General features: G+C 38.8%; 1 protein-coding gene and 5 non-coding genes across 6 annotated transcripts in view; 1 reads left to right on the top strand and 5 right to left on the bottom strand.

Annotated features, from left to right (window-relative positions):
• The first annotated feature begins 8252 nt into the window (after window positions 1-8252).
• On the top strand, window positions 8253-116951 carry shank1 (SH3 and multiple ankyrin repeat domains 1). The gene is made up of 27 exons (XM_020933231.2): window positions 8253-8333; window positions 23671-24135; window positions 55849-56052; window positions 56700-56771; window positions 57293-57401; window positions 57703-57857; window positions 58746-58913; window positions 59889-60005; window positions 60563-60640; window positions 61023-61089; window positions 61331-61497; window positions 63249-63370; window positions 64120-64280; window positions 69622-69732; window positions 70226-70301; window positions 95697-95779; window positions 95991-96115; window positions 96875-97010; window positions 97648-97728; window positions 103780-103788; window positions 105907-105933; window positions 106321-106377; window positions 106569-106684; window positions 107614-107734; window positions 109971-113409; window positions 114706-115593; window positions 116864-116951. Exons 1-27 carry the CDS (start codon window positions 8253-8255, stop codon window positions 116949-116951), a joined length of 7323 nt encoding a protein of 2440 aa, XP_020788890.2.
• Window positions 116952-127691: 10740 nt separating this feature from the next.
• Window positions 127692-127781, bottom strand: LOC129408795 (small nucleolar RNA SNORD88). Its single transcript, XR_008632116.1, has one exon. It is a non-coding gene; the product is annotated as a small nucleolar RNA SNORD88 (small nucleolar RNA).
• A 349-nt stretch (window positions 127782-128130) lies between these two features.
• LOC129408800 (small nucleolar RNA SNORD88) lies at window positions 128131-128220 on the bottom strand. Its single transcript, XR_008632120.1, has one exon. It is a non-coding gene; the product is annotated as a small nucleolar RNA SNORD88 (small nucleolar RNA).
• A 370-nt stretch (window positions 128221-128590) lies between these two features.
• LOC129408797 (small nucleolar RNA SNORD88) lies at window positions 128591-128681 on the bottom strand. The gene has a single exon (XR_008632118.1). It is a non-coding gene; the product is annotated as a small nucleolar RNA SNORD88 (small nucleolar RNA).
• Window positions 128682-129391: 710 nt separating this feature from the next.
• Window positions 129392-129481, bottom strand: LOC129408796 (small nucleolar RNA SNORD88). The gene has a single exon (XR_008632117.1). It is a non-coding gene; the product is annotated as a small nucleolar RNA SNORD88 (small nucleolar RNA).
• A 208-nt stretch (window positions 129482-129689) lies between these two features.
• The window catches only part of LOC129408798 (small nucleolar RNA SNORD88), a 91-nt gene continuing 84 nt past the window's right edge, over window positions 129690-129696 (bottom strand). The window contains exon 1 of the small nucleolar RNA XR_008632119.1: window positions 129690-129696. This exon is cut by the window's right edge and continues 84 nt beyond it. This is a non-coding gene — a small nucleolar RNA (small nucleolar RNA SNORD88).

The following is a 129696-nucleotide window of genomic DNA, read 5'->3' as shown; positions in this document are numbered from 1 at the left end:
ACTTCTAATTAATTGTCATTAAAAAACAGCAAGAGACTGGTGTCAATAGGCATAAATATATAAATGTATATATGTACAAGTAAAAAGCAGAACTATAAACTATAGTAATATAAACACAGTATATCACAGTTACATGCAAGAGGGTTTTGCTATAACCAGACAAACATATGAGCTTTTTGTGTAGGTCAGTGTTTTTATGTGCATTGTCCCTGATAAATCAACTAAACAAAATATGGCTGTTAAATCAGTCTAAGGTGTCAGTCTATGGAACAGTCTAAATGAAAAAAATCAAAGCTTCAAAATCTATTCATGTGTTTAAAAGAAATGTCAAATATGAGATGGCAGAGAAAGTATCCTTTTCTGTTAGTATTTAATATTGTGTATGTCACTTAAATAAGTTGCTTATAAATCTAGCTGTTACAGATTATACATTAAGTTGGAACCGTTGGAATGTTGGAAATGTTTAATTTTGTGTGAAAAGGGGGCAGATATTACAAGTCTATACTTCTTTCTGCATCTTTTCATTCACATTGATGTATGAAGCATAATTATTTTATATTACATTATATGTATGTATATATTATTATAATACTTCTTCTACTTCTGCATACTCCTTTTGAGCACCTCAGCTATGCACAGAAATCACAATGTATTATTGTAATGTACGAAAAAATAAATACAAACATAAATATGTGGCAGGTTTTCATGTTATACTCTTTTCTTGTGCAAAAATTCAGTTTTTTAGTGCTACTTCCTGCATTTTTGTGTTTTTCTGCTCAACTTTTTCCATCAACTACAACTTAACTAATGTAAAACTATGATAAATATTTAAGACAGGTACTATAATCAATATAATAAACGGGAAAAAAATATGAAAAATTTCAAACTATTTATCTTGAAAACTGAAACAGAACCACAAAACTAATACAAGAACCCAATGCATTTCCAACATACAACATATTTGCAGAGGTCTAAACTACAGGGTTATCAGGCTTTTACTTAAAGGTTCATTGTGTAACTTTTCTGGTGGAGGGTCCATCACCTGCTTGTTTCTATGATGATGTCACTGCTCTGCCTGGAATGTTCCACAGTATGACATTAAACAGATCTACCTTACATTTATTAAAGTACAGGTGGTTTTATAGTTCAAAAATATATAGGAAGTCATGTATGGAGGGGTCACCTTTCCACAGATCTGACCTGTAACTTGGTCTGGTTACGTCTCCATGAAGATAGAAAGGTTTAATACCATGCTATGAATCATTCCGGGCAAAGCAATAACAATCATTTGATGGAACCTCCACCAGAAAAGTTACACAATGCATTGCTTTTATTCAAATTGCGATATAATTGCGATATATTTTTATATTTTGCAGCCCTGTAAATCATCATACAAAGAAAGTCTCTGCGTCCTCTGACCGCTGGCCTCTTCAGACTTTGAACTCAAATGTACCAGAAGAATCAAAGGCGGTGTTGAAATGAGGCGGTTCAAAACAGAGCTGAAGTAGCCACATGGTTCAGGTCTCTGCCCCGAGCTTCAGAGCGGCGGCCATCTTTAATATTTCAGAGAGCGTCGTATGTTCCCCCTCCAGCTACATCCACTCACTCATTTATTTATGCCAGCTCCGTGTGTTGCCAGATAAAAGACCAAGTGGGTTGCCAGATACAAGTCAGATTGTTATGTTGTTGTTCAGGACACTTTAGGACACTTGTTATGTGTTAAATAGGCTTGAAGTTTTGGCTGGTGTTGGGTCATGTTAGTAGTACAGCATGTAATTGCACTGAAATACTTGCAAAACACATACATCCTTATAACTCTGAGCGGAGTTGCACCTTCACAAACCTGACTTTTATTTGGCTCGGAGGATGGACTGCTCCTGCTTGTTTCCATGGAAATATTGTTCCTTTGTCTATAATCTTCGACGAGTAAAAAATACTATATCTATCTCCATGGTGATTGTCTCGAAGTAAGTAAGGAAGTTAAGTTTCTATTTCCATGGAATCATGCAGGTGACAGTTCTTCTGCTTTGTCTACTGTAGTATGAATGTGGTGTGTGTGTTGTTAGTGGTTAAACGGGATGGTTTATTATGATTACACAAGTATCAATACAGAGAACGTGAAGTTTTGATCAGCATCAGAACCAATAGCCCATGTAGTAATGTTAAACAAACTGCAGTCATTTTGTGTTGTAACTTAGAATCTGTTTCATGTTAGCAACAAGTTAAACTGAAACAACTTGATTTTGCGTAGCGTTTTTGAAGCTGATGTTTTCTACCAAGCAGAAACTTCTTGAGGGATTGTGTAGGTGACTGTGTCCGTGTCTCAATTCTCTTCCCTCGCCTCCTTCTACTTGATTCCTCTCCTCGATTCTGCAGGAAATGGGTGAGGAAGTCCCACCCACAGAGGAGACACAGCGAGGAGAGAGGATTTAAACTCCTCACTGAGACGAATAAAGTTTGATTCTTTTCTCTGATGTCTGCTCCTGAAGCCTCCTTCGTGTTTTCCCCTTCATTCCGTGGTTTTCATCGGGACACGACTTTATATGACACATTTGATTGATAGCTGAAAACTGGAGGATCGAGGAGAGAAATCAAAGAGAAGGAAGCGACGAAAGAGAGTTGAGACGTGACACCAGACTCCCACCAGATGTCAAGGTGGGTGGTGACGTTTTAGTGACGTCACCAAAAAAGACCTCGGACATCCTTTGTACGACCCTACACAGACACAGAGGACTGCGTTTTCAGCTCTCTCACACCTGGGACTGAACCGTACAAAGGATGCCCCCGGTCTTTTTTGGTGACGTCACTAAAACGTCACCACCCACCTTGACATCTGGTGGAAGTCTCTGTAAGTCCAGTTATTTTTGTTTAAATCTGTTTTGTGGTATCTAAATAAGAGCTGAGTATTAAGCCTTTCCCTTCTTCGCTTTTTCTCCACATATTTTCCTGAGTTATAATTTGAATGTTGTATTTGCATCTTTCTTTTGTCACTAATGGCTGTGCAGTGGTGTAGTTATAATTGCTGGCGGCGTGATGACAAATTGGTTGGCTCTTTTATTTTGTAGCGACAGTGAATATTAATGAACATCTGCAAACATGAGGCAACACTCGCAGAGGTCAGATCATAACAAAAACGTGAATAGAAACTGAAAATAGTTTTAATGAACACCTATTTTTATCTGAATCTGTCCCTGGCTCAAATAATGGTGTAGATAGGTTACTATATTAGTGCTACTGTCTTGTTTCTGTCAAAGAGAAAGTTTCTGTTAAACCAAAATGTAACTACTTGTCATATCTACAGGTACAGTGGATAGACACATACTGAAAGCTACCTAACCCCCAGTACCTACAGCCAGTCATGAATCAGTGCTAGTGCAGCCTCTGCAGCTCGAGGAAGGAATTCTGAAGGTTCTGAGCTTTCGCAGGTGCCGTATTGTGTTGTTTACATCCATTTTGTATTTTTCTTGAATTTTCAGACAATCGTAAAACTTGTTTGACACTTGCCAGGTTTACAAGAGAGCTTTAATTCCATATAAAAATAATTAGATTTTGAATAAAAATGTATTCTGCCTTAAAAAGATCATGTGAACACTTAATTCCTAATGAAAATTATTATCGGGATTAAACTTAATTCCAAAGTAAGTGGGTGCCTGGGTGGTTTATTCTGATTTTAAAGCCAAATTAATTTATTCCTCGATCAGAACAATCCGGCTTCACCAGTCCTCGCTTTGGACTTTCATTCACTGGATATTGGGTTTGCGGTCGGGAGGTGGGAGTGGGAGAGGTAGGCCAGCCATTGACTCAATCTTGTCAGTCTTGTCTTCTTCCTCCCTTCTCCAGCACTCTTCCGTTCTCCTCCTCAGCTGACAGACGTGCGTGATGAGAGAATTCTCCAGCTGCTGCTTAATTATACCAACTCCGGAACAAGTTTGGATCATGTTTGTGTCCGACAGTTTGGCGTTGTGTAACGACAAACTGAGATGACAAAAAAGCCGGTAGCAGCTGCAGTGTGTGTTTTCTTCCTGTAGATGTAAATACATTCGTGTTCATGTCCAATCAGAACCCTCCCCCAGACATTGAGCAGAATTAAGTGAAGGCGATTTCTCGTGTTTTCCATGTAAACTCAATTCGGAATTATTATTTCCATGTAAACTTGAAAGAGAATATTTTAATTCCAAACTATTTAATTCAGAACACTTAATTCGAAATTGAAAAAACATGTAAACATGGCCATGGTTTGCTACTGTGTGCATTCTGTCACCATGGTAACTGCTGAAAATTCCACCATAGAGACAGATGTCGATCACTCCCCAGTCCACCTGATACTAACAGTAGCTGGAGCGACCTCGGGATAAGAAGGCATCTAATTTGTATGGTATTAATGTCCATATCTTGATTTAGAGACAAAATAGTGAAGTAAAAACACAAGGATCATATAGAGTTGTTAATATGAACATTTTAAGACCAAAATGACAAAACTGACAGCAGCACATACAGAGAGAGGGGCGACAGTTTTTCAATAGAAAGTTAATTGGAGCCAGAGTCAGTGGAGCCAGAAGCACGCCCATGCTCACTTCCAATTTGTGGCGGTTAGCAGATCCATTTATATATAATCTATGCAAAAGACTCAATTCACTAAATGATTCATGAACTCCAAACCAAAGTTCAACAAAAGGTAAAATGTTGCAAAAATTCCCTCTTTAAGAACTACAACACAAAGTCAATCAAATCTCTCTTTACTCTTTGCTCATTACTTTTATGAGCACATTTTCCAAGCCATTTCCACTGTCGCCGTGTTGATTTAACGCAGTGTAAACACATAAATCAGACTGGCCCTCAGCACACAAGCATTAGCCATGACATATGCTTCATTTGTGCTAATTTTTGCTCAAACTTCGGTGGCATCGCTCTGGCTCACTGCATTTCAAACTGCACAGGGAAAAGTTACATCATAATCTCACTCAACGCGTCCTGATTTCTGCTCCTTCTGCCCCATGACGATACTGTGATGATGTAACTCTGTGATTCAATTAGATCTGAGTACTTAACCGAGTGAAAGGTGAGAGGTGAGATTGATATCGTATGGCGTTTGGCCCATACTTTAATGTCACTGATGCTACCTACGAGCAGCGGGCAATGGCAATGACAGGTTTTATGGGCTGACACAGAGCGCATGAAACACATATAAGCCCACATGGCATATTGATACTTTGCAGTGACGTCACGCTGGGGGTGTTCTGTATGTGTCTTTATTGGGGGAATGTTCAGCAGTTAGTATGGCTTATATTAGCAAACGCATACAACACTAAATATTTATTGAAAAGTTTCAACAAGACCTCAATGTTTTCTCTTCTTTCGAGATATGTAATGTTAAACCTTTTCTTATTGAATATTCTTGCTTAAACATTGAATCCAGAATAAGCATAATATAAAATAATAACAAAACCCTAACCCAAACCCTATCTGATAACCGGTGGGCCAGATCAAATACATATTTGATATTGCCTCGCGGGCAAAATATAATGATATCACGGGCCAAATTTTACCCCCGGGCCTGAGTTTGACATGTCTGGATTAGAGTAAAGTCTAATAAAGCAAAAATATACCTGGAGTTCTGCTTCGTTTCATTCACAAATGACAAATCCTGCATGTTTAGGCTGAGTTCTTTTCTGAAATCGTGATGTCATGTGTGTTCACTGTGTTTTTAAACTCCATTCACCTTCACCAGAATCATTTGGATAATTTTAGCCCTGGAATTGCCAATCTCTACTGAACTAAAGGTAAACTCTTACCTGAAAACTACCCCTTCATGACATCACAGCATTTTGATCTTTGGAAATGTAGACAGACTCATTAAAAAGTCACACAATTAAATGTGTGAATGGAACAAAACACAACTCCAGGTTTGTTTCTGATGAGGTAACAACATGATAACATGGCTTAAAGCTCACAAGAGTCAATTTTTGCTCAATATAGTAAGTACCTTTAATATTTAATACAAATTTACAGTGTAAGAGTGTTTGATTTGACAAGAAGGAAGAGAGAGAGGACTGGAAGGAAGAGAGAGTCCTGGAAGAAAGAGAGAGAGAGAGAAAGGGGACTGGAAGGAAGAGAGAGATAGAAAAAAAAAGAGGAGAGGGCAAGTGGCTGTTCTAGTTTATGGGAAGAAACTGGGGCGATTTGTTCTGGAAGTTTCCCAGTGAAATTTCCATGGGACCGAGACTCTGAAAGCATCTATCTATACCTCAGCATGTCCTACATAGAGAGAGACTGATCCGATCTGAAACCTAACAGGAGGCAGAGGCAAATGTCTCCACACTGCTGGGGCCGCTTTAGCATCAGACACCAAGATGATAAATAGATAAAAGCTCCATAAAAAAAAACAGGTCAAGGCTGAGGCGAAAATGCACCAAAGTCACCCAGTTTACAGACCAGTCGGTGACGCACGAGTCCTACTGAAAGATGCATGCTCCGTCTGCTAACACGGAGCTTTACTGGAAATACACTCAACATTTTCTGCAACTATAACCTGATTTATTGTGTGTTTGCAAATGACAAAAATTAGGGACTAGTGTTTCAGTACTGGAGGTTTCTTGTGAAGGCCTGGTGTCTGACTGGCTAGCCAACATGCATCACAGTATGTTCTTGTGTTGGGTGAGTTTTCATCATGGACCGGGTAATAGTAGTGGACTAAGGGAGTGTGCCATCACCCGTAGTATCCAGTAGCAACCAAATATAGCTCAGCGAGGCAAGCAATTGTAGTGGCTACTCTAGGACCACCAAAGCACATAAGCACAACAGCACAGGACAGGAGCAACATATGCACTAGTATCATGTGTAGCACTTCATTTAACCGGTCAGACAATTTATACCAGCAGTGTCATATACGCCTCCAACGGCCCTTATTACGCTACACGCTACTCAAATTAGGTTGGAGTTCTAATTTTGCAGCGTCAACGGGGGATCTCCAGGCTTTTTAGCAGGGAAAAGACAGAAAATAAGCACATGGTGTCAAAATAAACTTCCAATGCCCTTTCAAAATACGTTGTCTAAAACCACTACAATCGCGTAAACACTGCATCGCATCAGGAGCTCAGGGATTGACTCGTGATGGACTACGGAAAGTTTACAGCCGAAGAGGATAAATATGAAACACTTTACGACATCAGACAGCAACTTTATAAGAATAACTTCTGAAGGAAAAGGTGCGTGGTGCAGTCAGCCAAAGTTAAATGGTGAGTAGCTTAATTAATGTAGCACCACAGATATGGCTCATTATCGCTGCAAAGCATTGTCTCTTGTGTTGTCAACTTTTGTATTGTGATTTAAAACATAATTCATCCAATCAACAATGAATACATAAGTAATGTGAAAAGTTTAGTCTTTAAATGTGAGATTGTGAGGCTGGCATCACAAGAGCAGCTCTGTTGCCTCCGTTGTAAATGGAAGCTTTTAAAAGTACGCGCGTATGTAGCTTTGCCTACGTAGCTTTGCCTACGTTACATGTTGCTGATGCTCCTGGTGTACATTCAGGGTAATTGGAAATCCGAGCAAATGACGAGCCTGACAAGCAGCAGTTGCAGAGAGAGAAGTGACAGTTTTTCAGTAGAAGTCAGTTGCAATCAGTGCTTGAGAGAACCACTTTGTGTTAGTTATGTCCACTTATATATACAGTGGTTTTCATTCAGGCCCTCCAGTTTCCCCCATCAACCCAAAACATGCACAATAGGTCAAATCTTCCAGCTAACATAGCCCTGACCAAGACTAGTTCAAGATCTGGAGATGGGTCCCGCTGATCCTGACAGATATCCCAACAGCACCGAAGGATGGGTCACTTGAAGTTGTATTTGGAGTGATTTGTGCATGTTTGAGCAATCTTTATCGCTTATTTTCCAGACACAATTTTGCTGATCTACTCCTGTTTCCACAACATACACCCACTGCTCTCGACTTACTTTACTCTTCAACTTCATTTTTTAATCAGTGATGTGCAGGATAAATTTTTGGTTTAAATGAATCTCTGTCCATAAGAAAGACCATCAACTTCACATTTCTTTGTAGTGATGATATTTACGCTGTTTAAGGTGAATGTTTCGATTTAAAATGTCCAAATCATATCGTAATGATCATTATGTCATAGATTATAACTATACACCAGACGAGCACAATAGGTCTTTTTTTAACAAAACCTGCACTCAGAGTAAACTGTTGCTCTCTTCATAGAAATTGTTTTCAGTGAGTGATTAGTGATAATGAGGGCACAGACTGGCAGCCACATGTATTCTCCTCATGTGGTGAAAGGAAATGACTTTGAACATCTGGAAAACCTCCGGGTGCGTTCACACTCCAAACCACAGCAGCACTGGGACTACACCAGGAACAATACTAAAAAAAAGAACTATTTTTTTAACATGTATTGTTTATTTACATTATTTTTGAGCATGTAATCATTTTAGAATATATACATGATTTTAATATTCCCAGTATTGTTGTGTCACAGGTAGAAACCCCATACATGCTTTTAAGCCCATAAATGATTGTCGTTCAAAGCCTTTCAGACTTCAAATCACGTAGGGGCATAATGTTTTATTTTAAGGAGAAACTAGACCACCCAAAGTAAACCGACACAGACGCAGGGAGAACATGTAAAATCTTTACTCCAGTGCAGTGTTAGACCTTCTGCTTTACTCAGAGTCTGATGTGACAGAGACAGATGCTCTGATGGAGATGAGAATACTGATTATTAAACCTCATAAATTTACATAAAACTGTCAGAAAATGATGAGGACAAGATGGACAGAAACAGCTCCCCAGTGCATCATATCGACAAATAATCTGACTTTGACTGGACCGGACTTACAATGAGACTATAACTTACTGTCTATTCTGTCTGGATTTCTTTAAAAAAAACTTTTTTGTTGAGGGTCTGCCATCTGCTTGTCTTCATAAAGATGTGTCTGCTTTGTCTGGAAAGGTGGTGCCATCAAGTTACATGTCAGATCTATGGAAAGGCAAGCTGTCTTGTGTGGGAATTTATATTTTTTAAGCAACCAAACACCTGCAACTGGTTACATGCAACAGAAGATCTGAACAGAAGATGCAAAAGTGGCATTGCATCTTCACTTTTTATTCTGCGTTGAGATGAGCTTTTTCGGGAAGAAATCCGCGTGCATACGGTGATGCAAAAGTGTGTGGAATTCGATTGGGTAAGCATGCCAGGCAACTAAGTTGTGACACTAGGTGGTGATGTATGTAAACGCGCACACGACGTGAGCAGATCTGACCAGAGTTTTGTGTCTTGGACAGTGTAGATGGAAACGCTAGGGCGCGTATTCAACTTTTCCACTCTGGAGGGTGGTTTCAGATTTTTGCGTATTTAAGCCCCGAAAACGGCATCACCGTCTGAACGAAAGGTACTTCCAATAAAATATTTTGTCGTTTTTACCCACAAGCGTTCTTGTGGAAACAGGCCCTTAATCTCTTAATTTTCTTTTTAGTTATTTTGTTTAGCTGCTTGGAGTCAAAAATGTTGTTTTTACTATATATGTTTTTATTTATCTACCAGTGAGTAACAATTACTTATAGAAGTGCAACGTTTTTATAAATAACGAAACAAATGAGATTCAACTAAATATTAAATACAGATTAATATGGGGTGAGTAATTTTTTATTTATTTATTTTTCTTTATTTTTTTTGACAAGTTTTGCGATTGCGAGTAGTTAAAAAAAAAAAAAGATTCTAATCAACATTGTCCAGAAAGACTGAAATGAACTGATAAACTTATACAAGAATCACCTTTCAGAACATTTTTGTATAGATAAACATTTGTGCACAATAAGACAGGAGGTGTTGTTATTTGTGGAAGAAGTTACGGTGCTGCAAAAATGTTTACCCTTTGTGTGATTTGCTAACTACGTCCATTCATCTTGCAGCCCCAAATCCTTTTCACACATGTATTCTCTTTGCAGTCTCTCTCCTCTTCACTTCCCTTTTTTCGTCCTTTTAGTCTGAGTCACTTCTCTTGAGATTATCACATTTTCTCATTATCTTCTCTGGGTCTTGGCCTGTTTTTGTTTTAACCGACAATATGTGTGTGTGTGTGTTTTTTTTTTTTTTCCAGTACAAACTTCAGCCCGTTTGAAAGTGCGTTGTGAAATTAGTGGCGCTCGACCTTTTGAAATGATATTAGCGGTAAATAAATGCCAGGCAGCTTTGTCACGACTCCCACTTCGATTCCATTTCTCTCACAGCGTGTAGTGGGAGGAAGGCTCCGCACAGGGTCAAAGCTGATGCTGTTTAGAACATATACAAGAGATTTGGGTTTTGGTAAAAGAGCTCAACATACAGTGTGAAAGAGATGGTTTTCATGATTTTTCAGTATCACATTTCATTTTACCAGAATATGCACAAGAGAGTCTTTTCACCTTCATATATTACAGGTTAAGAACAGTTTATTTGATTATATTTAGTTTCCTATTTAGACGCCATTTTGAGTACTTTGACCATTTTATTTTGAATTGTCAATTACTATGGCAACAGTGAACAGAAGTAAAACTTATTCAAAGAAGTCTCTAATGCCCCGTCCACACTAGTATTTATCAGAGTCGTTTTCATTGTGGATGCAGTGTTCATCCACACTAATCCAACTGAAAACGGCTCCAGAGACGGAACGATCTGGTACTGCCAGATTTCCCACGAATTCATCTGAGTACAGATCAGATCCGGCACCGTGTGGACACCAGAAAATGCTGATACACTGATGTAGGTCTATGTGCCACACAGTAATTCACCGCCAGAATGCAAAGAAGCTAGAATATATGTCTATTCATATATATGGTCTATGAGTATGACCTGCAGACGTATAATCTCTGAAAAGTTTCACATGAACCTTCTCCAACGCAATAGAAGAACAGAACAGACTCACCATCAGCAGAACACCCCTCTGTTACAGAAAGAACACATGTAATCCACTGAGTCGTGTCCTTTAGTCTGACAGAAGCTGAACTGCATCACCGCACAATAGCGAGTTGTTTTTTGAGCTTAGTTTATGCAAATGAGCAATGTGGTTTTAAGTTTCATTTCTGTAAAATGTAAACAAATATGCTCAAAGCTGTGTGGACAGGGAAGGGTTGCGGACACAGAAACCATGTGTCTGGATGCAGATTGTTTCTGATACGGTGATATGGTGATTCGTTTCAGTGTAAACATAGTCTAAATGTGTGGCAGTTTTTAGCAAAGTTTATTTTTGATCTTTATATTATTTCACTATCAGGTTAAACTTTTTGTTTGGGCGTCTATCACCTTCTTGTTTCCATGGATATGTCATTGCTCTGCCTGAAATGTTCCACAATATTACATTAAACAGATCTGCGTTACATTTATTCAGTTACAGGTGGTTTTATAGCTTAAAAATACCTCAAAAAACAGGCATTTTGACTGTGAGCGGGTCGCCTCTCCAGAGGTCTGACCTGTAATTTTTCCTGATTTGCTGCAGTATGAAACATTTCAGACAAAATAATAACATCTTCGTAGGGACAAGCAGGTGGTGGACCCTACCCTAGAAAAGTTACACAATGCACCTATAAGGTTTAGGATTAGGTTTAGGTTGAAAAACAGTTTGGTTATGTTTAGGGAGTCCTACACATATAAAACTAAGCTAAAGTGAAGCTGCTTTTTACTGATTGTTTAATAATGGTAGTTGTAACAGTAAGAGTTATGGATTTTAGTTTCCTTATAGATGCTGTTTTGAGGACTGACCATTCACAAGAAATGATATTTTGAATTGCCGATTGCTGGGGCAACATTTATATTTTTCATTACTCTAAAACCCACAGATGTTGTGTTGCATTCTCCAAGTTCAGCTAGAGATTGATTAATATGAGTTTTTCTGTGCCGAATACAGATTTTTTTGGAATCCAGCCACTAGAGACTGTAAGGTTATATAAAAGGTTTTGGCACACAGATTTATAGGAGTTATACAAAAATTTGCTGACTTGTAAATGTTTCTTTAAAGAGGGGGTATATACTTGAATTAATTGCCAACACATAACATAAGGATGTAACAATAACCGAAATATCGTGATATCGTCAAAAGTCTCTGTAATAATACAATAATATCGTGGACTGTCACAATATATCGAATTACAAGTTCCTTTGCTTAAATGCCTCATTTTACAGTAGCAACAACCAATAAACATAGGGAACTACATATCCCATGATGCATTTCAGTACAGCCAATATGAAGAAATATGTTTTTTACTTTAATTCTCAGGATTATGACAGTAATAATTTGCACCAGAATCTCATCAAGGTATTTTAAAAGCAAAAACGTATCTTATCTACAATAATATTGACCTCTTCAAAATATCGCAGTAAATATCGAATCCTGAGATGCATATCGTGAAAATATTGTATCGAGAGATTTGGATATCGTTACATCCCTAATATTTAGATCACCATGTTACCTTTTATTGTACTCAAATTTATATATTTGCCATAAAACAATATATTGCAACATATAACAAGTTTTATAAGTTTCATTTTGTTTTTGAGTCATCCCTCCCTTTGCTAAGTCAGTCCCCCTTCAGAGCACTATCACAACACTATCGGTGCGCATCCTACTAATAAAACTACCTCAAATTGCATCAGGTTTGTAGTTTTCTATCAGGTTTTTGTATATTTATGGAGAATTGTCGTGTGGGAGCGTGGGTGACGTAGGCTTGTGGGCGGAGCATTGGACAGAATCTGACAGCTAACCGTAAAGAGGGTTCAAATAGTGCCCCGGAGAGCACTCTAGATTACTCAAACATGCATGAATGACATCTAAAACCACTTCAGGCATATTTTTTGATGAGGGAACAACATTATAAAATGGTAGAACACTTCAAAAAATCTATTTTGCTCAATGCACTATGAAGACTAATGACTCAACTCCTCTTCTCAGAATTACGAGCACCCAAGGACCACATGAATGCACCATTAAAACAGTTTTCTGGTTCAGATATGGATTAATTTCACCACCTCGTATCACAGTGTCACCTTTTTGTCCACATATTGTTCCCTTATTTTTCTCACCAGCTCTTTCTCCGCTTACTCCCTCGTTCTTCTCTTCCCCCTGAGCAGTACATTTGTGATAACTCAGCACTATGCAAAACCCTTCTTTCAATTACTATCAGCTCAGCTTTTCTGACTAGACCTTGCAATTCTCCTCTCTATCTTTTTGTCCTTGTCTCTCTCCGTACATTGGGCTGCACAATCTTTTCTACACAAAGCGTTTTCAAATAGCTGGCATTGACCCCATATAAGCAGCATCATTATTTTTCATTTGCGCTGAAGGAGATGGTTTTCTGCTTGAGTTAAATGGGAATTAAAGTGGTAATTTTGCATCGCGCTACACAATTCCCCCTAGTAGAACATGTACAAGACAAAAAGCTAAGGTTAAACTAATTGTTTAACTGGCTCTTTATTGCTCTTTATTATCTAGTAATAGTAAAAGTATTCATAAATTTCAGTTTCTTGTCTATAGCTGCCATTTTTAGTACTTTTAACCATTATTTTGTTTAGAATTTTCAATTGCTACAGCAACATTGATCATCTTTCATCACTCTAAAACTCATGTATTTTTTGTTTTGTTTTTAAAGTGCCCGTATTATGTTGTGATGTTTTCTCATCACAAACATACCTGGAGTTGTGTTTTGTTTCATTCACATGTTTAACACAGATCACTGGAAGAATTTCAACTCTGGAATTGCCCATCTCTGTTGAACTAAAGGTAAAATGTAGTTGTTAAAACTACTACTTCATGACATCACAAGGTGGAACAGAGCATTTTGAGCTTTTGGAGGTATAGACAGACTAATAATGCATAAATGTGTGTCAGTGAAACAAAGCACAACTCCAGGTCTGTTTTTGAGAAGGTTACAACATTATAACATGACTTAAAGCTCACAAGAGTCAATTTTTAAGGCTAATAACTGTTGCTCTAATTTTAAACATCTCTCAATTCAGCAGCAATTTCAGCATTTGCTTTGTTTTGTATTTTTCTGTATCTAGATAAACAATTCTATTCTAGGTGCACTGTGTAATTTTTCTGGTAGAGGGCCTGCCAGTTACTTGTCTCCATGGAGATGTTATTGCTTTACCTCCAGTATTCCAAAGTATGGCACATATAAACTTGTCCATAGAAACAAACAGGCGATGCAATCAGGCCAGTTTACAGGTCAGATCTGTGAAGAGGCAACTGCACTCACAGTAAGAATGCATGTTTATATAGGGGTTTTTGAGCAATAAAAACACTCATAATTGATAGGGATGTAACAATAACCGAAATATCATGATATCGTATCATCAAAAGTTTCTGTCACAATGTATCGAATTACAAGTTCCTGTGCTTAAATGTGTGGTTTTATAGTAGCAACAGCTTATGAAAATAGGGAACTACATATCCCATGATTCATTTCAGTACAGACAATATGAAGAAATATGTTTTTTACTTGAATTCTTAGGATTATGGTGGAAATAATACACACCAAAATCTTGTCAAGGTATTTTAAAAGCAGAAATGTGTCCTAACTACAATTATATCAGCCTCTTCAAAATATCACAATAAATATCATACCGTGAGATGCATATCGTGATAATATCGTACCGAGAGATTTGGATATCGTTACATCCCTAATAATTGAATAATGCATCTTAAGTTTAATATCATACTGTGGGACATTACAGGCAAAGCCATAACACCTCCATGGTAGTGGACCCCCAACCTGAAAAGTTATAGTGCACCTTTAAGCCGTAGTTAGTTTTTGTGGTTTAAAGCTGCTTTTGGATTATTGTGTCAGTGGCATAAATTAGTTTCAGTATTATTGCTTAATGTCTGTATTTTATTACTTTAAATTATTACTGTTTAGGTGCTATTTGTAAGTATACAATATGACAAAAATATGTCCATGAAACTAACATCTATAATCAACTGACAACAATTCCTGCTTTGAAGGAGAAAATAACAAAACGTAGAATTTCAAAAAAGTGCTATTTAAGGCCCTAAATGATGTAAGAGAAATGGAAAACAGTGTTACTAAATGTGAATTTTCAGTTTTCCGTGAGCTTAAATATTTGATAAAGGGAAAAAAAAGCACATACAAGCCCATTAAATATGCAGTGAAAATGCAGTTACAACATATCTGAAATATCGTCTTGAAAACAGCCGAAGTCAGCAGTCTGTAAAAGACTCACACCACATGGAAAATTCGCCCAGTCATAAATTATACATTGCTTTATTTCAGTTCTCATTTTTCAAGGAAGCTCATGTTTACATCTTAAGTTGAGCTGGGTCAAGTTTTAGTTTGAAAAAATGTTGCTATGTATTGTTAATGACTTACAGTATATGTGTGGTATAAGACGTTGTACAGAGAGGAGCTTAAATTTGCTCAAATAGGCAAACTTAAATATGGTCTGTCCATTGTTTTCACCTTAAATAACCACAAACAAGAAATAAGAATTGTGAAAAATCATAACTAAATAAATGCAATATATAAAATTCAATAACATCTCCATGGAAATAGCGTGAGAAAGTTACATTGTGCACCTTTAAAGAAGCCCTGTCAGTTCAGTCAATTCATTTCACTCACTTTATTTATCCCTGACGGGCAATAAAAATTCACGGAGAGTAGTAGAGTTACATAATAAAAGGTATATATAAATCAATCACAACATCCATACACTCAATAGAGCTCATGATAAACTATTAAGATTAAGGATAGGTGATATATCGGTTCCAGTATCAGTATCGACCAATATCGATACTGATATTGGTCGATACTGTTTTTACACAAACATTTAACAAATCATTTTATACATAGATAAATACATTTTGTTATTATTTTTTTTTTATAATAGTGGAAAGTTAATCGGTGATCTTTACTTCAGTTTAGGATAAGTTTGTGGGCTTTGCTATAGATTTTGAAAGCTAAATATTGGTATCAGCAAATATCATAATAGTTATTGGCCACAACAGAAGGCCAAATATCTCTATCTAAAACTGTATTAGGTTTAGACTTAGACAAACTTCATTGATCCACAAGGGAAATTACTTGGACACAGTAGCTCACACATTACAATATAATATAATAACAAAGAGTGAAAAATGTAATAATAATAATTTAATAGCAAGACACTGGTGTCAAATAAGGCATAATTATATAAAAGTATGTGTGCAAGTCAAAATAAAATAGAAAAATAAGTAATAAAAATGTCTCAGCTATATACAAGAGGTTGTAAGGAAAACAGTGCAAAGTTAATATAATGATCTGTTACATAAGGGTGAGCTGTTGGACAGTTGTAGGGAGTATTATCTGTTACATAAAGGTGAGTTGTTGTACAGTTGTAGGGAGTATTATCTGTTACCTAAGGGTGAGTTGTACAGTTGTAGGGAGTATTATCTGTTACATAAGGGTGAGTTGTTGTACAGTTGTAGGGAGTATTATCTGTTATATAAGGGTGAGTTGTTGTACAGTTGTAGGGAGTATTATCTGTTATATAAGGATGAGTTGTTGTACAGTTGTAGGGAGTATTATCTGTTACATAAGGGTGAGTTGTACAGTTGTAGGGAGTATCATCTGTTACATAAGGGTGAGTTGTTGTACAGTTGTAGGGAGTATTATCTGTTATATAAGGGTGAGTTGTTGTACAGTTGTAGGGAGTATTATCTGTTATATAAGGATGAGTTGTTGTACAGTTGTAGGGAGTATTATCTGTTATATAAGGATGAGTTGTTGTACAGTTGTAAGGAGTATTATCTGTTACATAAGTCTGAGTTGTTGTACAGTTGTAGGGAGTATTATCTGTTACATAAGTCTGAGTTGTTGTACAGTTGTAGGGAGTATTATCTGTTACATAAGGGTGAGTTGTTGTACAGTTGTAGGGAGTATTATCTGTTATATAAGGGTGAGTTGTACAGTTGTAGGGAGTATTATCTGTTATATAAGGATGAGTTGTTGTACAGTTGTAAGGAGTATTATCTGTTACATAAGGGTGAGTTGTTGTACAGTTGTAGGGAGTATTATCTGTTATATAAGGATGAGTTGTTGTACAGTTGTAAGGAGTATTATCTGTTACATAAGTCTGAGTTGTTGTACAGTTGTAGGGAGTATTATCTGTTACATAAGGGTGAGTTGTTGTACAGTTGTAATATGTTATAAGTTATAATATGACCGTAGTCCTGTATCTCTCACAGTTTGAGCGGAGCTGAAGGAGCCTGTTGGAGAATGAGTTCCTCTGTCCTTCTATAGTCTGGTTATCTCAGGTGTGAGAGAGTTGTTATGCCCCCTTGTCCCGATTGACAGTCTGGTGGGCGTGTCCTCCCTGATCCATTGATGGTCCTTGTTGTGTTTTTGTTTGTGCCTTTAACCTTTGCACTATCCCAATCCATGAGATGGTTTTCCCTCTTGCAGTGCTCTGATACTGTCTCAATTTGGTGCATTATTCATTATTTGCTCCTTACCCTTTTACTTTCCATTAGATTGTACTGACTCTGATCAAGTGTGACCTGTTTTGAACACTGACGCTGAGTAGAACCAATGAAAAATGGACAGAATGCTCTTGATAAAGGCATGGTAAAAGTCATTGTGATGTTTTTACTCACATCAGATCACCTTCATTTCCTTAAAAGGTTCTGCCTCTGCTGACATTTTTCTAAGAGCTCTTCTGTGTTTTTTGTTATAATCTTGTTTCTTCTTCACAAAAACACCCAGAGTTGTGTTTTTCTTCAAGCGCACAAGAGTCAATTTTGCATTAGGACTAAAAAACAAACTCAGACAGTATGAAAAAATATGCCCACACTTAGCCTCAACACACTTAAATGTCCTGTAATTTCCACTTATAGCACAATTTTCTCCATTTTATCCCCAGCAGCTTTGCAGAAGTGAAAATGTCTCCCTCTTTGGCCCCTGAATGATTTAAGTCGTGGTTAGAGCTCGATGAATAAAATACAGAGCAGAGAAAGCCTGGTTCAGTCAGATGTGTTTCGTTTTCCATTTGTGTGACGTTTTTTCTCATTTCACTGCATAAATCAGAGTTCACTGTCCCATGACATTACGTCCACAGCTGTAGTGTCTCAAAGCTCACAAATACTAAGCAGCCTACTCCATATATTTTACATCCACGACATTGTTTTGAACTCGGTCATAAAAAGAAAATGACAACTGTACTCAAAATGGGAAAATAAATGTACATATAAATACAAGATACAAACAAATATGTATTTATATGTTTCCGGTCCCTGTTATATGCAACATTTTGATATAAAAGATGCAGTACTTTGTTTTAAATTGTTAATCTCTATGGCAACCGTGCTATTTTTTTATCATTCTGAAACCTTTTTTACATAATATTTTAGTTTTTAGTAATATTTAAATTTTGTTATGAGCCTTATAAAAATACATTTTGTAACTCTGCAGGAGAGAGAGGGAGAGAGACAGAGATAGAGAGAGAGAGGAACTGGAAAGAAATAGAGAGAGGGAAAGGAGAGAAAGGGAATAGACAATGAAGAGATAGAGAGGAGAGGGAGGGAAAGAGAGAGAAAGAAAGAGAAGAGAAAGGGAGAGGAAACAAAGGGAGCGACAGGGGGGAGATGAGAGAAAGGGAAGAGAAACAGAGAGAGAGGGAAAGGAGAGAAAGCGGCGAGATAGAAAGGGAAAATGGTGAGAAAGAGAGAAAGAGGGAAGAAAGAGAGAAACAGAAATTGAAAGAGCGACAGAGAGAGGGAGATAAAGAAACAAAAACATAGAGACAGGGAGGTGGGGGAAAGAAATAAAGAGAGAGAGACTGCAGGGAAGAGGAGAGAGGAGAGAAAGAGAGAGGGAGAGAGAAAGAGAGCGAGGGAGAGGAGGAGAAAAGGGGAACACACAGTGAAGAGATAGAGAGAGCGGAGAGGGAGGGGAGAGGCATAGAGGGAGATAAAAAGTATGAGATAGCAGGAACTGAGAAAGACGAGCAAGAGAAGAGAAGGGAGAAAGACAGGGATGCAGGGGATAGAAATAAAGAGAAAGAGACTGCATTGAGATGGAACGAGAGAAAAGAGAAAGGGAAGAGAGAGGTGAGAGACAGGGAGAAAATAGAGAAGCAGGGAAAAGAAATAAAGAGAGAGAGACTGTAGGGAGGGGGAGAGAGAGAGCAGAGGAAGGGAGAAGAGATAGAGATAGGGGAGAGAGACAAAGAGGAGAGAGAGGAAAGGAGAGAATGGACATACAGTGGCACGATAGAAAAGGGGCCGGGAAAGAAAGAGAGAGAAAACGAAAGAATGACAGAGAGAGGGGGAGAGAGAGCGAGAAAGGAGAGAAAGGGAACAGACAGCGAGAGAGAGAGAGATAGAGTGGAGAAGGAGGGAAGAGACTTTGAGGGAGATAGCAGGGTAGAGAGGGAATTGAGAAAGACGAGAGAGAGAAGGGAGAGAGACAGGGAGGTGGGAGAAAGAAATAAAAAGAGAGAGATTGCATTGCGATGGAGAGAGAAAGGAAAGAGGGAGGGGAGAGACATGGAGAAGGTAGAGAGAAAGGGAAGAGAGAGGGGTGAGAAAGGGAGGGAGAGAAAAAGAGAGGGAGAAAAAGAGAAGAGAGACAGAGAGAGGGGGAGAGACAGGGAGGAGAGAAAGAGAGAGAAGGACAGGAGAGAAAGAAAACATACAGTGGCGAGATAGAAAGTAGAGAGGGTAGGAAAGAAAGAAAGAGGGAAGAGAGAGAGGGACACTAGAAAAAGGGAACATACAATGGCAAGATAGAAAGTGGAGAGGGTGGGAAAGAAAAAGAGGAGAGAAAGGGAAGAGAGAGTCGAGAGAGAGAGAGAGATTGAAAGAGAAACAGTGACAGAGAGAGCGATAGAGAGGCCTAGAAAAATCAGAGAGGGAACAGACAGTGAAGAGATAGAGAGAGAGGGGGGAGAGTGGAGGGAGGGAAAGAAACAAAAGCGAGATAGAGGATTTAAAAGCGTCTGCGGTGCAGGCTGTGAATAATGACGGACACTGAGAGGGCTGGTGTGGTCTGGGCTTGTATGACTCACAAAGCTCCAGACCACAGACTGATCCTGCTCCTTTCTAATATATTCACTTTAATCAGATGATGGAGGAGCTGAAGTCTTCAAAGTACACTTCAATATTTACATCTGTGACAACTATAGAAGGAGCTGATTAGAAACTATATTTTATTATTATAAACAAACTTTCCAATGAGTGAACTTGAATTATTTTTGTATAGACATTGCCATGGGCACCACTATCGTCATTTGAGTAGGACTATTTTGCATTGGGCTGCAGATCCTGACAGCGAATAAGTTCTATACAGACTGCAAAGGTTCTACATTACACAAAGCTGACTTTTGTGAGATTTAAACTATGTTATAATGTTGTTACCTCATCATAAACATAACCGGAGTTGTGTTTTCTTTCATTCACACTTTTCATTATACCTTCATTTTTAATCTGTCTACATTTCCAAAACTCAAAATGCTCTGTTGCACCTTGTGATGTCATGAAGCGGTAGTTTTCAAGTTAACAACTACCTCTTACTAGTCAGGCTGGCACCACCTAGTGCAATTTCATTTCACTCCAGCAACTAGGTCAGGAATCGGAATACACTAGACTAGACAGTTTGCAAGAAACCAGGAAGATGTAGACCGTGCACCGACCAATCAGTGAAAAGGCATGACATCCATGTCGTCAAACTCAGGCGCCTGTCTTGGTCCCTTTTGTGGAACAGCACAACAGTAAACAAAACAGTTGAGATGGATGTAGATGAAGCCATACATTCTGTGTTGGCAACGATTCCCGAGATCGAGGATTTAAAGAGAATGTTTGGTGAATGTTATCAAGAGGAAAGACGTTATTGCTCTTCTTCCTACAGGGTTTTGCGCATTACATATGTCACAACCAAATAGCAGCAATTGGTTAAATAAAAAAAAGTACCCGCTTATCGTTGAGCGAACGAATCCTAATGCTGCGAGGTCAGATGGTTTCCATGAAGTGAAACTGGCTGATGAATCAGGCTAACCTGATTGGCAATTCCAGTGTTGAGATTATCCAAATGATGCAGAAACAACATTATAACATAGATCAGAAAAGAGTGTAGTATGGGCACTTTAAAGCAAATTGGTGCAGTGTTGACTTGACAGCTAGCTGTACTTTCTACTCTGCCACTACTATTACTACTACTACTATTTTTGAACTGGACTGAAAGTATTTTTTAATTGTTTGAGACCTGCTGAAAAGGCAGAGGGTTTATTTTTAAGACAGTTGTAGTTTGAGCAAACAAAAATATATAAATAAAAACAGATAGAAAAAAAAAGATTGATTTTTCTGTATCAAAATCACTATATCTGAAACTTTATGAGATCTCAAAAAACTGAACTTTTTACTCTTGAAGTACATTTTTAAACGGGCACTTTAATACATTTACTTAAGTGTATTTTTGTGATACTTTTACTTTTACTTGAGTACTTTTTGGGGCCGGTGTCTGTACTTTTGCTTGTGGGTTGAAGGTCCGACGCCTTCATGCTTCTATGAAGATGTCACTGTTCTGCCTGGAATGTTCCACAGCTCTACTTTACATTTATTCAATTGCAACTGATTTTACCACTTAAAAATAAAGAGAAAATCGACATTCTCACTGTGAGCGGGGTCCCCTCTCCACAGATCTGACCTGTAACTTGGCTTGGTTTGCTCTCCATGAAGACAGAAAGGTTGCATTTGACAAACCCTTCACTAGAAAAGTTACACAATGCACCCTTTCAGTAACAAAACTGAGTACTTCTTCCAGCACTGCCCTTTTGAGGGACTTGTGTAATAAACCTTGTATGTAGTAAGTCATGTTTTTATCTGTTTATAGCTATTGACTCACATTGTCATCTGTTGTAGAGGCTGTTATGTGAAACCACAGACTATTATATGAACCAATGGAGAAAAACATGCACACATTAGAATGGACAGAAGGAGTAGGTCAATCTGAGCGGTGAGATTGTTGTTTGGCGATGTGGAAAGTTTGCAGACAGACTCGCGATGAGACAGAAGCACAGGAGTTACTTTAGGATACTGGCCTGTGCTGCTGTTATTGAAGACGGAGAAAAGCAAAAGGGTTCTCACTAATTGGCCTCCTGTCACAATTTGTCTTGAGTTTCAAAAGCGCTGCATTTTCTAAGACTCAAAGTATAGAAGCATTTAGTGTTATGATGTGGAATTTATTAGGACTACCCCTGGCCATCTCCTAAACATGCACTATACCAAAATCTGCCTATTAACTACATGACTTTAAACCTGACTCACTGACGCTGAATTGAGTTCTACACAATTTCAGTCTGGTATGGCTTTGAAAGAGATTGGAAAATGCGCAGTGTCATGACGGTTATATTTGAATCTGATCGGTCGAAGCATCACAACAGCGGCACAAAGCTCTTACTTTCTATACATTTTTCATAAACAAAATAGCCTGTACTGACACTAAAATAGGCTCAAGTTCATCTGTCTGCATCGCCATGTTTCACCTTTGGCGTCAACACAAACCTCAGTGCTGCTCTGTGATTGGTCGCCCTCCACCTGTCGGGGCTTGTTGCTCCAGCGGGCGTCAAGATGGATTCTCGTGAGCTTGTGAACTCACAGATATTGCTGGAATCCATCTTGCTTTGCCAGGTTAATTAATGTATGCATTCCTTCAGCTAAATGCGTGGTGTAGTGCACAGCATCCTCGCCATGCAGCGAGGAGCTATGCAGCGAGGATTCCAGATTTGACTCCCATGACCTTTCCATATGGACTTTGCATGTTTCAGGATGGGGATCATTTGCGCAAGAACAGATTTCGTTTCAGTTTCATTCTTGCTTGTCTCCGTGGATTTGTTATTTCTTTGCTTGAAATGCTCCATAATAGTGTATCACTTGTTATAAGAAATGTATCTCAGTGAAGACAAGCAGGCGACAAGGCATTTTTTTAGCCACAAAGATTATTTGGTTCATGATTAAAAGGAAAAAACAAGATACAAAAAACATGACAATGAAATTACTTCAGAAAATTCATTTATGAGTCTCTCTGCCCAGTGCTTTCTCAGAGCAGATGATAAAAACACATCAAACTTAAAACTAAAAGAAAGTTTAAGGCCATACTGCAGAAGATTCCAGACTAAGCTATAACATCTCCATGCTGACAAGCCGATGGCACATCCCAGAGGTTGGGACTTGCAAGTCGTGACTTGGACTCAAGTCAGACTTGAGTCAGTATTTTTAGGACTTGAGACTTGACTTGATCAAATGGACTAAGACTTGGGACTCATCTTGGAGTTGAAGGTCAGTGACTTGGGACTTGACTCGGACTTGAGGCCTGTGACTTGAGAAGACTTGATGTTTCTCCTAAAAAATATGTTTTTAGAAAATACTTTTCTCTTTAAAGTTGATACATTGGACTTATGGACCAGTGACTCGAGACTGGACTTGGACTTGCCTGTATTTGTCTTGGGACTTGACTTGGACTTGAGGTCAAAGGCCTGAGACTTGAAACTTGCAAAACAATGACTTGGCCTCTGGCACAACCCCACCAGAAAAGTTACATAGTACAACTTTAAATAATAACTGACTGACGTCATGATAGTTTTCACTTTCCCTGCTTTCTAACCGCTCTTCTTCTCTCTCTCCTCCTCAGCGCGTATGTGATCATGGCGGTGCTAAAGATGGCGCCGTCCTCCCTCTTGCCGTGACGCCCTTTAGCCTCCCGTCCAGCGACGAGCAGCAGCAAAGGATGCTGGGAAACAGCCGACACCTGTACCCCGGGGCGGAGGAGGAGGAAGAGGAGGAGGAGGAAGAAGAAGAGGAGCTAGAGGACGAGACGGAGGAGGTGTCTGGGGAGTTGGAAGACGACATGGACGTGCACCGCGGCGGGTTGTCTCGGAGCAGGTCCACCAAGGCGCCCCCTAGAGGACAGATGAGGACAGGAAACCCCGCGCACACAGCCAATCCCTATTCGTCAAACCCAGGCCCCGCCCACCAGCAGCAGCCATCCAATCAGATGCAGCAGAGGAGGCTGAAGGAACGCAGCTCGGTGACATCAGAGGATGCCACGATCGCCATGATGGTTTTTCGAATTGGGATCCCGGACATAAAACAAACGGTCAGTGTAATACAGATTATCATGTTTTTGTTTTTTAACAATTCCATGTTATTTTCAGTTTTTACACGTAAGAAAGTTGTGGATGAGTGCGTATTACTGTAGTTTGATGGACATTTTTGCGATGATTTCAGATGGGGATGTAATGTTAATATTAATCATTACAGTATAGACTTAGACAAACTTTATTGATCCACAAGGGAAATTGTTTGTTTTGTTTTGGAATTGTTTTGGAAATTGAGTAAAAATATAAATGTTATTAATAAATTCAAAATAAGTAGCATCCATATTAAGAGACTGATGTCAAGCAAGGCATAATTATGTAAATGTATATGTACAAATAAAAATGAAATATAGAAATATAGTGATACAAATATATCTCAGCTAGATACAAGAGGTCGTAAGGAGAAACAGTGCAAGATGATATATTGATTGACAGGACACAGGGTTATCTGTTACATAAGAGTGAGTTGTTGTAAAGTTGTAGGGAGTATGGTATGCATATAATAATAAAAATTGTCTAATAATACATTGGATTTATGTAGAGGTTTTCAAAATGACACCCAAAGCGCTTTGCAGGGCATTACTCAGTCACTCCATACACCAACACTCACACACCACCAGGCAATGTGGGTGGAGTGTCTTGCCTAAGGACACAACAACAGTTTGCACTAATGTCACTGCTGCTCCACTGTGGTACCTGGTACTCCCACAATCTCCCGTCCAAGTACTAACCAGGCCAGGCCACGCTTGCTTAGAATCAGAATGCCTCATATTTTTTGGGTGATGTTGGTTATTTATAGAAAGCTGAAGTGTTGAAGTGTCACAGTTTTGATGGTTCAAGTGATACTTTCTGGAGGCGGAACGTCACCTGCATGATTTCCTGGAAATAGAAAATTAAAACCATACTTTGGAAAATTCTCCTTGGAAATAGAATCATTTTTGTGACACTGTGCAAGTTTATAGCTAAAGGAACAACATTTCCTCCAAGCCAAATAAGAGTCAGGTTTGTGGAGATGCAAGCCCACTCACAGGAAGGATGTATGTTTTATACACATTTCAGTGCAATAAAACCATCCATAATGGTACATGCTTTTATTTTAGTCTGTTTTGGTTACATACTGGGGCTTTAAAATACAGACATTTCATAAAAAGAATGTGCAAGGACTGGTAGTGGTTTAGAAATACTAAACCCCTTATACATACTGACTGATGTATGACCATATTGTGATACGTTTTATACTATTGTGTGACTAATCAAATCATGAGGGGCCCTGTGATTCCCAGGAAGTGAAGAAATGACATTATAGTTTAAACACCGTGGAAAGACTTCACAGTAACAAGGGCCAGCACAGACTATCACTAAAGAGCTTTTGTCTCACCTGAGCCTGGGCCAATCCACCGAGTCCCAAAGCAATTTTCACTACAGCAACAAAGAGGTAACAGTGTTATACCAGCATTGCATCTTGGGAGTTGAAGTTTAGTCTCCTATATAGTCTCAACATTGTAGTGATTTAGTGTAAATAAATGCAGAGGTTAGTGCTGGATTTGAAGATGTCACATTTTAAAGCCACATTTTAAAGCTCATTTGACTAAAATAAAAGCATTTGTGCATTTTAGTTGTGCTTATTTCATGAAAACCACAGACTGTGTAAAGAAGTGGATTAAGGGAGTGTGACGTCCCCTGTACCTTTCAGCTCCAGTCAAACAAAACTCATTGAGGCAAGCAATTTGGAGCCTGAGTTCTATAATAAAAATAGAAATGTATTTACAGACAAAATAGTGAAATAAAAACACGAGAGCCAAAATGCTTAACTCAATTTTGCATAATATTAATTGTATTTCTTTATGCTGGTAAGACTGGTAACAGTTTATATTATGACTAAGCAATGAAAAAGTGCGGTTGCCTTACAAAAAAAATGTCCTCTAAAATAAAAGCAATGCCGCTTTAGTCCATGCATGAAGTAAAATGATAAAATATGTTTATTTTGCTATTCCATATTAGCTTAAAGGGGTCAAAGTCAACCAAAGGATCACATGTGGCCCAGGAGCTGGACAATGTGCAGGTCTGATGAAGAGTAAGGAAAACTTAGGGGGGACTGTTCTGCTCTGTTGTGGGTCCAGAACTGTGGAATGCGCTGCCCATGCACCTTAGACCATTGTTTCCCAAAGATTACGTTGCAACCTTCAGGTGGGTCGCAAGACATTTTTTTGGGGTTGCCTTGTCATGATCTGCATGTACGTCTATAATATACACTTCTGACATATGAGATTTTCTGTGCTCACAAAAATGAAGACAAAGCACAGAGACAGACTGATCCCACCTATGTCATTTGAAATGTTGAAATGTTAAGACATGTTTTGTATAATTTCTAATCTTTTTGTAATTATTTTATTGAGTATTTTGTTCCAATATTGCTGGTTCAGCTGAAAGTTGAAAAGAAAAAGAAATGGGCTACATTTAATGTCCAAATAGGCGACTTATGGATCCTTTAATTTCTGGTTCAATGACTGTTTCTCATTGTTTAAAACTTGAGTAATACTAATTGTTCAGAGAGACATGATCACTCAGTCAACAATAAAATATCCTCATTAATGTTCAATAATGGTCAAATCCATCTTTATATTGTGATTTATAAATAATGTCTATTGACTTTATGTTGCAAAAGTTTGTGACTTGCAAAATATGGGTCCCCAGAAAAAAAGTTTGGGAATCACTTTTGGTTTTAAAATCAGCTCTTAAAACTCACCTGTTGACTTTAGCATTTGTATCTGGTATGTGTCTATATTTTTTGTAATCTGAGTTTATTTTATTACCTTTTATATTGTTGTGTGCTGCACCGGTCAACTGATGGAGCCTTTGGAACATGGTAGCTAGTAGGTTAGTTATGTCCATTTATATATACAGTCTATGATGAAACCATAGCAACAGCATAGCAATAAATATAGCAAAACGTGAAAAACATAGAAAAACGTCTTTACTGTGAGTGGGATTGCATATCCACAAACCTGACTCTTGTTACTTTTTCAGTTCACAACTATATCACTTCTCTATCAAACCAGGTCATTATAAAACTACATTCGGCTCAATAGCTCAAATTCATGATCATTTTCTCGGACAAACCTGGCAACCTTGTGCGCGATAATGCCCTCCTCTGGGACATCAGCAGTAAAGAGCTGTGTCAGGCTTATCCCTATTGGCAAATTAAGTTCGGAGAAGTCACCTCCACTCGTCCAAAGCTTCGCCCAGGGGACTTTTGAGACAACTGTACCCAGTCCGGTCAACTCAGTCTGGGCATAAAATGTGTCTCTGGCTCCAGGCTGCCTGTGTGTCATAATCAGTGTATTTCTCATGACTTAATTCAGATAAAGTCCAAGAAATGCCCAAGTCTTTAAAGATGATCTGTAAAGCTGTTTAACATATGGGTAATGTATTCTCACTGCCAGACTGCAATCACACAGTCCAGATACAGGGAGATTGGCACAGCGGATACAGGGAAAACACGGAAAATCAGGACTAGGATTTCAAGATTATTTTGATTTATTTATGTATTCTTTTATTTATTTATTTTACTTGATTGACAGATAATGTCACGTGGAAACAGAGGAAGGACCCAAAACGCAGGACTGCTTCAAAATATTTAATGACAAAACAAAAAATCCAGAACTCAAGACTAAATTGTCATGACAAGAGACACAGAGAAACTCAGACAGGGACAATGGACCAACCAAGGGCAGAGGAGAACACAGGGTATAAATGCACACACATAGACACAGGTGAAACACATTAGGGCGGGGCAAACAATCAAGACAGGAAGGAAAACTCAAAAATACAAGGTGACAGGACAAATGTCAAAATAAAACACAAACTACAACCACTACAAAACAAGAACCATGACAGTACCCCCCCCTGAAGGGACGGCTCCCAGACGTCCAAAGGAGTCACAATGAAGTCGGGAGGGTGGAGGGGGACCCGGAGGAGGAACAAGAGATCAATGGCAATGGCAAAGACCGAGACAAGAAGCATCGTTTGGAGCACACTTTGAGGAGGAGCAGGGGAAGGATCTGGAGGCAAGCTCCCTGGACGGAGAACAGTGTCCAGCGAAGCTGCAGCAGGGACACAGGGAAACAACCACCCCAGACGGAGAGAAGTGTCCAGCAGTGGCTCAGGAACAGAAACAGCAGGTTGAGGTCAGAAGCTCCAACAAAGGCTTCAACGGAATAGGATCCAGGATGGTGAGCAGTCTGCACTGGCATTGGGCTCCAGTGGCTATTGCGAAACAGGTGGGAGCTGAGGTGTAGGAAGGGCTGAACAAGCAGGGCCGGGCTGCCTCCTGCAAGCCCCATATCTCCTGGTGACACTTCTGGAGGTGGCAAACTCAGGCAGGCTTAGTCCTGGGACTGCAGGAGACAATCCACTTCCCCACACATAAAAAATAAAAAAGTAGAGCAGACTGCTTGGGTTCAGAACTGGTTGGTCCATTGTCACGTGGAAACAGAGGAAGGACCCAAAACGCAGGACTGCTTCAAAATATTTAATGACAAAACAAAAAAATCCAGAACTCAAGACTAAATTGTCATGACAAGAGACACAGAGAAACTCAGACAGGGACAATGGACCAACCAAGGGCAGAGGAGAACACAGGGTATAAATGCACACACATAGACACAGGTGAAACACATTAGGGCGGGGCAAACAATCAAGACAGGAAGGAAAACTCAAAAATACAAGGTGACAGACAAATGTCAAAATAAAACACAAACTACAACCATAAAACAAGAACCATGACAGATAATGTGATGTGCTGCTGCTGATGATTGTTGAACATTGATTAATTCTCAAATTTTGGAACAGGATACTAGTTTCTTTTATATTTTATGATTTGCTTTAGTTTAGGTTTAGGCCTGAATGTGTTGCCAGGTTTAGACCTTATATCTTAGATTTGGTTTGGATCTGGTGATTTGTGCTTGGTAGTCCTGGTTTAGAACTTGTTTAGACCTGGTTTAGTCCTGGTATAGTCTTGATTTAGTTAGGTTAAGGTTAAGTTCTGTTTTAGCTCTCCTCTGTCACTCCCACTCCTCTTTCTCTGCCTCTCTCCCTCTCTCTTCCTAAGTCTTTCTTCCTCGACATCCTCCTACTTCTCTCTCCCTCTAACTCTGTCTCTTCCTCGACACCCATCCTTTCTCTCTCCCGCTTTCTCTTCCCTCTCTCCTCTCTCTCTTCTTCTCTTTCCCTCTCTCCTACTCTCACACTTCCCTACTCTTTCTCTTCCTCTCTCCTACTCTCTCTTCCTCTTTCTCCATCTCTTATACTCTCTCCCTCTTTACTACTGTCTTCCTCTCTCTCCTATTCTCTCTCTTCCAACTCTCTCCCTCTCTCCTGCTCTCTCTCCTACTCTCTCGCTCCCCTAGTCTCTTCCTCTCTCCTACTCTTTCTCTCCTAATCTGTTATTCGCTCTCTCTTGTACTCTGTCTCTCTCCCTCTCTTCCTCTCCCTCCCTCTCTCTTACTCACTCTTCTACTCTCTCTTACTCTCTCTCCCTCTCTCCTACTCCCTCTCTTCCTCTCCTACTCTCTCTCTCTTCCTCTCTCTTTCTCCTACTCTCTTTCTTCCTCTCTCTCCCCCTCTTTCTAAGTCTCTCTGTCCTACTCTCTCTCTTCCTCTCTCCCTCTCTCCTACTCTCTCTTTTACTCTCTCTCTCCTTTTCTCTCCTTCTCTCCTACTCTCTCTTCTATTCTCTCTCTCCTTTTTTCTCTCCTTCTCTCCTACTCTCTCGCTTCCTCTCTCCTACTCTCTCTCTCTCCCTCTCTCCTACTCTCTCTTCTATTCTCTCTCTCCTTTTTTCTCTCCTTCTCTCCTACTCTCTCTTCTACTCTCTCTCTCCTTTTCTCTCCTTCTCTCCTACTCTCTCTTCTATTCTCTCTCTCCTTTTTTCTCTCCTTCTCTCCTACTCTCTCGCTTCCTCTCTCCTACTCTCTCTCTCTCCCTCTCTCCTACTCTCTCTTCTATTCTCTCTCTCCTTTTCTCTCCTTCTCTCCTACTCTCTCGCTTCCTCTCTCCTACTCTCTCTCTCTCCCTCTCTCCTACTCTCTCTTCTATTCTCTCTCTCCTTTTCTCTCCTTCTCTCCTACTCTCTCTCTCCCTCTCTCCTACTCTCTCTCCCTCTGTCCTACTCTCTTGCTCCCCTAATTTCTCTCTTCCTTTCTCTCCTTCTCTCTCCCTCTCTCCTACTCTCTCTTCTACTCTCTCTCTCCTTTTCTCTCCTTCTCTCCTACTCTCTCTCTTCCTCTCTCCCTCTCTCCTACTCTCTCTTCTACTCTCTCTCTCCTTTTCTCTCCTTCTCTCCTACTCTCTCTCTCTCCCTCTCTCCTACTCTCTCTTCTATTCTCTCTCTCCTTTTCTCTCCTTCTCTCCTACTCTCTCGCTTCCTCTCTCCCGCTCTCACTCTCCCTCTCTCCTACCCTCTTGCTCCCCTAATTTCTCTCTTCCTTTCTCACCTTCTCTCTCCCTCTCTCCTACTCTCTCTCTCCTAGTCTCTCTCTTACTCTCTCTCCTACTTTCTCTTCTACTCTCTCGCTTCCCTTCTCTTTCTCTTCCCCTCTCATACTCTCTTCCTCTCTCTCTCCTACTCTCTCTTCCTTTCTCTCCTCTCTATCCCTCCCTCCTACTCTCTCTTCTACTCTCTCTCTCTCTCTCTCCCTTTCTCTCCCTCACTCCTATTTTCTCTCTTCCTCTCTCCTACTCTTTCACTCCTACTCTCTTCCTCTCCTCCTCTCCTCCTCTCCTCGTCTCTTGCTCTCGTCCTGTCCCCCTCTCTGCTCTTGTGTGATGTATTATTGATCTGTGTATGGGTGTTTTCAACTCCAGATTCTGCCTTTTTAAAATCCCCCATACATAATTCACCGATCCATATTTATTCACACAAACTGCATCAAAGATTAAATGTGAAAAAAATAAAAATATAAAAATAAAAATGGCCGACAGAGGAGATATTTGGAGGAGGATTGTAACAGGTGAATTTGTGTTTGACCCAGTTTTAACATGAATACTTTATGTTGGATGTTGAAACGCTGTTACTGACGCTGTGGGAGTCTGTCCTGACACCGTCCTAGTGTGACCTTGTCTAATCCGCCATGAAATATAAACTAATATAAAACAAATAGATTAGCAATGGTAAAGGATTAGGACGGGCCAGTTCATACAATAAAATTAAAATATATATTGTGAAATTAGGAGAAAAACTGCAAAGTCTGGCCCTTCTGCAAATCAAAATTATACATATCTCGAAATAGAAAATCCCTACTAACATCTTTACACTATCAGGATTAAACCAGGGCTAAACCAGGTCTAAAGCAGGGCTAAAGCAGGACTAAACCAGGACTAAACCAGGACTAAATCAGCACTAAAGCAGGACTAAAGCAGGTCTAAAGCAGGTCTAAAGCAGGAATAAACAAGGTCTAAAGCAGGACTAAACCAGGTCTAAAGCAGGACTAAACCAGGTCTAAAGCAGGACTAAACCAGGTCTAAAGCAGGACTAAAGCAGGACTAAACCAGGTCTAAAGCAGGTCTAAAGCAGGATTAAAGCAGGACTAAAGCAGGACTAAACCAGGTCTAAAGCAAGACTAAACCAGGACTAAACCAGGACTAAAGCAGGACTAAAGCCAGGACTAAACCAGGACTAAAGCAGGACTAAACCAGGACTAAACCAGGACTAAAGCAGGACTAAACCAGGACTAAACCAGGTCTAAAGCAAGACTAGATCAGGTCTAAAGCAGGACTAAACCAGGACTAAACCAGGACTAAAGCAGGACTAAAGCAGGACTAAACCAGGTCTAAAGCAGGACTAAACCAGGTCTAAAGCAGGACTAAACAAGGTCTAAAGCAGGACTAAACCAGGTCTAAAGCAGGACTAAAGCAGGACTAAACCAGGTCTAAACCAGGACTAAACCAGGTATAAAGTAATACTAAACCAGGTCTAAAGCAGGACTAAACCAGGACTAAACCAGGACTAAACCAGGAATCAGATTAATCTGGTAAATGGATCCGTGTATCATTCGTTCATTTGTTTTTCAAATTAAAAGCAAAAATAAGAAAACAAAAAAACAATTATTTTCTTCATTATTTGTCTCCAAAACCAAAATGAAAAAACGGATAACCATTCAGTTTTAGATTTTGTGTTTAAATGACTAATGGAAAAAACAGATAACTGTCACATTGTCGGGTGATTGGGACTGAGACCAGACCAAGACTGAAACTGGGACCAGACCGGGACCAGACCAGGACTGACATCATGACCAGACCAGGATCAGGACTGACACCGGGACTGAGACTGGGACTTAGACCAGGACCAGACCAGAAGTGAGACCAGAACTGAGATCAGGACTGAGACTGAGACCAGACGGGAACAAGATCAGGACTGAGACCAGGACCAAGACCAGGACTGACACGAGGACCAGACCAGGACTGACACGAGGACCAGACCAGGACTGAGACTGGTACCAGGCCAGGACCAGGACGGGACTGAGACCAGGATCAGACCAGGACCAGACCAGGACTGAGACCGGGACGAGACCAGGACTGAGACCGGTACCAGACCAGGACCAGACCGGGATTGAGACCGGGACTGGGACCAGGACTGAGACCGGTTTAGTCCTGGTTTAGACTTGGTTCAGTCCGTATGTGGCGCAAAAGTCCGGCATCGCAGTTTAAGTCACGGAAACAGGACTTTATTTATCTGTTTTTTTCACTGTTCATTTAAACACAAAATCGAAAAACTTTCATTTTGGTTTAAGAGACAAATAATGAAGAAAATAATAGTTTTTTAAATTAATAATTTCATTTATATATCACCTTTCAAGATACCCAAAGCGCTTTACAGTTCATTATTCATTCACACTCACTTTTTCATTTTTTCATTTTATTTTTGGTTTTACTTTGAAAAACGAATGAACAAATGATACACGGGTTTAAATGCCAGTTCTGAACCAGTTCTAAACCAGGTCTAAACTTGTTCAACAGATCCGAACCAGGTCTAAACCAGGTCTAAACTTGTTCAACAGATCCGAACCAGGTCTAAAGCAGGTCAAAATGAGAGAGAGGGTGTTAGATACAATCAGCTAGAGGAGAGAAAGTGGAGAGAGGGGACAGAGAGGATGCAGAGAAAGAGAAAGACAGGCGAAAGAGAGGGTGTGGAGAAGGAGGAGAGAGATAGTTAGAAGGTGTGGAGAGAGAGAAAAAGAGAAGGAGAGAGAGTGTGGGGAAAGAGATTGGGGAAAAGAGAGGGAGAGAGAAAGAGGGAGATAAAGGGAGAACGAGGGGAAATGAGACAGTGTGTGGAGAGATGGATGAAGAGAAAGAAGGATGGAGCTGAGAAAGAGGGGGGTGTGAAGAGAGAAGGAGAGAGAAAAATAAAGACAGAGAGGCAGGGGGCTGAACATTTGTGTAATTAGAAGAAATTTACCCTGCAATCATAAACGTAATTGCATTTTAGATGGAAATTTGTGTATTGATGATACAGACAGAACTCACAGTGACTTCCTGTAATTTTCAACTTTTATTTTTCTACATTTTTCTTCACAAACTGCCACTTAACTGATCTAAAACTATGACGAATATTTACCACAGATACTCCTCCACTGAACCAAGTCATTGAAAAATATGAAAACATAAAAAAAACATAAAATCCTTGGAAACACTGACGATAAATTCCTCCAAAATTACACCTCTGATCCACAAACGCTGAAACTAATCATTATTGGTTAGGGATGGGCTCTATTCACGTTTACTTCACAAAACCTGCAGACGTATGGAAACATGCGGGTGACGACTTTCTTTGGGCTCTGCTGGCGATAGGAACTCTGACAAAATCTGAGAAGATGGCCCGATTTTCTTCATCTAGATGTCACTGTATTTCTTCTTTTCTTCCTTTTATAAACTGCTTATTAATTTGTGTATTATAATTTGTCTAACTTTAAAAAAAAGATGTCATTGTAGCGTTCCGTTATGTTCGGCCGATCAACAGTTACGACCTGTAACTGACATTGAAGAAACAATTAGAGTCCCGTCCCTCCTGGAAAGCTTTGGCAGGTTGTGAAGACACTGCTGCTGAATCCACGGTTTTATCACATGCCCAGTTATTTTAATAGATCCATGGCCCAGTGTCTGCACCAGAAGTCGTCATCCACACATCTCCAAACGTTTTCCGTTAAGCGTGAATAGAGCTTTTTTGGCCCACATCTTGTCATATCTTAAAGAACACCTATTAACTGATTTATTGTCATTGACTGATGAAAACAAACAATGAAATTACAATTAGCACCTCCCTCTGATGTGCTCAGACACAAACAAGACAAAACAGTGAAGCCAAGACTACGCTACGTATGAAAATCAACATTTATGGCAGACAATATTTGCACACTGAGATGGCTATTTTTTAGTCTTGCAGTGCTCGTTTTCATCGACCTGTTCCGCCTTCCTCACAGTGGAAAGCTTTTCAGATTCACTGGTGAGACATGTCAGTTTGTAGCCGTGGTATAAGAGCATTAAACAACTTGGAGTCGTGCGTTATGCAGTTTCAACGCACTTTGCACTTCTATAACTCATAACTGCACAACGCACGGCTCCTTGTTGTTTCATGGTTATATAATCTACAACACCCGCGGATCCTTATATATAATATAATTTGAACATTTTAAATCACAACATTCATCTAAAACAACTTAATAAAAGAAACAAGTTTGCAGGTGTCCATGTTAGAAACCTGCGGTGCACAGTGAGAGCTGACGTCGCTGTAAACGTCATCGCAACAAAGAGTTGACAAAGACAACTGCATATCACATTAGTAAACTGATTTTTAAAAATTCGTACCAAAATGGCTACGCAACACTGCCGAATCCTACATTGAAGACAAGTAATAAGACCATGACTCGATTTATACATAACTGTTATAAGCACTTTTTAATCTTAGCTCTTTTGGTTAAGTCTTGTAAAGGGATTTTAAGAGGGAAAAGAAAAAAAGCATATTCACAGTTTTGTTATCCTCTACAAAATATCGTAATATATATCTGTACCACGAGATGCACGTCGTGAAAATATCCTACAGAGAGATTTGGATATCGTTACATCCCTAGAAGTAAGTAAAGAGCATTGAGTGTGTACTGAGAACGGTGAAAACAGGTTAATGGCAATAAGATTGATGAAAATAAGTGATTCAAGTTTACTCTAACATGCACAAAACACTCCAAATACAACTTGGTTAAAAGCTCTGAAAAGTCTGTTTTGCATAATAGTCCTTTTAACTGACAACGATCTTGTCTTTGGTCTTTTTTGAATAATGGCATCACTTTCTGAAGCTATTGTGAAAAAAATGTTTTTACTTTTATTTATTCATGCTAACAGAGAAGACTTTGAGCTTTGTGCCAGTTTAGTTTGAAATGAATAGGCCCAGTAATTACAGATATTAATCACAAATCAGGTCAACAGATCTGCATATGACAGGTTTGGATGATTCGCTCTTTTTTCCACTTAAGTAGGTGGAATAAAACCTTTTGTAAATTTGTTGTTGTAAAGTTGTTTTATGCCAATCAAGAAGAAATTTGTGGCAAAAAATTATGGTTAGTAGACAATTTTATTTTAGAGTGTTCCACACTTGGGAGAATTCTATACAAAATGTTGACACAATTTACATAAGAAACAAATTTTTCTGATACTTTAAACATCAAACGAAATAAAGGTAAAACTTAAATATATTGATCTTAACCTGTATTTTAGTAAACAGTAACCTCCACCATACAATCTGATCTGTCCTCCAGCTTAAATTCTAGGTTTTCTACAGTGTTGTGCTGTCACGTGAACAGGACCTATTTGGGATTTTTATCGTATATTTGAAAGTGGCCATTTGAGGAACATTTTATTTTATGAGGACAGTACAATCCAAGGGCGGCCGCTGTCTGGTTCAGATCTACAAGAGGGGACCACAAGATTAAATGTTTGTGGTACAGAGCGAGGCTAGTCTTTTTATGCCTTTTCAACAGTAAAACCACTAAATGAATTCACTTCGTTCGAGATTTTCATAATTTTGTAACTATGATTTTAATGAAATGTGCTGTTGAGAATGTCCTTGTAGCTGTTAGCTCGATTTTTATATAATTATAGTGTGTTCAGGGCTTTTCGTGTGTTAAGTGTTTGTAATCAGAAAGGCTAAATTATGGGGTAAAGATCTAGTTTTGGTTTATTTGACTAAGCAACACTTAAGACTGAAGGATTATTTAAATGTGAATTAGAAAAAGAAAAAAAAAAACATTGGTAAAAGTATTTGAATTTCAATAATTGTGTAATCGATCATGTTCCCTATGCCAGGAACTACTACTACATCTATATTAACAACTTTTCATTCATTGATTTGAACTGTATTGTCAGACATTAATGGGCCCATATTACAGTATATTCTAATTTGTTATAATGTTGTTTCCTCAGTAAATACCTGGAGTTGTTTTTCGTTTCATTCACACATGTTTAAAGGCCAGTGCACCCCAAAACGTGCAGCATTGCGGCGCTTAATTTGCCATGTGTCGAACCCATGCGTCAAAACACACTGAATGCCGCGCATCATGGCTCTTCAAAAGACTTTAACACAACTCTTGCAGTGGTATAAACCAGCATTTTATCTGCAGATAACTTATTAAATAAGAGACACATGCGACGTTGTGAGAGGAGAGGAAAGGCACTGGTTAGAGGAGGTTATAGTGAGTTTAGCGAGAGACGAGAGTTTCCCCACGTGGACAGAAGCGGGAGAGGAGTCGGTGTTGTGCCGAGTTGAACTCTGGGGCTTTCTCTGCTTCTGCTGCAGCTTTCCTATCTCTCCTCAAAGTTTATAGTGCTCCTTTTGTCACTCATAGAGCAGAGACATGTCTGTACTCACCCCAGAACTGCAAAATGCCTCATGTGTCTTCGCACGCCAGCGCGCTCAGTGCGCTCAGTGCGCTCAGTGCGCTCAGTGCGTGTTGGCTCATAGAAAATAATGGAGGCGGAAATGTTGCTGTGTGTCAAAGCGTCCCGGTGTGCGTTGGCCTTAACACGCAAACCCCCCATATTTAGGCTGAGAGATATAGATTCTTCTTAGATAATTTCTTGCACCACTCTTTCAGATATGATTTAGTTTGTCTATCCTTTGAAAATACCAGATTTTGTGCATTATTTTAATGTTTTGTCCTACCAGATGCATTGGTCCCGACTGTTATTAGTGTTGTGTGACTTAGTACTTTTCAAAAAATTTTTTAGTCTTACTTAAGTAATTTCTTGGACCTCTACTTTGTATTTGTACGTTATTCTATACTTGACTACAAATTTTGGCTTTTCAACTCACTTCTGGTCCTATGTTTAACGCCATGCTGTGGAACATTCCTGAAAAAGCATATCCAAACAATTATTGTGCCCACCAAAAAAGTTCCATATACCGTATAGAACATTGGAGCCATAATTACTGGAGGGGACTGCAGGCATTTTAGGCACAGGGGAAAACACTCAGATACTCCAAAAGGTTCCTCTTAAACACACCGTTATGCTTTTTGAGAAATTGCACCAATAGTGTAAGTGTTCTGTCTGTCACAGATTATAAAAATATCTAGTGTTTGCCTTGTTTCGTTCCTTAATCCTTGCTTGTGTGCTAATGCTTCTTTGCTGTGGGCTGCAGTGGAGGATTCTGGGTAAAACAGTTCAGTCAATACCCGCTCACATAATCCTGATTGGCTCCATTTATCAGAGCACACACGGCGCCGGTGCTGCACAGTCTGGCCCGATGCAAGGACACGCGGAGATCAGACTTTTATGCCGAATTTTACAGATACAAAGAGAAGATGATAAACAAGAATGAATAGAAATGTATTTAGAAAAGAGGTGAGAGCAAATGCTGTGGCACAGTTGGTTAGTGGCTGTTGTATAACCAGGAGCTTTGAGGTGTGAGTCTAGCTGTGAGACTTTGGAGCTGATCGTCAATATTTCCTGAGAGTGTGATGCTAACTGTAAGCACTGCTCTGTCTGAGACTTTAATTTGAGCTTTATTTGACCACAATTTGACCAAAAAGAGCTGGTTTATTTGGAGCTACGGCAGGTGAGATGGTTTGTGCTGTTAAACAAGTCTCTTAAAGAGGACCGTGAACGCTTCATCACAGACTCCTGAAAATGTGTGGTTTAAATCAATTTTGTATTTTCTTGAGTTTTCAGATCTTAAAACTTTTTTGACAGTTTTTGTTAACGTGTGAATTGTGTCACCATGATAGCTGCTGAACATTCCACCCTAGAGAATTATGTAGAACACCCTCCGCCTGGTGTGACAGCAAAGCGTGAATTGGCAAAGAATTGGAGCTGTGTCTCTGCTGGCCCCGGGGCAGCTGTGGCTTCAGAAATAGCTCCGGATCTGTGAGTGTGGACAGTTTCTGAACAATGGTCCACTGTGTTTAGAAGAGAGTGTTGAAATAGAGAGAGAAATAGAGGAGAGGGTCGGACTCCTGCTCTCTCTTTCTCTCTCTGATCCCCTTCTCTCTTTTCCTCTAACCCTCGGTCGTTTTTCACATCTGTTCAGCCCACATTTCTCTCTCGCTCTTGCTTTTTCTCGCTCTCTGCTCCCCTCTCTCTCTGTCTTTATTTCCTTCTCTTCACCATCTCTCTCTCTGTTTCTTTCCTTCTCTCTTTCTATCTCTCTCTCTCAATCCCTCTCTGCCCCTTTCCTCTCTAACTCGCTCTCTCTTACCCTATCTTTCCCCCTCTTCTCCCCTGTTCAGCTATATTTGTGCCCACATGTCTTTTCTGTCTCTCTGTTTCTGCCCATCTCTCCCCCTTTCTCCCTCTGTCCTCCTTTATTTTTCGCTCTCTTCATTTCTATGTCTCTCCCTCTCCCCCTCTTCTCTTCTGTTCAGCTTTCCACATATCCTCCCTCTTTGTCTCGCTGTCTCTTTGTTTTCGCCTCTGTCTTTCCTTTTCTCCTCCTTTCCCTGTCTCTTCCTCTCTCTTCTCTCTCTCTCTCTCTCTCTTCTTTCCTGTTCAGTTGTCTTCATGCCCACATAGTCTCTCTCCTCCTCTCTTTCTCTCCCTCTCACTCTCTCCTTCTTCTCTCCTGTTCAGTTCCTGTGCCCACATATCCTCTTTCTTCTCTTGCTCTCTGCCTTCCCCTCTCTCCTCTTTTCTCTCTCTCCTTCTATCCCTGTCTCTCTTTATTTATCTCTTCTCTCTTCTCTCCGGTATTTGTGCCCACATGTCCTCTCTCTTCCTCTTCCTCTCTTCCTTCCTTTCCCTCTCTCCCTCCATTCCTATCTCTGTTTATCCAGCTCTCCCTCTCTTTCTCTCCCTCTCCCCCTCTTCTCTCCTGTTCAGTTGTATTCGTGTCCTTATGTCCTCGTCATGACTGTTCCATTCAGTCTGTCCTCACCTTGAGAGTCTGACCCAGGGGCCTGTCTCTGTTCAGACCAGTGTTTGTGCCACTCACTGAATACAGAGCTGCTGCTGCTGCTGATGATGATGATGATGATGATGATGAACAAACTCAACTAAACAAGAGTGTAATCATTTATAATCAGGGGAATTACAGGGACAATATGATCACATTTATGTAACTCAACAAAAACTAAAATGACTAAAGCAGGAGCTACAGGGAAGATCCGCTTTCAACAATACTCGACAATAACTGAAAACACTATTCTGTTAGAAGCTCTGTTACTCAAGTTAGACTTTAATCTGAGCTTTATTTAACACAGTCTGACCAGAGAGAGCTATCTGAGCTGGAGCTACAATAGGTGAGCTGATTTGTGCTGTTAAACAAGTCTCTTTCACATAACAGTCCCAAACTATCTAACATTAGCCAGCAGTTTTTCAGTTAGTCACTCTCACCTTTTTATTGAAAATCAAACCTCTAAACAAGACCGTTAACGCTTGGATCGATCACAGGCTCCTGAAAATGTGCTGTTTTAAATCCATTCTGTATTTTTTCTTTAGTTTTCTTATAAAAGAAAACTTTTCTTAACCCTGTGATATCACTGCAAAAGATTTATAATCCCTCAGTTTCCTGTAAAGTGAAATGTCAACAATTCTCCATATTAATGATGACAACAATTCTTTACATTTAGTTTATGTTTAATGTTTCATAGAATAGCAATGAAACTCATTTATCTTGCATTTATTCAATAGAAATTTAGAGGTTTAGTAACTATCGGTGTTGAAGTATTGTCTGGAAAAGGGAAAGAGGGCAGATAACATAAGGCGACTCTTTTGTCTGCTCCTTTTCATTCATTTCTTGTATGTTTGATGTTGTGACACTGTTGATGTTGTTTGATACTTTATGAATGAAATAAATAAACCAATAAATAAATAATTGTTTCTATGGTTAGAAGTTATGACTTAAAAACATGGAGAGGAACATGCAGAGTGGGCTCGCTTCTCCGCAGAGTTTACCCCAAGCTTAGTCTGATAGTGTCGCCTGCTTGTCTCCATGGAGATTGACAAATTTAATAATACCCTCAAGTTTAACTAGTAAGTTAAATTGCCTCTTGACCAGAAGACTGAAAGTGCATCTCTTATTATCCAGGTATAAAACACAATAATTCCCGATGTCCTTATAGTTAAAAATACCCATAATTGTGGTCAGTTAATTCCTACATGTTTGAGTAATCCTGCTGCTTTAGAGCGATCGTGTATTTTATGAGTAATTGATTTGATCTGGAAACATGACGTCTGCACGTGTTCACTTTGACAGGTGATGGATGGCCCTGCGCAGACAGGAGCAGAGACCGGGGCAGGGACAGGGGCAGGGACAGGAGCAGATAAGACTAAAAGCAGGTCGCTCTGCCTGTGTGTGATATGGAGTGATGGAGAGGAGGAGGAGATAGGGCTGAGAGGACACACAGAGGAAGAAGAGGGAGGGACCACGTTATCAGCCCATTAGAATGCACTGAAGGGAGAGGAATGGTGTTAGATTGGGGAAAAACTGCTGTTCATTTTTAAACTTTCTGGATACTTTGTCTAATTGTTACTTATCCCTGAGTAGTACATTGCAGTTTTTATCTAGTTTTGTTTATCTTACAAAATGAGAGGTTTATACAGAAGATTATTAACTCTTCATTCAGTTTCTAATTTCACTGTTCATGTACAGTGTGCAGTTTGTTCTGCACCAGAAGCCACAAAATCATTATGAGACTTTTTGTGTTTGTTTTGTATTCTTTTTAGACGCATATACCAGAACAGAGCTTTAATCAGACAATGAAGACATCTTCTCAACAGAATACTATAAACAGATTCCATATTGTTTATTATTTACATAGATTATATGATTGTGCTGGCAAACCAGACAAGCATGGAGCCTTACAGTACTTTATTTAAATGGATTGTATTTTGTGTGGTTTTAAAGATGCGCTATGTAACTTTTCTGTGAGGCTTGTTTTTATGGAAATACATGCTTGCTCGAAATGTTCCACAGTATGGCATTGCAGTTATTTATTGTGCTTTTATTCATGCAGTTGTTTTTATTGCCAAAGAATAACCTGAAAAACAATCAGTCTTACTGTGAGCAGGCTTATGTCTCCACAGATCTGACCTGTAACTTGACATTTTTATGTCTCCATGGATATAGATCAGTTCAAAAATTCTGTGGAACATCTCTATGAAGACTGGCAGGTGGCAGAACCTCCACCAGAAAAGTTTCATAGTGCACCTTTAAAGTCCAAATTAGCACAAAGTTATATACGAAGTTATTCTTGTTTTATTGCAACATCAACATCATACACATTGTTACATAACTTTTAGGTAATAACACATTTGAAAAAAAAAACTCCATTAACTTAAAGGTGCATTCTGTAACTTTTCTGGTGGATGGTCCATCAAATACTTTTCTTCATGGAGATGCCATTGCTTTGTCTGGAATGTTTCACAGTATGGCATTAAACGTTTCTGTCATCACAGAGACACAACCAGATCAAGTTGCAGGTCAGATCTGTGGAGAGGCGACCCTGCTCTCAGTCAGAATGCCTGTTTTTCTAGGTATTTTTGAGCTACACAACCACCTGTAACTGAATAAATGTAAGATACAGCTGTTTAATGCCATAGTGTGGAACATCTCAGGCAGAGGAGTGACATATCCATAGAAACAAGCAGATGATGGACCCCCAGCCAAAAAGTTACATAGAGTACCTTTAAGTCGTTAAAGCCTTTAAACGTTAAAGTCCAATCACTTATATATAACGTTATTATTGTTTTATTGCAACGTCAACATAATACACTTATTGTTACATAACTTTTTGGTAACTGAACTAAAAAACTCCATTATCTTAATCCAGGTTTGTTGTGCCTCTCAGTGTGTGTCCTCTCTCCTCTGTTACAGCCTCAGCCGTAAGACCCACCGCACGTCTCCCCTCTCTCTGTGTAGCATTAGCTCTCAGAGCGCTTAAACAGCACGAATTAAATTACTTTTCCTTCTTTCCTTCTCTCTCTCAAAATCTCTTTCTCTTTTTTTTTTTTTTTTTTTTTAAATCTGGAGCGAGTGGTGGTAGCCCGCAGGTTGGGTTTAGCCACATGGTACAAGACTATTGCATTTGACAGAGAAGAGCTTTATGACTTGAAATACCTTGAAGCGGGGCAATGTAAGATCGGCGTCTCTTAAAATAACTTCTTCTAAGTCGTTGAAACGCAGGCATCTTAAGTAGTGCCCCCTGGTGACTGGAAAAACATAATTATATTCTGCATATGGCAAACTTCCAAAGCCGGTATCATTCAAGAGGAGTTATAGATGTAAGTCTCACGGAAGAATAGAGGTGTTTGATTAACAGAGTTTCTAAGTGCTAAAGGTTATTCAGGGAGAGCTCGATGGATAATGTTGCCATATATCTACTACATGAGTCAGTGCGCAGGAGCAGGGTGGTTAGATTGCACTGTTGCCATAGCAATTAACAATTAATATATGATTGCATTAGCTCTCTTGACACAAATTAACACATTCCCCTCTTTAATAAGACATATATATTTTTATAGATATTAGCCTGAAGGTTTTATATTACACAAAAAGGACTCTTGTGAGCTTTAAGCCATGTTAGAAAGTTGTTTCCTCATCAAAAACAGACCTGGACGTGGACAGACCTGTGTTTTGTTTCAGTCACACAAGTTTGAATAATCCTGCATTATTAGTCTGTCTATATCCCCAAAGCTCAAAATGCTTTGTCCCAACTTGTGATGTCATGTAGTGACTTTCAAGTGAACAGCTTCCTTTACCTTTTGTTCAGTAGGGATTGGCAATTTGAAATCATCTGAATGATTCTAGTGAAGGTGTGTGGAGTTTTAAACCTCCTAGGAGTCAGACTCTTGCATGGCTTTATTGGTTTCTATTTGTTATTTGGGTTCATTGGGACTTGATGACTGCAAAAGCAAATATTTATATTTTCACATGATGTAGTTTCTCATTTTGTTGTCATTTTGATGGGACACAATAAAGTCACAACTGAATAATGATTTGCAAAAACGAATTAAGTGCCTGAACAACCCAAAATGTGTTGAACATATACTATCAGTCAAATGTTTTAGAACACCACACTTTTTCCAGTTTTATACTGTTTACTGTTTACTGTTGACCAAAACATATTCTAAACTTTAGATTCATGAAAGTGTCCACCTTTGACAGATATAACAGCTGAACACACTCGTGGCTTGTTCTATTTCCAATAGAAATCAAATATTCTTCAGAAAGTTCTTCCCAAGTCTGTTGCAGAAGTAGGATGCTTCACTCCAGTTCATCCTAAACCAGCTCGATGGGATTTAAGTCTGGAGACTGTGCTGGACACTCCATGTTCTCAAGTTTACCATCTTGTTCTTCCTTCCTGAGGTAGTTTTGGCAGAGCCTGAACTTGTGTTTTGTATCTTTTATCTTTTTTTTAAACGTCTGGCTGTTCAGTTCTTAACTTTGTACCATTTCAAGCTCTTCATTGGACTTGCACGACTTGAATAGCAATAAAGAACTGGAATTAGGGTGTTCTAAATCTTTTGCCTGGTTCTAGGAGGCTACAAACACAGTGGAGCACTTCCTGCATCACCACATGCCATTACCGGGTGCAACAGACTGTTTTCAGTTTGAGAGAAGAACTCAGCCTAAATATGCAGGATTTGTGTGTTAAATGTGTGAAACACAACTTCAGGTACACAATATAGATCAGAAAATAGTATGTATAGAATAATAATACTAATACTGATAGTCCAAATAATTTCCCTTGTGGATAAATAAAGTTTGTCTAAGTCAAATTCTAATATGGGCCCTTAAAATTGTAAACAGGAGTTATTAAATTGCATCAAACATCAGTCCAAACATGAAATTGCCTGCATAAATTACTATTACTAATTTTATACCTTGATTTATTGGCACATACTTTACCTCTATCTGTGTAATTTCTTGCAACAACATTCACCCTTAAGAAAAAAACTCGACATCTTAGTAAACTGTAAAAGAAAAGGTTTTAAACTGTCATCTTTAACCACAAATGAACAACTAGAGGTGACTTGACGGCCACATTTTGCCTGATACCGTCTTCATATATTTCCCCACAGACCTCATTAAAGCTGCAGTCCCACAGCTCCTGCCCTCTGAGAAACAGCCACAAGAGCAGATTTCACAGATCCATTTGAGTCTCATGAAATAGAGGAGGAGAAGACAGGAATAAGACAGAGATATAGATCAGGAAAAGAAGGAGGAGGAGGAGCAGAGTGGGCGGACGGAGTGGGCATGTGTGAACGCTCCGGGAGGCAAAGAACAAAATTTGGTCAAAAAATGTGGCGAAATCGAGCGGAAAATAGTGCAGATTTCAAAGATGTGATTTCAAGAGGGGAAAATTGCAGAGTTGTGCTGATAGTAAGAAGACTGAAATGATCTGTACCCAAGTTTTTACATGTACTGAGCAAAATTAGTCAGTTACATTACGTAGCTCTGGATGTAAAAAAAAAAAAAAAAAAAAGGCGTGTTGTGTACCGTCTGTATCTGATTATATATAAGTGTTTTATTGTCCAATAATCAGAAATGTACTCTACTAGTCAAAAGTTTGGACACCCATCTCATTCAATCTTTTTTTTTCTATATGTTTACTATATTTTATATGCCCAAAGAAGACATCAAATATATGAAATAATATGTATAGAATTATGCCGCAAAGACAAAAAACTTAAATAACTCTACTAAATGTTTTATATATATATTATTATTATTATTATTATTATTATTATTTATGCATTCTAACACTTTTTATTTGTTGTTTTATTTATGATTTAGTGTATTTTATTGTATTAATTGGTCTGTGAAGCACTTTGGAAACTGTCCTGTTTATCAAATTATAATAAATAAAGTAAAGTGGATTTCATAAGCAAATGCTGCCAAGTAGCCGCCCTTTAATTTGTGGAAAAATATTTAGTAGTTATTTATTATTTTTCGCTATATAATTCCATAAATCTGCTTCATATATTTGATGTCTTCTTCTTTTTTTACTTTATTTTTATTAGAATGTTTTAGTTTTATATATCACATATATAAATACACAAATTATTAGTATTATAGAACAGAATGAATCGTCAGACCAACCAAAAGAAAAGAAAAAAATAATTAAAAATAACATAGGAGGCGATCAAACAAATGACATCTGCAAATATGTATAAAAAAAATGTACTTAAGGCTTTGCTTTGATTGTAAGATTTCCACTTATTCCAATACAGTTCTTCTTGGAGTGTCTTAAGGAAAATGTTATTTGTTCCATAACCTGAATTTTGGAGATCATTTCAGTCCATTCTGAAACAGTAGGAGGTTTGTCCTGTAGCCATTTTCGTGTGATCGCCTTCTTGCTGGCTGCTTGTAGTATCTGAAGAAGGTATTTGTCTTTTCTTTTTCAGCCCAGTTGGTATGTTTCCAAAATAAAATACACTAAAATGTTCCTCCAGTTGCCGTCCTGTAATAAGCTTAATGTTTTTAATAATCTCTGTCCAGTAAGGGGCAATCTTGGGGCATTGCCAGAACATGTGAAAATGTCCAACTGATGATTTTCCACAGTTTCTCCAACAATTACCTTGTTCCACATTCTTGGTCTGATGTTCTTTAATTCTAGTTTAATGAAATATCTCACTGTATTCTTCCTCAGAAACTCTCTTTATAAGTGAGAGCTTGATGTCCTTCCAATGGTTTTACATATATTTAACCAGTCAGCATCAGTTAAAGTGATCCCTGCCTCCTTTTCCCATTTTTGTTTAATATATATGGTAGAGTTTGTTTTTCTTGATTGTAAAACAGAGTATGTGGTACTTGATGCCTTCTTTGTGTATATTAAATGTTGAAACTAGCACACAGACAAACATCGAATCCGTTTCCAATTCAGTTTGTAAGAAAAAACATCGCCCCTCATCATTTTGGTCTTAAAATGTTCGTATTAACCCACTCAACATGATCCTAGGGTTTTTATTTCGCTATTATGTCCGTAAATCAATTCGCTTCTATAATGGCCACCCTCGGTGAGCCTCATTTGACTGGAAATGAGCGCTATAGGTGACTTCACACTCTTGTAGTAATCTATAGCCAAAGATTAAAGCCATTTTGTGCCTTTCTTTTTCTCATAAATCTATCAATCTTCACAAAACTCAAGGTGACTGAAGTGCTTTCCAATAAACTCCAAACAATATAAAAGCAGAAAACACATAAAAGGCCCACGGCGGCGCTCATATTATCCCGTCTCTCTCCACGAGGGGGCGCCACTGCCTCCTTCTGCTGCGCTGTGTTTCCGTCCGCGCTCTTCTCACACAATGTACCAAATGTTTATAAGACGTGAGATCACAGTCAGAACAAACATACTGTGCATATAACAGCACTGCAGAGGAGGAGAGAGGAGAGAGGGATGAGAGGAGGGAGGGATGGAGAGGCAGAGAAGGAAGAGAGAGCGAGAGGAAGAGGAGAGGAGGCAGAGATAAGAGAGAGGGAGGGAGCGAGAGAGAGAGAGAGTGGGAGAGATGAGAGTAGGAGGGATGGACAGAAAGGAAGAGAGGAGGAGAGGCAGGGATGGAGAGATGGAAAAGAGGGAGGGGGGAGAGGCAGAGAATATGAAAGAGGAGAGGAGAGAAAAAATTGGGAAGCAGAGAAAGAGAGAGGGATGGAGAAGAAAATGAGACAGAGAAGGGAAAAAAGAGGAGGAGAAGAAGAGAGGATAGAGAGAGAAAGAGGAGGAAGGGACAGAGGGCAGAGGGGTTCAAAGAATGAGGGAGAGATGGAGAAGAGGAGGAAGTGAAGAGAGGGAAAGGAAGGGAGAGGAGACACAGTGAGGAGGAGGTAGAGAGAGATACAGAGAGAAATGGAGGGGAAGGAGCAGGAGGGAGAGATAGGAGAGAGGGAGAAAGAAGGGAGGAAGAGAAAGAAGCGAGGGAGGCAGATAAGGGAGGAGTGTGGGAGAGATGTGAGAAGAGGGAGAGAGGGAAACACAATAAGGAAAGGCAAGAGGGAGGGAGCGGAAAGAAAGGAATTAGAGAAAAAAGGAGAGAGAGAAGAGGCAGAGAAGGAAGAGGAGGGAGATAGTGGGAGAAAGAGAGAGCAAAGGGGGGAGATAATAAGAGAGAGAGAAGAGGAGAGGGAGGAAGGAAGGGGAGAGGGGTGAGACAGAGGAAAAAGAGAGAAGGAATGAGAGAAAGAGACGCAAAAGAAGTAGGGAGGGGAGAGGTGCTGAAAGAGATGGAAGATAGAGACTGGAAGAAGAGAGAACAAGATGAACAAGAGGGAAAGAGAAGAGAGAGATGGAGGAAGAGATACTGATAAGTTTCACCTAAAGAGAGACAGAAGACTAAAGAATGAGAGAAAGAGATGAAGGGAACAGAGAAAGAGAGAGATGCATTACAAAGGGTTGGGAAGTCTGCCACAAAAGATAATGAGGAGAGTGGAACAGAGGGGAGAGTGAAAGAAAAGGAGAGGGAGAGGACAGAATGAAGGAGACAAGGGAGAGATAGAGGAAAGAGAGAAATGGAGGAGTAAAAAAGAGAGGAGTCTGTCCTCTAATGAGCTGTGCACATCAGAGCAGCAGCATCAGTCACGTCCCAGAGGAGAGAGATCGATAACTCCTCCTCAGCAGTTTATTCACAGACCAGGGACCAGGGACTGTCTTGAAGAACAACGAACTGTCATGAAGAACCAGGGACTGTCTTGAAGTATTAGGAACTATTATGAAGAACCAGGAACTATCATTAAGAACTGGAAATGACCAAGAAACAGTGACTGTCATGAAGAACCAGGAACTAGAGTTGTCCCAATTTGATCACGTGATCGGAAATCAGGGCCAATCACATGACTGGGGAGTCAATCCAGATTCAGACGTTATGTTCCATTCAGGTATCAGATTAATAATATACATATATAATACACAGCGCACACAGGTCACACAGCAGATAATTTTTATTTATTTATTTTTTGCTCTGGGATGTCCAGTTAGCACAACTGTCTGCCCCAATGCCTGCTGTACTAGAGGTGCACTCGCGCTGGGACTTTTGGGCTGTGCTGTGCTCAGGCACTGTTGCCTGGAGTTCTGTGGTCCGTATTCACAGCTGCGTGGCCAATGGTGTCATCACCGTCCCTTATCGGGGTTGGGCACAGATGTCTTAAACTATAGTCTTACTGCAGCTGAATGTAGTATTTAACTACATTATACTGTTAGAGTGACATTATAAATATCACAGTTATTAACATGTGCCCCCAAAGATACACAGAATGACCCAAGAGGGTGCACAAAGAAAGTTATGAAAAATAAATGCTATCTCGTTTTATTTGGTAAGATTTGGTATTATTTGGATTTCATAGATGAGCCTAAATGTTTCAAATGTAATACACATGCTTCCATATAATATCAAATATACAAACTCTAGATTGTGCAGAGTCTAGTCTCTGTGTCTGATCTGATTCTGGTCTGGTTCCTGTTTTGTCCAGTTCATTAAGTTTACTAAGTTACACATTTCAAAACCATACTGTGAAAAATAAAGATTTTCAACAATGATGGTGCATGGTTAGAAAAGTTAATAAAATTAAAGTTTTGGACATTTGATTTTTCACACTAAGTTCAGACCAAATACTACACATTGAAATCAACACAATCTGATCCCCCATACATCCTGGATCTTATTCTTTGCTCTGAGTTCATTTCATGATGTTTTATAGAAGTATCGGATTGGGACTCGGTATCGGCAGATACTCAAAATCAAAGGACTCGGACTTAGACTTGGGGGCAAAAAAATGTGACTGGGACATCCCTATCAGCAACTATTATGAAAAACCAGGGACTATGATGAAGAACTAGGAACTATCATGAAGAACCAAGAGCTATCATGAACAAGCAGAAAGTATCATGAAAAACCAGGAACTATTGTGAAGGACTGAGGAATATCATGAAGAACCAGGAACCATCATGAAGAATTGTGAAGGACTCAGAACTATCAGGAGACAGCAGCTCAGTAGCACAGTTGGCAAACTTATCCACTGACCAACAGGTTGGTGGTGCAATTTCATCTCCCACAGATAAATACTGCTGTTGTGTCCTTGCACATGGGTGAGTGGTGCCTTGATCCTTGTGCACTATATAAACTGCTATATAAAATGTGACTTTTTGTGAGAATGTGAGAATCAGAAAGTATCAACGATAACCGGGAACTATGAGAAAGACACAGAAACTATGGAAGAACCAGGAAAAACAGGAACTAGAAACTTTTCGAGCAAGGGACTGGGTGAAAGGATCTACTAATGTGTAGTCAGAGGGGAAATCCAGTGAAATTATAGCATCATGACAACATTTCAAGATGTAAAAGAACATGTAATAATACAACTTGTCCATCCCGTTATAATAATACCATATAATAGATAATAGATGCATTTGAAAAAGGTCTGTGTTGCCATGGTGTGTGGTCAGTCCTCACCAGTTGAATCAGTGGGCTGCAGATTCATTTGTGCGTGTGAATATTAAACTGTAATTATGGAGGCAGTCACGATTAAGAGAAAGACATCTGCTCATTTTCTGCATAATACACCTCACAGACAAAGGTATAAAATAAGTCTATAGTAAAATATTAAAATAAGGTAAAAGCATCCATATTACGCTATTTTCTGATCCAATATTGTTTCTTCATCACAAATATACCTGGAGTTTCATTCACACATGTTTAACACACAAATCCTGCATATTTAGATGGAGCTTTTCTCTCTCTCTCTCTCAAAAAAAATAAAAAAATAAAAATGGTTATGTGGTACTACAAGAAGTGCTCCGTTGTGTTTTTAAACTGCAGACACCTTCGCTAGAATCATTGGACATCACAAGTTGGAACGTAGCATTTTGAGCTTTGGAGATGCAGACAGATTGATAATAAACCTTTACTCAAACATGTATGAATGAAACAAAACACAACTCCAGATATGTTTTCGAGGAGGTAACATAAGACTGGGTCGCAACCCTCAGGTGGGTCGCAAGAGATTTTTATGGGTTGCCTTGTCACGATCTGCATGTAGGTTTGCAATATTCAGTTCTGACACATGTTGAAATGTTAAGACATGTTTCGTATAATTTCTAATCTTTTTGTAATTATTTTATTGACTATTTTGTTCCAATATTGCTGTTTCACTTGAATGTTGAAAAGAAAAAGAAATGGGCTACATTTAATACCCAAATAAACAACTTATTGATCCCTTTTATTGCTGGTTTAATTACTAGGAGTGTAACGATATCCAATTTTAACAATACGATATCGTCACGGTATGAACCTCTCAGTACGATATTTATTGCGATATCATGGGAAAGCTCTATATGGTGGGGAGGCTCACGATTAGGGATGTAACAATATCCAAATCTCTCTGTATGATATTTTCACGATATTTATCTCACTGTACGATATTTATTACGATATTTTGTGAAGGCAAACAAAACTGTGAATATGCTACTTTCTTCTCTTAAAATGCTTTGACAAAACTTAATCAAAAGAACTAAAGACTTAAAAGTGCTTAGAACTGTTATTTCTTCATGTAGTTTACACTGCAACGGAGCAAAGGATCATGGTCTATGTAGTTCCCTCTGTCTTATTTAGCTTTTGCTGCACTATAACGCTTAATTTAAGCAAAGAGACTTGTAATTCGATATATTGTAAGAGTCCACGATATTATTGTGAGAAATTTTATGATACAATATCACGAGATTTTGGTTATTGTTACATCCTTATTAATTACTGTTTTCATTGTTTAAAACTTGAGTAATATTATTGTTCAGAGACACGATCAGTCAGTCAACAATAACATATCCTCATTCATGTTCAATAATGGTCAAATCCACCTTTGTTTTGTGATTATAAAGTTTGGGAAACAGTGTCATAGATTATAAGTATGTAGCAGACACAAGCTCAATATGTCTGCTTTAAGGTTAAGCAAGTAATTATAACGAAGGTTAGGATCAGTCTCTGGGAAATTATAAGTCAATATGGATTCAGTAGTGTACATTTATTTTATTGGCAAATGTCAAGCTCTGGGGACTGCAGAAATGAACAACTTTGCTATAACCTGGGATAGAGACTGTTTTTTATTGAGTAACATTTATAAGTTTATAAATTCAGAACGCAGCAGCAGAAGCACCATCAGATTCAGCTTTTAAATCACTTCTTAAAATGCATTTTTATCGGTTGGCCTTCCTTTATTTTATTTATTTTGGTTTTATTTTATTACTTTATTTATTATTATTTATAAGTGCATTGTCGTGATAAATAAATAAATCATTCTCTTCAATGTCATCATCAAATGCAGGTCCTGGTGTTGCTGCCGCTCTGAGCTCCTCGCTGCAGCACGGGAGCCATATTGGAGCTGTACTGTGGAGAAGTGAAGGCTCTAGATGTGTGTTTGTTTCTGTGAAGGCTAATCTAATCCAAACAGACCTCCTCCTCATCCCAATCGCACATTTTCTCTCCTCTTCCTCCACTCCTGCTCTTTCGCTTTTTCTCCCTCGACTCCCTCTGTATCTCTCTTCCTCTTCGTCTGTCCGTGCTGCTGTTCTCCCCTGTTTCTCTCTATTTGCCTGTCTCTATCCCCTTCCCTCTCTTTCTCCTTCTCTTCATCTTCCCTATCAGTGCCTCCCCCCTCTCTCCCTCAGCTCTTCATCCTCCATTCTAATCTGGTTTCCTCCCTCTTTTCTTGCTCCCTCGTTCTCCTTCTTGCTCCTTTTGTCTCTCTCTCCCTCTGTCTTTCTCTCTTTTCTTTAGCCTTTACTTCTCTCCCTGTCTCTTCGGATCTCTCTCACTGTATTGCCCTTCCTTTCTCTCTCTCTTTCTTTCTTCCCCTCTCCATCAATCTTTATCACTCTCTCCCAGCTTTCCCTCTGTCTTCTTTCTTTTTCTCTCTGCCCCATCTCGCTCAATTTCTCTCCCTCTCTTCCGCTCACTTTTTCTCCCTCTCTTTCTTTCTCTCTCTACCTAATCTTCATTTTCTGTACCCTCTATCTTCTCATTCCCATGTCTCTCTCTCTTTCTCTGTATCTCTCCTTCTCTCTTCTCCTCTCTCACATGCTAACCTTTCTCCTCCTCTTTCTCGCTCTCTCTCCCTCTCTCCTTCTCCTCCTCCTATCTTACACACTAACCCCTCTCTCCATTTCTCCGCTCTCTCTCTCTCTTTTTTTCTACTCTGTAGCGCTAAAGCTGCTGCCGCGGCCGACTCCGCTGCTACACACAGCTCCCTGTATCCTATGCGTCGTCAAGGGAACGCCGGACCGTCTCCATGGCAACAGGCGGCTAATGAAGCGGTTGCTGTGGCGACGGGGGGTTCGGCTGTGCAGCATGCAGAAAAAAAGTGAAAAAAAAAAAAAAAAACAGCAGCAGCATATAGGAAGAGAGAGGGAGAGAGAGGAGGAGTGAGTGGAAAAGAAGGAGAGAGGAGCTAAAGCGCTGACTAAGGAGAATTAATGACAGACCTAAAGGTACACTATGTAACTTTTCTGGTGTTTCAGCTGCTTGTCTCCATGGAGATGTTAATGTTTTGACTGAAATGTTCCTCCGTGTGGTATTAAACATACTAATTTCCATGGAGACAAGCTGGTGATGGTTAAGTTACAGGCCAAAGTGATGGTGAGGCAAGCCTGCTCACAGTAATGCCTGTTTTTGGGATATAAGATATGTAAGATATATAAGATATAATAGAGCAATACATTGAAATTACATTGAATAAATGCAAGCTTTTATAGTTTATTTTACATTCAATAGCAACTCCAAGGAGGCAAGAATGTGGCAGAGCACTCCCCAGGAAAGTTACATAGTGCACTTTTAAATAGGCCTACTACTTTCACTATAGATCACAGGTGTCAAACATACGGCCCGGGGGCCAGATCCGGCCCTCCAAGATCTTTAATGTGGCCCACGGCTGATTTTCTACTAAAATATTTTAATTATATTTCTTATTAAAATATTGGTAATTTTCTGTGGTGTTTATCACAGCAGCGTCTCCAGCGTCTCTGTGTGTGGCACCTCCCACCAGAGCAGCACAAATGAAGACTTGTGTCTTTTCAAACGCTCTTAAAGGACGATCGTTTTGACTGTTGACCGTGACAGCCTCATCAGAAAAATGTCCAACATGAGAAAAGTGGACGCCAAGTGCAGGATTTTGCAACAAAAATGGACTTATTCCTATTTACATACAAGTTCATGTTAAAACATTTTGTTGAAATTATATTTTTCTTAAAGTTTCAGGTTGTTCATAATATAATATTTTGTAAAAAAAAAAAAAAAAAAAAAGAGTTCATCAATTAAAAAAGATTTCTGTAATAGATTTGTGTTTCTCTGCACAAATATTTTAACTTATTGTTATTTTTGGGGTTTATATGACATGAGTTTTCTGATCCGGCCCCTTTGGATCAAAGTCGGTTGGATTCGGCCCCCGGACCAAAATGAGTTTGACACCCCTGCTATAGATAAATGCAACACTTCTATCCAAACTAGAAATAATAAAAGCCAGATGCAGAGAGGGTCTCATATTTGACTGTGTGGAGCTTCCATGTTTGCCCGTGTCTGGGTTTGTTTTTTTCTGGTACTCAGAGCTCCCTAACAAGAAAACAACACAAAGGATTTGATTGTACCTATTATATGCATTTATTTATCACTAATTAGACAATGCTTTCTTTCCTCTCTAACACACTGTATGAGCTGCGTTTTCTTTTTTTCCTCACTAATTGGTTGTTTTCACATTCTAGTCTGTGATGATGTCATGCTCCCAGATGGGGGCAAGGGCCAGTTTTCCCTGTTGATAACATTGTGCTTAGCCATGAAATATCCAAAAGGTAAATTCACAGTTGTTGAACCTGGTATTTACTCAGTTACTGAGTAAACACTAGAACTCATCGTATTACAACATAATTTAGTATTTTAACAATATTACTTTTAGCATAATCAAGTTCCACTCATTATAGAAAAGTAATTACTTTTCTATAATGAGTAATAACCAAATGAAGTAGTAGCCTAAGTGTACTAGAATCAGTTACTGAAAACTCTAAATGAGTATTTTTTGGTACATGTATTTAGTTACTTCTCAGAACTGCTTATAAATGTGCATGTTAAAGCTCCTGGATTAGGCAGTAAACATGGCTGTAAGGCTTTATCTGGGGCAGGCTTTGCGTTTGAAATGTCTCCCTCTGCTGGACACGTCCCAACTCTGCAGTCTTAACTTCTGGCTGTAAGTAAGTTATTAGGAAATGTAGTTGTTTTAAAGTTCCTTCAATCCAAACCCATAGAATTGGCAGGCAGCGTTTGAAAAACCATACAAGAAGCTTACTTAGCAAAAACAATTGTCTTTAGGCTATTGCTTATGTGATAATGGCTAATTACTACAGAATGCTAATCACTACGGCGCTAATATTGCACATGGTTTGTTTACAGCTAAAGCTAACTGTGTATAAATGCTTATGGTCTGTTGTTGTCTTGTTAAATGGATTTGCAGGTTCAACATTTGCCATTTACTAAAGTCTACATGTGACAGAAGATTTATGTTCACATTATTAAATGAGTTGAACATTTGTGTTTCTTGGATGTTAGCTTTCATCTTACTCTTACAATTACTCTTGAGTAGCAGTTTTCCTAATTACTACCATAACTTCATTTTTGGAACACTATTCTGTACCTCTACTTAAGATAGTATTATTTTAAAGTAACAGTACATTAACTTAATTATAATTTTTGGCTTCTCCACCTCTGCATAATTGCTGCAGGATTGCTTATAATTAATTAAGTCATACACATCAGTACTTTCAGTACTTCTTTGGATACAAATGTGCTTGTTTGCAAGCATTAATACAGTTTTTCCTCAGACTGTGGTGTATGTACCTCTGGTGGTACTCAGACAGTTCTTCAGTTTGTGGGTTTGCCTCATTTATAGTACATTTTATACTTTTTTGTCCTCGTTTGGATACTTCTTTGTTTAGAACTACAGTGGAAATGATGGACCATTTCTGACCAGGTTTAGCCTAGATTAGACTTGGAATAGTCCTGTTATAGACCTGGTTTAGATCTAGTGAGTTAGACAACAAGGAAAGCCAAAATCATTTATTTGGTGTAACTTTGTGTGAAATGATTGAGAACCACTAAAAGCCTACAAACTCCTATTTATTTACATGGTATTCCTTCTCTCCTCTTCTCCCTACCCCCCCTTCCTCTCCTTCCTTGTCTCCCTCTCTCCCTCCCTCTCATAGAAGTGTCTCCGGTTTAACCCTGATGCCACAGTGTGGAAGGCCAAACAGCAGGTCCTGTGCTCCCTCACAGAGTCACTCAGAGACGTCCTGAACTACGGCCTGTTCCAGCCCGCTACAGACGGACATGACGCCAAGTTCCTGGAGGAAGAGCGCCCCCTAAGAGAATACCCACAATCCTTTGAGAAGGGAGTGCCATATCTGGAGGTAGGTAGCTGCCAAAATGTAGTGGAGATAATCAAGGCTTGAGATCAATAGCCAATTTGGGATAGAAATTTGCAAGTAAAGCTGCACTACTTTTCTGGTCTGCTCCTTCTTTGTCTCCAGTGAGATTTTATTGCTTTATCTGGTTCCAAAGTACGGCATTAAATGTATTTATCATATATTAATTCAATTTGTTGTTAAAAATACCTTGGAAAACATGCAGTCTTTCTTTAACAACTCCTTGCTAACTCCTTGTCTCCATGGAGACAGACCACACCAATAATACCATACTATGGAACTTTCAAGGGCAATGAACAATAACATAATCACAGATGTGGCGGACCCTCCACTACAAAACTTATATAGTTCAACTTTAAGTATTAGCTCCAGGAGTTGTTTTACTATTACATTAGCAGTAGTAACTTTGCTCTTTCACTTCTATTTGAGTTATTTACTTTTTAAAAACTTTTTACATTAGTTTTAGTATAAAGTTGGTAGTTTTTCTTCCTCCTCTCACTGTCCAGTACCATTTGTTTTTTGGGGGTTTTATTGGGTATATTTATCTTTATATTTCAGAACTAGGCCAAAGTCTGTTTAAATCCAGGACAGTCTAATTTAACCCTGCGTTTTGTCTCTGTCTCTGTGCGAAGTTTCGGTACAAAACCAGAGTTTATAAACAGACCAATCTGGATGAGAAGCAACTGGCCAAACTGCACACCAAGGTATGCTAATGTTTGCTATTTGTGTGTTTTGTATTAAACAGTATGTGTAAATGGACTTAATTCTAATGGGGTTGTCAAAAAAATAAAACAGGATCTAATTTGTACTAACACTACTACTGGAGCTAGATATCATACCCACTAGTATAACACACTAGTATACATACTGAAAAAATCTGAAAAATACAAACAAAGTTGGACCTATCCTGAATACTTGCAGAGGATATTGATCTATGATACGTCTATTTTTTGTGTTGAAAATGACTTTATATTATAAAAAAATAAACATCTCAAAGTGACCATGTTCTTCTTATCCTATATTTGTACATTAGCCACAAGGTGGTGCTAATAGGTCGTCTGTTATATCCATTTAATGTGAACCACCTTCATAAAAAAAGCCAATACTTTTTTATTCAGTTATAATTGAATCGTTACAAAGCATAACCAACCAATGTTATACTTATAAAATGCAAATTTTCATGCATAACTTTCATATAACTTACCTTTCATTTGTCCATCCTCAGGCCAGCCTGAAGAAATTCATGGACTACATTCAGACCAGTGCTGTCGATAAAATGGGAAAGTTTTTGGACAAAGGCCTGGATCCAAACTATCAGGACGCAGACACTGGAGGTGAGTTTTACATTATCCTTTATGAAGAGGTGGAAGATACATTGAAACATTTATGTTCAAATAAAGCAGGAGCCAAGAGGGATTCTTATGAGTTTGTGAACTCACAAATATTGTGAGAATCCATCTTACTGCTCTAATATTTAAGTCATTTCAGAATATTGTCATGGTGATAATCGAAATAATAACTGATATATACATTTTTGTCGTCCTCCCTCAATTTTTTTTTTTTTAACATTTTTTATTGTAAATCAAAACCTTCTCCTTTTCTACACCTAATCTGACATGCGTCTCCCCCTCTCAGAGACACCCCTGTCCCTGGCCGTGCAGTGTGAGCCAGGGGGAGGAGAGTCCATCCGAGTCCTGGTGGAGAACGGAGCCCACATCGACTTCAGAGCCAAAGACGGACTCACTCCTCTGCACAAGGCTGTCCGCGGCCACCGCCATACTGCCCTCCTGGTACAGCAAATATTTTATTGGAATTTCTGTTTAACTGTCAGATTTCAGATTTGTGGACCTGGTTTATGGTTCATATCTCTGTAATTACTGAGCCTGTCCACACAAAACAAAAACTGGCACAAAGTTCAGCATCTTCTCTGTCAGTTTAAATAAACAAAAGTCAAATGATTCTCACAGTTGCTACAGAAAGTAGTGCCATTATTCAACCCCAAATACAGTACGTGACTGTTGTTAGTAAAAGGGCCCATATCACGCAAAATAACTCTTTTCATATTGTATCTTATGCACATATACAAGCACAATTTGGGTTTTGGAACATCCATTACACAATAGTTATGAAATCTTACTGATTTCTTGGAGGCAGTCACAGACCAGGAACTATGAAAGGCAGGCTATTGCTCATCCCCCGCCCGTCCTGAGAAAGTGAAGCGCCTTCTGCTACGTCAAATGCGTCATAGGTGTAGCTGGCCGCGTTATTGTTGTAGCAGGCTTTAGTTTGTTGTCACGTGGGAGGGTGGCAGAAATATGCTGCAATTTGTTAAAAAAAACAACAAATCAATCTAAAAAACACTTCAGCTACATATACAAGGCCCACACTTAACTCTTAGAAGGTAGAAAGATCTGAAAAGTTGATTTTGCATGAGATGGGCCCTTTAAAGGACTTAATGCCATGAGGTTGTGGAGCCAATTCAATAAAAAAAACATTTGTGGATCTTAAGTTTGGATATTTCTCTCAAAAGAACTTGAATATCCCATAGTTAGACAATATTGAATTCTCAAGTTTTTGGTAATCTAAATAAAACATTAAAAAGGCTATGCTGACCACTCTCATGCTGCAATAGTTTTCTTTTTACCAACAGATAATAATTTTTGTCCATGTATTTCCAGGTGCTTCTGTCTCTGGGAGCGTCTCCAGACTACAAGGACCGGCGAGGGCTCACACCACTGTACCACACTGTGCTGACAGGGGGCGACACCTCCTGCTGCGAAACACTGCTGTACCACAGAGCCAAACTGGGCATCAGGGACGAGAACGGCTGGGATGAGACACATCAGGTACAAAAAATGTATTTTAATGCATTAATGTAAAGAGGCACTATGTAACCTTTCTGGAAGAGGGCCTGATTGTCTCCATGGATTCGGGTTCTGGTTGATCAGTCGACAAACTCTAAATGGATATCACGCCAATAAAGGGAGAGATAAGCAGGTGGCAGATCCTCCAACAGAAAAAGTTACATACTGCACCTTTAAATTTTACAACATAAAAATTTGACATGTTAAAATATTGGACACATGCAATTCTATTTATGTCTGTTTGTCTTCATGCACCAGTATCTTGTGTTCCAGTGTCTGTTTGTCATGAAACTACATTACCCATCATCCTCTACTCCTCCATTCATCATGTGACCTCATCCTTTACACTGGAGTTAAAAAAAACAGGTATTCACCCTATTTCTGTCATCTCCAATGTCACAGATGTCTGAAGTGTTACCAGGCATAAGGATTCTTTCCTGATTTGAAGTATCTGGCAATAACGTAATTAAAATATGATATCCTTTAAATGGGGAAAGGTGGGAAGGAAATTCAGGAGGGGTTTTCTTCTAGAACTCGTGAATAATATGAAACAACATTTAACTGTGAAGATGCCTGTGTAAACCCTCAGTCGTCCAGTTGCCCAAGTTTTATTATTATTTTGTCCAGTTGACTTAATTTAATTTTAGTAGTACATAATACTCTAATTATTATTACGGATTTTAAATGTGCAGTATATTGTGTTCACTGTTGTATGCACAGTGAAGTTTCTGCCCTTGTTGTTATTATTGGCCTCAGAGTTTTCTCAGGTTCAAAGATGGTGTTAATTAAACGAGAGGTGTCACTTCTCAGCCCTCCTCCTGCCGCTTCCTGTTTCTCTTTCTCCTCCAACACATCCACGCTTCATTCCTCCTTTTCTGTCTCTCTCCTTCTCTCACTCTTTTCCACTCTCTCCACTCCTCTCTTTTTATATTAACTTAGTTCTTCTCTTCTTCTCAGGCCTGTCAAAATGGCAACTCTCAGCACTTGGAGCACCTCCTGTTTTATGGAGGGGACTCCACTTCCCAGAATGCCTCTGGAAACACTGCCTTGCACATCTGTGCTTTATACAATAAGGTAAATGTACAACACATGACACAAGAAATATGAGAAATAAACTATCTTCCCAGTGCTTTACTGTGTGTCAGATGGAGTTGTAGAGCCTCCTACTGGTGGATAAATTGTTCTGCATGTTCACTACCTATTAACTGGAGAAAAGATCTAGCCTTTTCTGAGTACCACCAGGTCTAAACCAGGTCTGTCACAGGACTATTTCAGGTCTAACCAGGTCTAAAAGTGGACTATATGATTTCCACTGTAGTTCTAAACAAGACATTATAAGAGACCTCCTTTAGATAAAATTGATAAAATTTACTCTTAATTAGACAAACCCACAAACTGAAGAGATGTCTAAGTACCACAGTTTGAGAAACACTGAGATAATGGATAAAGGTAATAATGAAGATGAGTATATGTCCTGCCTACAGTCTAATCCACTGAAATTGTCAATTCTCAAATACAACATAGACATACTGTACATGTTTTACAAACAATTCTAACACATGTTCACCTTTAGTAACTTCAGTCTGTAGTGTTTCGTTCTCACTCTGACACTCTGACTCTGTGTGCTGCAGGAAGGCTGTGCTCGAATCCTTTTGTACCGAGGAGCAAACAAAGACATGAAGAACAACAGCGGGCAGACTCCATTCCAGGTGATGGTGCCGTGGTACGCTGTGTAACTTAGAGATGTATACTGTTAGGTTTCATGTTTCAGGTTCACATTTATTTTGTCTCTTCCTGAAGAAATTTGGCTCAGATTAGGGGTCAGTAGCATTAACATAACATGCATAACAGAAAACAAAAACATGTAGAACAGGCTCTACACAATCAGTCCATGTTGTTAAAACATTTTATGGACTGGGGCATGAAAGTGTTAAAGGGCGTACAGTATATGCAGGATTCTTACATATTTCATACCTGTTCAAATTAGATATTGATTAAGTCACAATTCAAGTTTTTTTTTTTTTTGAGCTATGAAAGTTATTTATCTTTCAAAACTATGGTTAAAATTATTCCCACTTGTACCTTCTGTAGGTGGCTGTTATGTCCGGGCACTTTGAGCTGGGAGAGATCATCAAAAACCACAGGGACACTGATGTGGGTGAGTAGTAAATGGTATCTGTAGTTAGAACTCTCACTATTATTGTATGTATGTTCTTCAGCAAAATATCACACTTTAAATTGTCTTAATGTGACAGTTGTATGTGGAGTACAATGAAAATAATTCAGTAAAAATGCTCATGTAGAAAGTTCAAAAAAAGAGATGAGGATTGGTATAGGACTAAAACAGAGATAGAGTACAAATATACCAGCTAAAGCTGAAGCTGTCTTCCTTTTCTCAGTCCCTTTTGTGGAGTCCCCGAAGTACGCCCCCCAGAGGCGAGAGAGCAGCAGGACACTCACCATCCCCCCTCACCCTTTCCTCCGCGCCAACAGTGACAGCAGCATGAACCTGCCCGAGTGGATGGCAGTGCCCAACGCGCCCACCACCAACATCGTCTCTGTGCAGGTAACAAACAGAAATGTGTAGAATGTTTTCAGAATTAATTTACTCCAATTTTATAACAAAAATGACACAATTCCCCACACATATACAGTATAAACATTCAGAGATAGAGTGAATTACATAATGAAAAAAATTGCTTTCTTTTTGTTATATTCTACAAGTAATTACTAGGGATACTTATGATACTGATTTCACTACTATGGATTTAAATGTCTTTTAATACCTGGTAGAGACTGATAACAATGTAGAGACTGAAAATAGCTTTTATTTCCTTAAAACAAAAATGGAATAAAACAAAACTGATCCTGTTGTTGAAAACATTGCTTTGCAGGAATTAAAATACAATCCCCAATTTGAATTTCTTTCTTCTTTTTTGTTTTTTGTTTTTAACTCTAAACTACTCTTTCTGAGCACTTTAGCTATGAACATGAACTCAATTTAAGAAAAAAAGAGGAAATTAAATTAAATAAATAACTCATGTACTTCAAAATGTTTGAGTAGCTAATGAGGGTTTATCAAGTTTAAACATAGTGGAGCACTTCCTGTATTACCACACAACAAAGTGGAGCAGTGTTTTTCATTTAGGATAGGGATACAACCTAAATATGCCGGATTTGTGTGAATGAGGCAAAACACAACTCCAGGTACGTTTGTGATGAGGAAACAATTAGCCCTTTAATACATGTAAACCTTCTCCTATCTCTTTATCACATACTCACACAGCTTATGTCTCTGTACTGTGCAAAAGCAGAGGTGCGTAGACAAATTGGTCACTATTACACACTGAAGTTAATTACGTTCAGTGAGTAGAAAATAAATTATGCAGCTGCACATGAGTATCCAAGCGTGTAGTACCGCCATCGCTCATGTCATAAAATCACACATAGACTTACCACATGTTTAATATATGCTGTTTCTCTTATGTGTGTGAATGAGTCTCCAACACAGGCTTTTTGTGCTGGAGGAACCATTATAATGAATTATTGAAATGTGAAAAATGTGAAGCAGTGGACCACGGTGTAATGTCTAATTAAAGGCGTACAGTTTGAGCTCTTTGTATAACGGCAGTAATGGGCTTGTAAGTTGTAAGTAATTTCATACACATTTAGAAAGTAATTGTACTAGTATATACACATTTTATAATGAATTACTTGTTCAGTAGGACTGTGGGTTTGCTCACTTTATCAACTTTTTTGTCTTCCTTTGGATAATTTCCTGTTTTGAACTACAGTGGAAATGATGTACCCCTTTGGACCAGGTTTAGTCCTAGATTAGACCTGGAATAGTCCTGTTACAGACTTGGTTTAGTTCTAGTGGTACTCTGAAAGCCAGTTCTTTTCTTTGGTGGTACTGTGACTGAAGAGTTTGAGAGCCACTGACTTGAAGAGTTCACTCACCAACCCGAGCACTGTTGTTATGTCCTTAAGCAAGACACTCCAAGCTCCTTGCCTATGTATGAATGTGGTGTGGTGAATGACTAATCATGGAAAGGGCTGGCTGGCAGTAGTGGTAAACTACAGAAGTACAGAAGAACCTTACCCCCACTGAGTGTGGAGTGAATGAATAATGACTACAGTGAAGTGTTGCTGTAGTAGATATCATTATCCTATTATAGTAGTAGTATAGAAATATTGAACAACGAACTAAGAAATGCAGTTACATATTCATAAAAATTGTTAAGATCTAGTGAATGGTTAAATTACCTGTAAAAACCACATAATGCAGTATATCATATGATGTGTGGTCTGTCTCAGGGATATAAACACACCGGGACCCTGCGCAGCTCCAGCAGCCCCCGAGGAGCCAGGACCAGGTCTCCGTCCAGAGGCAGGATCCCAGACAAAGAGGACCGCAGCAGGCAGAGCCGAAGAGGAGGGTGAGGGACATTTAGAGCATTGATCTGTGAACAGGATGTGTCTTAAAACTTTTCAGGTAGAGAAACTGCCATGTAATTGTCTCCATGGAGATTTTACTTTTTTGCCTGGAATGTTCCACAGTATGCCAAAAATGTATATATCTTACATTCAGTAATTTTACAGGTGTTTTTATTGCTCAAAAATATTTTAAAAACATGCATTCTCATTGTCAGTGTAGTCGCCTATCCACAGATCTGACCTGTAACTTCATCTTGTGTTGTCGCTTATTTATTTTACTTTTTTTTTTTTATTGTTAAGATGAATGCCGTGCTGTAGAAAATTCCAGACATCTCCATGGAAACAAACAGTTGACAGACCCTCCACAAGAAGAATTACACAGTGGAACTATGTAACTTTTTGGTTGGGGATCCGTCACCTGCTTTTTTCTATGGATATGTTATTGCTCTGCCTGGAATGTTCATTAAACAGCCCTACTTTACATTTATTCAATTACAGGTGGGGTATAGCTCAAAAATACCTAGATCTCCTCTCCACAGATCTGACCTATAACTTGGTCTGGTTTGGTATCCATGAAAGTACAAATGTTTATGAAACATTCCAGACAAAGCAATAACATCTCCATGGAGAAAATAATTTGACGGACCTACCACCAGAAAAGTTACACAGTACACCTTTAAGCCCACCTTGAATTTCTTTAGTCAAGCACATTTCAAGTAAAAATACACTCTTCTCCTCTCTTGTGCCCCAGCCCTGCCCCTGCCCCCTCCTCCTCCTCGGGCGCGGGGCAAACGGCCGGTCAGCGCAGACGCCTGTACAGCGCCGTACCGGGGCGGATCTTTGTGGCCACTCGCTCTCACTCGGCTCAGGGCGAGAGAGAGATCAGCTTCAACAAAGGAGACCGGGTCAAAGGTCAGTATGTGTCTGTCATGGCATCACCGAGTATCACTGTGTTTTATCCGTAATGTCTTTGTAAATAAATGTAATAGATATCTTAGAGGACACACAACTTTGTAGAGATAAGAATAGAGAATACATTGTAAGCGTTTCACCTCAAATTAATTACAAATAAGATCGCATTTTGCCAAAATTTATCTCAAGTTTCAACATTTCTCATGAGCTCACAAAAAAGACAGACTAGAATAATCTGAAATTGGCACGTATAAGAGCACCAATGACACTTTAAGGTAGCAAATTTGTAAAATTTGTGTCCAAATGTTCATGCTATTGCCTACAAAGGGCAATATTTAGGGGTCATGCCATCTTTAGGGGAGTCCGAATGTCAAGTTGGTAAAAAAGTAATGCATGGAAAATTTCTCACAATGCACCTTGAAAAGTAGTGGGCATCAGTGGTCACTAGACTGGTCAATATAGACCACAATGCACTGTGAGAGTCAGGAAAACAATGGCGTTCAGCAACAGGTGTTTAACGGGACACAATCCGACTGAATGGAGCACACAAAAGCGTTGGTTCATGGTTCTATTGATCCCTGATTCTGAATAAAACACTCTTAATTAAAGTGTTATGGTGCAAAGGTGCGCTAGCTGCTTGCCTTTGCTCCAGCTGTTAAAAGAGTGAAAATTTCCACATCTCAGAAAAAAAGCAAATAATCCAGTCTGTTTGCGTGAGATGATTATTATTGATCCATAAACTCTTGTGTGCCAGCCTGATCTGATCATTATTTATGACAGAAATCGGAGTTTAGCTGACTTTTTTTCATCCAGACACCAGAGTCACGTCACCCAAAAGCAGTGAGATGTGTGTCTGAATCTCTCTGTGAATGAGTGAACTATAGGGGGTGCTAAAGAGTGTGGGCCTCTGTAGTGAATGAGAGGTTAGGGGCTAGGGTGGACATTCGGACACAGCCAATGGTTTATCATTAAAAAACAACTCAAATACAGAAGAAAGTTTAAGCTTGATAAACAGAGTAAAGTGGAGTAAAGGACTCAGTTGTAAGGGTTAAGGAGTTAAATAAGTCTTTTTGAGTGTCTCATTTGTAAAACCAAATTTTATTACCTGTGGCATTAAGTGTATATTTTGTATTTATTTAAGCTATGTACTTATTTCTTTAACTTATTTATGAATATGTTGGTTAGAATATTGTTATAGTAGTTTGCATGTAACTAGATAGTTTGGTAAAGGCATTCTTTCATTCTTTAAGACCCAGCTGTCTGTTATAGCTTGTGTAGATTTCTGTCTTCACTGTTCCACTGTTTCCTCTTTAGTCTGTAATACTGGAGCAGTGTGTGGGGTCCATATGTTTGACCATCTGCTCTCACCTGTGTCTCTGGCCCAGACCCAAACCCTTCTTTATAAACTCTATATAATGTGGAGGCTGCTGATGAGAGGGGGCCATTAGTAATGCAGTGAATTTAATCTATAGCTTTAATAATACCTTTTAGCTTTTAGCAAACTGAACTGGGAAGGAGTGTTACAAAAACAGCTCATCAGTGTAGAACATCTCCCTGCGTTATGGATGACAAAATTGCCGGCTGTCCAGTTTCACCATAGTTTTTAGTAATTAATTTAATGATCGCAATTAGTAAATCATAAAAATATATACCAGTATATTACATAATTTTCTCTGCACAAAAAATAAGAGTATTTCTTAGCCATAAAGTGAGTATGACAGCTTTTTTCCTCAAATTTTGACTTTATTTGGTGGGATAAAACCTGCTGTAAATGTAAATAATCAAGAAGCTATTTGCAAAGAAAAGTTGAAAAATTTTTGGAAATTTTCACAATAGGGCGAAATCTGTTTACAATTTACCCAAAAGAAACAAAATGTTCTTCTATTTTAAACATTATTTAAACAAAATAAAGGTGTTGTCCTGTATTTTTAGTTGTCAAATAATAATGTCTGTATAATAGTACATACTTTTTGTATTAGGAAATGTGCAGAGTGCTATAAAAACAGCAGAGGGCAGTAAAGATGATTGTTAATTCCTCCAACCTTTTTTTTTTTTTTTTTTTTTTTTTTTTACAAAACAATGTTATACACTAAAACATACATTACACCCACATAATAATACAACGTGAGTTTTATAATACTTGAAGAGAGGAGGTGCAAAATCAGTTGAGCAAACTTGAAGAGGCTTTAGGCTCTTGATACCCCACAGAAGTAAAATACCCCTTCTTTAAATATTTAGTTATAATGCCTAAAAAGAACAGTTGTAGCCAATGTTCCATGTATAAACAGGTGGTGGACCCTCCAACAGAAAAGTTACAAGTCAGGTCTGTGGAGAGCAAACCCCTCACAGCAAGGGTGAATGTTTCTGAAAGATTATTGGTGCAGTAAAAACACATGTAATGATATAAACACCTTTATTTAAGTTATTTCAGTCTATATTTTGCCTGAAATCTTATATTGTGGGACTTTAAATATTATTTTCATTGTTTAGAAATATATCAATTTAGTATTTTTTGCTTTTCCCATACAAATATCAATACTAAATCATAAATCAGATAATCTGTACTCTTTATTAGAGTTTTTTCTCACTTAGTACGTACTACTTGAGTAACATAATTTCATTTTTATTTTGTAACTGCCTTCTCCTCACCCATGGATCTATGCTCCTCTCTGCACCTGTCTCACCTTTCAGCCATAGCACGTGGTAGTTTGAGATGTATTCCCCTGTCTCCAAATTTATTCCTTTTACAAAATGTGAAATGACTTTCTTATTGGACTTGCAGGAATTTGTTAGGCTTGAACTAGAAAATATATATATGTTTAAAACGTTGCAAACTAAGGTCTATTTCTGTGTTTCTCAAACTGTGGTGCATGTAAATCTGGTGGAACATGGCGCCCTCCACAGTTTGTGTTTATTTTTGTCCTTTTTGGGTCAGTCACTACTTAGAAACAATTATAAAATCCATACTCTCTATTTGAATGTTCTTTTCAATAAATGATACTACTTGAGTCACAGTATTTCACTTGTATACTGTAACTGCCCTCTTCCTCGTCTCACCCATGGACCTATGCTAAAACCTGTCTCCCCCCTGCACCTGTCGCACCTGTCTCACCTGTCAGCCTTGCGTGTGGTAGTTTGAGGTCTGTCTCTGTCTGTGCCCATGTCTCCTGCAGGTATGAATCTGTGTGTGATTGTGAATGAGTCTAACTTGTCCACAGGTATGTATGCCTCGGTGAGTATGTAGCGCGTTAGCATGTCCCCGTCTTCTGTTCCATTCAGTTGTGTCTAATCAGTGTTTTTATTTATTTTTTGTTACATGCTGCAATAAAGAATGTCTAGATAAGTTAAACTGACTTGAATTCAGACTCTTGATTGGAGTAGTTTTGATCTGTTTAGATGTAATAATACTGATTACTTCATTTGTTGTAATGCTCGTGTTCAAAACAAAATGATCTAGCTATGATGGAATAAAAGCGCCTTCTTACATGCTAGACTTAGACTTAGACAAACTTTATTGATCCACAAGGGAAATTATTTGGACACAGTAGCTCACACATCACAATATAATATAATAACAAAGAGTAAAAAATATATATACATTGTAATAATTAGGGCTGGATATCAGAATTTGTTGATACGATACATACCTCGATACATAAGCCACGATATGATACGTATCTCAATACAGTGAGCTTACGATTTGATACAATTCAATACGATATATTTCAAATTGATTTGATATGGTTCAATAAAAAGTAAAGGCTAAATCATGGCTGTGATACTAAAAGTCTTGGTTAAACCACTTCTTGTGTAAAGTTAATATGAAACACACCCATTTTAATCTTAAAAACAGTGAAAATGTCAAATGTGCTGCATAAAAAAGTTTCCTTCCTCTGAACTAGCAACAAAACTGTAGTGCTGTAACAATGTAATTTAGTAAAATACACCAAAAAATACTCTTGGCAATATATCAATACAGCAACCCACAATATCGATACTGTATCATGTAAAATAAGACATAATTATATAAATGTATATGCACAAGTCAAAATAAAATAGAAAAAGAAGTAATAAAAAAAACTCAGCTATATACAAGAGGTCATATGATAAAGAGATCATTTTGCGTAGGATAATTAAATTAAAAGTCTTAAAAAGTTGGAAAGGTAAAATAATTTATTGTACTTAAGGTTTCGAAGTTGTGTCTATTTATTATGCATTATATTTGTTCTAGATATGACTGGTACTGGTGATATCGGGAATGGGTTCACATGGTTCATACATGATTGCAGAAGTAGTGTAGTAGTATTGTTATCGGCTAAATTTTCAGGCCAGTATTTACGTGGAGTTAATATGATTGACTGAGATTAGGGGGCAGGACCACGCCTCAGCCTCTGTCTGCTCCTCTCCGGCCAACCACAGCTCAGTTCAACCACGCCTTCGATTACCCAGAAGCCCTATTTATACAGGCCTACCCGACAACACCGCCTCCCTCCCACCCCATGTCTCTTGGGTCCTGAATTGGCTGGGCGACCACCTGAAACAGAGTTCCCAGCCATCACATCTATCCATCCTCAGTAAATATCGTATTCTGTTGTTGGGGCGTGGTCCTCACTAGTGACTCGACAAATGTTCTGAAATAGAAGAGCAAGGAATCTAAAGTGGTACCTGTATGTTTACACTATATGATATGCAGTGTCAGAGAAGTGTGTAGCGTTCATTTGCGAAAGTAATTACAACTTAACTTATGTGTTTTGTGGGCCTTGTACCTGAGTGTATAATGCTGAGATCAACATTGGTAAATATTGAGTATGGGCCATAACATCTTTATTTATACAGGAAAAGCACAATGAGAGTACCAGACTCTTTTTCATGAGTGTTCTGTTCAGACAATACAAACAAACAAAACCATAATTACAATTATATAGGCCTCTGTTGACATTGTTGATACACTGTATACTATAATAATAATAATTGTAGTATTTTGATCATTTTGATAATAATAGTTATTGTTATGTGGACTATACAGACTCTAAAACGCATATTAAAAGAAATGTTTATAATAAAATTGAGACATTATTAAATGATGTAAAAAAAAAAAAAAAAGTACAACAAGTAATCCCTGACTATTTTGCTACCAAAATAATTGTTAGTTGCAGCCCTAATGTTGAAACAATTAAGTCCAATCTAAACTTATCAAAAGTACTTAATATATATTCTGAATTCATGTCATTGTAACTCCTGTAGATGTCCTTTTTTGCAGTGTATATTTTCAGTTACAGTCTTTGTTTCTGTGGTTAAACTTCTGATTGACGCTGTGCCCTTTGGCCTGACACTTTCGCAGTGCTGAGCGTTGGAGAGGGGGGATACTGGGAGGGCACGGTCCGCGGCAGGACGGGCTGGTTCCCCTCAGACTGTGTGGAGGAGGTGTTGCTCAAACAGGACAACAGATCAGGTATGCTAAAGCTCACAAGCTAACATCACCTGTGATCAAACACGGACATTTAGATAAAGTAACACTGTGTCACTTTCTGGAGGTGGCATGTCACCTACATGATTCCATGGAAATAGATCATTAAAACTATACATTCTCATGGTGATAGATATGTCTTATGCCATACTGTTGAATATTATAGGAACAACATTTCTATGAAAACAAGCAGGTGGGCCCTCCCCCAGGCCAAATAAGAGTCAGGTTTGTGGAGATGAACGCTCACACATAGAAAGGATGCATGCTTATTTATCTTTTGGCCAAAGTGTTATACAGTGGGGCTTTAAAGAAAACACATTATATTGATCACATTTATATCACATTGTAGCACAATAATAGTATGGTAACAGAAAGGAAACGTTGTGATCCCTGGGATTGCAAGCAATACAAGCATTTTATATGTACTGGAAAGTGCTACTGTGTCTATGTAATTGCTTTTGTTTTTTTGCGTTTTCAGAAAGTCGAGGAGAAAGAGCCAAAAGATTATTCCGCCATTACACTGTGGGATCCTACGACAGCTTTGACGCACCAAGGTAGGACATGTTTTCAGAAGGAGACGAGATCCGCGTGTTCTCAGTCATCTCTGTTGATGACTGAAGGTGTGTGTTTGTGTTTGTTTGTGTGCGTGTCCCCTCATGTGGCAGGTCACTATAGGACAGTAGTGCAGACATCATGAGTCTATGCAGGTTGTTTTCACCAGTGACATTTAAGTTGTAGGCGATTTTATATTTGTTATTTTCTTTTATATCTCACGTCGGGAGAAGAATTTTCAAGACATGAATGTGTTTTTACCTGTGCACTGCTGCCTCTGTTCTACTGGCTCTTCGACCTCGTCCATTGTGCGACTGACGCCGCCAACGTTAACATGACGTTTACATCGCTCTTACTGCGCGCGTTTTGTGTGGGTTTCCGACAATGAATGGAATTACCGAAATAAAAAAATAAATAAATTTGTTTTTTTTTTGTGTGTGTTATTGTCCCAACAACACATAAAAACAGATTTTATAATAAAGCAACTCGCATACAGAAACAGTAAAGTTAGAGATTAAAAATGAGATTAACGCGATTAAAAAAACATAACGCGCTAAATATGACTGTAATTAATTCATCGCAATTAACGCGATAATTTGACACCCCTAATTGCGACCATCAAGTATTGTATTTTAGCCCATTCAGCTCTACACATCTTAGTCCCTGATGCTGTCTCTCTCTTTATATTAGGCCTGTCAAATACATTATCAATGGTGTTAAAGTAATCTTTGTAGTGATGAAGGTTGCTTTGACTCCAGGCGCGCTCATTTAAGGGTCCCAGCTTCGGTCTAAACAAACTGGATGTATTTACATGGAAACGCAGCCATTACAGTCCCATGTATTATTTAGCCCATAGACTGCTCCATAGTGGCACATTCACACATGATCATTTATTATTAACAGGCTCTCCGTCAGCGCTGACATTTCGTGCTAGTGTCGCTGTTAGCATTGGCGAGAATTCACATCATATGCTCGAACATGGTGCTAGCACACACGTCATGGATAATTAAAGCTGTGTGGAGACGCATGGACTGCAGCCGAATAAGCTACAACGATTATGGTATTTTCTGAAGTTGATCTGGGAATTAAATGTGAAAATAAGTAGGAAGGTAAAGATATCCAAATCTCTTTAACGATATGCATCTCATGGTATTATATTTTTAGCAATGTTTTTGTGGAGGTGAATATGCTACTTTTTTCATTTAAAGTTCTGTGACCAGCTGTTGGTTCTGTCATTGTCCAAATAATTAAGATATAAACATGAGTGATAACAGTTTCGCGTAGTCTGCACTGAAACTAAGCAAAGGATCATGGCCTATATACTGTAGTTCCCTCTGTTTTTTAGCTATTGCAGCACCATAACAATGAATTTAAGCAAAGAATCTTGACTTTCAATATATTGTGATGATCCACAATATTATTTTGAGACTTTTGACGATACGTTTTCATGGTATTTTGGTTATTGTTACATACCTAAAAATAAGCATAGGTTAGTGGGATAGCTGATCAGAAATATTGGTATTTGGTTGTTACTTTTGCAAATATACCTTCAAATGTATTTAATCCCTTGCATGTGTTTGAGTGTTACTAGTAGTTTTTCTAAAGTTGGTCTTAACACCTAAAAAGACAGAGAAAGTGAGTGCTTCAGGGTAACTTAATTCAACGTCCATAAAAAAGTCCAAGGCACTCTTATTGGAATCAGAATAAAAGTCCTGTGATGGTCCCATGTAACCATTAAAGGACTTTTTTTTTCTTTAACATAGTAAGTGATACTTGGTGATCTTCACTGTCACACGGGCTGAATTGGGGCTCATCTGTGTGTTCAAAATCACCACGCACACACGAGAGTCAGAAAAGTTTGGTGACAAAAGACTTGGACTTAAAAGCTAACTGTGCTAACGGTTTGGAAACATATTACAAACAAAACTTTCTGTTCCACCTTGTGATGTCATGTAGTAATACAGGAAGTGCTCTACTGTGTTTTAATCTCCATACACCTTCACTAGAATCATTTGACACATTTTATACTATCATGATATTGCCAACAAAGAGAATTGCCATTATATGTGTAGAAAAAATGCTCTTCACTAGGTTGTAGTTGTTTTGATTTATAACAAAATACAATTATATAAAAGTAGTTTAAGCATGGAACTCATAACATTGAAATTCAAATTATCCATAACATTTCTAAACTGTCAACAAATTTAATACCTATCGTGATGTAATCGTTAATTGTAATTATTTTGACCAGTTAATCATGTCATCAAATTTCAATATCGTCCCATACCTACTGCCTCCACCGGTAGGAAGACAGCTCCAAAACCTGTTTAAATCAGCTGACCAGTCATGTCGCAGCAACATCACGTGACCACACTGAAGAAGATCGCTAGTGAGCAGACGAAACTGTCAGGCTTGAAAACAAACTGAACTGAACTCTAAAAAGGTAATCCATTAGAATCTTCATGGATATCAGCCATCAAAAAATCCATGGCAGTTGATGTAAAGCAATTTTGAGCATCTGAGAAAGCCCTGTATCAGAGTAATGCATTATTATTGTACTGTTAACTGTCAGAAAAAGGCCTTCGTATCCCTTACTTTCTCTTCAAATCTTGGCATGTGGCTAAACAGGTCAAGAGCATTTCCCCCATAATTCCTTGCAGCGCCCCTCTCTGCTCCTCCTCCTCAATCTATTCATCAACGCTCCAGCGGTCTCCTGTACTTTTTAATTTTCCTCTCATCGCCCTCCATTCCCTGCGGTGACGCCATCTGGAGGTCAAAGCGTGAAGGGCACTTGGAAATCCAGGGTTTAAGACTGTAACATGGCCACAATTAATTTAAATATGGAACATGTAGGTAATAATATTGTTTTCCAGTTTGAGTTGAGGGGGTTGGGTCAATTATGGGACTATCTAGACTAGTGTCACGATACTAAAATTTCAAAGCAATTCAACTTCACTTTTTTTAGGCTTAAAGGTGCACTGTGTAACTTTTCTGGTGGAGGGTGTGTCAAATGCTTTTCTTCTTTGGAGATGTTATTGCTTTGTTTGATGTTTCATAGTATGGCACTGAACTTTTCTATCTTCATGGAGACCAAACTAGACCAAGCTACAGGGCAGATTTGTGGAGAGGCAACACCATAGCTCACAGTCAGAATGTCTGTTTTTCTAGTTGTTTTTGAGCTATAAAACCACCTGTAATTCAATAAATGTGAGGCAGAGCTGTTTAATGTCATACTGTGGAACATTCCAGCATAAGGAATGACATCTCCATAGAAACAAGCAGGTGACGGAGCCCCAACCAAAAAGTTACATAGTGCACTTTTAAGAACTAATTAAGGGGTTAGAGTTAGGAGTTAGGGTATTAAAGTTTGTAAGTCTGAATCACTCCTAATAAACTCTTTGTTCATTATGATTTAGGTCTTTGTTCATGTTTTATTAAGGCATGAATAAGTGTAGTTATTATAAAGTGTTACTGTGTCTCTTAATATTACCATGTGATCTTAAGTTCTAAAGACCCTTCCAAAACTATTCAGGAGCAGTCCAGTTTTGTCCAATTTATGTGATTCTTTTCAGTATTGATTAGAGATAGTACAAGATCTCGTATCACAGGGTCTCGTGGGACAAAATTGCCATAAAATTCTGCACACATGACAGAAATGATCTTGTGAGATTTTTTTCCCCCTGAATTTACCTTTGGCTTGGACAAAAAAGACTTAAGAGCTGGTGAGTTATACAGTTTAAAAAGCTGTAGTTCCAAAAAGCAGTAGTAGAATGGCTGCTAAAGTATTACATCAAAAAAATGTAAAAAGTGAAGCCAAAATTGTGAAATGGATTGCAGTACTTATTTATTACAAATTATGTCAAAGTCTTGTCTTGTCGTGGAGTATCTTGTCTTGAGAAAATTATGTCTCATCCCACCCCTAGTATCGATATGTCAAATAAGTATTTGATACTAGTTAAAGTGTCAATTAGTATCTGAGTTTAAACATCTTGACCAACAATCCCAGACTAAGCATTCTGCAGAAAAAGATATTTGCTCTTAACAAAACTTGGTGGTTAAATCCTCGCTGTGTGTATAGTGTTGTTGTGTCTTTGGGCATGACACTTTGCCCATTATCCCTCAAGTGCATTTCAGAAGATGTTTGTAAATGCCTAAATATTGAGTCATCAGATTGTTGTTGTTTTTAAATATAGTGAGACTTGATATTTGGTTGTTTGCAAATGAAATGACGTTACTTCACTAAATGCAGTCTTTGCTGTTACGTCAGATCTTGCTGCTGTATTTAGGACCTTATTATTGATTTTACATTTTGTATAAACAGAGAGCCAGCATGTGTGTCTTTATTCATTTTCGACTACGGTACATGACAAAGCGTGACATTATAACAGAGTGACTGTCTGTGAGCGCTGACAGGATTCATAATCAGACTGGACTCACTGCTCTAACAATTAACAGCAACACTAATTAGTCAATGCAGCTAAATCATACTCTTTCTGCATGTCTGATTTAGTCATTTCTTTAAAGCTGCACTGGTGGCTTTCTTACCTTCTTGTTTCCATGGAGATGTTATGGCTTGGCTTGGATTGTTTATAGTATGGTATCAAACATATGTGTCTTTTTTCATCAGTTGGTGTTTGTTCGGAAGTGACTTTCAAACATGCATTCTTACTGTGAGTTCGGTCACCTCTCCACAGATCTGACTTGTAACTTGGCCTACTGCTTGTCTCCATAAAAAAACATTGAAACAAACACTGCAACGTTGCATTCCCTCCACCAAAAAAGTTACTCAGTGCACCTTTAAATAATACTTTTAAATAAGTCCTATATTATTTGTTTAGACAGAAGTTCCAGTTTTAACCTCCTTTAATGTTCAAATACAGAGTTAGACTTCAATAATATTTAGGAAAAGCTTTGACCACAGACAGATGCTACTTTTTTGGACAAATGTTTTTTTGTTTCATATGTACAAAATCCATTCATTTCTTAATCAAACTAAAATGGCTGCTCGGTAATTCCAGTCTTAATCTTGCTTATAGCCCTCTCTGTTTTCCTGTCAGCGCCACAGATGCTCGGAGTAAACTACACGCTGCTGCTCGCTCTCCGCCAAAAAGAAATCAGTTCTGGTCCAATGGAGGGTCAAATAAGGACAAGTCCCATACACTATTGCTGCTGCTGCCACCGCCATGCTACGCTAACTGTTTTATCAAGCTAACATTAACAACAGTGTCATGGTAACAACATTTTGCACGAGATTTTTATCATTTTGAAGATCGTAAGAAATAGATTACATTAAAGGGCCCAAATTATGCAATTTTCTGATTTGTTATAATGTTGTTTCCTCATCAAAACAGACCTGGAGTTGTGTTTTGTTTCATTCACACATGTTTAACACACAAACCCTGCGTATTTAGCCTCAGTCCTTCTCTCAAACTGAAAACACTCCTATGATATCATACTGTTTTTAAACTCCATACACCTTAACTACAATAATTTGAATAATTTCAGACCTGGAATTGCCAGTCTCTTCTGAACTAAAGGGAGCTGTTAACTTGAAAACTATTGCTTCATGACATCACAAGGTGGAACAGAGCATTTTGATCATTGGAGATGCAAACTAATTAACTGGGATTACTCAAATGATCATATTCTGTGTGAATGAAACAAAGCACAACTCCAGGTATGTTTTTGAGGAGGCAACAACATTATAACATTTCTTAAAGTTCTCAAGAATCTATTTTGTATAATATATGACCTTTAATATAATAGTCCTGTAGGTTTTTATATACTGTCTTGTACTTTTGTTAGTGATGGGTAAACTATTTCTATAGAGGAGTTTCAATGCATTTTAATATAAAACTCAATTGCCAGGGTAGGACTTTGTAGATTGAAAGAAAAATCATATATCGGTACCTTTTTATTTCCAGTTCTGGAAAATGCTCCATATGCCATCATTTAAAAGCAGCTATATGTGAATAAAATTAGACCTCCTATACAGTTTGAAAATGTATTTTTTGGATAAGAACCACAGGGTCAGGGACAGATATCCAAATATCAGAGAGTTGGATGAGAACCAACTGCCTGTCACTCTTCCAGACATTTTTTCCTTGTCATGGTTCAACATTTTATCTTTGTTTACCCTTGTATAACACTTTGAACCATTCTTCAACTGATCTGGAGTTTATTTTATTTCATTTCTAACTTTCAATTAATTGTATCTTTATTTTTTATTTTTATCACAGAATTCATATCAATTTTACCACTTGGCCTGTAACTCTTTGGTGGAGAGTCCGGCACCTGCCTGTTTCTATGGAGATGTCATTGCTCTGGCTGGAATGTTCCACAGTGTGACATTAAACAGCTTTAACTTACATTTATTCTGTTACAGGTGGTTTTATATATTATATACTATATATATTATAGCTCAAAAATACCTCGAAAAACAGACCTTCTGACTGTGAGCGTCGCTGCCTCTCCACAGATCTGACCTGTAACTTGGTCTGATTTAGTCTCCATGAAGATAGAAAGGTTTGGAGAAAAGCATTTGACAGATCCTCCAACAGAAGTTACACAATGTACCCTTAAACTAGTACTGATACCTGCTCAAGTTAGCATCTAGTTTCTATGGTAGTTTTTGTATCAATTATATTTTTTATGTACTACACTACCCAACAGCCCCCTCCCTTTGTTTTGTATTGCTGTCTCTCGGCTACATGCATGCTAGCTCACACAGATGACAACATGCGCGAGCTAAAGAGGGAAGAGGAGGGAGAGGAGGAAGAGGGTGAAGAGGAGGAAGAGGAGGGAGCGACTGACAGGTTTAGCAGGGACACAGGGACAGACTGGAGGACTACACAACATAAAAATGGAGAACCGGGCTTTGATTGACAACACTGAGACATGATGTGAGTATACAGCTGATTCATGGTTAGCCTATAATATAAAATGCTTTGTTTTTTGTTGTTTGACAGTGATTTTATGTGAGAGATTACAGTGCATTAGAAAAAATAGTATCAGAATGTTTGTCTTGATTTAATTATTTTCTTTTTTACTTGTTTGTTGGGCTCCAAAAGTGATTATTTTAGTTGATTAGTCAGTTATATACATTTTTCTTCAAATGAATGAATTTTGAAATACATTATGAACCAAATAAAGATGGAGACATGATGTGAGTATGCAGATGATTCATGGTTAGCCTATAATATAAAATGCTTTGTTTTTTTGTTGGGCAGTGATTTTCTGTGAGAGCATTCAGTGCATTACAATTAGGAATGTTTGTCTTGATTTGGGAATTAATTCTCATCTTATTTATTTATTTAATTATTTGTACAGCTGCTGCTGCTACGAACAATTGTTTTAGAAGTCCACTACGTAGTTAGTAATGTCTTTTTCTATTAGTCAACTCTTCAAAAGATTATTTTTATTGTACATTGAGACGTTTTGAATAAATTATACCAAATAAAGGTTGAAATATGGTGATATTAGGCTTCTGTAGAGAATATGTACAGTATATTATTGATGAAAATGTGAAATTGCTTATTATTTTTCAACATTTTTATTTAATAATGTAATTTAATACTGTTCTTATTATAAAAGTCCTGATAACAATTAAGATTGAAACACAACAAGGGCTGGGTATCATTAAGAAGTTGCCCATATGATACATACCTCTATACATAAGCCACGATACGATACATTTTACACTTTCGGTTCAATGCAAGTCTGTACAATATGTTTCAAATCAGTTTGATACAATTCAATAAAAAACAAAGGCTAAATCATAGCTGTGATACTAAACGTCTACTAAGTTTGTGCAAAGTTAATATGAAAAATACACATTTTACGCATCAAAACAGTTAAAATATCAACACAATTGTAGCTCTTACACAAAATGATTTAGTAAAATATACCTAAAAATGTTCTTGGCAATGTATCGATGCAGGAGCCAACGATATCTATTCTGTATTATCAAATTAAATGATACGATAAACCTATATTTCTATATATTTGCATTAGGGATGTAACGATGTCAAAATCCCTCGATACCATATTTTCACAATCACGATATTTTTGCATCTCATGTTAAAATGCAACTTTTTCCCTTTAAAAGCCTTGAAAAGCCTTTGTCACGGTCATAATATGAAAAATTAAGATGTAAAACATTTAAAATAACTGTTAAAACAGTTATTTTTTCATGTAGTCTGCACTGACAACACCAAAGAATCATGGTCTATGTAGTTTCCTCTGTTTTTAGCTACTGCTGCTCTGTGGCAAGGCAAGTTTTTTTTGTGTAGCAGAATTCAAACACAAAGTGCTTTACAGAATAAGAAAGACATTAAAATCACCATAACTATTAATTTAAGCAAAGAGGTATGTAATTAAATATGCTCCCACGATGACCACGATATTATTGTGAGACTTTTGACGATACGATATCACGATATTTCGATTATTGTTACATCCCTAATTTGCACACACCTAAATGCGACTGCAATTATTTTTGTAGTTGACTATTCACGTCTTATAATTGCTGCAGCCCTGCTTATGTAATTGAGTGTGCATTGTCAAAAAATCTATATCCAGATACTAATCAATACTACAACTACTACTACTCAATACTAGATACTTTTTACTTAGTACCGAAATTGAGTTAAAAATGTTAGTATCATGACAACAAGAGAATTTATATGCATGTTTCTATACATTTTGGATGGTTTTCTTAGCGATTATTGCTTGCTTGACACTAGTGCAGAATCCAGTTGAATTATTTTGGTTAAAGAAAACTGTGAATCTGAAATTGTGGAAAACTGCTACTAGCCAAATCAAATATTCAGAAGACGTTTCACTTCTTTTTTGCAGTACGCTTCTTTCCTCCATCTTTTCATGCTTCCTTCCTCCTTCCTTCCTTCTTTCCTTCCTTGCCTCCTTTCTTCCTTCCTTCCTAGCTTCTGTCCCTCAGCAGCTGTCTCATGGTCAGCTCACTAACTCTTTCAGGGATTCTGGGTTTTCCATTACGGGCTCAGACGTCAGCTTTGACCAATACTGCATACTGTTGTTGTGTCCTTGGGCAAGACACCCTACTGTGCCAATGCATTAATGTGGTGTGTGTGAGTGTTAGTGGTGGTCAGAGGGGCAGATGGCACAGACTGGCAGCCTCATTTCCTTCAGTCTACCCCAGGGCAGCTGTGGCTATGTGTGGAGTAAAAGAATATTTAAAACTGCTTATACCACAGTGAGAGAGAATTCCAATGTCTAACCGCCATGTGTGAATACTGCATAAAGCACAAATAGTCCGGCAACAGCCAAATCACTTGGACGGTGTTGGGTCTTTCCTACGTTTTTAGAATGGTCTTGAGCTATATCTGAACTAGTAGAAGACCACATGTTAATATAAAAGAAAATACATGTATAAAAAAATACAAGGACTATAAATTTTCATCAATAGTCTTTTTGCCAGATGCCAATGCGATTCGATGAATATATTTCAAATCAATTCGATACAGTTCAATGAAAAACAAAGGCTGAATCATGGCTGTGATACTAAAAGTCTACTAAGTCTACTAAGTTTGTGCATATTTAATATGAAAAACATCCATTTTACTCATCAAAACAGTGAAAGTGCCAACATAATTGTAGCTCTTACACAAAATAGTTTATTAATATATACCTAAAAATACTATTGGCGATATATCGATACAGCAGCCCACAATATCGATACTGTATCATCAAATCAAACAGTCCTTTTTAGTCGTTTTGCGACATAGTAACAGTAGATGACAATAAATACATGTCCTTATATTTATTTAGTGATTGCAACAGAGATGATGGGAAAGTATATGGGAATGTATATGTTTACATTATATATTATATAGTTTTACTGATTTGTCATATTTTTGTGCTGGATTCTGTTGGTGTTGCTCTTACCTGTTTGAATATTCTGACTTTTTATAATAACGCATATATTGACTTGTGACTGATTTCTGCAATACTGTAATGCCATTGTGAATATTAGTCATATGTTGTACTACCATGTAATTATTGATTGATTGACTGATTAATTTATTTCGGTCACAGGTATATTCTGACATTACTCCATAGTCATATTTAACATACACTGACCGAAAAGGTGTAGGCTGAAGCTTGAGCTTATTATGACTTTAACCTTTATTCCTTTGTCAGAGCGTCATCTTGACACCAGTTCAGATTCGTAAATACAGCAAAAGGAAACAAACAAATCAGTAGCAGTACAGCAAAGTACTACAGCACAAACAGAGTATCATAATTCATGTATCTGCCCAGAATTAAACATTTTAACCTCTTTTTAAAATGAAGAGTGGTGCACAATTTTACATCTTTTGTACAGATGTTCCAGAGGTCCACCATTTTAACAAATATACAACATTTCATAATATTTGTTCTGATTTTCTTTTTGATAAACATGGCCGTACCTCTGAGCTCATATTGGCCATTTCATGTTTCAAATTGATTTTGAGTTTGACAAGAGACTGTTGTTTACTTTGAAAATGATTTTCAAAGTGTAAAGGTCAACTAAATCATAAAATTTCAGAGTTTGAAGGTTTATAAATACTGCATTAGTTGGTTCATTGTAAGTTGACAATGTGATTCTTCTTATTGTCCTTTTTTTGCAAGGTAAATACTGGATTTGTATTAGTCTTACATGTATTGCCCCAAATCTCACCATGTGATTTCCACCCAGCGATATCTATAGGAATGTAACAATCACCGAAATATCGTGATATCGTATCATCAAAAGTCTCACAATAATATCGTGGGCTGTCACAATGTATTAAATCACAAGTTCCATTGCTTAAATGCATGGTGTTATAGTAGCAACAGCTTATAAACATAGGAAATTATATATCCCATGATTCATTTCAGTGCAGACAACATGAAGAGATATGTTTTTACATGAATTCTTGGGATTATGACTAAAATAATTCACACCAAAATCTTGTCAAGGTATTTTAAAAGCAAAAAAGAGTTCCATCTACAATTATATTAGCCTTTTCAAAATATTGTAATAAATATCGTAGCTTGAGATGCACATCGTGATAATATCGTACTGTGAGATTTGGATATCGTTGCATCCCTAGTGATATTTGAAGTGGATGTTCTAAAGAATAAAGCATCATTATTTTTTTTATATTTTATATATATATATTTTCATATATATATATATATATATATATATATATATATATATATATATATTATATATATATATATATATATATATATTTTTTTATTTTTTTTAGGCATTACTTGGCCATTTAAAAATCAATAAATGACATAATGCATATATATTAGAACAAAAATACATTGAAAAACAGCTTTTTCTTACACATTATGAAACATGTTTAGTTCAATCCTGGCATGAGCGCCCCCAACTGGCTGAAATTCCCACTGAACGTGCTTTCAAATCCACAGGTGTTTTAGATAATAACTCCTGCATGGGCCCCGCTGTTTTTATGAATGGGCGATGATGACATTGAGTGATAGTGGGAGGTGGGGCTGGTATCATGCTACCATAATGCAGGCTTTGAAGAAATGGCTGAAAAAAAAAAACCCTATTCAAACCTCTGTATGCCGTTCTATCCTCTTAAACGAATCTCTCATACGCACCTCGGCCCCTCCTTCTCTCAGTCTTCTCCCCTCTCTCTCTCTCTCTCTCTCTCTCTCTCTCTGTCGCAGTCACAGCCAAGCATCTCTCCCTCTCCTCCTCCTCTCCTCCTCTCTCCCCTCTTTCGCTCCTCCGCTCCGTATTCCTTAAGTATGAAGGGGCTTGGTAGCGCGCTCTCCTCTGCCCACAGCCACCCTTCTTTCTCGCCATCTCTCACCGGCGCTACCGTTTTCGCGCGGAAAGGATTGCAGACGAGGCAACCGAAGCAGCAGAAGAGGAGGAGGAGGAGGGAGGCAGAGGAGAGGAGGAGGAGGAGAGGAGGAGGAGGAGGAGGAGGAGGAGGGGAGGAGGAGGAGAGGAAGGGGCCATGGCGCTAGGGGCATACCGCGGAGCTGGCGGTTACGGCGATGACAGTTTCTCTCTATCGTCTTCCTGGCCATCTCTGGGGCCGTTGAATGTTTGGTTTATTTACAGGTAGCAAATCCCGCTAAAAATCCATCCATCCTCGCACGCCTCCTCCTCCCTCTCCTCATCCCTCTCTCCTCATCCCTCTCTCCCGCTTTCTCATTTGCTATCGACAAAACGGACATCTATTCTTATTGATTGACACATTGGAACAAGCATGCTTCACCCATGCTAGTAGTTGTGCTCCCTTCTTTCTAGCAATGCAGTGGTGCCGGCTTGCCTGCTCGCTTGCCTTTTCATTTGTTATGCAATGATTTCTGCTCACAATATCCCTCTCACTCACAACATGCTAAGACAATCCTTCACCGATATCTTAAATAAACTAGATTTCTTCATTTTATTGCCATTCAAAAAGTGGCAACAGTGAGCGATGTTGGTCGGCGAGGAGAGAGGGCAGTTTTGCGATGGTGCATGCATGACAAGTTCCTGTTCTGACACCTTTCTATGGCTAAGACTATTGGGCTTAAAGCTGATCAAAACCCAGGCGTTTCTGCACTAGATTTGCAGTTATTCTATCAAAAAAAAACACAAATTGTAACCGTGGAGCAGATTTAAAGCTACAATGAGTGATATTTTTGGTGCATAACATGTCAGTTGTGGCATGGGAGCCGAAATGCACAATGAACGTGGCTAGACATGCCCACAGAATAATCAAAAATAATGCTGAAATAAACTGGATTGATGGTTGGGGAGACAGCGTTGCTTTATCTGACAGTGGATGCTTGTGTCTGTTGTGAATGAAGCTTTCGGAGATGGAGTTTTTAATGCAGTTGTGGAGGGCATCTGAGGACACTACCTTTGCAGTGTGGAGCTGCTAGCATGAAGGCTATAGCAGTTTTGGTGAATCGGTTGCTAGCACCTGTAGAGCAATATTTAGCACCGTTATGTCCAATATACTTGCATTTTGAATCCAGAATTGAATGGTTTAAAGACTGTTTTCAGAAAGGACTGCATTAGATTTCATTAATACTAGCATGACATCAGTACTTCTCTTATCTTAACTGCTTTATCTCTCTGCTTGATGTGGAATCCAAAACAATTTTCCTTTTTTAATACTGTTGCTAACATAGGGTGACCAGATTTTCACAGTTCTAAAGTAGGACATACCCGGGTTGGGATGGTCAGCGTTAATAAAATTGTGAAAAGAACACATAACATTATCCATTCTTGACTCATTTCAACTTCTGTCAGTACATATTTTTTGCCTTAAGGTCTGTTTTCTGTATTTTAGCTAAACAAATCTCTATATTGACCTTTTTACTGTTGGCGAGGATCACATTGGTCCAAAATGGGGACACCTGGGACATTTCTTGTATAAAACTGGGACAAATCAGTGACTTTGGATAAATCTGCTGGGACAGGGGACACAGGACTCAAAACTGGGACAGTGTCAGGTAAATAGGGACGTCTGGTCACCCTATGCTAATATCCTGTTGCTCCTACAACTACAGCTACTGTTACTGCACAAAAACTATTACAGAATTACTCTAATTGTGATAGTACTACAAAAACCCACCTACTTACACTTTCAGTGACATGAACTGTGGATTTCAGCTTCCTGTTATGTCCAACATCTTGAGAACCTTTTCTTATTAAAAAGCTTTTATTATTTTGTTTTGCATTTTTAATCACTATGGCAACAGTTCTAATTTTTCATCAGGGACTGTCCCAAAATGAACTTGAAGATAGGCCTGTCACGTTGAATACTGCATCGACTTCAATACATGAAAACTGGAACAGCATATTTTGGAGATCAGTATTTATTGTGTGTAAATTTTTTTCCAATAAGGACGATTTTCGCCTTTTTTTATTTAATAACATAAGAATTGAGCTATGGGGGGAGAATAAATAGTTCATGTCCTTTAAATGATACTCTCTGTTTAAAAATGGTTTACTTGGATTATCCTGCTTTGTGTCAGTGCCATAAAGTAGTTTCAATATTGTTGTTTATCGCAGTATTTCTCTGTATTAATTTATCCTGTTATAGTGACAGGTCTATTTAAAGATGCACTGTGTAACTTTTCTGGTGGAGTCTGACACCTGTTGATGTTAGTGCTTTGAGTGTTCCACTGTATGACATTGAACAGGGATGGGACAAGATCTCATGCACACATGAGAAAAATGATACTGTGAGATTTTTATATGTATATTTACCTTTTAATGTATATTTACGTTTGGATTGCACAAAAAGGGATACGTGTTGGTGAGGTACATGTCTTATTGTTGCAGCTGATGTCATCAACAGTCCCTGGACGTGTGAAGCTAACTGTATGCACTGCTCTTTATGAAGCACTGTTACTCAAATTAGACTCTAATCTTATCTTTACTTTAATACAATTTGACCAGAAACAGCTGTTGAAAGTTCAACCAGTGAGATGATTTGTTAAACAAGTCTCTCGCACATAAACTTACACTTTCACTGTTTAGTTGAAAATCAAACCTAAACAGGTCCACAAACGCTCTTACTGATCACATCCTGAAAATGTGCTGTTTAAATCCATTATTTTTATTTTTTTTTTCTTTGAGTTTTCAAACAATCTTATTTTTGTGTGTGTGTGTGTGTGTGTGTGTTTGCAAATGTGTTCATTGTGTCTCTATGGTAACTGCTGAAAATTCCACCAATACAAATACATGTATTGCGTGATGTATCAATAGTACCAAAAAGTAGCACTAGAATGACAACAAAATTATCATATACAATAAATCAAAAATTGTCTGGCCCAAATTGGGAATTGAAATGAACAGTTTAGAGATTATGTCAAAATCTCATCTCATTCCAACCCTAACAGTTATTGGTGGCTTGTCTCTCCACAGATCTGACCTAGAACTTGGTCTGGTATTGTTTGCTTGTATCCATTGAGAATCACCTAGTTTAATGCCATACTGTGGAACATTCTATTGCTGACTATCAAGTTACACCCTGTCCTGGCTATAGATTCTTAAATATGACAATCGGACATACATTACTTGCTTTGCTAAATACCAGTCTCTGAGTTAGTTATAATAATAATATGAAGTCACTGGATGTTGTTCAAGTATCGTTGCTATGTGTATCCATGCAGCCCCCTCTCTTACATATGTGAAATTGTACATATGGGCCATCTGATACAATGGACAAAAGCATAAGGACAGATCTGAACTGGGACTGACCTATGAGAAAGGTGCAATGAAAAATGTTTTGGAAAGATAAACTTTGGTTCTTAAAATCCAAAAATAAAAACATGAATGATTTTGCTATGAAAAGTATTGAATTTGTTTAGTGTTTGTTTAGGCTGAGGAGACTGATGGTTTTGCTGCTGGGATGGAGAAGAAGTGGTAGAGTTTTGTAACTGAATGATGAAGGAGGGAGGAGACAGTGCAATAATTTGAGTATCTTGAGATGCGATTGGTTGAGGGATAAGGTTTGCAAGCTGTGATTGGCTGAAAGTGATCAACAGGTGACATGATAAAGGAACAAATTAAGGGTAACCTATTCTGATTTTGGGTTCTTGATTTGGATGTTAATACTTTGTTTAGAATCTTCCACAGTATCGCAATTAATGCATGGTGGTACAACCAGGCCAAGTGACATATCAGATCTGTGGAGAAGCATCCCATTCACAATAAGAATCAATGTTTGGGCACATTTAATGCCATACTGTGGAACACTCCATAGAGACAAGCCCATAGACCCCACCAGAAAGGTTAGAGTGCACCGTAGAGTACACCACTGTACCTGTATTTTTATTTACCATATTCATTTCATTTCCATATGGCTTTTACTTTATTACTTTGGCTGTGAAGAGGAGGAGATGGGGAGGCTGAGAAGACTGATGATTCTGCTGTTGTGATGGAGAAGTAGTAGAGTTTTGTGACTGAAGGATAAAGGAGAGAGGAGACAGTGCAATGATATGAGTATCATGAGAGCTGATGGTTGAGAGGAGGTATATATACTGAGAATGGCTGAAATTACTTCTTTACGAGTACTGTAACTTCATAGTATACTTACTTAATAATATTCTAAAATAATGTTTTTATTGACTTATACATATTTTTATAGAACTGATCTCGCCTGATCCAAGATCTCGCCTGATTTTGGAAGCTAAAACAGGGTTTGGCCTGGTTAGTAGCTGGATGGGGACTGCTGAGAATACCAGGGGCTAGAGGAAGGAAACGTTTATGCAACACATTTGACATTTTCACTGTTTTGATAATTAAAATGTTTATGTTTCATATTCACTTTGCACAAGAAGTTGTTTAACAAAGACTTTTAGTATCACAGACATGAATACGCTTTTATTTTTTTATTGAACCGTGTCGAATCAATTTGAAATATATTATATTGAATCGAAAGTGCACTGTATCGAAATATGTATCATATCATGGCCTATGTATCAAGGTATGTATCGTATCAACTACTTCTTAATGATACCCAGCCCAAGTCCTAAGGCAAGGCACTTCACCCAGCTTGACTAGTATGAATGTCATGTTTGAGTTTTGGTGGTGGTCAGAGGGGCTAATGGTGCAGTTAGACAGCCTCTCTTCAGTCAGCCTACCCCAGGGCAGCTATGGCTATAACAGGATCTTACCGCCAGAGTTTGGACTGATTAACAAATGCATGACGACATTATAAAGTGAGTTTGAACATCTGTAAACGCACTATGTCAAAAGAATCCATTATTATTAGGTTTCATTTGTAAATTACACCTTAGTAAACATGTATTTTAAACAGCAGATTCTTGCTTGTGTATTTTTGAGTGTTTTATGGTCCGCAGTGCCCGGCGGAGATGACCAGCGGTGGGCAGGAATACCAACCAGTCCATTGTTGGCAGTGACAGACAGACTGGTGCACTCCGCTGTCTGACTCCAACACATCAGGGAACAGAGAAATTTGATTTGGAGAAATTAATGTGAGGCAAAGTTTGGGACGAGAGCTGGAAGTGATGCAAAGAGAAAGAGAAGAGAGGGAGAGGATAGAGAGGGAGGGGAGAGAAAGGGGGAGAGAGGGGGAGGAGAGAGAGGAGAAAGACACAGAGAGGAAAGGAATAGAGAGAAAGAGAGAGCGGAGAGAGTGGGATGGGGAGGGGGGGGGGACAGAGAGGGGGGCAGGGAGAGAGAGAGAAGAAGAGAGACAGAGAAAAGAGAGAGGGGAGACAGAGGCAGCGAGAGAGGAGTAGGTGAGAGAGGAAGGAGAGAGAGTGGGGCAGAGAGGTAGAGAGAGAGAAACAGAGAGGAGGGAGAGAGAGGGAGAGGAGAGAAAGAGAAGAAAGCTACAGAGAGGAAAAAGAAAGAGTGAAAAGAGAGAGAGGGGGAGTGAGAGAGAGGCAGAAGAAGAGAGAGACAGACAGGGGGGCAGAGAGAGAGGAGAAAGAGAGACAGAGAAAGAGAGAGAAAGAGAGGAGAGACAGAAAGGAAGGAGGGAGAGAGAGTGAAGGGAGGGCAGAGAGATGGGGAGAGAGAGATGAGAATGACATAGAGAGGAAAGAAATAGAGAGAAATAGAAAGCTGAGAGAGAGTGAGGGGGAGAGAGAGATGGAGAAGAAGAAAGAGATGGAGAGGAGAGGGAGGAAGGAAGAGGGGGAGAGGGGCAGAAAGAGAGGGAAGGCAGAGAGGAATAGAGAGAAGGGGAGAGAGATGAAGAGATTTTAGGTGAGTCTTAAACAAGAAGCCAAGTGTCTCTTTAATATCAGAAGAAGTTTGATGAAATTGGTGATCCTGATGTCTTTTATCATTTTGGATACTTTTTGACCTCAGAATCATACAATACATTATAATTTCAGTATGTTTAAGGAAGTCTTAACTAGAGGGTTAGCAGGTTTTGTACAGAAAACCTGAGAATAGTTTGTTGTGTAGTAATTGTAGATTAAGTTACTTGTATTGTGTTGTACTACCCAAGAACCCAAAGAGTTTGTCACTCTCCGGCAGTGATGTATGGGACCAAACCAGAACTGAACCAGGGACTAAACTGGAACTGAAGCAAGGACCAAACTGGAACTGAACCAGAGACTAAACCAGAACTGTGCCAGGGACCAAACCAGAACTGAATCAGGGACTAAATCAGAACTGAACCAGGGACTAAATCAGGACTGAACCAGCGACTAAACCGGATCTGAAGCAAGGACTAAACCAGAACTGAACCAGGGACTAAACCAGAACTGAACCAGGGAACTAATCCAGAACTGAACCAGGGACCAAACCGGAACTAACCAGGGACTAATCCAGAACTGAACCAGGGACCAAACCGGAACTGAACCAGGGACTAAATCAGAACTGAACCAGGGACTAAACCAGAAGTGAACCAAGTGAACCAGAGACTAAAGCAGAACTGAACCAGGAAACAAACCAGACGTGAACCAAGTGAACCAGAGACTAAACCAAGACTATCTGTGGTTCTTCAACCCACTCACTGAAGCATTCAAATTGTGTTTACTCCAATACATTGAATTTCTTTTTTAAGTCTCTTTTTTGTCATTTGTTGTGCTCTTTGTTGGCAACAGTGATGTTTTTTGGGGTGTCCGCTTTTCTCCATGGAGATTTTCTTGCTTTGCCCAGAATGTTTTCACCCTCTTTCACCCATTTAACTTTTTTACTATTTTTACTACTATTTAACTATTTCCTACTGTGAGTGAGGTCGCCTTTACACATACCTGACCTGTAACTATGCCTGGTGGCATCATTTGCATGTGTCCTTGAGATACATAAGTTTAATGCCATACTGTGGAACATTCTAGACAAAACAAATAACATCTCCATGGAGACAAGCACCACCAGGAAAGTGACATGGTGCATTTAAATGAGGTTGTGATCTTGGCTGTCCAAAATTGTGATATGATTTTTTTGGAATATCGCCCACCCCGACTTTTAATACTTTTAATACAATTATTTATTGTCCTGATTTTGGAAGTGCAACATGATGCAGAGAGAAAGAGAGGAGAGGGGGAGAGAGAGAATGAGGGGCAGGGGGGTTTGGAGATGCAAAGAGAAAGAAAGAAGAGTGGACAGAGAAAGTGAAAGAGGAGGGAGAGAGAGTTTGCAGCAACATGATGCAGAGAGAAAGAAAGGAGAGGAGAGAGAGAGAAAGAGGAGGGAGAGAGAGTTTGCAGCAACATGATGCAGAGAGAAAGAAAGGAGAGAGAGAGTTTGGAGATGCAGAGCGAAAGAAAGGAGAGGAGAGAGAAAGAGAGGAGGAGGGAGAGAGTTTGCAGCAAATTGAGAAAGAAAGAAAGAAAGAAGAAAGAAGGGGGGTAGAGAGAGTTTGGAGCAGCATGATGCAGAGAGAAAGAAAGGAAGGAGTGGAGGAGAGAGAGAAGTTTGGAGGAGGCGGGGCTTATGTGGATGAGAAATGGACCTCGGGCAGTGAAGGGAACAGAGCAGATGGAGAGAGAGACTGAACATTGAGTGTGTGGTTATTGTATGTAGCTCACAATGGATCAAAACAACCAGAATTCTGAATGTTCGCCTTGTTTTTGAATAATATTTGATTTAGACTTAAAAGTACGAAAGGTTTTTATTTTTATTTTGGGGAAATTTCATCAGCATGGCCAGGTTTCACTGATAACAATTGTAACGTTAATTTATTCTTAATCACAAAAACATTGGACATGATGATCAAACTGTTTATTTGGTTTTGGTTCTCAAGATCCATTCAATTAGAAAGCAGAATGATCCTCACATAAGTCTCTCAGACTGTGTCCAAAGTTCCATGCTATTTCCTACTTAGAGCACTATTAGGGGACACGCCATTTTTAGGGGTGTCCGAAAGTCCAGTTGGTGAAAACATAGTGCCCTGAAAATTAATGAGAGTTTGGAAACAGTGATGTTCAGCAACAGGTGTTTAACTGGACACAATATAAAGTGCTAATTTATGGCTCTGTAGATCCTGATTTTGAATAAAACACTCTTAAATAAAGCATTCTGGTGCAAAGGTGCACTAGCTGCTTACCTTAGCTCCAGCTGTTAAACTTTCAATAATTTCCACATTTCAGACAAAAATCTAATAATCCAGTCTGTTTATGTGAAATCGATCATGACAAAAACTCTTGTGATTATTAGTCCATAAACACTTGTGTGCCAGTCTGGTGTTGCCGTTATTTATGACAAAAATCAAGTTTTATCGAAGTTTAGCCTTTAGACTTTTTTTCACCTATATACACACCAGATTCATGTGACCCAAATGTAATGAGCTGTGTGTCCGAATCTCTCTGTGAATGAGTGCACTGTAGCGGGCGCTAAAGAGTGCAGGCCTATGTAGTGAATGAGGGGTTAGGGACTAGAGTGGACGTTCGGACACAGCCACAGTTTCAGTGCTGAAATACAGCTGTTTTAAACCTAAAATGTCTCTCTCTGGTCTGAATGGTCACTACCTAAACCCCAGCACCTACAGCCACTCATGAGTCGGTGCTAGTGCAGCCTCTGCAATCCAGGGAGTGAATTGTGGAGGTTCTGTGAATGATAAAAACTTGTGTCCTCTGTCTGCAGGTTACGTTCACTTGTGATTGCAGTATATTTTTTTCAAACCAGAAAAAGCACAGGGTACCTTAAATTATTGCATTGGTTTCAGTATTTAGTTCCCATTTCATTTTCTACCGATAAGAAATTGTAATTAAAAGCAATTCTTACTTCAGGTTCACTGGAGGAGCATCCTAGTGCTAGTATAGCGTTGAAAAATGGTGTAGTCACTTCAATCTTTAAATTCTGGAATTAATGTTTTTTTTGTTTTTGTTTTGTTTTGTCTTGTCTTGTTTTTGTGGTGCATAAAGGTCTTTAGTCCTGCTGAAAGCCTCCCTATAGTCTGTTGTACCCTGTCTCTCTCAAGTGTCTGTGCTTATGGAAAATTGGCTTGTGGTGGATGTGATTAATTCTCTGGCGTGCGGTGAGGGCTGGTGTGTATTTTTAGGGCTCAGTTTCACTTGATGCAGGTGCAATGGTGATAATTACACTTCCACAGTAAATTAAAACAGCTCCGTTCAATGCATGATCTACATTTTGCTTAAAGTGTTAATTGACATTTCACAAGGTGATACTTTTTAAAACACTACGGTAAATCTGATGTCTCTCATCTGCACGGTGATTTTATAATGTCTGTAATTACAAGTACACTCTGTAACTTGGAGATGGAGTTGTTGTTTTGTGTAGAATAGTCCACAGTATGGCATTATACTGATCTATCTCCATGGAGAAGAAAGTCCCATCATTATGAGTCTTCCATGTATCCTTTACTAAGTCTAAACTAAAGGAAGTAATACCCTGATAAAACTTTTGTATACAGAGAGATTTCTTACTGGAATAAGCTGCTTCCAGCCATTATGGAAATATACAACTGTCTTACTTTTAAAGGTCCTATATGACACAAAACTGTCTCTTGTGAGCTTTAAACCATGTTAGAATGTTGTTACCTCATCAAAACATACCCGGAGTTGTTTTGTTTCATTTATACATATTTGAGTAATCCTGCATTATTAGTCTGTCTACATCTCCAAAACTCAAAATGCTCCTAACGTCCACCTTGTGACATCATGAAGCAGTAATTTTAAAGTTACCAACAACACACTCAGTTACTACAGGTGTAAATTAGTATCAATGCTATAACCTGGCACCAACACCTTTCCTGTGACTTAGTTCAGTAGATTGGCAATTCCAGGGCTGAAATTATCCAAATTATTCCAGTGAAGGTGTGTGGAGAGTAAATACACATCGGAGCACTGTATTACCACATGACATCACAAGTTGGAACAGTGTTTTATGTTTGAGAAAAGAACTCAGCTTAAATATTCAGTGTTTTGTGTTAAATGTGTGTGAATGAAACAAAACAACAAACTCCAGGTACCGTATTTTTCGCACTATAATGCGCACCAGATTAAAAATGCAGAGATTGTGGGATATACATGTGAATCAAGCAAAACCCAACTTCAGATATGCTTGCGAAACAACATTATAACATAGATCAGAAAATAGTGTAATATGGGGCCTTTAAAAACATGGTGAACGCTAACTGAGCATTGTGATTCATTTATGTGTATGAGTTTTTGCCTATTTCCCGAATGATAAAGGCACAGTTAACATTATATTTAAAGATGCATTGTGTAACTTGTTTGATAGAGGGTCCATCACCTTGCTTGAAACCATGGAGATGTGCCTAGAATGTTCCTCATTATATCCATAAACGTATGAACCTCCATGGAGACTTGCAAGCCAAATTACAGGTTAGATTTGTGAAGAGACGACCCCGCTCTCAGTAAGAATGGATGTTTTTTTTAAATATTTTTGAACACTTAAACACCTGTAGTTGGATAAATGAAAGAGAGATTAGTTCAATGCCGTACTCTGGAGACCAAAACCAAAACCCAAGTATTAAAAGTACCAAAGTAGTAAGCAGACCCATCACAAGAAAAGTTACACAAGATTTTACAAAACACTTTACAATATTTTCCCAGTTTCCCAATTTTGGTGGTTTAAAATTTTACTTCTTGGTTGAAATTATGACATCATGCTAGTGAATTAGCAAACAACCACACTGTACAGTAGGACATATCTTCTCTAATGTACACAGACTTTATTATTTGACAAATAAAAATATAAGAAAACACCTTTATTTTGTAGAAATAATGTTTAAAGTGTCCGAAAAAGAGTGCATGTAAATTGTGCCAAACTCTTATAAAGTTGGCATCACACCCCCAAGAACTGTTGATGGCATCAGCTGTAAAGTATCAATATTTAGAATACTGTGAATATTTTTTGTAGACAGTATTCCCGTGTATTGTGTGTGCCCCACTTCCATATTAAACTGAGTCTGTGTTTGGTCCAGTGTGAACAGTGGGGCTGCTCCTGTTCTGTCACTGACTAATAACACACCATTACACCTCCTTGGACTCATTTTAGACCCACCCTGCTAACTTTCTTTCCTTTCCTTTCCTTTCTTTTCTTTTCTTTTCTTTTCTTTTCCTTTCTTTACTTTCTTTTCTTTTCCGTTCCTTTCTTTTTAAAAAAAAACTTTCTCTCCTTCCTTTCTTTTCCTTTTCTTTTCTTCTTTCTTACTTTCTTTCTTTTTCACTCTCTCCATCTCTCTCCCTCCCTTTCTATCTCTCGCGCTCTCGCTGCCCATGTTGTACTATGACCCTCCTTCTCCTTCTTTCTTTCATTTTCTCTCTCACTACCCCTCTCTTTCTCTCTCTCTCTCTTTCTCACTATGTCTCTCTCACTCTCTCCCTCAATCTATCTTTCTCTCTATCCTCTCTCTCACCTCTATCCCCCTTTCTCCCCTCAATCCCCCTCTCTCCCCCTCTCTCTCACTCTCTGCCCCCGCTTCACTATGACCCTCCATCTCTTTCACCGTCTCTGTGTTTTTCTCTCTCCTCGTTTCTTTTACCCTCATTATTGTTCAAAGTCTCTTCCTCCTCTTCTTTCTTTCTCTCCCCTTATTTTGCCCTCACTCTCTTTCTGCCTCTCCTTCCCTCATCTCTCATTCTTCTCTCACTCTCTCCTCCTCCCTGTCTGTCTCTCCCTTCTTTCTCTTTCTCCTCCTTCCATCTCCTGTTTCTTTCTCTCTCTCTCTCTCTGTCTCTTTTCTCTCTCTCACACACACACAAGCACACACACACACACACACACTCATTGCTCCTCCCTCCTCTTTTTCCTCCGTCTCTCCTCCCTGCTTCCCTCCCCTTATTTGACTCTCCCTCTCTCATTGCTTTCTCTTTCTTTCCCTCTCACTATCTTCCTCTTTATCTGTCTTTTGTCCTCCCTCTTTCTCCCCTCTCTCTTATTTTTTTCTCCCCTTACTCTTCCCTCTCGTCCTCCTCTTTTTAATTCTTAATTCCGTCTCTTATCTTCCTTTTCTCTTCATCTCTCTCCACTCCTCCATTTCTCTATGTCTTTCTCTCTCTCTCCTTCACATCTCCCCCTCTCCCTCCACCTCTGTCTCTCCCTCTCTCCTTTCCATCTCTCCTTTCTCTCTCTTTCCCTCTCTCTCTTTCATTCTCTCTTTCTCCCTCTCTCTCCACTCCTCCATCTCTCTCTCTCTTTTCTCTCCATCTCCTCCGTTTCTACAGCAACCAGCAGTCCTTCTCCTGTATATAGCATCTTGTAGGATTTTGGAAGAAGCTCTTTTTGGACTCAAACTGAGAAATGAATCATGCACTTTTACTGTAGGACTCAACACATATTTCATTTGTTTATTTATTGACATTTTAAATGATAAATATCAGGCATTTACTTGTTTTCATTGGAACCATCCTTTAATGCACAAGGATTTTTGTTAATTTTTTATTTAGTTTGCCCTGAGTAACTAGGCATTGAATCCTGCTGTTATCCTCTATGTAAATGCTGGTCAGGTCACATTATTATTTAAATATTTCACAGTATGGCATTAAACCTTTCTATCACCATGGAGACCAAACCAGACCAAGTTACAGGTCAAATCTGTGGAGAGGTAACCCCACTCACAGTCAGAATGTCTGTTTTTCTATGTATTTTTGAGTTATAAAGCCTCCAGTAAGTGAATAAATGTAAAGTAGAACTGTTTAATGTCATACTGTGGTATATTTCAGGCGGAGCAATGACATATCCATAGAAACAAGCAGGTGACAGACCCCCAACCAAAAAGTTACACTTTTTCTTACCTATTGTGCCAGTTGCGTAACAGATTGTGTTTTAACAGTGTTTAAATCGCAAAAGAAAATATAATTCTGCATTGTGCCCCTTGAAAAAGCACAATTTAAAGGTGCACTATGGAACTTTTTGCTTGGGCGTCCTTCACCTGCTTATTTCTATGGATATGTCATGCCTGGAATGTTCCACAGTATGACATTAAACTGCTCTACCTTACATTTAATTTAATTATAGGTGGTTTTATACTGTAACTCAAAAATACCTAGAAAAACAGGCATTCTGACTGAGCGAGGTTGCCTCTCCACAGATCTGACCTATAACTTGGTCTGGTTTGGTCTCCATGACGATAGAAAGGCTTTTAACACCATACTGTGAAACATTCCAGACAAAGCAATAACATCCATGGAGAAAAGTGTTTGACAGAGCCTCCACCAGAAAAGTTCCACTTTTCACTTACCTTATGCATTCTGAGTGACCTAATTGACCGGGATGAGTTTATAAGCACTTTTCTCAACTTTCAGAGACCAGAGCCGAGTTTTGCCAGCTAGCATGCTAATCGTGCACTTCTGATTATCGCTGCTTATACAATAGATCTGGTACAAGACAAATCGGGTACAGGGCCTTTAAATCATGAATAAATAAAATGTTACTTGAGGGAGACGTGCATTATAGGTCCTCTTCCTGAAACTGTCCCTTGTGTTTTGTGCAGTGACTACATCATAAAGGAGAAGACTGTGCTGCTGCAGAAGAAGGACAGCGAGGGCTTTGGCTTCGTCCTCAGAGGAGCCAAAGGTAAATAGCTCTACACCTCACCTGATACTGAAGTATAAAAATGCCATAATGCTGGTATTCAGTAACTAAGAATTCTTCCCAACACTGCTCAGAGCTCATTTCTTCATCTAATTTGTGTCTCAAATGTGGAATCTTTGTCATTTGTCCGTTTGTCTTTCCTTGTTGAATACAGTTTACTTTAAGCCACCACATCTGTTCTGTGTATCTCCAGCCCAAACGCCCATAGAGGAGTTCACGCCGACCCCTGCCTTCCCCGCTCTGCAGTACCTAGAGTCAGTGGACGAGGGCGGTGTGGCCTGGAGAGCCGGACTCAGGATGGGAGACTTCCTCATAGAAGTAAGGAACGAACTCAAACTTTGCCATTTCTGAAACAAATTCTTCCTTTTTTTCTCCTCCCACTTCTCCTCAACTCCTTACGGAAATATCCTTTACAAATACACTATGTTCCACCTTGTGATGTCATGTGGCAATACTGGAAGCTCTCCACTGTGTTTTCAAACCACAAAACATAAACACAAGTAAAAGCCACCAAAACATAATTTAGTCAAAAGATTTTTCAAATATTATTATTTTTTTAAGTAGATGAATGAATAAATGAATATAAAGTGCCTGCTGGAGTATTAAAGTGCATTGTTTAAAGTGATCACTGCCTGTGAAAAGAAACTTTGGATAATTTCAGACTTGAGACTGCCAATCTCTACTGAACAAAAAGTACAAGGCAGCTGTTGACTTGCACACTACCACTTCATGACGTCACAAGGTGGAACAGAGCATTTTGAGCTTTGGAGATGTAGATAGACTAATAATTAATGATTACGCCAACATGTGTGAATGAAACAAAACACAACTCCAGGTATGTTTTTGATCAGGTAACAATATCAGCAAGAGTCAATTTTACGGAATATAGGACCTTTAAGTATAATGTCAGAAAACTACTACCTTATAAGTCTAACTACACCTCTGAGACCTGGTTATATTCAGTGATGTCTGCATAGTAATGTTACAGAAAGGAGACAGTGTACATAGAGACAGAATTAGATTAGTGAATGTTAAATGTGTTGGGACAAACAGTAAAGCAGTGCTTGTCTTGTTCAGGTGAATGGTCAGAACGTGGTGAAGGTGGGCCATCGTCAGGTGGTGAACATGATCCGACAGGGAGGGAACAGCCTCATGGTGAAGGTCGTCATGGTAACACGCAACCCTGACATGGACGACGGCACCAGGAAGAAGAGTAAGAGACACACTGCTGAAATTTAGATCTCCACACTGTGTATTTTTTCTGCTATGCACACCACTTTGGAGCAGTCAAAAATAAGAACAGTCTGCAACTTTTCTTTACACGCTTGCTCCTCCACAAACCTGAGTTGTGTTTGGCCTAAAAAGATCCTCTTCTTACTTGCTTCCATGGAAATGTTGTTCCTCTGGTCATAATATTCCACAGTATGGCATAAAACTTATCTGTTTCCATGGAGAATGTGTGGTTTTAACTTTTTATTTGCCTATCACATGGCACTTCCAGAAAGTTACACAGTGTTGATTTAAGATTCAATACACACCTCTGTACCTTTAAAGGAGTGCTATGTAATTTTCTGATGGGGGGTTCACCAATTCTTTGTCTCAGTATAAATGTTATTGCTTTGCCTGGAATGTTCCACAGCATGGCATTAAACTTCCCTATCTTGCATTAAGTCATTTCCAGGTCTTTTTATTGGAACAAAAGCATTTGACCTATAACTTGGCCTGGTGTTTTCTCCATGGAAATTGATAGAGATGGATGAGTTTAATGCCATACTGTGGGACATGATTATTGTACTAATATAGTATAATTTTAACTTTTTATATTTTTTTCTTCACCTGTTTCTGTCTAGTTCCTCAGCAAAGCAAGAGATTGAGCACTCCAGCCATCGCCCTAAGGTCCAAGTCTATGACATCGGAGCTGGAGGAGATGGGTGAGTCAAACCTCCCCTAGACTTAAATACAGTGAAAGAGAGAAGATTTGACAAGAATGAAACCTGATATCAAACCCAAACACGAGGCAGCTGCGCCATAAGAGATGCATATGAAAGTGCATATGTGAGGTGAAGAGGAGAGAGTGTGAATGCGCTGGGGCTTCTCAAGATGTTCGAAGTGAGAAGAGGATGTGAAACTACAGATGAAATTAGTGCGATTCAAATATACAAGGATCAGGCATTACATTATGACAAGAGACAAATTAAAAACTAAAAGGTGGTAGAGGAGCAAAAAATTGTACTCAAGTAAGCGTAACGTTACTTCAGCATAATATGACTCAAGTGGAAGTACAATGTAATGGTCCAAGAAAAAATATTTGGGATTAATATTTCTTAGAGAAAGTAAGAGTAACTTAAAATGTATGTAATTAGAAGGACAAAACATTAAATAATGCCCAAAATCTGGTATTTTTAAAGGATAGATATAAAAAGGAGAAAAATTACATTTTATCTGAAGGAGCGAGGCTAAAAACAAATGTGCAAATCATTTCATGCCCTGGTTTAGTCCTGGATTAGTCTTGAGATAATCCTGGTTTATTCCTGATTTAGTCCTAGTTCAGTCCTCATTCAGTCCTTGTTCAGTCCTGTCTTAGTTCTGGGTTAGTCCTGTTTTAGCCCTGCGTTAGTCCTGGTTTAGTCATGGGTTAGTCCTGGTTTAGTTTTGGGTTAGTCCTGGTTTAGTCATGGGTTAGTCCTGGTTTAGTTTTGGGTTAGTCCTGGTTTAGTCATGGGTTAGTCCTGGTTTAGTTTTGGGTTAGTCCTGGTTTAGTCCTGGGTTAGTCTTGGGTTAGTTCTCATTTAGTCCTGGTTTAGTCCTGGTTTAGTACTGGTTTAGTCTTGGGTTTGCCTTGAGATAGTCCTTGTTTAGTCCTGGGTTAGTCCTGGTTTAGTCCTGGTTTTAGCCCTGATGTAGTCCTGGATCAGTCTTGTTTTAGTCCTGGGTTAGTTCTGAGTCAGTCCTGGTTTAGCGCTGGTTTAGTCCTGGGTTAGTTCTGAGTCAGTCCTAGTTTAGCCCTGGTTTAGTCCTGGGTTAGAACTGTTTTACACCTAGTTGAGTCCTGGTTTAGTCCTGGTTTAGACCTGGTTTAGTCCTGGTTTTGTCCTGGTTTACTTCTGGTTCAGATGATCCAACCCAGACGTTCCTATAGCTGAAATTTCAATAAGCAGTTAATGCATCTTTTATAAATAATGAAATTAATTAATTAAACAAATAGTAAAACGCTTCTGTTGTAATAATGTTGCTGTATTTGCGTCAGTTGTTCATAATGTTTTGCCTGATCTGAAGTTGAGGTTGAGGTTTAAACAGCTGCCTGGATCTCAATGCATTTCACTGTTCTTTCAGAGGGTCCCCACTGTCACTGTGAGCACCCCCACTGCAGGTAACCCCCAAAACAGTGTTGACCTTTGAACTTTCACCTCTCACGTGACCCTCCGTTTACCGTGACCGTGACCCTTCACCTCCCTCACACCTGCGCACCAGAAAGACAGTATAAAAGTACACAGAAAAATATGTGTATGAAGTTTGATTGTGGAAATTCAACACTTTCTTTTCTAACCAAAGAGTTTTTAGCAGCTACTCTTTTTAGCCTGATTTAAATTGACATTGAAAAATAACAGGTTACAGAACTTATTCCATGAAAACGTAGTTAACATAATAATCTAGATTTCTAAGTCTATAATTTTATCTTTTATTTATAGTTTGACAGGTTTTCATAATTTTACTTCCTGATTGGATACAGGCAGCAGATGTGACATATATAGAAGTAATTCAGTAACTGTTACCAGGCAACCATAATGTTAACAAAGACCAAAGCCTGTCTAAAATATATGACAAACTTTATTTGCTCAAATTAATATTCAAGCAGACAGAAAATGTGTCCCTACCGCATAAATTGTCCCTGTGTTTTTGATTGAATTTTGTGTAGTCACGACTTATATATGAACCCTTTCTAGAACTAAAGCTACTTCCTGTAACGTTCAACTTTTTCCCCATTTTTTCTGAAACTGCCACTTAACAGGCTGTATAAAGAAGTGGACTGAGGGAGTGTGACGTCACCCATAGCATTCAACTTCAGTCAAACGAAGCTCACCGAGGCTGGCAGTTTTTGGGGGCGAATTTGGAGCCGAGTTCATATTAGGATTGGGAATTTATTGACGTACAAAATAGCGAAATAAAAACACCAGGATCATGTAGAAAGGGTTATTATGACCATTTTAAGAACAAAATGAGGAGCCTGACAGCAGCAGTTACAGAGAGAGGGTGACGTTTTTTAATGGAACGTGAATTAGAACCAGAGTTGATGGAACCGGAAGCACGCCCATGCTCACTTCCTATTTGGAACTTTGCTATGTCCATTTATGTATACAGTCTATGATGCCACCAAATAAGATATTAATTAGAAAAACATGAAATTCTGTCATATGCACATTAAACTGATTCACTCTAAAGGCAATGACTCAAGTATTTTAAAAAGAAACTGGATTAAGTCATATCCAGAGGTGGGAGAGGAGCCAAAAATAAATGCACAAAATCAATAAAGAATGGACAAAATCTCTGGTATTTTTAAAGGATAGACAGAAAAATGAGAAAAACTGAATCATATCTGAAGGAGTGGTGCAAGAAACAACAACTTCTATGAGCTTTTAAGCATGTTATAATGCTTTGCCCTCATCATTAGCTCATGCAAAGCTGTATTTTAAGTTTATCGATAATATATGTAGCACTTTTTATGTGACCAGCACAGACTAAATCTAGACAATCTGTACTTATCTTGTAATTATTTGGGGAAAAAATCTAAGTCAATACTAAGATCCTGAAAAGCAATTTAATGTAGACTTCAATATTGTCAACAAGCTGGATTTAGGAAGTAGGTCGAGGGCGTCTATCAATTAATCCATCAAAATATCTGCTTTCTTTCATGAAAACATAGGTCTCCATCGAGTAGACACCATTGACTGTATATAGAAATGCTAACTTGCTAGCCGCCACGTTCCAGATAGGAAATAAACATGGGTGTTCTTCTGGCTCCACTGACTCCAGCTCAAATTCATTTTGTATTGGAAAATTGTCCTCCCTCTCTTTGTGACTCGCCATTTTGGTTTTAAAAGGTTCATATAAACTAAAGGCAGTTTATAGTGTCTTGAATAATACCATATGATAAGATGTAATGTAAAGAGAAGAAAGATGACCAGTCTCTGCTCTGATTTTGATTAAAATCAATTAAAAGTGTAAGTGTCTGTGCAAATGAAACTCACAAGAGTCAGTTTTGCATAACATAGAACCTTTAATGATTCAAAAAGTTAGATTTCATGAAGCTGGTCACATACTAGAGGAATGATGCTCGACAAGCAATGTGGCTGGTTGAGTGAGGAAGGGCATCTGTCTTAAAAATCTGTTTAAACATTTCTTGATTCGTGGCTATTTCTGCTGTGGCGATCAGGGAGCGAGCAAATCGATGATCTCATTTGTAAGGGATCTCACGTAGGATGAAATAATTCAGATGAGTAATTTTAAACTAAGAAAAAGAAACTAACTTTGCTGCTGTTGCCATGAGAACAGGTTTATGTGCATGTCTCTATTTGAGGCAGATTCAGTGGGAGGAGAGCGCAGAGGGTCAACGCCCCCATTTACACACCACATCTATGAAGACATGGTAAAGATTTGAGCTATGGGGTCTCGTCACTGCTATAGTTTTAATGTTCTGATGATTCTAACTGTTTTGGATCATGAAGGGGTTAGGGCTGGTCTGAAAGAATGGAAGACTTTCTTCCAAGGATCTAGATATGTTTAAAAGGACAATATTATTATTTATACTCTTTTCTGATCTGTGTTATAATGTTGTTTCTTCATCACAAACACACCTGGAGTTGTATTTAGTTTCATTTCATTCACACATGTTTAACACATGAATCCTGCATATTAAGGCTGAGTTCTTCTCTTTCTTCATTTACTGAAAACACTGTTCCACATTGTGATGTCATGTGGTAATACAGGAAGTGCTATGTTTTTAATCCCCATACACCTTAACTTGAATGATTTCGATAATTTCAGCCCTGGAGTTGCCAGTCTCTACTGAACTAAAGTGTAGCTGTTAACTAGAAAACTACCGCTTCGTGACATCACAAGGTGGAACAGAGCATTTTGAGGTTTGGAGCTGTAGACAGCCCAAAAATGCAGGATTACTCAATCATGTATGAATAAAACAAAACACAACTCCAGGTGAGTTAGCAACATTCTAACATGGCTAAAAGCTCACAGTATACAGTAGTTTGCGTAGGACCTTTAATGGATAATGTCATGTACACAATTGTATATGTACTGTACAAATGAAGACATTTGTACAGAGATTATTTGGTATGTTTAATTTTAGTCTTAACTTAGTTCTGACTAGATATTACTGTAAGTAAATTACAGTATACTTTATTAATAACCCACAAGGGACATTTTCTGCATTTGACCCATCCATAATGCCTCTGGAGCAACCTGTCAGGAGCAGTGGGGACCCGTCTTCGTGAGCTAGTCTTGTTCAGGACTACCTTAGCTGGAGGATTTTAGCTGTTGTGCCTAGAGAAAACCCACCCAGACACAAAGAGAAACATGCAAACCTCAAACTCCACACAGAAAGACCGGGAATTATATACAACATATGTTTAATGGAAATGCTGACAATCTGATCTCTCTGCACCTTGTATCTTCCCTTCACTTTTTCCTGTGGTGTGACCTCTGACCTTTGACCCTGCAGCACTGAGCATGTGCAGCTCCTCACTGAGCACTGTGCTTTCACCTTTCTGCTGTGTGTGACTAATATAGGCCCATACTCCTATGCTGCTGGGGCCTTTTCCCGATCTTGAGCTAGTCTTGGTTAGGATTGCCTTAGCTGGAGGATGGAGCATGTTTTGATTTGGTTACATGACACTATGGAGGCTTGTATTGAGTATAATGCCTTTCAGTGGTGGAAGAACTACTACTTTTGTTACTTAATAGTTAAGTAAAAGTATTGAAGTACCCATTTAAAAGTGTACCTAAAAGGTTAAAGCATTACGAGCAGAATTCAAGGTCTTATGAGACTTTTTTTTCCTACCTGTTTGTTTGCTCAAACTATGAATGTGTTAAAAATAAACTCCTCATGCCTTATCCCTCAAACTATCAAGTATAAAATTTAAAAAAATACTTTTACTTTTCAGTCCAGTTCAAAAATGTGGAATAGAAGGTACAGGTACATGCTCTCAAATGTACTAAAGTAAAAGTAAAGTATCCAATTTAAAATGTACTTTTACTTGGTTACGTTCCACCACCTTTGTATTGTCTTGAGTTCATGTTAAACTCTTGGCCTGCTCCTCCTTTAGTGTGTGAAGGTGAACCATCTGCTCATCCAAATGCATTAGGTCCACCTGACTGTGACCGAGCCCATTAAAGTACAGCCCCGCCCCCTTCACCCCATAACAAGGGCATTAGAGGAAATTAAAATACAGCTTAGAAACCACTTAGTAATTTTGTTTTTGTTGATGTTTTATTTTTAAGGTGCATTATGTAACATTTCTAGAGGGGCCTCTACCTTCTTCCAACCTTACTTGCTTTGCCTGTAATGTTTCATAGTAAGCAGTAAACTTATCTATCTCCATGGAGACCAACAGGAGGCAACCCTTAGGGAAACTTCATGTCAGATTGGTGAAGATACAAGCTTAATACCATACTGAGGAACATTTGAGGCAAAAAATAACTCTCCATATCATCAAGCGAGTGGACCCCGTTACCAGAAATCTTACATAGTGCAACTTTAAATCTTGAATAACAAAAGTGAAATGTTAATTGCTATGGTAACAGTCCTAATTTTTGATCCTTTTGGACCTGGACCCATGGATATAGGGCCAGTGTGTGTTGCAGCAGTGGATAAAAGTTACATAACAGAATCTGTTAACAATGTATTTTAACCACTAACTTTCTCTTCTCTGTTTTCTTTCTCTTCTAACGGGACACTAACACTTCAACAGTCGAAAGAGGTGGGGTTTACCTTATTTAATTCTCATTTTTGTGACTTGTATTGTGTACTTGATCGTACAACCCAGTGTAGTAGTCTTATTACTAGAGTTGTCCCAATCCGATCACGTGATCGGAAATTGGGGCCGATCACATGACTGCGGACTCGATCCGGACTCGTACGTTATGTTCCGATCAGGTATCGGAATTATTATATATGTATATAACACACAGGACACACAGCACACAACAGTTTTTTTTTTTTTTTACTGAGGCGCAGGATTTGCTCAGGGATGTCCAGTTAGCGTGACTGTCTGCCCCAACGCCTGCTGTACTAGCGGCGCACTCACGCTGGGCCATGGCGTGCTCGGGCGCTGTTGCTTGGAGTTCTGTGGCCCCATGTTTACACCTGCGCAGCCAGTGGGGTCGGGGTTGGGCACAGATGTCTTAAACTATAGTCTTACTGCAGGTGAATGTAGTATTTAACTACATTATACTGTTAGAGTGACATTATAAATATCACAGTTATTAACATGTGCCCCCAGAGATACACAGAATGACCCATCGTTTTTATTTGGTAAGATTTGGTATTATTTGGATTTCATAAATGAGCCTAAATGTTTCAAATGTAATACACATGCTTCCATATAATATCAAATATACAAACTCTAGATTGTGCAGAGTCTAGTCTCTGTGTCTGATCTGATTCTGGTCTGGTTCCTGTTTTGTCCAGTTCATTAAGTTTACTAAGTTACACATTCCAAGACCAGACTGTGAAAAGTAAAGATTTTCAACAATGATGGTGCATGTTTAGAAAAGTTAATAAAATTAAGTTTTGGACATTTGATTTTTCACACTAAGTTCAGACCAAATACTACACATTGAAATCAACACAGTCTGATCCCCCATACATCCTGGTTCTTATTCTTTGCTCTGAGTTCATTTCATAATGTTTTATAGAAGTATAGTAGGGACTCGGTATCAGCAGATACTCAAAATCAAATGACTTGGACTTGGACATGGGGGTTAAAAAAAATGTGATCGGGACATCCCTACTTATTACCCTAACCTTTACTATACTGTATATTTTCCCATTTGTTGTATGGTGTAAAGCTATAAACTTTTTTAGCCTTTAGCTCATATTATGAGTGTGGTGCACTATGTAACTTTTCTGGAAGAGCGTATGCCATCTGCTTGTGGTGAAGTTTGTATTTGGTCTGGAAAGTTCCACAGTGGCATTAAAAGAGTCTATCTCCATGGAGACAAGTAGGTATTAGATGTGGAGAGACTAGCCCAGTCACAATAACAAACAATTTATGTATTGTATTTTATTGCAATTGAATAAAAGTAAGGTGGATCAATTCAATGCCATACTGTGGGGCATTTTAGGCTAAACTGTTGAAGGACATTTTAGGCATGTTTTTCAACCTTTTTGTGCTCTTGACTGTTGCATAAGTTTGAATCAAAAGAAGGATGCAACTTTAACTGCACTGAATGTCTCTGCTGTTGTCTTAAAGGGCTTTCAGAGGTTAAAAGCCCCATATTATACTATGTTTTCTGCTCTATGTTATAATGTTGTTTCCTCATCAAAAACATACCTGGAGTTGTGTTTTGTTTCATTCACACATGTTAGACACGCAAACTTTGTATATTTAGGTTGAGTTCCTCTCTCAAATAGAAAACATGGATCATTTCAGCTTTGGAATTTCCAATCTCTACTGAACAAAAGGTAAAAAGTAGCTGTTAAGTTGAAAACTACCACTTCAAGGTTGAACACAGCATTTGGAGCTTTGGAGATGTAGACTGTCTAATATTACAGGGTTACTCAAATGTGTGATTGAAACAAAACACAACTCCAGGTATATTTTTAATGAAGTAACAACATAAGAACACGGCTTAAAGCTCACAGGAGTCAGATTTACGTAATATTGGACCTTTAAAAACAGACCGGGTTGTGCATGTGTCTTACAGTATTATCGAACATATATGTCATTTTTATGCATAGCTGTTGTCAATTAACCATTTTTACAAAAACAGTTAAAAGCTCTGGGCTCAGGGGTGACTGGGTTCGGTCATTAGTATTCTCTGTAACAACACGACCAAGCACTGCCAAACTCAAGTCTCCTTTTGTCCTCCTACAGCTGCTACCCCTTGGAAAAAAAAATCAGGTACGTCACAGGCTCCGTGCTTGAATTCATTGTTTTCTCTGCAAAAAATGACTTTGTTTTAATTTATCTGAGTACTTTTACTATTAGGAAATAAGAAAAAACATAATTATTCACCATGATGAGTTTATGAGCAACATTCACAACTTTCAGAGACCGGTGTGGAGTTTTGCAGTGATGGTGAAGCTGAACAACTAGCATGCTGACACACACTTACTGATATGATGTTCAAACAATAACCAGAGATCTATATGAAGGCAAATATAATAATAGTAAATGTAATAATATTTCCATGGAGATAAGCATGAAAAGTTGCACAGTGCACCTTTAATAACAATGTTTTTTTGTTTTGTTTGTTTTGTTGTTTGTTTTTTTTGTTTTGTTTTTCAGAATTCGAATCCTCACAAGTTTCCGAGAAGAAGAGGACAGTCTATCAGATGGCTCTGAGTAAGGAACCCCATGTGTGTCTCCATCAAAGTCTGTCTCTCCACTCACAATGCAAAAACGCGCCGCCATTTTGTTTCTGTTCATATCTCTGTTTCATTGTCTTGTCCTCTCTTCTCTCTCCTCTTCCTCCTCCTCTCCTCTTCCTCCTCTTCCTATCTCTCTGTCTTTCTCTGTCCCTCTCTCGCTCACAGATAAATTAGATGAAATTCTTGCAGCCGCTCAGCAGACAATCAACACCAACGAGGCTCCAGGGACACGGGGACCGGGGCCCAAACGCGAGAGAGGGCGGAGCTTCTACGGCAACGAGGTACTGAGACCATATCTGTACTGTATATTTGATAGGGCTGCAACGATTAGTCATAGTTGTATTTTGATAATCGTAATCTATACAAACTCTAAAAGACACAAAACACACAAGAAGGTGGTACATGGTCAGATTTTTATGTAGTGTTTTTGCACTTTCAAGGCACTCAAAGAACTTCAGCAAGGGACCACTCACCCATTCACACACACATTCATACATCAATGTACGCAGACACTAAAGGCGAGGTGGGTTAAGTGTATTGCCCAAAGGAGTCTGGAGGTATAAGGAACAGTGTGATTGGTCTTACAGGTATCCACACTTTAAACTCTGCCCTTTCAGCCGGGTGTTTATGGTCGGAAACAGCTGGTTTGAATCAGAGCAGTCTTACGTGATGTTACATAAAATTGGCGGTGGTCATCATGTCAATCTTTATCTGGATAAAAATTTATTCAAAAAGTCAATGTACAATAGAAATAACCATTTGACTAGTTGACTTATGATAACTAAAACTAAGTGTAAAATAATGGTTAGCTGCAGCGCTAGTGTTTGCAGTGTACTGTATGTGGTACACTACATCGCTACTACTCACTTGTTTGTCTGTTCAATTCTCTCCTGACTTAAATTATCATCACTAATAATTATTGACCTTGCTAAACCGCTGACCGCTATTTCACACTTTTGTTTCTTTATTTTCCCATCATTCAAAGACTTGCAACTTTTTTTTTAATGTAATATTTTCATGGAGTCATGGAATGACCAAAAAAAGTTACTTTTTATTTTTACTACCTATATATATTGCAAAAAAGCTTTTTATACAACAGCATATTATCTTGTATCTTTGATTTAAATTTACACAAATCTTTTTGCAGTGTAGTAATGTATTTTCAGTGCATTTTTGTTCCTAAAGAATGCTCTTGTTCTTGTGTTTTTAGCAGGGCTATGGGGACCAGTCTGGGATGGGGGTGATGTCTTCAGGGTTAGGCCTGGGCTATGACCGCGGGCAGTACTCTGGTCACGGCCCCCCGCACGGTATGCTGCGGCAGAAGTCAATCGGTGAGGCTGTCTGTGACACTCCGCACTGCAAAAAATCTGATCTGCATCAGTGAAAATGACTCAAATGCAGAATATTAATCTTACTTTAGATCATTTTACCTGCATCACTTGTTTACAAACTGTGATGCTAGAGGCACTCCATTTGATTCAAATACAGTACATAGTTCACACTGCTGAATATGTCTGAATAGTTGTTTAATGCACTGAAAAATTGCGACATTCATCTTTACTCTGAGCTGGTTTGCATCTCCATAAACCTGGTGCAGGGCCACCTTTTACTTGTTTCTGTTATATAGTTTTATATAGATTTAACTTTCTATTACCATCGAATCAGGTGATGTCCCACCTCAAGAAAGCTGCTGTACCTTGAAGTACATTTACTGCTTAATTTGAAGCTGTTTCTTACTTACATTACTTACATTACTTACATTACTTACATTACCAATAGTGAGTCTTGCGTTTGAGAATCCGGGACCTGAATCATGACATGTTTTAACACATATTATCTTAACAGCAGGGTACTCAAAATACTCAAATAAGAAAAATAAAACATTAAAAAGTAGATTTTTATTCTGAATTCCAGTCATTTTGAGCTCTGTAGATATTTTTTGCAGTGCTGCCCTTATGTCAGCTGTATGTCTGTCCAAACCAAGTCCAGCTGTTTCTGTTTGTTGCTGTGTAATTGTTCAGTGTTTGTTGTTATTCTCACTTTTCTACACTGTCGAGTTTACAGTGTTTTTAAATGCCCCAATATGTTTATACTGGCTAATTTTCTCACTCTTTAGCGATTAATGATTGGCTGAAGTAACAGTAAACTTTGGCTAAAATAACCCATTGTATTACATTGCCCAGTTCTAACCAGTTTGTTTACTAACACATTTAGTATTATTTTTAATGGTGGACAGACTTGCTGGCATCAGAGTGGGCAGATAGAGACAGACAATCTCATCACTTTTATTTTCTATTTCACACTTAAGTAATAGTGATTCTGGTAATACCATTTAACCCTTATGGCATTATTTGGAGCTAGAGTTACCCAGCTGTGTTTAAATTTGAAGTTATAAATGTCTGTGCAGGCTAACTATAACAGCAGAAAAGTGACTCTATCATTTAAAACAGAAACAAAACTTTTTTTTGTACTGAATTGAATTGAAATTGGAAGTAACTGTTGTACTAGTGTAATTTTTTGTTTCTGGGCCAATTTTTTCTTGTTTCCTTATTTTATTTATATTATTTTATTTCATTTTACAGTGTCTCTGTTTACTTAGAGCACTGGTTCCAAATCTTTTTCTGCCAGTTATCCCAATTTACAAGTTAGTGACCCCACATCTTTTTCTTACCTTAGAAGCCACTGTGTTATAAGGAAAGAGGAAGGAAAGGAAATTATTTTCTGGTTAATAAAGATGCCATAGAACAGTAATCATTAAAAATACATTATAAAAGCAATCAATATGCCACCCCTTCATTAAAAAAAAGTTGTAGAGAGAAAGTTGTATTTTCAATTATATTTATTTTCAATGCCGACATTTTATTTTGTTGTTTAGAGTTCTGTTTTCAATGACAAAGCAGTGCTGTCACTTTTCTAGCCAATAAACTGGTATAGTATGTCTTTGCTTTGAGTTCAGTTATGGTTAACATATTTAAATAGATAGATATGCTTTATTGATACAAGGAAATTCAGCTTTTTAATTTCAGTACATCACAGTAATACAATCAGGCATACAGAGATTTAAAAACAAAGACATTAAAAAGTCATATAAAAATGTTAAAAAAAAAGAAAAAAAAAAACAGGAATAAGGCAGTGCAATGATTATACTGCTAATTTAAAGGTGTACTACATAACTTTTTTGGTGGAGGAAATGGAAATGGTTTTTCTCCATGGAGATGTCATTGCTCTGTTTGAAATGTTCCACAGTATGACATTAAACAGCTCTACCTTACGTGTATTGAATTACAGGCGGGTTTGTAGCTCAACAATACCAAGAAAAAAAGGCATTCTGACTGTGAGCAGGGTTTTCTCTCCACAGATCTGACCTGTAACTTGGTCTGGTTTGGTCTCCTTGAAGGTAGAAAGGTTTAATATCATACTGTGAAAGATTTCAGGCAGAGCAATAACATGTCCACATGGAAAAGTATTTGATGGACCTCCCACTAGAAAAGTTGCACGATGCACCTTTAAATATCAGTTGTGTTTAAACACCTTATAATTTTTGTGTTTGTGAATGGCGCGCTGTAGGGACCCCTGAGGAGGAGGTGAAACAGTTTCTACACCCTCCGACCATGAAGTTTGTCCGCAGTCTGTCTGTGCCTGGCCCGGACGACATCCCCCCTCCCCCCACCACCGCGCCCCCGGAACCCCCCTTCTCCTCCGCCCCGCCCCTGGGATGGAGAGCCAAATCCTCCCAGCAGCCCTCCGTCTCCATGTCCCAGGCCTCTGCCACCTCCGCGCACTACCAGTCTTACTCCCAGCAGCCCGTGCACTTCGCCCACGGGGGCAGGGAGAGGGCGGGCGTACCTGGCATGAGCTCCGGAAGTGGGGTCGGTGGAGGAGGTGGAGGTGGAGGAGGAGTTGTGGATCATAGCGCTGTTTATGCACATGCGGTCCAGAGCAGAGCTGCGTCGCGAAAGGTTGCATACCCTGGGGAGTCTACTGGTGTTGGAGTAGCGACAGCGGCGAAAACGGCGGTTCTCAGGCGTGGTTACAGTACCGCCGCCATCCCGCCTTCCAGCATCGCCGCGGTGATGCCCCAACAACAGCAAACTGCCCAGGGACAACCGCAGCGAGCAGACAGGACTGGGGTGGGAGCGGGTGGGCCAAAAGGACAAGCGAGACGAGGTAAAGGCCCCCTGGTGAAGCAATCCAAGGTGGAGGACTTGAGAGCTACGCAGGGGGCACTAGGGAGCAAAGGTTCGCTAGAGAAAAGTTCAATCCCAATACCGACTATCATTGTCAAAGCACCTTCAACTAGTAGTAGTGGGCGTAGCAGTCAAGGTAGCAGCGTAGAAGCAGATGTCCCCGGTCCAGGTGAATCGGATGAGTCCAAAACTCCACTTCCTCCTTCAACACCTGCTCCACAACCACCTGCACCTCCCTCTGTACCTGCTCCTCCACCTCCGTCAATGAGAGCGCAGGAAAATATGGACTATACAAGCCAGTTCGGTGCAGCTATCGTAGGTGCCGCCCGAAGAGATAGAGAGAGATTCCACGAAGCAAGAAGAAAGAGTGCGTCCTTGTTTATGTCTGCAGAGGAGGATGGACTTGGAGGAGGCATCAGTGATCATTTAAGCGGAGGTTCAAGGACTCAGCTTTCACAATCACAGCTTAGTTCGCAACAGGATAGCTCGTCAACACGACTACGCCCTTCGAAATCTATAGATGAAGGTATGTTTTCAGGAGACACCTTCATTCACCACACGCGCAGTATGCCCCCTGCTTTTGGACTACCTGAATACTCTTCATCAGCTTTGGACTATCAGCCAAAATCTGTACCAACTGATTTGTATACAGCAGCAGGTAGGCAGCCCTCCCCGAATACGTCAACCACCTTTATACACCCGCTAACAGGAAAAGCGCTAGACCCCACCTCGCCCCTTGGTCTCGCCCTTGCGGCTAGAGAAAGAGCATTGCGTGACGATTCGAGAATAAGAAGGGGACCGGATCATTTTACCAGGCAAATGTCTAGTGTATTCCCAACTTCTAGCGTCTCATCTCAACCTGTGTCTTCCACCGCTCAGTCTTCAAGCTCCTCTTATTTAGTCACGTCTTCGTCTGTAGCTGCTACTACCCCGACAGTGGGTCGACCCCCTTCACCCCGGATTCTTAGGGGTATGTGGGCGGATGAGGCCGCGGCGGGAGATAGAGATAGAGAGGCAGGAGGGGCAAGAGAAGGGTTAAGGGTTAGATTTTCAGAAGATAAAACTGTCCACACGCACCACTATCAATCGCAAGGGTATCAACCAAGAGATAGGTCCAGAGAGCGGGATTTGTCAAGAGAAAGAGACAAAGATAGTTATATGCGTAGGACAGAGCAAGTTACTGATAATGCGACAGGACAACAGCAAGGATCCCAAAGACCGTCGTTTCTTAGAATGGAAAGCCAATCAGATCAGTACATTTTGTCATTAACTCCACCGTCACCTCCTCCAACTAGCACGCAGCAACAGACCAGTACCACAGGTGGGTCTGGGATGATGGTCCTACCCCCACCTGCCCCATCCGTAGACGCAGATGATGAATTCGTGTACGCAGATCCCCTCCCACCTCCACTAGAGTTCGCCAATAGCTTTGACAGAGGTTTAGGTAGCGCAATGGCGAGGTACGCTCAAGGAGGCATGCATCGAAACATGGCGGCACGTCAAAATCAACAGGAAGTCCCGCCCCCTCCTCCACCTCCACCACCGCCTCCACCGCCGCCTCCGCCCGCTTCCCAACAGAAGGAGCAATTCGGGACTGGTTTCCCGGCGCCGTTAACGTCTCCGCAAGCAGGTGATTCCACAGCGTCCAGCCTTACGTCATACGATAGTGAGGTAGCTAATCTAACGCAGTCTGTTCCGTCTCCATCACAAGTTTCGCCCAACCCTCCTCCGCCCGCTTCGCCATCCACGCTTCAACCCACTTCGGTCGGAACGCAACCCCAACCTTCCGTGTCCCCTCCGCCCCAAGCTGGTTCGTATCATCGTCCCTTTTCGATGTCCCATCACCATCTTTACAACAGCAGTCACCCCCCTGCTCGCTCCTCTTCACCCACCCCTCCTCAACAACACACAGTAGCCCCTCCGCCAGCGTACAGGGGACCTCCAGCGCACCCCCAGGCGACTGCCACCTCCGCTCCCAATCGGGGCACCACCGTTTCCCAGGCGACGACGGCCACCTCCGCCCCGACCACCACTTCCTCCACGCCTTCCACAACTAGCACCTCCACACAGCTTTACCACGAGCGGACTTCTCATACAACTACAGTTATAACAGGAAGAAGAACTGCGGAGCAACATCGGACTGCCACAACTGCCAAAAAGGGGGAGTCCCAAGAGACAGTTGTCGATTCTGGGATTGAAGAACTCGATAGTCGTAGCAGTAGCGATCACCATTTGGATAGCATTTTGGGTTTGAGTGGTAGAAGAGGAATAGATGGAGGAAGGTTGACTGGTAACAGTAGCAGGGTGGGGTCAACTGATTCAGACAGAGCAGGAGATTTCTTGGAGTCATACATGAGCTACTTGGATGGACAAAGTTTCGAAATGCAGAACGCCACAGCAGCCGCAGCGTCAACATACCCCAAAACAAACCGATTCAGGGAAGGAGGACGCGCTGGGGATTTGCACCGTCAGACAAGCACCGCACCCGCATCTTTTCACCGAAGACGAGATGAGCACGAAGAGGAGGACATCGAGGAAGGAGGGGTTGAAGAGGACAGCGGGCAAGAGAGCTACACAGTACGAGATATGCAGAATTTGGGACGTCCAGCTTCGCCCTACTACGAGAGGCCACGTACCCCAGAAATGAAGCCTCTCTGGGGGGAAACGCAGAGTGCAGAGTCGGCGGCGCTCCTGGAGGGTAAAAAGGTCTACCCACCGTCTTCGAGTATGAAACCGAATATCATCAACGAACTGAGCAACAAGCTGCAGCACAGAAGCAAAGAGAGCTGGAGCAGCCAAAGGGCCCTCAGCAGACACAGGTACTCTATCAACACAGCCTAATGAGGTTTAATAAGTAAAATATATATAGTTACAATTATAAATGCACCGTAGAGGATAAATTAGTTAAGTAAAGAATCTATGGGTCTTAATGAGGTAAAAAGGTGCAGAGTGCAGATCCGTGGAGTCAGCGGTCCAGCTAATTTAAAGTACAATGGATAGTTTTTTGCTATTTTTTGTAACTTTTCAGGGTGGGGGTCCGCTACCATAGAGATTCTTTTACTTTTATAACTTGTAACTTTTAGAAGATGTATTGTGAAATGATGGGTGTTTTTTAAAAAGACTTTTAAAAACATGCATTCTTACTGTGAGTGGTGTCGCCACTTCACAGATCTCACCTGTAAATTGGACTGGTGGTGTCTCCTGCTTGTTTCTATGGAGAAAACTGTAATGCCTTACTATGAAGTATTGGAGGTAAAGCAATAATATCTCCATGGAGACAAGTAACTAGCAGCTATCTACCAGTGCACCTTTAATGAAACTTCAAAATTAAGTCTACACTGCCACCCACAAACATGCATGGGAGAAAAATATTTAATCACAGATATGTTCTAGTAAATTTAATAATAACTTCAATATTGCAGCAAATTGTGTTGCTGTACATCTCCAGCTATAACCTTGTGTTTAATTTCAACAAAATTCCTTGACTTGAATAGATTTTGCCAATAGTCTATAATAGGTTAAGAACTGTATTAGAGATGCACTGTGTAACTTTGTGTTGCAGGCTTCACAGTTTGCTTGGTTCTATGGAGATGTTTTTGCTTTGCATGGAAAGTTCCACAGTATGGCATTAAGTTTATCCATCTTTAATTTTTTTAATGAGAAAAGTGTTTTTCATTGCAAAAAATACCTTATAAAAACATGCCTTCTTACCGTCACCTCTCCACAGAGCTGACCTGTGACTTTGTGGCATCTGCTGGTTGTCTCCTTGGAGAGAGACATGCTTAATACCATATTGTGGAACATCCCAGGAAAAGCGATATGACCTTCACAGAGACAAGCAAGTTTTGGACCCCAAACTACATAGAAAAGTTTCATAGTGCCATTAACCGAAGGGTATCTGGTTCAAATCCCACCCATCCTCATACGTGTTCTCCATTGCCCACTCCAGAGAGACAGGGCATCAGGCATAAAAATCTGCCAAATTAACATAAAAAAGGAAGAATCAGAAGTAGGATTTGGACCAGATATTAATATTATTGTATAGTATAATTTGACATCTATAATTACAATCAATATTCCTAATTGCTAATATATTATTTATTCATTTTTTCCAGATTTTCCGAAGATTCTGCCTCTGCTCTGAGCCCTCCGTCGGTGCGCTCCCTCTCTCCCTCTCCCATCTCTCTCTCCCAGCCCTCCCTCTCTCCCTCCCCCACTCCGGCCTCTCAGTATCCAAACTGGGGCCGCTCTCCCTCCCCTCAGCCCCAGGTCCAATCCCAACCTCCTCGCTCCCACTCCCCCCTCTCCCCCACGGGCTACTCTCCTTACCCCACCTCCCCCAAACACCGGCCAGTCTACCGCTCCAAAGCTCTCGAATTCCAGTTTATTCCCAGTCGAGAGTCTAGAAAAGCTGAGTCTCACATTGCGCGCAGACGTGCACCTAGCCCGCTAATTTCCCCAACGGAGCGCCCCAAACACGCACCACCACGCCCTTCATCTCTACCCCTGCTCCCTACCTCTCCTCTCTACAGCGCCATCTACGATTTGCGTGGGTCAATTACACCCCCATCACCCGCAAACCCACTTGGTGACCCCTACTTCTCACCCTCTCCTCCTTTATTTGCCCCATCTGGCGCTCCTCCACCTCCAAACTCCACTTTAGTTGTTTCGCGATCGCTATCTCCAACTCATTTCCTATCTGGGACCTCTTCGCCACCTTTACACCCTATCCCACCTCCGCCATGTCTGAGCTACCCTCACCTTCCTCCGCCCTCGCCCACGAAACCGTTTGCTTCCAAGCCCCTGCCCTATTGGACCAAGTACGATGTGGCGGACTGGTTGACGTATCTGAACTTGGGCGAGCACAGGGAGAGGTTTTTGGACAATGAGATAGATGGGACGCACCTGCCCTCTCTCACCAAGGAGGACTACCTGGACCTGGGCGTGACTCGAGTTGGGCATCGGATGAACATCGAGAGGGCTCTGAGGACGGTAATAGACAGGTGGGTATGAGAAGAATTGAGGTCCTATATTACGCAAAATTGACTCTTGTGAGTTAGAATGTCATTTCCTCATCAAAAAAAGACCTGGAGTTTTGTTTTGTTTCATTCACACATGTTTGAGTAATCGTTCATTAGTCTGTGTACATCTCCAAAGCTCAAAATGCACTATTCCACCTTGTGATGTCATGTAGTGGTAGTTTTCAATTCAGCAGCTACCTTTTACCTTTTGTTCAGTAGAGATTCACAATTCCAGGTCAGAAATCATCCAAATTATTCTAGTGAAGGTGTATGGAGTTTAAAAACACTTCCTGTATTACCTCATGACATCACAGAGTGTTTTCTGTTTGAGACGAGATGCACACAGACTAACAGCAAGGGGTTACTCAAACGTGCGAATGAAACAAAACACAACTCCAGGTACCTCCACTTTTCAGACCCTCCACTTTTCTGGTGGAAGGTCTGTCAGCTGCTTGTCTTCATGGAAATATTATTACTTGTCTAGAATGTTCCATGGTAGAGATTAAACCTATCTATCTCAAAGGAGACAAATATAGGGTACATTACAGGTCATATCTGTGGAGAGGCAACCCTATTCACAAGGACAATGTTATTAATGCATGTCCTGAAGTCATAGTGTTGTTCCTCTGTGAAGTGAGTTAAAACTGCATAACGCACGGCTCCAAGTTGTTTAATGCACTTATACCACGGCTACAAACTGAAATGTCTCACTTGTGAATCTGGAAAGCCTGTCCATTGCATATAAAGATGTCAACTTAGTTATTTCAGTGTTTTAAATGAAGCTACTCCCTACATTGTACTCAGAGCAGTTGAGGATGTGTTTACCCTTTGCTATGTTGATGTCATGGCGATGGCCGCAGAGCAGTGATATAGAACAGTGATTTGGCTGTTGCCGGACTATTCAAATTCAAAAAAAGTTTATTGTCAATTCTTAATACGAAACATATGAAGAATCGAAATTGTGTTTCTCACTCCCAAGCGTATAAATAAATAATAAATGGTAAAAGTCCAAGTGTTGACTACAATTCATGACTACTTGTGCATTATGCAGTATTAACACATGGCAGTTAGACATTGGAATTCTCATTGACCATGGACATGTAAATGTAAATGTACTCTTATAAGATGTATTGTCACAGAAGTCAAACCCACTTTCCTATTTTTTTTTCTCTTTCCTCCCAAAATACTGTAGAAACCCCCTTCATTACCATTTCATGTCCTTATGCTCTGGTCCTTCTGCTCGTGTCCCCAGGCTCTCCAGCAGCCCGTTCCCCATTTCCATGCTCTCTCCGCGGGAAGGCCAGAGTGACATGAGGAGGGACGATGGAAGCCGCAGCTGAACGCGCGAAACTCTGCGACGGAAAAAAAACAACACGAGACACAGAATAGAAACTACAACGCTCGGAATCAATGAGGGGGCAAGACACAACTGCTGTGGCTTCACTCCATAAATTAAAGGGGGGTAGACCTCTCGGTGAGATGGGGAACGCATTTGGGATGTCCTGAAGAGAAATGAGGGAGACACAGTGGTTCATGATGCGTTTAGTTTAGTTTGGATGAGAGAGAGGAAGAGAGAAAGAGGAGGAGGAGATGTGGTTTGAGTCGTGTCATCACAGAGTTTAATTTTTATCATCCAGCTCAAGATATGCTCGTGACATTGGTAAATTCAGAGGCAACGAAACAAGGAATATCTGTGTTAATTACTAAAAGGTTTTGAGTTAAGGTTATGAACTTGTTTTGAGAAGTTTTGACTTTTCATTCAAGTCTGGTTCATGTAATTTGCAGTGTAGAATATTGGGGAAGTCATTTCATTTCTGCAGTTCAACTCCAACAATCTAAGCAAGTGTGCAGTCGTACCTAAAGGTGCATTATGTAACTTTTCGGTTGGGGGTCTGTCGTATGCTTATTTCTATGCATATGTCGTTGCTCTGCCTGGATTGTTCCACAGTATGACATTAAAAAAGTTCTACTTTACATTTATTAATTTACAGCTCAAAAATACCTAGTAAAACAGCCATTCTGACTGAGCGGGGTTGCCTCTACACAGATCTGACCTGTAACTTGGTCTGTTTTTGTTTCATTCCAGACAAAGCAATAAAATCACCATGGAAAAAAGCATTTGACAGACCCTCCACCAGAAAAAGTTACACAGTGCACCTTTAACATGAACCACATCGACAAGGTGACCAACCTGGGACTAAACCAGAACTAAACCAGGACTAGAACAGGATCAAATGAAGTCTACAGCTGAACTTAACTGGGCTTAAAACAGGACCAAATCTTGACAAGTGTGAATCTGCTCTAACTTGTATTAATTCAGCACTCACACTTTATAAACATGAACAGTTTTCAAATTTTAAAGTTGGAAAAATGACAAAGTTATGCATTTTTTGGTCATTTTTAAGATAAAAACTGAAAAGTGAATAAACGTGAATTGAAAACACATAGAAATGATTTGTATAGCATAAAGTACTGATGGGTTTCACACGGCATCACAACATTATATAGGCCAGTAATATTAAAAGAGATGGGAAGATGAGCTTTTTGTAATACAGAGAGTTCTTTGGTCTAATCACTAATAGAAATAACTGGGTTCAACTATTATTAATTTACCTTTTATTTATTACATGGCAAAGTACAATGTAATCAATGGGGAAAATCTGTCTCTTGCCTCCATCTGACAGTATGACATCATCACATCTAGAATCTGAAATCCACCAATGAAATTAAAGCTTGAAATATTCGCCATTTTCCACACAGTAACTACATAATATTTGTGTTCAAATGTAACTACAGAAATGAATGGACTTGCACAATATACTTGCGTTTTAAGTGAACATACGGTACGATTTTATCACTCTACTTTTACAAAAATATATACCACCACCAAAAAATTATGGATTTTATTAAAGAGACTATTTTCAGAAGGGTTGAATGTGCAATAGTTAAAGTATAGTCCTTTATGAGTGGAATTATATTTGTAAATGTAATTATATATTAGACATTATCAAAGCTTAGTGGTTAGTTAGAAGGCAATCTGGTGCAATGCCGTGGAGATTAAATCATGTGATGCAGTAAAAACGGGCCAGTTATATTATTTATTATATATTATTTTTAACTATAGACCCTTTAAAAGTATGTAAACAAGAATAGTCGAAATTCTGTAATGGAAGCAACTGGAGGCAAAAGGGAAGTGGAACATAATGTTATTTCAGTGGAGAAACTAGGATTAACTACAACATTCAGGAGGATAGAGTAGCCAAAAAATTTACTGAAGTAAGAGTAATGTTACTGCAAAATAATATTACTGAAGTAGAAGTATCCAACAGATTACTTAAGTAAGAGTAACTTAAAGAGTAACTCAGGACGTAACATCTGATTTATAATTTGAAGATAATGTATTTTGAAGGACAAAACATCAAATAATGCACAAAATCTGGTACTTTCAAAGGATCAACACAAATATTAGAAAAATGAAGTAATATCTGAAGGAGCGCTGCAAGAAACACAAATATTCAAATCATTTATTGTCAACATAAAGCTTTTTTTCACTTGAAGACGAAAGAGGAACCAAAACCTTTACTCAAGTTAAATATTATCAAGTAGGGTAAAAGTATACTGTGAGAAAAATACTCTGAAAAGTACAATTTCTGTATAAAAGTAAATGTAACTGAGTACTACCCACCTCTGACAATCACAATCACAAATTATGGCAAACTACTACTCGTATTTACATTAATTGTATTTGTTAAATCCGCTTTTTTAGGTTTTACTGGACAAATGCCCATAGAAATGTCGACTCTACGATAGACTTTTCATCTAACTATTTATGTTACATCCTCGATCATAAATTATAGGCTACTTTTTGAGCAGCAAAAATACTATTTAGATGCAAGAACAAAGCATTTTTTTAAAATAATTGAAATAGAAAAACAGACTGACTGACATTTCTACGCAGGAAACTAAAAATGGTTGCTTATTTTTTGTAAAATTATTAATATTTAGATCAGCCAAAATGTGTTATATTTTTATTTAAATTTTTCCTACAGTTGCTTCCATTTCAGAGTTTTGAATATCCCGATGACACAATATTTTAATGGGTCTGTTGATCTGGTATGTGGTATAAGTCTTCAAATTTCGTACTGACAATGAAACTAATGTATATGTTACTGTTCATAGACCCCAGAGCACTGTATCGTACCCCTAAAGACACTGCCATTTTATCATATATAAGAATGACCTTTTTTTATTTTAGCACTTGCAGATTAGCCAAATATGAGACAGCAACAATCACATTAATAATATTATATTGTAAGGTGGACAAAGGTTGTAAACTAGAGCAGAAATATAAAAAGAAATTCTATTAGAAGTGAACATTTTTAAAGAATATTTAAAGTATTGTCTGTGTTTTATGAAGAATTCTATATGAAACAATCAGAGTCGTGGATTAAGGCTTGTGATCATTTAAAGGGAATGTCCGCTGTTTTGTAAAAGTGGTTTGAATGTAGTTTATTAAAGGTGCTTTGCATAGCTTTTGATAGAAGATACGCTTTTTTCCACAGAGATGCTATTGCTTTGTCTGGAATGTTCCTCAGTATGGCTTTAAACGTATCTATCTAGTATACTATCTCAATTTGGATGTTTTTCTTGTTTGTTACTGTGAGCGTGGATGCCGATAGATGCGTTTAATGTTATACTGTGGAACATTACAGACAAAGTAACTACATTTCCATGGAGTCAAGCAGGTGAGTGTTGTATCCTCAACCAGAAAAGTTACACAATGCACCTTTAATGTAGGCAATTAGATTTTGATGTTCTAGCTGAAAATCAGTTCTCAGCGTTAGACTGAGGTAAAATGAGCAAGAATGAGAACCAGAACTGAGAACGACATGGAAACAAGCCCAGACAGTTGTTTCTTTATCATGGTTTAACGTCACAGCGAGAGAAGGAACCAAGTGGGCGGGGCTAACAGTCTAAAAGTTCATTTTAAAACTCACTCAAGCAACAAAATCACATATAGACCTTTTAAGTATTTTTTTCTATAAATTTAATCCTTCATATTTCTGAAAATAATTACTGAAACTGTGCAATAAAATAAATATATATATAGAAACCTCTTTTACCAAGACAATCCCTTTAAGTTATTACAAATAAAGGAAACAGCTCCATCTAGTGGCTCATTCGTGCTACAGGTTTGGATGTTGGAAAAGAAGTGACAATGCATTTATCTATCAGATGTTTTTTTGTTGTTTTTTTTCCTTAAAGATGCACAAGATGTAACTTTTCTGTTTGACACTGCTTTTATAGTCTTCATGGAGATTTTATTGCTTCCCTGGAATGTTCCACAGTATGGCATTAAACCTATCTTGAATTACTTTAAATACACATGTTTTTAGCGCTCAGATGTACTTTTTAAAAACATGCATTCTTGTTGTGAGCACCTCTCCATAGATTTGACCTGTAACTTGGTCTTGTGGACTGACCTGTTTGTCTCCATGGAAACAGATAGGTTTAATGGCACACTGTGGAACGTAACAGGACAAGTCAACTCCTCCCGAAAAGTTACACAGCGCATCTTTAAACACAAAAAGTTAAAAATGTATCAGATATATTTATTTATTTATTTATTCATTCATATATTTAACATTTTCATACAATTCCACATTTTATTTTGTATTTCCATTGCTATTTGGAGAGACGTTTTGGTTGAGAATTTGACAACGAGCAAATGAAGCGAGATCTTGTGTGTTGAATTAACTGGCTGCTGGTTTAACTGTGCTTTGACTTTACCTCTGAAATCTCAAAAAAAAAAAAAACTCTTTATACCACGTTAACTATTCATGGGTTTCAGCTTCCTGTCACGGGCGCCATTTTGAGGACTTTTAAAAGATAAGATTTAAGATATTTTGTTTTCGAATCGCGAATCGCTCTAGTAACAGCGTCCGTTTTCGAAACCATCGCTCTGAAACCTATGGATAGTGCTTTGATAGCGACGCATTATCAGACTGGTCACTGTACCACAACATGTGTAGCAAAAACAAGTGCCCAAGTCTTCACAAACATTAAGAAAACGCACACATAAACGTATATAAAAACAAGATGGCTGCATGCATACACACATGTAGACTCTTCCAATGCACTTTGAATAGCAGTGCAAATATGGGACACGCTATATATACCAACATATTTAAAAATGGACTTTGGATATTATATCTGGGAATAACTCTCCCAAACGGATTTTTATTTATTTAATAGAAGATCAGTGGAAGAGCTGTGGATTTTGGGACGGGACAACCACACGAACTGCCAATTATCATATAGAGACTTTATACTGTCCCAACATATCCACGAAAATGAACGAGAAGGACCCCAGAATACATGGGACGGACCGAAAACGTGCTTCTACTGAATATATGGAGTTTTAATACCACTCTTGTTCTTACGATTTTTAAACTTTAAAATGGGAATATTGATATCAAGAGATCTATTGTTGCTATATTTGTCATTACTGTCATCGTCCTTACTGCTATTGGCTGGAGAGAATGGTGAAACGTTTAATTAAGAGTATATTAATGAGGATAGGTCCGCAAAGGAGGCCGAAATTGAAAGAACATCTGTGTATAGAGCGTAAATATTGGAAAACCTTAATGTATTCAAATCTTTCATTGCAATAATTATCCACTTTTAACATTTGAGTTCTGTAACTTTTCTGGTGAGGACCCTGCTACCTGCTTGTCACCATGGAGATGTTGTTGCTTTGTCTGGAATGTTTCCACAGTACGTCATTCAAACTTATCTATTTTGTATTTATTCAATTACAGATGTTTTTCTAGCTCAAAAACACCTTAAAAACCACATCTTCTTTCTGTGAATGGGCTTCCCTCTCCACAGATCTGACCTGTAACTTGGCCCACTGGTGCCACATGTCCATCTCCATGAAGATAGACAAATTTAATGCCACACTGTGAAATATTTCAGGCAAAACAAGAAGATTTCAAAGGTGTTAAGTAGCCGGTAAGCTCTTCACCAGAAAAGTTCCAAAATGCACCTTTAAAATTTGGGATTAGTGCTTTATTATTATTGTTCTTAACTATATATTTGTTACGGAGTATTTATAATTTATTTTTCTTCCCTTTTCATGTGCTTTCTGCAAATGTTCTACTAATTTTGGCCTCTTCTAAGGTAGAGTGTGTAGGTCTTTTTGAATTGAGTCCATTGCTTTTTTAACACTGCCACATTTAACATTTAACATTTAACTCTTAATGTGAAGCACATTCTTCACAATTTTATTTTAAGTTTTCAATGTCGTCGTGACTGTGAAGCTTTAATTACTTACAAATGGCTATTTTCAAATCATTTTGGCCTAAAATTTTGAAGTTTAAAAGTTTGATTAAGACGTGAAAAGTAGTTTATTACAGATGGTGTTATGCTAATGACATGCAACTGTGTGTAAAGGCAGTAGAAGAAAAAATAATAATAAATCAGTACGCATCGCTGGATCTGTAATGGTGGACTTGTTCTTATTAACTTCCTGTATTGCGGTTTTAAAATGTTAACTGTGATGATAACCTAATAATAACGTTACACACTGCAAAAAAAAAAAAAAAAGTCCACATTTGCAGTGTAAACAATGTAACAAAGTCAGCTTGAATTGAGTGTTTTTTACTACTTTACAAATTTCTCATTAGTCGAAGATTAATTGATTTATTAATGACTAGGGATGTAACGATATCCAAATCCCTCGATACGATATTGTTACGATATGCATGTCTTTTTCCTATTCAAATACCTTGACAGTCCTTTGGTTCTGTCATAACTCAAAGAACTAAGATTTAAAAGTGTTTAATAACATCATTTCTTCATGCTGTTGTGCTGAAATGGAGCAAAGGATCATGGTCTATGTAGTTCCCACTGCTTTTTTTGGTGATGCTTCAACATAACAATGAATTTAAGCGAAGAGGCTTGTAAGTTGATATATTGTGATGGCCCACAATGTTATTGTGACTTCTGACAATACGAGATCACAATATTTCAATTATTGTTACATCCCTAAAACAATTAACCATCAAATTTTATGAAGTACCTCAAACAAGAATGTACTTGCTGAAAGAAGTTTTTTCTTTAAACCTATATATCTACGTATTTTTTGCTGGCAGTATAGTTTTATAGCATTAAGTTGTGTCTATACTTGAAATATTAGGCAAGAATAATTTTAAATAAATAATAATATATGTATGTTAAAAAAAATACTTACAAAAAATATTTACAATACCCATGGAAATACTACTGTTAATGATTTAATTTCGCAGTCAGCCATCTTTCTACTGCCTTTACGACTAAACAATGCCAGTTTACTGAACAGTATTTTAACATATATTAATTAAATCTAGATATTATTATTGCGTACTTGGTCAAAAACAAAACCTTTCTTTTGTCATTACCACGCATACTTCAAGGGCTCTCTCATCCCTATCTCCAACGTTACAACTTAGACTGTACATACTACCCTATATTAACCTATCCATAACACAAATAACTCCATATTTACACATGTTTTTTCATACGTTTTAATTATTTTGTGATGTTTTTAAATGCATTCACTAGTGGGTTACGGCAGATTTCTTTGTATGGGAAATAGCAATAAGGACGATGAAAATAACGGTTGCATTGTCATGGTTTAAGATGTGTACAAGTCTCAAAGTTCTACCCAATCTTTGTCTTCCAGATGTTTAACACAAAAGGTACAATGTATTTATTTATATATATTTATTTTAAAGTGCTTTTTTTGCAGTTATGGCCACTCTTTACATGTACGCAAGTAAGTTTCACTGTTCGGTTCAGACCTGGTGATATTCGCGAGTGAAAGTAAAGTTGAAGGAAAAGTTTTTGTAAAAATCAAGACTTGGAACTTGGTATTGATAAACCAAGCATATTTCACACAATTTTGGGAGGATAATTTATTTGCAAAAACGAGAGATATTTAAAGTGAAACTAAATACCTAAAATAAAACGTAGGATTTCAAATTGAGCTGTCAAAGTGTCAGTACCTGGAGGACAAAAGAAAAGAGTGAGGAGAGAAGAGGGACATTTTGATTGGACTATGATGTAACACAGAACCAGATTTAATAGACAGTTAATGGTTTTATTATTAGCCACTCTCCTTTTCCTTAAATCAATGTAAATACAGACACTTAAAGAACTTTAAGCTACAGCAGAGGGCAGTCATGCTCTTTTTTTTATCGTGCAAACCGCCATAAAACTCCAATAATAATAAAAAGAAGTTATGTGTGATGTCACCAACTACTTGAAATTACAAACACAGCTGAAGATTTTGGCATTTTTAACCAGAAAGCTGCAAATATACCTAGTTTCCATTAAAAGCGCTAAAAAAAAGACTCTGAACAGTAGAAAATGCTATAAAAACACCATATACAAATTTAAGTAGCAAAAGTATTCAGGATTTAGTGTCTAGTTCCACTTTAAGCTTGAGGATAACACCAGTAAAACAATTTTAAACAATGTGGGAGAGTGACCAAGACTGCACAAGAAGCAGCACTTTTTATTTAAGAGAACTTTTAAAAAACGAGAAAGAGACGAACGCTAACTTACAGAATATATGAGTATATGTGGTATGCATATACCCCTTCATATGAATATATATGAATTTCAAATGTTTTAAGAGATAATAAATTGTTAGAATTATAATAAACAGTTTAAACAATGGCTGGAGTTGTTACTGAAATAGTGAATGATTTCTAAAGCCACAGTATGTAACTTTTGAGACAATAAATAGACCTTCTGTCTGTGTTTATTGCACTGAAAAACATGTGTCCTTACTCTGAGTGGGCTTGCATTTCTACAAACCAGACTCTTACTTGGCATTCCTATTTGTTTCCATGGAAATGCTGTTCCTTTGGCTCTAATATTCCACATTACAACATAAAACGTATCCATCTCCGTGAAGAATGTTTTAAAGAATGATTTTTACTTCAAATTTCCATGGAATCATACCAACTCCAGAAAGCTACATACTGTTCCTTTAACTTGTTTTGTTATGAAATGTTGATTTAACCATTTGTTTTGCTGTAGTTAAAAAATACAAATGGAAGAACAGCAACGGGGTGAGTAATACACAAATACGTTATTTCAGTAACTTTTTAAAGGTGCTATATTGCACAAAATTGACTCTGTTTTCTAAGTCATGTTATAATGCTGTTACCTCCTCAGAAACAGACCTGGAAATGATTTTTCATTCCCAGATGTTTGAGTAATCCTTTATTATTAGTCTGAGCTTTGGGGTATGGACAGTCCTTACACTGAGAAACCAGAAGCTGTACAAGTTCCTAACCCTTCTGTTTACTTCAGTCTTTACTGACATTTTCTTTGTTAAGGGTGCATTGCACAAATTTTCTGGTGGAGGCCCCGGACCTGCTCGTTTCCATGGAGATGTTATTACTTTATCTAGAATGTTCCACAGTAGAGATTAAACCCATCTATCTCAAGTGAGACAACTATAGGCTACATTATAGGTCAGATTGGTGGAGAAGCAGCTCTATTTTAACCACATTTCTTCAGATAACACCATTATCAAATCGACTTAATTCAATGCAGCACACATTTCTCCTGGTCTGAATTGAGCAAAATCTTTTTAAGAATGGGACCAAAGTATCATCCAAGGAGGTTTTAGGCTGTGCATTCATTATTTATTGTTTAAAGATTGCTGACGCATAAAGACACTTCTGAATACATTATTTGTACAAGTATTGATGTTTATTAAAACTGAGTTGTATCACATTTGATCTGTCCATGTGCCACTCTTAGTCGCTCCCTCCAGAGCCTGTTCCATGTGTGCTCCAGATGCTGTGAGTGTTAGCTCAGTGTGAGCAGGACACAGGCTTTGCTTCAGAGGAGCCGACTCTGGAGGAGTTCCACTAAGTGGTTTTCCGAGGAAAGACACCCAGTGTCTGGAAGCGCACTGCTCCGCAGGTTTATGTCCGATAACCAAAACTCTGATCAGCGTCAAATCCTCCCAGGTATTCATCTGGGTCCTGGCCGATGAGGATTTGGCCCCCACTACAAACGTTGTGCTTCTGGTAGATTTTGGTCAGACTTTTCTGACCAAAATCCGATGTGAGGGATCCCATGTAATGCACAGGTGTGTCTGTAGGGGGCCCAGTGGAGGCATCTGGAAGAGCACGTCCTTTCCGCTCAGGTACAGGCCGATTCTGAGGGAGAGACACAATTTAAATATTGTACACAAAGTTACAGGACAGATGTGTGCACAAACTACATACCCAAACTTCAATTCAATCACTCACAGCAAGGAGGCGCCACTGGCTTTCAAATAGTTCAGATCTGCCAACCTTTGTCTTGTCTGATCTGGTCCACTTGAGTCGTGTCTGTGCTGGTTTGCTCGTCTTTTTGTGTTGACCCAGTGACCTCTGCCACCTCTGAACTCTGCTCTGGATCGGCTGGAGGCTTGGCCGGCGTCCCCAGTGGCGTTTTACTGTATCCCAGCCTCTTCAGCGCCCTCCTGGTGGTCCGTTCTGATATAGTCTTTTGCTGTCCATCGTTGTAACGCGCGGTCAGCTCTGCCACTGTAGCTTCTCTGTCTCCCTGAATCAGTCTGTCCAACCTCCTCTGCCCCCGATCATCCACGAGGCATTTTCGCCCACACGACTGGCGAGAGCTGGACACTACGCGCTTTTCGGACCACTCCCTGAAAACTCGAGACACGGTGGTCCGAGAATAGCCCAAAAGTTTAGCTGCTTCAGAAACGCTAAGTCCGGCCCTCCTGGCGCCGACCACCAGACCACGGTCAAACTCACTCAGATCACTCTTCTTCCCCATATTTAAGATTCCCAAGTCATTCAGGGCACAGTTAGACCAATAACAAAAGGGCAGTCATTTGGACGTGGTCTGTGCTTCATATTGTTGTATAGATTACAGGTAGACTGCAGGGTTACAGGTGGTACAGAGTCTGGAAAACAATAAGTGAATCTGTACAGCTATTTGAAAAAAACTTTAATAATTTAGACATGCAAACATGGAAATATTTTGGTTTGTTTTAAGTACGTTTTTTCCTTTTCAGAAACTCAGGCTTGTCAGGCCAGAGATGCACTTTAACTTCAGGATCATTCAGAGCCCAGTGCAAGTCATCACAGAAAGAAAAAAACTCCAAAATACATCCAATCATACTTTTAGACAAGAAAATACAAGGAAAAGACAATTAAAAACATAATATTTATATCTCATATCACTGAATATTGGCAAAATCTGTCACCAGAAACTTGGCAGTAAACTGTACTTTTGTTTTGGTTTATATTTTAGCAAAGTTAGATAAGGACATTAAGGTAGTTGCACCTTTAGTTTTAACAGAACTTCTACCAAAAACCTCAGTACTCACCTTTTGAAAACATTGCTGCAAATGTGGGCTTTATGTTCATCACAATCTGCAAAACAAAGGCACGTGTTAATATACTGAATTAACTATGATATCTTACAAATAGTTTGGCTTATTTTCTCTTCAGAAAACTCCAGCTTGTCAGGCCAGAGATGCACTTTAACTTCAGATTTATTCAGAGCCCAGTGCAAGTCATCACAGAAAGAAGAAAAAAAAAAAAAAAAGACTCCCTGAATATATTTAATAGCATATTAGGCAAGAAAATAAAGGGAGAAGATAAATTAAATGGTAATGCATATTTCTTTATGAAACCAGAAACTTTGCTCTAAATTTACCTCTGTGACCTAAAATGAATCTTTATTTAATCCCATTTTAGCTTTGGTTTAGTATTAATATTAAAGTCTGGAAGGAAATTACAGTTTAAGTTTTAACAGAACTAAAATTATAAACTGACTTCCAACCAAAAACTCACCTTTGCTGCAACATTGCTTTAAGTTCAGTCTTCACTATCTGCAAAACAAAGCCATGTGTTAATGTGCAGAATTAACTATATTGTAATATATAATTTTGGCACATTTCCTTTTCAGAAAACTCAGGCTTGTCAGGCCAGAGCTGCACTTTAACTTCAGGTTCATTCAGAGCCCAGTGCAAGTCATCACAGAAAGAAAAAAGTACTCCCTGAATACATTTCATAACATGATTAAACAAGGAATTATAGGGAACATATAGGGCCTTATTTGGCTTATTTTGGAATGTTTGGAAAGTCTTTACAGCCGACTAACGCTGCTTCTGATGTTCGCGTTTAGAGCTGCAGCTGCATTGTGTAATTTTTCTGGCAGAAGGTCCGTCAAATGCTTTTTTCCATGGAGATGTCATCACTTTGTCTAGAATGTTTCACAGCATGGCATTAAACCTTTCTATCTTCATGGAGATTAAACCAGACCAGGTACAGGTCAGATCTGTGGAGAGGCGAACCCGCTCACAGTCAGAATGCCTGTTTTTTTTTTAGGGATTTTTGAGCTATAAAACCACCTGTAATTTAATAAATGTAAGGTAGAGCTGTTCAGTGTCATACTGTGGAGCATTCCAGGCAGAGCAATGGCATATCCATGAAAAAAAGCAGGAGACAGACCCCCAACCAAAAAGTGACACATTGCACGTTTAAATAAGGATTTTGATTGCAGCCAAACTACCTTTACTCTGAAAATAACTGGAATTTGTTGAAGGCACACTTTGTACATTATTTCATACCATTTGAATGCAGAAAAGATGTATTTTTGTCTTCATGAGGACATCATCACCACCAAACTCTGTACAACAAAAGCCATGGGTTACCGTATTGCAACAAACAATTTTCCACATCTTTTTTTAAAGCTATTTCTCTTCAGAAACTCAGGCTTGTCAGGCCAGAGATGCACTTTAGCTTCAGATTTATTCAGAGCCCAGTGCAAGTCATCACAGAAAAAAACTATACTGCCAATGCCAAAAGAACAACCTTTACTAAGAGAATAATTGTATTCTCCTGTAGTGGATATGTTGTATATAATTTCATACCTTTTATGAATGAAGAAGAGCAGACCCATCTTTATAGGACTGCCACTAAACTCTGAAAAACAAATGATATGCGTTACTGTATTGCATAAACAAACACTTTTACCAACTTTTTAATTATAATTCCCTCT

Source organism: Boleophthalmus pectinirostris, unplaced genomic scaffold (genome assembly GCF_026225935.1).
Source record: "Boleophthalmus pectinirostris isolate CB_2022bp ecotype Guang Dong unplaced genomic scaffold, ASM2622593v1 HiC_scaffold_17, whole genome shotgun sequence".
In the NCBI taxonomy this organism is placed as follows: domain Eukaryota; kingdom Metazoa; phylum Chordata; class Actinopteri; order Gobiiformes; family Gobiidae; genus Boleophthalmus; species Boleophthalmus pectinirostris.
The sequence above is the reverse complement of the archived record's forward strand: the minus strand, read 5'-3'. Positions and strand labels throughout refer to the sequence as shown.

Coding starts and splice junctions, on each gene's coding strand:
- shank1 (XM_020933231.2), top strand. CDS start 8,253: ATGAGGGCACAGACTGGCAGCCACATGTATTCTCCTCATGTGGTGAAA. Junction 69,733..70,225: donor CAAACAGGACAACAGATCAG/GTATGCTAAAGC, acceptor TTGCGTTTTCAG/AAAGTCGAGGAGAAAGAGCC. Junction 96,116..96,874: donor TGGGAGACTTCCTCATAGAA/GTAAGGAACGAA, acceptor TGTCTTGTTCAG/GTGAATGGTCAGAACGTGGT.